The sequence below is a fragment of the Sceloporus occidentalis genome, unplaced genomic scaffold (assembly GCF_023333645.1).
Source record: "Sceloporus occidentalis isolate IW3139 unplaced genomic scaffold, rSceOcc1.0.p SCAF_5, whole genome shotgun sequence".
Taxonomy (NCBI): domain Eukaryota; kingdom Metazoa; phylum Chordata; class Lepidosauria; order Squamata; family Phrynosomatidae; genus Sceloporus; species Sceloporus occidentalis.
This window is the reverse complement of record NW_028316985.1, coordinates 20,361,478-20,480,168: the sequence shown is the minus strand read 5'-3', so window position 1 is coordinate 20,480,168 and position 118,691 is coordinate 20,361,478. Positions and strand designations below refer to the sequence as shown.

At 41.4% G+C, this 118,691-nt stretch overlaps 2 protein-coding genes across 4 annotated transcripts; one reads left to right on the top strand and one right to left on the bottom strand.

The window, feature by feature from the left end:
• Positions 1-9,492: 9,492 nt before the first annotated feature.
• DDX11 (DEAD/H-box helicase 11) lies at positions 9,493-47,232 on the top strand. Of its 2 annotated transcripts, XM_089527813.1 has the most exons (27): positions 9,493-9,601; positions 13,193-13,339; positions 14,292-14,528; positions 15,483-15,569; positions 16,896-17,053; positions 18,280-18,343; positions 19,218-19,325; positions 20,782-20,869; positions 22,098-22,303; positions 22,866-23,018; positions 23,824-23,870; positions 24,373-24,452; positions 26,163-26,207; positions 26,336-26,403; positions 28,428-28,466; positions 29,518-29,638; positions 30,194-30,328; positions 30,791-30,903; positions 36,431-36,503; positions 38,948-39,051; positions 42,898-43,047; positions 43,733-43,801; positions 43,937-44,037; positions 44,135-44,219; positions 45,788-45,863; positions 46,567-46,721; positions 46,922-47,232. In XM_089527813.1, the coding sequence occupies exons 2-27, from the start codon at positions 13,196-13,198 to the stop codon at positions 46,964-46,966; spliced, it is 2,751 nt and encodes a 916-aa protein (XP_089383939.1). In that variant the 5' UTR covers positions 9,493-9,601; positions 13,193-13,195; the 3' UTR covers positions 46,967-47,232. The 2 variants fall into 2 exon arrangements, with proteins under 2 accessions (XP_089383939.1, XP_089383940.1); XM_089527814.1 differs by lacking the exon at positions 42,898-43,047.
• A 1,931-nt stretch (positions 47,233-49,163) lies between these two features.
• On the bottom strand, positions 49,164-116,462 carry LOC149311738 (WASH complex subunit 1-like). 2 transcript variants are annotated; one of them, XM_089526698.1, is made up of 12 exons: positions 116,427-116,444; positions 113,289-113,328; positions 92,222-92,376; positions 61,822-61,933; positions 61,368-61,514; positions 57,484-57,620; positions 55,457-55,589; positions 53,912-54,116; positions 52,408-52,569; positions 51,208-51,366; positions 50,423-50,491; positions 49,164-49,913 (listed from the first exon to the last, which is right to left on the bottom strand). In XM_089526698.1, the coding sequence occupies exons 3-12, from the start codon at positions 92,368-92,370 to the stop codon at positions 49,762-49,764; spliced, it is 1,425 nt and encodes a 474-aa protein (XP_089382824.1). In that variant the 5' UTR covers positions 92,371-92,376; positions 113,289-113,328; positions 116,427-116,444; the 3' UTR covers positions 49,164-49,761. The 2 variants fall into 2 exon arrangements, with proteins under 2 accessions (XP_089382824.1, XP_089382823.1); XM_089526697.1 differs by lacking the exon at positions 113,289-113,328 and having other exon boundaries at positions 116,427-116,462.
• Between the last annotated feature and the right edge of the window lie 2,229 nt (positions 116,463-118,691).

Genomic DNA, 118,691 nt, shown 5'->3' with positions numbered 1-118,691 from the left:
ATTGCCCCAAAGGGGCAGTCTGCAGGTGCCCCTTTACTGGCCGGATCGGGGCTGCAGCAATCTGACGTCATGGCCTCAATCTGGCCTCTGGATAGCGCAAAAAGGAGCTGCAAAAAGTGCCCTGCCACAGCCATAGCAGCACAGCTTTATGATGTCCCTTTGATGTTGCATCATGTGTGGACCGGCATGCGGCACCCTGGGGTACGGATGCGGCATCCTAACTCTGCCCACAGGCCAGTACAGAGTGCATCTTGTTCTTGCATTGGAGAGATCAATTTGTAACCTAGAATTTGTTTGCCCTTCTCATTCAGTGCACAGAAATTATCTGATAGTGTAGATAGTTTTTAGAAATGATTTAGAGAATATATGAACACCTTGTCTTAAAGATTTTATTCTTCATGAGAAAATAAAACATTCCATAATCAATGTGAAGTCGAAGGGTTTCATGGCTGGCATCCATAGTTTTTTGTGGGTTTTTGTGGAAGAGCCCTAGTGGTGCAGTGGTTAAATGCTTGTACTGCAGCCACTCACTCAAAACCATAAGGTTGTGAGTTCAATACCAGCAAAAGGGCTCAAGCTCAATTCAGGCTTGCATCCTTCCAAGGTAGCTAAAATGAGTACCCAGATTGTTGGGGGCAATTTGTTTACACTTGTAAACCACTTAGACACTGTTAGTTCAGTATGAAACGGTATATAAATGAAGCAGTCTGTTTGTTTGTTTGTTTTTAGGCCACATAGAACATGGCCACATAGCCCGAAAAACCCACAAAAAACTATTCCATAATCAATTTTTTTCCTTTTTGCAATTTTTTTTTGAAAAACAAAGAAAAAAGGCTTCAGGAAAAAACAGTGAGGGGGAGTCCCCCCCCAAAAAAACGTTTCTGGACTCGTTTTGGCCCTTCACATCTCTAATGACAACTACTGAGAAATCAAAAGTGTATTATTTGAGCTTTTCTACTACCTACCCATTTTGGGCTAAACATCAAAATAATTCCAACTGACTTCCACTGTATTGTGGTATACACATGCCACCTTTTCAGAGAAATTTGAGAGATACAGTGAAGGGGTTTGGTTTGCAATCTGACAAGAAAATTACACCACAAAAAAGGTTTTAAGGCTGGTGAGTGAGGTCCAACAAACACTGCAGAAATAATCCTGTTTGAGACCACTTTATCTGCCCAGGGTCCATGCAAAGGAATTCTGGGAACTGTAGTTTTATGAGACATTCAGCCTTCTCTGTCAGAGAGCTCTGGTGCCACAATAAAGTAGAATTCCCAGTATCCTCTAGCACTGAGCCAGGGCAGTTAAAGTGGTCTCAAACTGGGTTATTTCTCCAGTGTGTTTTGGACCTAAATCTTCATCTATGTTCTGTGCTAGCATGACATGGCAGGTTTGAAGAAAATCAATGAACATGTAGAAGAGGTGATGTTTTGCAAGCTTTGACCTACTAGCTCAGACTTTCCGTATACTGTTTTCATTGGTTTACAAGGGGATAAGACTACCCAGTCTATGTGAACATTGTTATTGATCTTACCTTCTGGAACGAGCCCGTGGTTTTCAAGAAGATCAACATCCCGAATCCAGGGATGCTGGCATCCATATGTACTTCTTAACATGCATCCCATCCCAATATGCCGAGGACTGTTTATAACATGAAAGAAAGCCTTATACTCAATGTCTGACAGTGGCATTCCTGCCAATGACATTTTTGTCTTTACTGCCATTGGACATTGTGAGAGAGCTGTATAAAACAAACAAAAGAGACAAGGGAAGGATGAACTGTGACTGGCTTCTTGAGAAAGTGTACTAAAATGGCACAGCTGTGTAGAGCCCTTTTTGTTTATGCTTTGGGCATGCTTTTTATTCACTACCATGCAACTCTTGGATAGCAGCCTTCAGCATATGTACTGCATGAGTGTTGAATCATACCTACACTCCAACCATCCTAGTTTGGCAACGACAGTCCTGATTCTTTTTCCCCTCCTCCCTATTTTCAGGTTGCTTTAATTTTATCCCCCCCCCCACCCCCAATGCATTCTTCATTCTTAGTTTTTGTGGGTTTTTTGAGCTATGTGGCCATGTTCCAGAAAAGTTTCCTCCTGACGTTTTGCCAGCATCTGTGGCTGGCATCATGCCAGCCACAGATGCTGGCGAAACGTCAGGAAGAAACTTTTCTGGAACATGGCCACATAGCTCGAAAAACCCACAAAAAACTATGGATGCCGGCCATGAAAGCCTTTGACTTTACATTCTTCATTCTGTTTCATACATCTACTACATATAAATAAACCATCTATAACAATGAAATCATACTACCATTATATGTGTAACATTTCTTGCTTAATAAAATAAAATATACCATTTGTTCTCCTATTGTACATCTTAAAATTTCATTTTCTACCAGTTCCTTTTATTGGTAATTGTAAATCATCAATCTTTTTTATACCTCCAACATCCTACCTAGTTGGTTAGAACCTTCTAATTGTTTTCTATTAACTTAAATATTATCCTACTCCTAATCCTTGTGTCTACTCTCTCTTTTGGCTCCCATTCTCCCCCTACCCCTTGTCCTCTGCTTACTTCAGCAGCTGCAAATTGAATTCAAATGCAGGAGTCATTTTCATTCAGCTAACTCAATGGGATAAGGAAGGAGGGGAGGAATCTCTCTCTTCCCAGTAGGCTGAGAGCAAAGCAAGCTGCTGTAGCCTGTCTGTCCTTCTTCACTTCAATAGACTTTGTGTTAGTATGGGCTTTTGTGGATGACATCCACATCTTCATATCTTTTGTGCAGGTGGAGTCCGAGTAAAATAGGAATAGGAAAATAGCACTGATCTTGGAAGGGCTGGTTTTGTATAAAAACTCTGCTTATCTGCAGTTTAGATTACAGATCTGCTAGGCACATTTGTGGTTTTGACTTTTGCAGATTTGATTATTCATGGGTTTTATTAAAATGTTTTATTAAAATGTTCTCTTTAGGAATAGCTAGGTCCTCCAGCACAACTCTATGGTCAACCTTAACAAAAAGTCAGATTGAAGGACCTAGATTCCTAGGGAGAACACGCCAGTAGGCATTTGTCAGTCCTCCAGCGCAATTCTATGGTCAATATCCGCCTGATGCTGAGCACAGAGTTGCACTGAAGGACCTAGAGATCCCTAGAGGGATCTCTCAGGTAGATCCTAGAGGGATCTCTCAGTTCTCTCAGGTAAAAACATAGTGTTTTTGTTATTTGTATTTTTTCCACTTTCAACGGGGTCCTGTGCCCCTAACCCCAGTGAACATGGAGGGGCCACTGTAGTACTTTCTGTTTTCTGGAAAATTAGCTCTATTCAAAACAGAGGCTGGCGTTTTAAATTAAGTCTTAATGTTGCAAGCTAGACTAGCAACCACGTAACTGTTTCCTATTCACATTTATTATCATTGTACCAGTGCTACAACTGTAAATACCCCTGCTGTTGCTGTATGTTTGAAATATTTGTATATGTATTTTTAAAATATTTTTTATGATTTCAATTATACAATTTCAATTATTGTTTTAATGTGTTATATATATGTTGTTAGTTGCATTGGGGGCCACTTTGGGAGAAAGGCAGGATAAAAATAATAGAATTATTATTATTATTATTATTATTAATAATAATAATAAAAGCAGGGCACTGCAGAATGAAGTGACCGCCTATCTTTGGCTGGCAAGCAAAAGCTTCTTGTGGTGTCCTGATGCAATTCTTTGTGGCACCATCAACACCCGGCTCATCGGTGCCACAGACTGCCATTGCTTGGGGCAGCTGACTGGCTGTTAAGGACGGTTTCAGGGGTTGGAAGAGGACATGGATCATAGCAATGCTATATCATAAGTATGTGTCTGATGCAAGAGCTCAGCTAGAGTATTTGTGTGTGTGTGTGTGTGTGTGTGTGTGTGTGTGTGTGTTATATACACAAGTGCCATGAATAATGTGCTAGCTCACTGTAGCCTTCCAGCTCTTTGTCCATTTGCTTTGGAGCAGCCTTCTTGGTAGCAGTTCCTACCCTTCATAGGAGCTCTGACTGGTTCCTTCTCTGCTTCCTTTGCTCTTCAAGCAGGGTCTTTATACATAATTGCACCAGGGAGGCTTCTCATTGAGCTGTTTGTTTGGTGTGTTTCTATGTCTTTATAGTTTACTTTACTATTTTTTGAAAGTAGAATTCAAAGATATAGCCGTGTTAGTCTGTAGAATCAGCATGTGCAGAGACCTTGTATTCTCAAAGGTGCTACAAGATCTCTCCACATATTTTTTGTGAAAGATTTTACATTTTTATTTGTTATATTAATGCGGGGCTTTAATTGTGTTTTAAAACTGTACTGCTTTACGGTTATTGTTTTTAAGCATCTTTTGTGAGCTGCCTTGGGTCCGATTTGGGAGAAAGGTGGCATATACATAAGTAAAAATATTTATAATTCGTTACATTTACATTCTTTGGTGGCTGTCTACCTTTTTATAACATCCAAAATTAACTGCCTCTGCTGCTTGAGTCATTTTACCTAATGGAAGGGCAAGGACCCTTACTGATGACCTGTTCTGAAATATTTGCATTTTATACTAGTATCTAGCTTATGTAACATTGTACTAATTTAAATGCTTTATGGGAACAAAAAGCAGGCATGACATCAGGAAACAACAACAATAACATAATAGGCAGTTTTTACCTACTCAGAATTCAGGCAGGGCCTCCCATATAGCACAATACAAATACTGTACCATACACCATATAACATAAGACAGAAAAAACAGAAGAGAAAACATATTACAATCCTACACACAAACACTCTGACACATACTGCATTCATGGAACATTCCACCAACATTCATTACTTCCTTGTCTACAACTTGTTGGGATTATATGTATTTCCATATTTTTGCAAATTGTCTATCTCCTTTAAAAAAAATATAATATCATTTTCCCCGTAACTTTTCCCCTGTATTGTATATCAAAAATCATGATAACTTCTGAGTTAAAAGGAAGAAAAATAAATGTATTTTCCTCTATATTCATGTGTTTTCATTTTAACTATATATTCTAATTATCTCTCTAGATATATAGATATATAACTGTGTATTTATTTATTTCCTCCTTAGCTATCATCCTGATATAGGTAGTTTATAACTTTTCCTCATTCTCTATGTAGATTTTTTAGTTTTCCTTTTATAGCCTTATGGACAAGTTGTCCATTTCTATCGCATCTAATATTCTTAGCAGCCAGTCCCCTATTAATGGTGTTTGTCCTTGCTTCCATTTTTGAGTATAAGAAATATGTGCAGTGGACAGCATGTATAAAAAAGTATTCTACCATTTTTTCTTCTGACTGATCTTCAGTTACCAGTATGTTTAACAAAAAAGTTTCAGGTTTAAATTTGAATTTTACTAGTTTCCCACAGTGCTCTAAGGAAATACTAAATAGAAGACATTCTAAGGACGCTATCAGACAAGGGAAATTGGAAGTATAATCCAATGGCAATCGGAACACATTCATGGGCTTCACATTATTGCGTGAGAGGTGATCACATGCAATTTCGGGCAATGGCAAGCTATTTTCAGGCAATGGGAAGTCAGTTCGAACGCAATTCGAATTCACGTAAATTCACTGAACTAGCGAATTCATATGAATGCATTCTGGCCCCACTTTTTTTTCATTCGAAATTAAGAGAAATTCCTCCCATGTGATAAACTCCTAAGTTCGTTTCGTAGGCTTCTGGACAATTTGTCGATTTCTATTACATCTAATATTCCCAGCAGCCAATCCCCTATTAATGGTGTTTCTCCTTGCTTCCATTTTTGAGCATAAACTATATGTGCAGTGGACAGCATATGAAGAAGTATTCTTCCATTTCCCCCATGATTGTTCTTCAATTATGTTTAACAAAAATGTTTCAGGTTTAAATTTTATGTCTTCATGTAACTTTGCATTTATTATATAATGTACTTAAGACCATTTTTTTTTACTTTTACATATGTCCACCACTTGTGATAGAGTTGTTCTTTTCCCTGTTACACTTCCAACATTTGTCAGATTACAGTTTTAATATATCTTAACATATTTTCTCAGGAGTTAAATACCATATGAAGTATACTTTATAATAGTTTTCTCTGAGATCTTGGCATACAGTATATTTCACTCTTTTTTCCATGTTAACTCCCATTGGCTTAATTCAATTTAGTATCTCAAATGTTGGGGCCATTTTATCATATTGTCCTTCATTATTTCTTCCTCCATTAATATGGACACCTATTTTAAGCAGATTGGGGATCCTTGCCAGGATAGTTTAGTGGTTGATCATTGGACTCTGGAGATCAGGGTTTGAATCCCTGCTCAGCCATGGAAATTCACTGGTGAACTTAGGCAAGTCACAGTCTTCCAGCCTCAGAACATGGCAAAGGCAAGGTCCCTTCTGAAAAAAATCTTGCCAAAAAAACCTCATGATAGATTCACCTTAGGGTAGTCAGAAGTCAGAAAGGACTTGAGGGCACACAACAACAAATTCTCATTTTACACACCCTCCGGCATTTCACAGATGAAAACTGGAATACACGTTGCAAAGCACTGTTTAACAGTAACTAAAAAAGTGGGATGACAGAGAATTAATTGGGATTGTTCAATTTAGGACAGTTGGAGGGTATGCGTATATAAACAAATATGCGTAGAGTACCACTATATCCTAAGAATGTATTTCTTTTTATTTATAATGTACATTCAACTGAAACAATTTTGAAAATGTATGGCCAAGTACTGTGCTATTGAGGTTAGGTTCTGTTGTGGCATTCCTATGGCTGCTGTGTGAACAATATGTAGGACTAGATAGACTTTTGTTCTTATCTAGCAGAATTCTTCTTTTTAGGAAAACTTGTAGTGTCAGAGGTAGTCATCTTAGTTTCTAGGATGGGTTCAGTGTTTCTGCTCTTGGACCCATTTATTTGTCTTTTTAGCAGTCCACAGTATCCACAAAACTCTCCTTCAACATGACAGAAATATAGTTTAGGCATACAAGCAAAAGGAACAGGCACAGTGTGTTTGTATGTATTTCCTCCTTGGCTGGACTTGGGGTTTCTGATCTGAATGGCAAACTCTGAGCTACTGTGGCTGAGGCTTAAGATATACAGTGGTTTTAAGACATACTGGTTTGCAAGGGCCAGCTATCCAGTTCTTCTCAGTAGATGGCTTTATTTAGGCAAAAGATTTGGTGTATCGTGAACAATTGTTAGCTATTTATGTTTGTATGTGTGTGTGCACGCCTTCAAGTCCCTGTCAATATATGGCAATTTCATAGGATTTTCTTAAGGAATAGTCAGAGATGGTTTTGCCAGTTTCTTCCTCTGAAATATAGCCTAAAAGGAAGAGTCTTCTCCCATGGGTTGTGTATGTACTGCATACGTTTTTGAAGGAAAGAGCGAGGAAATGAATGTTCCCACTCACCAAAGCCAAAAAGCAGCAGCCGTATGGCTGTGGGCCACGCCATCTTTCCCAAGGTTTTGGGGATGGGCCTTCTCAAGGAGGAAATGTGAGCAGGTGGCACAGATAAAGTGACTCTGAATCTCCACTTTATCCTGTGGACACCACACACAACACTGCTTCTCTTCAGAAGGTCCAAGGAAAGCTTTTACAGGAGAAAAAGGTCACAGACTGTCTTTATGACATCACTGCTTGCCAAGACTATCTATTGATGGGGAAGTTTGAATTGATGAGGCTTCAACTTTGTGGTCCAAAACGCACTGCATAAACAATCCAGTTTGAGACCGCTTTAACTGCCCTGGCTCAGAGCTAAAATCCTGGGAATTGTAGTTGATTGTTGCTCCAGAGCTCCCTGATAGAGAAGGCTAAATGTTCCCATAATTTCTAAGCATTGAGAGAGGGCAGTTAAAGCGGTGTCAAAACTGGATTATTTCTGCAGCGTCCTTTGGAGCTATGTTAGCTTTATGTTAAAGATTTATGGGCCTGAACAGACAGGCCAAAATAAAGCTGCTTTGGATCACTTTGGAGGTACTCTGTTTAAAGGACAAAGGCATATTAAGAGGCCAGAAGCTGCACTGCAGTCCTTACAAGTGGAGTGTGACTTAAGCGCAGCTTCCGGCCTCATAGGATGCATGTATCATTTAAACAGCATGCCTCCAAAGTGGCCTGAAGCAGCTTTATTTTGGCCTGTCTGTTTGGGCACTTTGTTAGTGTAAGCTGAATAAGCTGAGTGGGAATTAACCTGGGCCAGGCTGGCGTGTTACAGGGCCCTAACAGACCAAAATAAAGCTGCTTCAGGCCATTTTGGAGGTATGCTGTTTAAATGCTGCATGTGTCCTAAGAAGCCGGAAGCTGCCCTGGCTCAAGGCTATGGAATTCTGGGAGTTGGAGTTTGTTGTGGGCCCAGAGCGGAGCAGCTCCGCTCTGGGCCCCACAACAAACTTCAACTCCCAGAATTCCATAGCCTTGAGCCAGAGAAGAGTTAAAGCGGTGCCAAACCAGGTTATTTCTCCAGTGCGGATGCTGCCTGGATGTCCCTGGGCAAAGTCACACTCTCTCAGCCTCAGAGGTTGGCAAAGGCAATATCTCCTCTGAAGAAACCTGCCAAAGAAAACCCTGGCCTGTTGCAGACTGCCAAAATAAAGCTGCTTCGAGTCTCTTTGGAGGTATGCTATTTAAATGATGCATGGGTTCTAAGAGTCCGGAGGTCATGCCAAAGCCACACTCCATTCCTAAGCACTGGAGGGCAGCTTTGGTGCAGCTTCCGGATTCTTAGGGTGCATGCGTCATTTAAACAGCATACCTCCAAAGAGACCCGAAGCAGCATTATTTTGGCAGTCTGTAACAGGCCCCTGTGATAGAATAGATTCGGCTTAGGGTTGCCATTAGACCAGAAACTACTCCCAGGCACAACAACCACAACCACACTTCCAGCCTAGACTGCCTCCACCACCAGAGTATTTTCTGAATAAGAACTCCAATAATGGCCACTGTGTCAGGAGGGATTCTGGGAGTTGTAGTCTTAACTCCCCTAAGAGATCTTGCCTACAAGAAAGGCAAGGTTTTAACCCTCGATGCAACTTTCTGGACTAGCTGGTTCCCCACACTGTGCCCTTTAAGAGATTGTGGACTTCAGTTCCCAGAAGCCTCGGCCATGTTTGGCCAATAGCCTGGGATTCTGGGAGCTGAAGTCCAAAATTCCCTAAAAGTTCTGGACTGACGCCTCAGCGACTGGGGTGGGACTCCATCCCTCATGCCCATTGGCTCATGTCAAGCGTGACGTTAAGTGGAAGGAAGCATTCCAGCCAATGGCGTTGTCTGGCTTCACCCCTCACTCCCATTGGATCATGTCAAGCGTGACGTTAAGTGGAAGGAAGCACTCCAGCCAATGGCGTTGGGGCGCGCGAGCGCGGTGCGCGGAACGTTCTAAACACAGAGGAGCAGTCCTTCCAGTGAGTGTGTTTGCGTTTGCAGCTGGCTAGAGCGAAGCCTCTGACGTCACTTGGAGCGGTGGGGAAGGGGGCGTGGCTTCGGCCTCACTTTGGCGCCTGGTTCGAAGTGAACCCTCTGGACCAGCGCGAGGGTCCTCTTTGAGACGGTGGCTGGCGAAGGACAAGAAGGTGCGGTGAGTGGCGCTTCGCGAAAACCCAAGATTTCTCCCTGGGCAAAGTCACACTCTCTCAGCCTCAGAGGATGCTCTGTATATAAATGCTGCTGTCAGCCTTCCAAGTCATTCCATGCTGTCATGGGGTTTTCTTGGCAAGGTTTGTCCAGAGGAGGTTTGCCATTGCCTTCCCCTGAGGCTGAGAGAGTGTATGGTCAACATCTGCCAGATGCTGTTCAAAGAATCATTCTGGAGGACCTACAAATGCCTAGAGAAGTGTTTTCTTTAGGGATGTTCAGGTTTCCCAGCACAACTCTATGGTCAACATCTAGCAGAGTTGCGCTGGAGGACCTAGAGTTCTGCAGAGCTTTCATGCTGATCCTCCAAACTCATAACATTTGGACAGTCTGGTCCATTGACAGCCAAATGGATGGAGAAGGGTAAGCCAACTCCATCAGGCCTTCCCTGAAAGAGGATCCCACCCCTCCATCCACCATCATCCAGAGATGGGGAAGGTGAAGCCATCCCGCCTGGAGGGAGTGAAATGGCAGGCCCAACGCCATCGGGCCTATCCTTAAGATATAGAGCCTTCCCTCCAGTCCATCTGCCTTGGTCCAGGCCTCCGAGGGAAAGATGAACTCCAGAACCTGATCCCCTTCCCCACAACCATTCCCTTCTCCTTTTATGTTTTGTCTTCTTAGATTGTAAGCCTGAGGGCAGGGAACCGTCTAATCAAAAGATTGTGTGTACAGTGCTGTGTAAATTTACAGCGCTATATAAATAAAGCTTAATAATAATAATAATAATGACTTTCATCTACTGTACTTCTGCTTCAGTTCCTCATTGTCTGCTGCAAAACTGTGCACAGACTTGGACTGAGTCAATTTTAAACTGAGTGGAAGGTTAGCACTTCTTGGAGTGTCATCTATGGTGTAATCCAGCAACGGGATGAGGATGATTATGGTGTGTGAGAATTCCTGCAATGTATTGTTGAACATGAAGAAAACAGAAACAATGACCACGGAGAATTTACACAAGTCCAACCTAGAAAATGAGGACACAGAAATAGTAAAAGACTTCTCCTACCTGGATCAAACATTGATTAGAGTGGAACTACAGTCAAGAAACCATAAGAAAACTAAGGCGGGATACAGACAGGCAAAAAGGGGTGTATTCATGACGTCATGAAGGTAGAACCTTCAGATGGGCCTTACCTGAATGCCGCCATGAACACGCCCCCCGCACGCCCCAAGCGGGAAGAAGCGGCATTAAAAAGGTGCTGCTTTTTTCCGCTTCTTTTTGATTTGCGGCGTACGTGCACAGCTCCGTATGTAAGCTGCTGCACCGGTACGCCCGAATTGCTACGCCGCAAATATAAGTTGCCCGTTTAAAAGCTCCGTGTCAGCTGCGTCGCATAATGGGTCGGGGTCCGGAACATGCGTGGTTTGCAGTCAAGCTTTAATTGCAACGTCCGCTGCCATGCAGCTGTGGAAGCTGCGGCACAGCTGCGGCGCATTTTAAGACTCGTAACCCTAACCCTAGAGCCACTTGTGCGCATGCGTTGCTAGAATTGCGGGAAGTTGTAAGTTTTGCCGGCGGATGTTTTGGTTGTAGAAAGTGATAAGGGAAAGTTTGGAATTTAAAGTGACCCCCTACACACATTCCTGCGCCATTTTCACCTGGGAACGGGCACAGTTCGGCTGCTCCTGGCACAGCTGTGTGGCGGCTCCCCTTTGCCACCAGGCAGGATGGCACAGCCATCCACCAGCACCCCGAAAAAAGGCAGGGGGACGTCTTGGTCTCATGCGGAGACGGCTGACCTTATAGCTATATGGTCCCAGCCAAACATTCTGCAAAAACTGGAGCAGTCCTACCTGAATGCTGACACATATCGAGAAGTGGAAGAAGCCATGAGAGCTGCTGCACTGGTACACCAGAATTGCTACGCCGCTAATTTAAGTTGCCCATTTAAAAGCTCCGTGTCTGCTGCGTCGCATAATGAGTTGGGGTCTTGGAACATGCGCAGTTTGCAGTCAGGCTTTAATTGCAGCGTCCGCTGCCATGCAGGTGTGGAAGCTGCAGCACAGCTGCAGTGCATTTTAAGACTCGTAACCCTAACCCTAACCCTAACCCTAACCCTAGAGCAACATGTACGCATGCGCTGCTTGGAAAGTTTGGACTTTAAAGTGCACCCCTACACACATTTCTGTGCCATTTTCACCTAACAATAAAAAACCCCTAAAACTGTAAATATTTACATATGTACAAGGGAGGTGATGGGGGATGGCAGGGGGACAGCGGTGGCTGTGCATTGCAGATTCAGCAAGAGCGCGGGGACCAAAGGAGAGGAGGCATCTATGATGCTGGTGACACTGGCAAAGTGCAAGCGGACAAGGATGCCAACACCAGCTGATCACCAGCTGGCAGGAGACCACCATTGTTCTTGGGCAGGGCGGGGAAAAAAGTTTAAAGGGGCCTGGGCACTTTAAATGTGCACCTGCGCATTCCGCAGCCGGCAAAAGGGAAATTTGCTGGCTGCTGCTGCTGGAGTGCCGCAGCTGCGCACTTCTCATGCGGCAAAAGAAAAAAAAAGCCGCGGTTTGGGCCGCCCGTGCGGAAGCTGCCCCTTTCTTTGCGGCGTCCTCCGAGGCGGCGGTATGGAAGCTACGGGTCTGAAACGGACCCAGGTGAGGCGTCTTCACTGCCCCCCGTGTGGAAGCCCCAACACCTGAAGCACGTCCCCGGGGCGGGCGGTCTGGAGGCTCCGTATTCAGCAGAATACACCTCCAAGACGTCTTCTCCTGCCCGTCTGTATCCCGCCTATGAATGGGGAGGGCAGCTATGAAAGAACTAGAAAAGATCCTACCATGTAAAGATATATAATTGAGTGCAAAAGTTAGACTCATACAAGCCATTGTATTCCCTTTTACCATGATGTATGGATGCTGGACAGCTTTGGTGCAGCTTCTGGCCTCTTAAGATGTATGCATCATTTAAACAGCATACCTCCAAAGTGACCCAAAGCAGCTTTGTTTTGGCCTGTCTGTATGGGGCCTTAGTTACTTTTATTGGAAGTCCCAAAACTTCCTATGCAGTACAATCAATGGAGGGTGATGTGGGGTTGTAAGGTATGTATATGTGATAAGCATTTTAAAATGCCAACTCCCCTACAAGCAGTGGAAAGAAGTACAATCTGAATGTTGTCATTTTAGTTTAGCAGTTTAATTTAGATGTGTAGTGTCACTTTGGCTCAGTTTAGTTGTGCAGTCAGTTGCGTAGATCTCTTCACAAGCAAACAGTTTTAGCCCCACTCTTGACCTGTTTAAACTAGGCTCTGCAGAACAGTTCTAAGACTACTTAGAGATTAAGTAAACCTTGCAGGCATTTGATGTTGCTGCTAGATTTATTATAAAATTTCATATTGTAAGAGTGGTCCAGGCTGACAAAACCATCATATGATCCCTTATGCCCATGTAGTATTTTTTTCCACAGCCATGTGTAGGCTGAAGTCCTTTAGGCTGCTCTTTTAAAATGCTAGGTACCTAATCAAAGGTAAGATGATTCATAGTAATGTTTTGTGCCTTTATGAATTCCTTTTTCATTCCAGGAGATGGCTGGGGAAATTCAAGAAAAGCCCAAAATACACTTTCCTTTCCCATATACACCATATTCTATTCAAGAAGAATTCATGACTAAACTTTATCAGGTCTTGGAAGCTGGAAAGATTGGCATATTTGAGAGCCCAACTGGCACAGTAAGTCTATCTATGTTTTATTTAAAACACTTGTAAACTTCCTTTCTACTACCAAAGCATCAAGGTAGCTGTGTAAGCCAGAGATGGCTGATTTCCAGCTTCCAGCATCTACTTTGTTAGTTTACTGTGGGATGGGCAGCTGAGATCCCCCAGGTGTTTCCTATAGTTACCATCAGTCCTAACCAGCATAGGTAGAGTTCAAAGATATAGCTGTGTTAGTCTGTGGAATCAGTATATAGAGAGACCTTGTAGCACCTTTGAGACTAACTGTAAGAAAAAAATTGGCTGTGTGAGCTTTTGTAGACTTCAGACTATTTCCTCAGATGCATTTGGTGGAGTGGAAGCCAGGGATAGACATATATATGCCATTGGTATGTGTCTCAAGATATCTCTACAGCATAGGTAGAGGTGAAGGATTATGGGGGTTGTCTTCCAAAAACTCATGGAATGTCTCAAGGCCTGAACAGACAGGCCAAAATAAAGCTGCTTTGGGCCACTTTGGAAGTGTGCTGTTTAAATTATGCATGTGTCCTAAGAGGCCAGAAGCTGCTCCAAAGCCATTCTCCAGTCCTAAGGATTGGAGCACAGCTTTGGCTCAGCTTCTGGCCTCTTAAGATGTGTGTGTCATTTAAACAGCATACCTCCAAAGTGACCCGAAGCAGCTTTATTTTGGCCTGTCTGTTCGAGCCCTCAGTTACCTATCCTTGTTTTACTTGAAATTCTGAGATCAGCCAACTATACCCTAGTACACCCCTCCCCCCCCCCCCCCCCGCAATATAGAATATCAGTTATTAACCCAGGAATTTGTCTTGAGTATGAGAACAGAATGAAGCACATAATCATTCCACATACATATAGTATATTAGAAATTGTTGAATTTATTTGGGTTTGTATTAATTTTATTCTACTCATGTATCTAAATTTAACAGCATGTGTTTCTTCTTTATTTCAGGGAAAATCTTTGAGTCTTATTTGTGGAGCTCTTTCTTGGCTCCGAGACTTGGAAGAGAAAAAGAGGCAGGAAGAGGCTCAGGTACTGGCAGGTGAAATTAATGGGAAGGATACAAACAAACAGTGTGAGAAAGGCAGCACAGAGTTTGCAGCCAGCCAGCTGTCAACTGGAGAGCCAGATTGGATAACTCAATTTGTGCAAAAGAAAGAAGAGCGAGAAATAGCACAGAAGCTGAAGGTAAAAATATGGTACTTGTGGAGCAGACTAGGACTAACCAAGATGGTGAACTGCAAAGTGTAAACAGAAAGAAACTATTTTGTAGCTGTTACCTTTGTAGCTTCAGTCGTTTTCTTTCTACCACGTCCATTTACAGTAGCACAACTCTTTCATTGATTATACTTGCTGTCTCTTTAAAACAGAGGTGAGGAATGTATCACATGTCTTTCCTTGCTCACCCCATTTCTACCAGCAGAATTGTTGGAACTTGAATGATAGCAAGGACCAGAAAAATTGTCATTGTTTGAAATACTGTTAGCACTTTTTTTCAGTAGCAATGGTTAGAGGCTGTGACCCTGGTGAATTCTGGGAGGGATGATGCGGGTGACCCCAACCTGGGAGGTTGGCTATTCCTGCTTAAAGAAGATTTTAAAAAACATTTAAAGGTAGAATAATTTTATGATTATATCTGTAACTTACTCACGCTTTCCTCATCCCTCCCTACTCTCAGCAATATAGTTATAATTAGGATTAATTCTGCTATGTATAATTCATCCACATATGTTGCCATAGAACAACAGAAGAAAATAAAATTACACAAGAGACAGGATGGGGAAGGAAGGGAAAGGAACAAGATGGGTGTTAGGGCTTCCTATTTTACACATTGCTATGGAAAATCTCTGAACATGAGTTGGGTCAATTGTGGTGTTCCAGATGTTCTTGGACTGCAGCTCCTATCATGAAGTGTTTGTGGGGTAGCTTTCCAAAAATTATATGCTATTTCTTTGTTTTTAGCCTGCATAGTAGCTGCTGCTTCATAAATGTATGTATTAGATTTAGATTAAAAACCTATGCAGTTTATGAAGGCTAGAAATCACAGTGGTCATAGAAGCTGTAGCTGCTTCTTGTGTTCTTTTTGAGAACTTGCATGTGATTGTATTTTACTACTATCATTTGAGTTTATTATTTTTTTAGGAAGAGCAAATCAGGAGGAAGAAGCGAGAAGAACGTCTGGAGCAAATTCGTCACAATGTGCAGCTGAAATACATGTCTAAAAGAAAGGTGAGCTATTTAGACTGCAATGTGGGAAGAAGAAGGTGAAACCTTCCTACGGAGTTGCTTCTCCATAGAAACAATATACGTCTTGTTTCTAGGAGTTAATTTATTCTCAGATTGCCAATCCAATTTGGCACCATCAGCTCACAAAAATGAGATACTGGTATGCTTGAGTAAACTCCTAAGCTCGCAGAAGCAAATGTACACACACAAACACAAAACTTTAGGAAAAACGACACTACTCTTGGAATAGTGATTGAAAATTTAGTGGTTAATAGGTAGAAAGGTGCTCACAAGCCTTTCCGTATACCAGAGGTAGGGATTGTTTCATCCTCAGGGGTGGAAACTTGCGGACTGTAAGGCACAAGTGATCTCCAGGAGACATTTTTTGTCAATAAACAAAATGATAAGCATTATTTTTTTAAAATGGGCTCTAGGGGGTGTGGGGGCATTTCCACCACATTTTGTAGACCCCCCCTGGGGCATTTTAGGCCTTGGAGAGACCTTGTTAAAAAGAGGAAGTGACCCTATAGTAGCAAGTTACAAGTAAATTCCTATGCTGCTTATCAGTGCACTGAAGCATTTCCTAAGCAGTTTACAAAGTGTAAGCTAATTGCCCCCAACAATCTGGGTACTCATTTTAGTGACCTTAGAAGGATGCAAGCCTCAGCGCTTGGCTGATATTGAACTCACAACATTGTGGTTTGTCAGTGAGTGGCTGTAGTACAGGCTTTTAATCACTGCACCACCAGGGTTCAGTACTTATTCCTGTTGCTAAAATTCTTTTCCTGGTCCTCAAAAACTTGCTCTCCCTTGGCGAGAATGTCCACATGCCCTCATAGAGTGCATTTTGGAGCAAAGAAAATTGAATATTTTTGTGTAGGGAGGGATGAGGCCCTTCAAGATCTCCTGGGGGTCTAGTGTGCTCCCTTCACTATGACAGATGCCTACCTTTGCTGTAGATCAAGGATTCCCTGGAAGCTTGGGGTTGTGTGAGACATTGTCAGGGATTCTGCAGGAGATCATGCTTGCAACCCCCCTCCCCCCCCCAAAAAAAAAAAATTTGTTGAGCTGTAGATATAATAAGTTTTCTGTAGGGGTTCTCTGAAGCAAAAAATATTTAAAGAATTCTCAGAGTTAAAAATGTCAAGAAAGCCTCCTCTAGATGTATTGAACTTATACTAGAAGTTCCTGGCAGCCTGGCTACTGGTAAAAGGTTGTGGGAGTTATTATCCAAAATGTTAGGCGGTCCAGGTGTTCCCCATCCTGCTTTTTAGGATGGGAAATCAGGTGCCTTGGTGCAAATGACAATTTTGTTGTATTTCTTTCCAGAGAACTGAGGAAGAGGAGATGGAACAGCTGCTCCAGCTCAGTAGGGACATCTTGGCTAACCCAAGTGACTCAAGTGCTTTGGGGCTATTGGATCAGAGTGAGGAAGACCTGATCCTTGCAGAGTATGAGAGTGATGAGGAGAAGAAAGTGGGAAACAGGTAAAAATGGCCAAAAGATGTTCAAGCAAGGGATTAAGCTGGTTGGGGGGGTGGTGGTGGACTGGAATCACCTTCCGTGGAGGCTTTTTAGAAAGTTTGGTCCAGCTTTTATCATGGAAAGTTTTCTGTGTAATTTCCTCCATTAGGCTAGGGAATGGGCTAGGTTGAAGGTCAGCAGCAAGCAGCCCTCATAGTGAAATAAATCTGCCCTCCCAAAAGGTAATTCCCCCCCCCCCTCAGTCCCCCCATTGCCAGAACCAGAAGTGAAAGATGGGACTGGATAGGAAGCATCTCTAGCAATGGGACCTGTCTTGTTTTTGGTATGTGACTTGGGACCTGACTCCAACATACTTCGGGCTTGTGTAAAACTCATGGCGTGTGTTTCCAAGTTGGCTGTCCAGGGGAAGGCTGCTTCTTTTTAATGGCCAGCATGGAAGTTCAGCCTGCTAAATTCACAGGCTAATTAAAATTGCCTTCTGTCAAGGCTGATGGAAAAGGGATGGCTCACTCTTGCCTCCATCAGCCTGCTTGCTTGCTTGGTGTTCCTGGTTGGCAAAGGCAGCCAGGTGTTTTCTTAAAAACATGGCTGCTCTAACTTTCTTCATAGTTTTGACAAATAATGTGTCAAACAGGCATATAATATGCAAATTGGCCATTTCAGGTGATAGCCAGTAGGTGCTGGGGCAGACGCATAATTTTTTGAACACCTGTGCACTTAGAAATGAATATTATTAAATCTCCAGTTGCCCGTCTTCCTCACTAAGAAATGCAACATCCATCTCCCCTTGGTGGAGATGTAGCCTCTGGGGCATCTTCCTTGTGAGTTTAGTATGTTCTTATTGAGCATACATGATGCAGGTTGTTTTGTCATAACTGTGTGGATGTGGAAATATTTTGTGGCCAAAATCCCCTTTCAGAAATCAGAAGCAAGTGAATCTGGAATACAGAGCATGAAAACTCTCTACATCTTTCCTCTTAAAAGGTGGTAATTTGGAGGGAAAGAACATGTCCAGGTGGCAGATTATAGGATTTACAGACAAAGATACAAGGAGCAAGGATGAGGACCAGTGCTGCATAGCATGTGGACAGAAACCATTCTGATACAGTTGGTGTTTTTGCATTATTTAACATCTTGCTCCTTTCAGGATTTGATTTTGGTACTATTTATATGACAAATGTTCTGGGGCTACTGAAAAGAAAATCACCTTTCTGTTTTCACTCCTTAGGATAAGTAAAGCTGATGATGATGATGATGATGATGATGATATAGAGGAGGAACATGTGACAAAGGTAAGGAAAGGCCATCTGTTGCTTTCTCAAGCAAACATTCTAGACCCACTAGACAAAATTTTGGAATGAGAAGTCACATGATATCCCTTCAGCCATTAATTAGTTAATCTTATTTATACCTGTCCCTTTCTTATAGTAAAAGATGGTTACTAGAGCTTTTTTTTTAAATGCAATTAAAATCTGTTGCAAATGCAAGCCATTCATTCCTTCAGTCCATAGTCAACCTCATTTGCTGAATTCCAGTTCAGGTGAGGGGAGGAAGTGCTTTCCTCTATTTTTCAAAGATTGCAGAGACTGTTCTTTAGCGAGCTTCTTTCCCCCTACATGGTGCTCTTTAGATGTTTGGAGATGAGAGGTATACTCTCATGTTATTATTGCAATTATTTTCTATGTTTTTTAAGCTGTTAAGCAGCTATGCATGCTCAAAGGTTGGATGTAACACAAGAAAGTGATACAAAAAACCAACAGCTTGTGAAGAAGTGTTCACACATGAAACACATCAGCTGAATAAAATAAACTGTTGTTATAAGCAGCAGCTTAACAAGCATACATTTTTTTAAATTTCAGTAATAACACGAATATACTTCTCATCTCCAAGCATTTTACAGTCCCCGCCTCTCAATTTTCTCATGCTTTTCAGATGTGCTTGGCTGCAACTCCTGTCATTCTTGCAGGGGATGTTGGGAGCTGTAGTTGTAACACATCAGGAATGTACTGAGTTTGGGCAAGCCCTAGGAGTTGTCATTTCCTTGGAAGTTCAGTATGCCCTGCAAATAGTTTTCAGTTTTACTGCAGGAGCAAGGTGAAAGTGAATGCAAATCCTATAAACGAATAGCATCCCAACACACCATTCTTTCCTGTTTCTTTCCTCCAGATTTACTACTGCAGCCGAACACATTCTCAGCTGGCTCAGTTTGTGCATGAAGTTCAGAAGAGCCCATTTGGCAAAGAGATCCGGCTGGTGTCCTTGGGATCTAGGCAGGTAAACCCACAAGGAAGCTGGGCAGGGGATGAAATTTCCCTTTAGACAGAATTATGTACAGTAGTGATTGTGTAGATGAGAGAGAATTCTCCATGTACACTGTACCATGTACAACGTGTTGTTGATAAGCAGGAAGAGGAGGAGGAGGAAGTAGTAGTAGTAAGGATTCTTGATGAAGATAGCCATTTTGCACCTCTTAAGTCTCACAGCAAGACAAAGTACTTGCCATATATTTATGAGGCTTACACACACACACACACACACACACAAACACACGTGAATCATGTATTTGTATATATATTCATATACATTTATGAGTCATATTTAGGAGGCTTGCAGTCCATATTAGAGAAATAAAATACACACTGTACATTTAGCAAAGTGGCTAAAAATACATACAGTTGAAAAATATGGACATACACTTTACTCAGTGAGGAAGTGCACGAAAATGCATGTGTGAGCAAAATGTGTACAAAAATATGTGCATCAGGAAAGATGCAGATAGAAGATGCAAAGCTATTTCTGTGTGGGAAGTAAAAGCAAAGTTTTGCCATGTTTGGAAGGATGAGAGGAGTATGCTGATGGGATTTATAAAAGCAAGAGACAGCTTTGGTGTCACATGATGATCCACCATCACAATTGCAGATTGGTTCCTGATTACCCCTTTCCTTGAATGGTTAGCTATACTGTACGCAGAACTGCTACACTATTACTGAGCCATTCAGGATGGCATCTTTAGTGTGTTATGCTTATGGCATTACAGATGTTAAACCTTGTTCTTGAATTTGCTGTGATAAATAAGCTTTAGCTCTCTTCAGACCAGCCTTTCCCAACCTTTTTACTTTTGAGATACACCTGAAATACTGTATATACTCGTGTATAAGTCTAGAAATTTTAGTCAAAAAATTGACCCCAAAAAACCAAGTCGACTTATCCACGGGTCAATGTAAGTACTGCACTTTAACTCTTATTTAAAAAGGAACCATCTCCTGGTGAAAGTAAGGAGCGTAATCAGACCTGAAAGTACTGACTCCCCTCTGCTTTCTCATCCATCTAGCCTTTAGTGTAAGTATAAATAGTTATTATGCCTCCTGGAATTTTATAAGTTATTTGGCACAGTTTTTCTTTGCTATATCCTTTACATCCTTTGCTTCATTCTTTACATCCTTTGTTACATGCCCCTAAATTTTACCCTCAATTTATCCATGAGTCATATTAAAATCTATAATTTTGGTCCCAAAACCTGCCATCGACTTACACATGAGGTTGACTTATAGTTGAGTACATACGACAATTTTCAGGTCTTAGGGAGCCCCTGCATAAAAAGTAGAGGTCTCAGGAAAGGATCAGTTCTTTTCTCCCATTTTCCAACACTATTCAGAGACTACAGAAAGAAACACATGTAATCTTATGTTTTTGTGACTGGTCTTTGCTTTTCCTTGTCTGTCTGTTTCAGAACTTGTGCGTGAATGAGGAGGTGAGGCATCTGGGAGCTGTCCAGTTCATCAATGATCGTTGTATGGAGATGCAGAAGAATAAACATGGTACGACAATAGGGCCTGTTGGGTTGCTGGGGACAGTGTTTTAAATGGTACAATCCCGAAGTGGTGGATGTTCTCTTACAAACATGTGGGAAATGCAACAAACTGTAGCATTGCAGAGTGTTCCCGGATTCCAGACAGCCTGTGTCGTCATCCAGGATACTCTATTCCATTTCCTTCCCAGAACAATCCTGTGGACTAAGTTAAGGCCAAGTGTTAGGATCAGCAAACTTCATGGCTCTGTTTTCTTGGCTTTGTCCATTCTGAGCTTTTAAAGGCAATCCAACCTAGGACTAAAATATTTTAAGATGAGACTCCTCCATAGGGAGAGCCTTTAAGATGAACTGTGTTATTTTTGCGTTTTCCTGACATAGGGGTGTGTGGACCACAGAAGGGGAGGTGACATCCAGTGAGCACCCCTCATCTCCCTGCCATGGGCCACAGCACATGGCAGATGGAGAGAGCCTAGCACCTCCCCATCCCTGCCCTGTGTGGCTTTACTTTAGAGTAAAGCCACATGAGATAGGGAGGGAGAGGGCCTGGCACCCACCTGTTCTTGCTCCACTTTGCTCTGAAGTAAAGCTGCATGGAGCGGGGAGTTGAGAGCGGGCTGTTTCAGCTGTGCTGCGAAGGCCTGCTCCCCGCACCGAGTGACACTCTGGTGTGGAACGCCACTGATTGCAAGCATTGTCAATGGGTGTGAGGAACAGGGCTTTCTTGAGGTGACAGAGGATATCTTGCACAAAAAAGGGGGGGAAGGATTGCATTATCTCATAACTGCTTGCTTTTTGGGGTCCTTGTTAAGTTAATGTTTTCTGTTTGTTGTTTTCCTAATTTTCTAATGTTGTTTGTCTCTTATTGTTTCATTTAGAGTTTTTTGTTGCTGTTGAATGTAGAAAGTCCAGATAGAAATGTAGACCTAGATAAGTGTTCTTCTTTTGTTTACTTTGTGCCACTCTCTCCTTTCCTTGCAGCTGTATGAGCTTAGGTTGGGGCAGATTTGTCTTCTGCTACATTACTCTGTGCTAGAGTTTTGTCCTACAATGTGAATTGTTTGTGACTCTTGTCCATAGTGGCTGGAGCTAAAGTGAGCTGTAGTCCAAAAGACCTGGATGGTATGTGTGAAGAAGGCTGCAGTCTAGAGAGTGCCAACATGCATAGATCTCATGGTACATTAATATTAACATTTAATTGTCTTTGGCTCACAGCTTTTCTTTCATTTTGTCTTCAGAAAAGAAGAGCATAGGAGAGGAGACTGAAGGAAAGAAGAGGCGTATAAGCCGTACAGTGTGTCCATTTTACTCCTTTGAACACATGCAACTTCTTCGGGATGAAGTTCTGGTCCAAGTGAAAGATATAGAGCAGCTGGTGACTCTGGGGAAGGAAATGAAGGCGTGTCCATACTATGGAAGCCGATATGCCATCCCAGCTGCTCAGGTGGGTAACTAGTGTTTTAGTCTTGAAGGAATGTAGGCCTCTGCTATCTGAAAACAGCTTCATGCTTATATTCTTTTACTGTAGCCTTGAATTCTTACTTCAAATATGACATCTGAAATGATGAGTTTTAAGCATATCTCCAGGTCACTGACATTGCAGTTCACATAGGGTGGGTTGAAGGAGGAAACAGATTTCAAATGTTCAGAATGAGGCTACAAACATTAACTACTAGAATTACCTAATTAGTGGGAGGCAGTTTTTGACAGGTGAGAAAAACAAGTTTTAATTAGAGGCTGTGATTTCAGGGTATGATGTCTGTAGTGTGTTATTGTAAGGAGGAATGAAGCTACTTTTTTAAAAAGTGACTGTTTTTACAGTGAATGGCATGTCTTCCAACAGTTCAGAAAAAGGATTGCTGTGAGTCAGGAACAACTCAAGGGTGGTTAACAATAACAACAAATTATCCCTTATTCTCCTTTGCCCCAAATACCTGTTTTGTAAATACAGTACCTAGTAAAAGATTGACAGACCTCTCTTATAAAAGTGTGTGTCCATCCTGCAGCTGGTGGTATTGCCGTATCAGATGCTTTTGCATGAAGCTACTAGAACTGCATCTGGGATCAAATTGAAGGATCAGGTTGTGATCATTGATGAAGCCCACAACCTGATTGATACCATCACCTGCATCTACAGTGCCCAGGTTAGCGGATCTCAGGTGAGTTGGTCTTGAAGGACTCTGCTTTATTTTTATTTATTTATTCAATTTGAATCCCACCTTTCTTCCACCAAGGCAACTTACAAAATGTTAAATAGAAGTTGGCTAAAATGTTACATACAAAAGTTTTTAAAAATTAAACAACAATACTATTGGAAACAGATAGTTAAAAACAATTTAAAATATTTTAAAAGCATAATTAAAACATACACTATAAAAGCATACTATACTACTAGAAATCATGTTCCATCATATGATAAATAAAATCAATCAAAGGCCCACCTAAATAAGAACATATTAACCTGCCATCAGAAAAAGAGCAGGGAGGAGACTAATCAGACATCCTGTGTTAGGGAGTTCCACTGCCTGGGAGGAGCCACTAGAAGGCTGTCTCCTGTGACTTCACCATATGTGTCTGTGCTGGTGGTGGGACTAAGAGAAGGTCTTCCAATGAGGATCTTAGAACTTGGGCCAGCTCATATTGGGAGTGATATGTGTGGTATTCAATGGGGACTTCAGATTTCCATGAAGTGTTTTCAAGCCATTTTTAATGTCTGGATTTTCAATGAGGATAGGGCTGTCAATGGCTACTAGTCATGATTGCTGTATATTTTCTCCAGTATTGACCAATATGCCTCTCAATAACAATTGCTTGGGAACATAAATGGGAGGCTGCTGTTGTGGTCATGTTCTATTAGAGGACTTCCCATTAAGGTGTTTGGAGAATAGAATGTATGTCTAGATAGGCCATTGGTCTTATCTGTTAGGACTCTTCTGATTTTCTTATATTTTATTTCCATTATAGCTATGCTGTGCCCATTCCCAGCTGTCGCAGTACTTGGACCGATATAGGTAAGGATATTCACAGTTTGAGGTCTTGATTTGCCCACAAGGCATACCATGCTTTGTTTGAGTGTAGTGGTAAGCTTCTATTTGTTACTAAAAGGCTTCTAAACTTTTCCTGTTGAATGTGTAGGAAAAACAATATGCAGGAAGAAGAATGTGCGAGTCCAAGAAGCTGCTTATCCTTAACATTGCAAATCACATTTTTTTGTTATGTTTAAACATAGCCAGTGGCTCTGTGACTGAGACAAGATATGCACTCTGGCTATTTGGCTCATAGTTGATCATTTTAACTACTATGATATATACAGTGTTTTGTACCAATAGGTTTATTACTGCTCCTATATGCTCTCTTATATCAGGGATAATAAAACACCAACATATTTGACTCTGTGTATTGTTTGTTCACCACCATGCCATAATCTCCTCCATACATTTCCAAGTTACAAAGTTGAACTCAAATTAGCTAAGTTATTGTATGAATTCATAAAACATCTGATCTCTTTCATAGGAAACGACTAAAGGCAAAGAATTTGATGTACATTAAGCAGATTCTATTTTTGCTGGAGAGGTTTGTGGCTGTTCTAGGAGGTAAGAAGAATGTAGTTCTACCTAGGTATGAATATGTTCCTGCCACCACTCTTTTTTCCTCACTGAAATTTCATATAATTTAGCTATGAAGTCAAATCATACTACTGTATAAAGTATTGTGGCTTTTGCTCCAAGTTTAAGTAATTTCTCAACATTATATGGACTGCAAGGGTACCTATCATTCTAGGAATCTCTGCATTGCCCCATATATGAGTAAGGAAGAACATTGAATTTTGTAATACCCAGCAGGGCTGAGTAGAACTCTAAAAACAGGTTGGTTTGAAGGAGAAAACAGATTTAAAGTTCATTGAATAAACAGAAGGTACAAAATTCTAAGAAAGCAAGGGGGGGGGGGAATCACTGCTTTTCTTGTTTCTCATATTTTTCCTCAGGTGTACACTTTTATCTTGGAGATGTGCCATGTAAATTATGTTAACTTTACTGAACATGCTACTAGCTTATTGTAATTACACTCCAAATTGCTTGTTGAATTTTTTTAAAGTTTGTACAAATGCAATAAACTTTTCAAATTGGGAAGCAAATTACAATCTGTATTTCGTGGAGATACAGCCTTGAATAAACGGTGTAGAGAGAAAAAAAGATTCCTTCTAAAGAACAGCCTTAAAGAGAAAGTGAGAAGACTGCTGCAGCTCAGCCTCAGTTGTGCAACTGTTGGCTGGCTGACTGTCTGCTTAAATTATAGACCCACTGAGAAATAACATAATCTTCAGTGGAGGCATACCTTCTAGGAAAGAACACATTTGTATCTTTCTGAGGATGTCATAGGAGCACTCACAAAATACTGTATGTGAATGCTATGGTGGCGATGAGGTTTCTTGTTCACAAAATAGATTCTGTAGTGGACACAGCCAGTCCAAAAATAAAAATAAAAAATCGTTACCCAGAAGGCAGACTGTTAGAGCAAAAAGAAATAATTTGCCCAAGAAACCTGACAGAAGACCAAGCCACTCTTCTGAGAAACTTTCTGATCCAGACCTCATTTTACAGAAGGTAAATTGAGGAGGCTCAGGCACAAGTAACTTGGCAAAGAAGCGAAGTGCAAAGCAGTGGTGGAGTATGTATGCTAAATCACACATTCGCCCTCATGAAACCTAACCCTCATATTTTTTTGATTAGAAACTGTTAATGATCAGAGAAACTGCAAAGCCTAAAAAAAGGCCAAACATACACCATTCTAAAATTAACTAGATAGCACATCCCTCCTGCCCTCTCTCTCTTTCACACACACAGCAACACATACATGTTCACAAAAAACACCCCTTACTCCATGACATTCCTCAATCACCCACGATACTTGCCAACATCTCAAGATGTCTCTTGTTGTTTTTTTTCAGGGTAGCTGAACATTATTCAAATCAAAGCTCTGGGTTAAAGCGACTTACTATTTTAATTTTTCAAGAATGATGGCAGTTCTCCATGTCACTGGAGGCTGGTATTTCCCTTTGCAGCCCCCCAGTTCTTTTTAATTAATTACAAAGACTTATGAGAATCAGAGAGCCATAGGCAACAAGAGGGTTGTCTTGAGATGTTAGTTGCCCACAGACAGTATGTTGGGGACCCTAGGTCTAGGAAGTACAGTACACTAAGGATGCAGCATAATGCATTGGCTGCTTCATTCGAATTATTTTGGAAAAGCTATGTTGATTCAGTATGTTTGATTTATGATTTCTTCTTCTTTATGTTCTATAGGAAATATAAATCAAAACCCCAACACACAGAACATCTCAGAGGCAGGTAGGTTAGTCTTCTGATTGCCTCCATTGTGCAAAATGACACAGTTTGGCCAGACAGTTAAATATCTAGCTGGGAATAAGAAATATATATCTATATGCAGTATTTAATGACTATCCTTTCTTTTTTAGGAGTGGAGCTGAAATCTATCAATGACTTCCTCTTCCAGTGTCAGATTGACAATATCAACCTCTTCAAAGTAAGGAATTGCTGGCCTTGCATCAAAGTTTGAAGTTTGCTAACAGAAACAGTGGTGGAGTTAAGTACTCATGCCCCTACTCTGGACAGAGTAGCTCCTCTTCTCCTCCAAACACATCAGGAGATACTTGTTCTGATTTGTGTTCCTTTTCTTATTGTATCTTCTTACACACAAAATATTCTAGTGTCACTATCCCACAATTTTTATTTTGACCAGGAGGAAAAACTGTTCGGATGAAGGTAAGGGTAGATAGGCTGGTGACCTCCAAGTGCTTTTGGACATCAACTCTTATCAGTCTGTCAATATGATTTATGGTCAGAGATGATCACAGCTGTAGTCCAAAACCTTTGAAGGGGCTCGTTTTCCCTATGCCTATCTTGAGCCATCCACTTCCTAAATTAGACATTCTGGATGTTTCAACTATATTGGCCCTACATGTTTTTCCCCCTGTTTAAACCAGTGGTCTTTCGCTTTCTAGACTCAGGGCCCACCTAGGCTAAAACATGGAACCCTCATTTTGTCTTAATTTTGCAGATGAACTTGTTTTTCATTTTACTTAACCATTTTGTCTGTATCTACACAGCCTGATCTAAATATGTGCTAGAATGTGATTGCAGAATAAACTGCAATTTCTACCTACATAATGATAGAATTCAGAGACATAGCTGTGTTAGTCTTGATCAGTATGTAAAGGGATCTTTTGCACCTTTGAGACTACAAGATCCTTTCCACCTTTGATTAGTACAATTTGGGTGAAAATGTTTTAATGCTTACACATGCAAAGTTCCTTTCAAGAAGACTTGGCACATCAGAAAGAAAGTTCAAGCTAAGCCTGCTTTATTTTTTCCCCTAGCAGTTAAGTGCTTTTATGTAAGGAAATATTCATAAATATGCTTCCATGTTCATAGTATGCACATTCTATTCTTTCACCTCAGGGGTCTCCCATTTTAGTCGCCATTCTGTGTGTTTAAATCTAGGCCTCAGGCACAAATGTCAGAGAGGTGATTCAGAGATGGCTTTCAGTTCTCATTCTCATCTCTTCGAGCAAATTAAAAGTTGAAGCGACAGATACTTACTTAATTCCCCTAGACATAATAATAATAATAATAATAATAATAATAATAATGTTTATTTATATACCGCTTTTCCAAATTAGATCAAAGCGGTGTACAACAGCAAGTACAATACAAATTCAAAATAAAACATAACAGGTCTCTCTCCCCCTCAAGATGGTGGTCGGAAGGAGGGCTCTTAGTCTTTCATGCCAGGCCTCTCCCCCTCAAAATGGTGGTCGGAAGGAGGGCTTTTTCTTCGTTCAGGCAGGCAGTTGGAGCTAGCCTGCCTCTCTCTCCCCAAGATGGTGGCTGAAGGGAGGGCTTTTCTTAATAAGGGAGTGAGAGTTGCTTAGCACTGGCCAAGAGCTTCCTGTTTTGGAAGAGCCCAGTATTAGTAATTTAGAAGTAATTAGTAATTTTACCATTGCCATGGTTGTGATGAAAATCATGTGGCTGCGTGTATCTTCTTTGACCTCTTCCCAAAATACCCTCCCCTGTGATTCTCCTTTAAAATATCTCCTCAACATGCCCAGGGACCCCTTCACACTACACAGTCATAACACTGATTCCACTTTTAATTGCCATGCCTTCATTATATAGACTTTTGGGATTTGCAGTTTAGGGAGGGAAATTTAGAAATATCAGCCAGAAAGTTCTAGTGCCTTATTACAAATCCCAAGATTCTATAGGATTCTATAGCAGTATGATTCTGCAGTGTGGAAGGGCCTCAGTTATCTTTAAAAGGCAGAAGTGGTTATAACCCTCCCCATTTCCAAGGTGTGGGTGGGAAATGGCACTTGTGTACTCCAAATTGGCTCATCCCTGCCCCAAAGGTAAGAAGCACCCTTAGCATGAAGTGCAAGTCAATCCTCTGCTAGTGCAATTAACAGACAATTGGGACAGTCACACTGAAGAAGCTAAACTGACAAAACAAATAACTTTTCCTCATGTTCCTTCTCCTTTTGCCAGGTTCAGCACTACTGTGAGAAAAGCCTGATCAGCCGGAAGGTAACTGTCCCTGCTTCCTTTTATCAAACAAACCTGACTTGCCTGACCCAAAGCTTGCCTTTTAAATGCTGCTAGACATTTCCACAACACTTTCAAGCTTGTTTCTACCCCCTTCCAGACCAAAAATCTTTCTCTGTTTTGTTTATCTTCTTGGAAAGGAAATTGTGATATTTAAGATCATGCAGAGAGTATATAAAGTTCTGTGTACAACATGCATATTGTTGCAGAATAGAATGTCTTTCTGTTTGTACATTCAGATTGGTGAAGGCTACATCTTGGACAATCCATAACAATGAAAATATTCATTTTTAAACTGTTTGCTGACATTTGTTTCTATGTCTGCTGCCGTTTTCTTCCCATTTGTTTTATGGATATCTTTCTAATTTTCAGTGTAATTCCAACCAATTAGGAAACCCTTAATGAATGTAGAAGTATAAAACTCTGTAGGCAATCACATTTACCCCAATACTGATACTACTGAAGTTTTAGGGTAAATACAGTGCTTCCAAAACTGTATCACAATGACATCACTAAATACAAAGAAGGGAGAACTTAGGGGGAGTGCTCAATGAGTGGATGAAGGCATTTATCCATTGCTCAACAATCCTTTAAAAAATCCTTTGTAGCCTTTTGATGCTAATTTAAAATGTTTGAAATTTTGTTTGGTTTAATATTAGTTTATAGTGCCTATCCATTTATTGTTCAGATATTTAGTTTGAATTTGTCTTTTTGTATGACATGCATGAGTAATTTTTAACTGGCAAATTTTTTCACAACACCTTCACTGTCTCTTACTCTTAGCCATATTGGTTGATGCTTTGGAGAGTTGAAGTCCCAATATCTGATAGAAAAACGATTCCCCATCTCTGTCCATTGAGCTACTGTGGCTCTAGTATTGCTGTGAAGGATAGGCCATGAAAACTATGAGATTCTGTAAAAGGACATGATGCACCGAGTTCAAATGTAATATTTTTCAGCTGTAGGATTCCCCTAGGGAAACAGTTTATGGATAGGATCTAATATTGCTTTTTGTTTTTCCTCTTTTGGACAGTTATTTGGATTTGTGGAAAAATATGGAGCATCTGGAGCACTGAAAATAAGAACAGCAGACCAGAAGATGGTTGGCTTGCAGAATTTCCTGGAAACCTTGAATAAGAGACAAGGGAAGGAAGGTGAGGTTGGCTGCAAATTGGTGTTTGGGAAGGAGTTGGTTTATAAGGAGAAGGACAGGAGAGACAGTTACTTTTTAATAGACAGAGGAATTCTGTTATATACATGGACTTCTTCTTCCTGTGCTTAACTTCCTCCCCTTCCTTTCAGTGGAAGCAGCAGAACCGTAGGTACATTCCTTTGAAAGAGCTCACATGCACAAGGGTGGTGCTGTGGGTGGATTCCATTCCTCAGAAAAAGGTTGCTTGCTGTAGCTGTCTTAAAAGCCTATGAAAATGCCAGTTAGTATGGGAGCAGCTTGGGCTGTTTTGTTTCCTTGCCTAAATAATTCAATTTTGCCAAGCCAATAAGAATTTTTACATGCAAAACTCAAGTAATTATTTGTGATCTATGATGTAAACACAAAAGCTGTCTCAGCAAGGATATAGATTCCACTTCTCTTTTACATCTGTCTCATGTTAAAGACCAAATGAAAATGGTCTTCTGAACACTTTGCTCTTTTAATTGCTCAGTATTCTGGAAACCTAGGTCTAAGTTTTCCAATTTTGTCTCTACAGGCATCCCACAGGATTCCTCTGAAGAGGCTGAGAACGACCAGCCCAAAATGGCATCTCCTCTGATGCACATAGAGGGGTTCCTAGCAGCACTCACAAATGCAAATCAAGATGGAAGAGTAATCCTCACCAGGCAAGGTACTATGCATGTTGGTGCTGGTTATGTGTAAGTAAGGAAATCACTACAGTTGGTGCAGATAAATCTCAGCTGCAATTTTTCTCCTGGAGGTCAAAGCCAATGAGTATAAAGCCATTAAAAAAATCATAGTGTCTCATACCTTTTTGGAGAAATATGAAAAGCATTGGCGTTGTAAAAAATAGTAAGACTTAAATGTAATGAAGTGATGAAAAATAGTACATAAGAAGACTCAAATGTAACTAAGAGGTGGCAAACGTGCCTGCTAGTAACTTCTCTTTTTGAGTTTTCCTCATAGTATGCTGACAATCTGCAGAATCAGTCTAATGGAAACCAGATGCAATCTGAGAAAGGACCACAGGCAGTGAAAGTGCTATCTGGCCACCCTTCACTGTTTTTAAAATGTACTATTAGGGAAATTATCATTGCTAACTCTCCTAATATGTTGATATTTCCATTTCCAGGTACTCTAGCTCTCAGCAGCCTCAAGTTTCTTCTGTTGAATCCAGCAGTGCACTTTGCCAAGGTTCTGAAGGAATGTCGGGCTGTGATCATTGCTGGGGGCACCATGCAACCGGTGAGGGATGGTTTTGCTTTCTTCCAGGTGCAGTAGGTTAATGTAACATAGTGGTCACCAAACTGTGCTATTTAAGGGATTTTGAAATTCAGCTCCCAGAATCCCAGAAAGCTGAAGTCCAAAGCCTCTTAAAGGGCACATTTTGAAGACACTGATGTAGCATTTGTAGCATGGTGAAGGGAGTTACTGGAATGTAGTGTGATGCTGGCTGGGAACCAGAAAGAAGATGTGATAAACTGGCCAGAAGTGCCCTCATGAGGCTGTGGTGGTAACTAGTATTATAATATTGTAGTGGGCAACATATGAAGCCACATCAATCATGGGATGCTTTTCTTAACACAACCACAAGAATTCATTGGTGTGTTGGCTATATTTTTAAAGAAGACATATTTCTTCTTATTCTTTTGAACAATGCTGTGATAGGCTAGATTTGTTTAAAAATGTTGCCCTGTTTATTAGAGAAATTAAGGTAAGGTACAGAGATGTATGTAATGTATAGCCATTGTAATAAGTTAAGTGATCTTTTTGGAATGGGTGAAGGTATGGAATATGGGAAGTGATGTGATTGGCTGAGAAGTTGAAGGGATTTTTTAAAAAGGTTAGGTTGAAGTTAGTGAGTCAGAGTGAAAGATACAACAGTCAGTTAGGAACAGGATTTAGAAATGTTAAGACAGGGTCAGAGACAGATTAGTTAAGAGTCAGGTCAGATAGGGGTTGAACAGACTGGCAAAAAGAGCTGGTGTCGTAGTGGCATGGGGGCATGATGTTCAGACAGCAGCAACGGCTGACCGCATGTGCGGCAGCTTCATAGTATTTCTGTGGTGTGGCATTTGCACACACTGCGCTGCAGAAACATGGAAAAGCTGCCACTGTGGTGGCAAAGGCGGTTTTCCCCGCCCCAAAGAGGAGCAGCATTTTGCCACTTCTTTTTGAAGTGGAAAAATGCTCGATTGGGGCCACAGCATATGGTTGCTGCAGCCCTGATCCGGTGAGCAAAGGGCAGCGCAAAGCTACTCCTTTGGGGTGGTCCGTTTCACCCCATAGTTAGGATTAGGAGTGAGAGATGGGAAATGCAAGATAGTTTGTTAAGTTTTTCATATGTTAAATAATGAATTTTAACTGTCTGTTGAACTTCTGTAATTATATTTTGTATTTTACACTTGTGCCTCTGAGAATACTACATAAAGGTTACTGGAACAGCTGAGTTCAGGCACACAGTGTCTATGGTGACAGCCAAAGTGAACTGTCAGAATGAGTGTATAAGAGAGTTAAAGGGGTGAAGGAAAAACAGGCCCTAAGAGAAAACATGAATTCTCTTTTGGTTTCTACTTGAAATAATCTAAAATATTATACTGTGCTCTCAAGAATCAAAATATTGCTCAGTAGTTTTTAAGATAAGCTTGTAAAGAAGACCAGTATATTGTATGTTGACTTTTTGAGGCTGAGAGAAAGAGGCTTGAATTTGTAACTCAGGGAACAATTGGAACTGTGGAGTCCCAAGTCTCTTGAATTTAGGGTTGCCATAATTCTCTACTATAAACTGGGACAACATGTAGGACAAAATTTAGACCAAAATGTAGGACAATGGTAGGATAAAATGTAGACCAAAATGTAGGACATTTAAGGGCCTCCATTTTTCTTAAATGTCCTACATTTTGGTCTAAATTTTATCCTACCATTGTCCTACATTTTGGTCTAAATTTTGTCCTACATTTTGTCCCAGTTAATTGTAGAGAATTATGGCAACCCTACAATTCCTTTCACTGTGCTACACTGCCTCTCTTGTCTTTCCAATAACTTTGTGTGCTAGCTTTGCCAAAGACAGGGATGGTGAAGCAGCTGAATGATCTAATACCAGTGTGCTGTGGCAAAAAGTAAATTTGAAGTAGCAACTTCCTGGCTTATGGAACACACTAAGCCCGTTGTATTAGCTTTCTCCAAATTTAAATCCTACCTTTTTTTCTGATCTATCTTAAAAGCTGTACAGCAGCCAGATCATGAGATGTTGAAGCACATCCAGTTAAATCACAAGTAGCATGATTTGTTTCCTCCCATCCCATTCTCCCCAGAAGCAAGACATTGTAACTTTTGTGAATCTCTGTGGACGATGGCTTCCTCCTGATAAATTCAGTAGTGTGTCCCCTTTAGGTAACTGTTTCCTTAGTCTTTTGGCTCACTCTACCATCATCTTCCTGCCTCCCACATATATTCATTTTAAAATTTGATTTACTCTCAAGAGTGTGCAGTTTGCCCTGTTTCTTCAGGGCTTCTGCAGCTTTTGACAAGCCCTGGATCCTGATTCTTTATGCATGACCTTAAAACAATGATCTTGCCGGGAGGGGCCTTTTCAGAAAAATCAGAATTTCAGTAACACCACAGTGGCAGGAACCATCTCTGTGAGGCTCTGTTATATCTGAGCTGTCACCATTGGCAGAAGATGTGGTGCTTCCAGTGCAGAGGATGGGAAAGAAGTAAATTTGTGCATGTATAGCCTGGAAACCCCAGTTGCAGGAGGCTGTGCTGGACAACAAACTGCTCTGCTTGTTGCAATGTTTCATGTTGTATCCAAACCCAGTGATGTTAAACGTTTTGGTTACAACCTTTTTCTGACTCAAGTGTGTTGAGAACTGGGGGCAATTATTTTGTATGGCAGCTCTTTTGTCAGAGAAATGATAGGGGAGCACAGATCAAAATGAACCCAGGATGTAGAGAGTCCCTTATATAAGGCCTCACTTTGGTTTATTATTAATAAGGACTTCAGTCAGGCTTACATTGGTTTCCTAACCAGTTGAAACAAATCAATGTTTCAGTCCAGTAAGCACAATAGTTCAGCAGGGGAACTTGCTGTTAGAGACTGGGACTGTGTAGAACCAGAAGTGGCAGCAGAATTTCTCTAAACCCAAACGCCCACCCCATTCAAAACACCAAATCTAGTCCATCCCATTAAAAAAAAAAAAACCGACTTAAGTGTGCTGCTTATGGCTTGTGTGCCTTTGAAAAAAGGAGCCTTGTTGTCTATGAAGTCTAGATAAGTGGTGGGAGAGTAATCAGGAATCAGGAAGAGATTTAAACCTGCAAACGCTCCCTCTTGCTTTCTGAGAGCTTCTCCATCTGTGATATATAGTGCTAAATCTCTAAAATTATTTTACATCTATATAGCAGATTTTTTAGCTACATGTTCTGGAAAAGATATCCTAATTTTTCTCTTAGTCTCTCCCATCTTACTCATTCTTTGAAGCTGGCATCTTGTTAGTGTAAATCAGGCTAATGTCTGCATATGTCTCTTATCTATTGATGTGTGGGTTGGTTTTCCTTTCTTCACCTCCTCCCCACCAGGACCTACCATAGAGTTGCTTCAGACACACCGCACCCCAGGCACTCCATGCCTGGTGGCGAGTAGTGGGGATCAGAGAAATGTCTGGCTCTGGCTCTGCAGCCAGAGGTGAAATGATCACATCATCTGCTGAGACTTCTGGAGGACCCCAGCAGACTTCAGTGGAGGATGTAATAATTTCAAGTCTGGCTAAAGGGACGTAGCCAGATGCTTCTCCAAACTTTCACTACTGCAGGTTTCCTTCAGTCCTCAAACTTCTAGCATTGCAGAAAGTGAGACATTAAAAATAGTTCACATTTAGAATGCTTGTATTTGCTGTTTCTTCGCCTGCCCCTTTTCTTTGGATGCCTAAACTGCATTTTTCAATGGTCGACTGAGGTTTTATGTGACTGCAATGCTTGAAATTTGGAAAGGAAAATTTCAGGAATGAGTAATATGTGGCCCTCCAGATGTTAGGCTCTAGCTACCAGCCAGTGTGATGTTAGTGAGGGCTGCTGTGAGTTTCAGGTTAACATCTGGAAGGCCATATGTTGTCCATCCCTGGTCTAGAGCATGCTTCATGAAGGAATTACAAAACCTTGTGATGGATATGTATCCAAACCAGAAATGGAACACAGGAGAGGGCAGAAGCAACAGGGAGAAACGGCTCTTTTAAAACTACTATAATCATCTGATGATGTGGCGCTGCAAGACCACATGGTGGCACTACAGTTCTTCCTTTAGTGGACTGGCTAGAAGGGATGAAGATGATGATGTACCATCTGGAACTGCAAGTCAGGTGGAACAAAAAGCTGGAAGAGCAGTCAAGGTATCAGATGTATTTATGACACATGGAAAGGCAGAGCTTGTGATGGGTTTGTCGTTGCTTATAAATCTGGCACAAGATAAACAGTTAAACAAATGCAAATGTGATGATCTGTCCTTCAGTGTTTGTCATGCATGTGGTCTGTGGTATACTTCAACTGAGATGCTGAATGCATGCAGGAGTACAGCCTGACTTAAGACCTTTCAATTGATCTGGATTTGTAGTCGGCATGGGTGCAGCATCCCTGCCAGCATAGAGATGGGTAAATGTGGCCATGGAGCCACATGCAGACTCCCCACGGCTATTTTTGCAGTTCTTAGCTTCCCCAGGTACCCTGAACTTTCTATTTTCTTACCAAAAAGAAAGGTTAATTGCATCTCCTAGATGCCTCAGGAAGTGGTGATTCCACTCTTTGGTATCTTTCAAGTTCCCACTGTGTTGCTTTACCATAAGTCCCTTCCCCAATAAAAATAATTTTATAGCTCTTCAATGTGCTTTCAAGCACACAAGCATCTCAGAAACCAGAGAATTTCTGGAAATGCTGTCCAGGGAAAGGACTTCCATTTCTTCTATGGCTCTATCTTCCTCTTCATGCGTGTGAATTGATGGTGATCCTATGGCTTTCTAGATGTTGTTGGACAAGAAGTCCCAGGAGCCCATTGCCAGTATAGCCAATAATGAGGAGTACTGGGAGTTGCAGTCCAACCTCTGGAGGGCTACATAATTTCCACCACAATGTGAATTTTGGAAATAAGAGATCCATGTCATTTGTATAACATGTAGAGTCTTAGTTGGAGCCCCCATAACTGAGTAGTAGAACCACATCCTTTGCCTTCTTGGAGAGCTGAAAGCAGGCAGAGGAGGTAGTATGAGACTTGATGGATCAAAAATTTATCAGACAGCTTTGGAAAATTACTGTTTAGGGCTACAGCTACAGAATCTTCCACGTGAAAAAAGTTACTTTTGGGCTAACTCTTGGAATCTCCTAGCTAACATGGGACCCTTCCCTTTGGAATCCTCCTGGCAGCTTCAGTCAAACAAGACATCATTCAATCTTTTTGTTTTCTTTTTAAGGGGATTTCTTTTTCTTGTAACTTCTGAGAGAATATAAGAAGGTTACCAATGGAAAGCAATGAACATCATCACAGTTATTCCATAACATTCTGGAAATTGGCAGTGTGTTTGCCCAGTTAGAGCCTGAAAAGCACTGATTAGGCAAAGCCCTGGAAAGTCCCTCTGACTTATATATGGCAGCTCTCAGGGAAGTAGTAAGGTCAAGTTATGTTGCTGAATATGCAGTTAAACAAAGAGTGGGGAACGCTTAGTAGTTAAGCTTTTAAAAGTTTTATTTTTTTTAAAACCAAAATGTTTTGCTGTGTGGATTGCAGGTGGCTGATTTCCGGGAACAGCTGCTCCTGTGTGCAGGTGCCAGTACTGAGAGGATTGAAGAGTTCTCATGTGGTGAGCTTTTTTTTTTAGCCGAGGATGTGCTTTTTGTGCCACAAATCGCAATGGGTGGGCCCTGCCTGGCAGATGGTGTGGCACTGTGTGTGGTAGGGCTTTGCTTGCTCCTTTCTTTCCTGCCAAAATGCCACAGCCAACAGAAACTGATTGCCTTTCAACTCTGGCTGTGCTTTACATGAGGAACCTTTGCCAGAATCAGCTGGCAAAAGCAGCTGTGTTTACATGCCTCTGAAATAGAGGTTGAGAGGAAGAGAATTGTATATTTCTTTAAACCAAGAAGGGAAATGTAATTGTAGCAGCAATGGTCTGCATACTTACTTGAGGAGTAAATTCCTATGAACTGAGTGCAACTTGTATTATATCCCACATGTATGTGTAAGGTTGGACAATATATCTATGACAAATGAGAATGGTCAAAAATGTCTTGATCGTTCTTGTTCAGGATGCCAACCAACTGGACTCATTTCTAAGATACTCCAACCCATACCACATTCTCTTTGGCTTTTTGCTTTCCACTTCCCAACATTTTGTAAACATTCAGTGCTGACTATTGGTAAGTATGCAGAGTCCTCTGTGGGTGCTTTTAGGCTTTATTTTATTTGCCTCGTCCTTTTAAAACAAGCCCTTTGGAGGTTTTTGCACTTCTGCAAACCTCCAGGTTTCCCTAGGTGTGTTAATACCTCCTCCTTGTATGTGGGTGGTTTTGTTTTGATTACATAAGGATAGGTGCTTAAAGAAGTTCACTGTTAGTATATACATGATGTTACTAGAGAGTTGAGCCATCTTTTTTCCCCTTTTGCCAAAGCAGAGGCAATTTAGGGTAGTATTTCAAAGGTTTGTTATCTTTTGAAGACACTTGGATGCTTAGCATATTGTCATGGAAACATGTTTGGTTTTTTTCCTCCAAATGTTCATGTTGAGAATCAATGACAGGGAACTGACAGTCAGTGACTGGCATCCTGTTAGTGGCATACACAAGTGTAAGTTAACCTTATGCTTGAATATGCCTATTTGTGATGTCTTTGGAAGTTGGTATCCCCTCCCTCCCTCCTCAATAACCAAAGTGCCCCACCTACCATTGGGGCACTCACACCCCCATCAACCATGGCTAATGGAGAGCAAGGGGGATTACAGATGCTTCTGGTCATGCCCCCACAGTAAGAAGCAAAATAATTACATCAGACACTGAGACCTCTGCAAGTGATGTAATCTGGCTACTGGGACATAACCAAATATTCTTTATCCCTTTTCTCCACAAGGCACAGAATGTCTGGGGGTGGGGGAGGTCTGTGATGGTTCAGTATAATGTAGTTCTTTATACAGAACTATTGCAGTACTGTCATCCCTCCATATTTACAGCTTTGATATTTGCGGATTTGATTATTCACAGATTTCATTAATATGTTCTCTCTAGGACTGTCTAGGTCCTCCAGTGCAACTCTGTGGTCAACTTTAACTAAAAGTTGCACTGAAAGACCATTTGTAGCTACTCCAGTGCCATTCTATGGTCAGTGTATGTTGGACATTGACCACAGAGTTGCACCGGAGGACCTAGAGAGTCCAAGAGAGGTGTTCTCTCAGGTAAAAACAGTGTTTTTGTTATTTGTGGTTTTTCCATATTCACGGGGATCTTGTTCCCCTAACCCTAGTGAATATGGAGGGAAAACTGTATATTGACCCATGCAGAATTTTGGTGACCAGCATGGCTAATCAGAGCTTGGGAAAGCTGGAGTATAGCTTCAAGGACCCAGGTGAGTTGAGAGGTGATAAACAAATGCTTTAAATAAATGCATACATAAATAAGTAGTACCGAAATAACTTTCTCTTTCTAAATCTCAAGGCAGAATTAGTACAGATTTACTGAAAGTGCTGCTTTTCCTGCCACTGCTGAGGATCATGATCAAACCCACCTGTAGTCTCATCACAATTTTTTCCCTTTTTCTTCACAGCTTTACTTGAATTTTTATGAAGTATCAGGAATTAAACATTTACTGAGATGCATTTCAAAACATTCAGACTTAGCAGTAGGTTCAGATCTATCTTTTGCCTGCCCCTAGTTCAAATTATTCTCTCCCCCCCCCCCCCCCCTTTGTCAGTTATTCTCATTGATCTGTAGTTTCTGCTTTAGATTGTTTAAATACTGGTGGGACAAGGCTTTGTTTCTCATGCTCTTTCCTAAGCTATTGAACACCACTGCATGGACTAAGGATATCTGAGTCCATGGCTTTTTACATGATTGGTGAGCCTTTGGCCCTCTAGATATTTTGGATTACAACTCCCAGAAACCTCAGCCAAGATCCTGAGTGGTAAGAGGTGATGGGAGATGTAGACCAAACCTCTGGAAGAGGAACTGTTCTCCCTCCCAGGTTACAAGCACTCATAAAGAGATGGCTGTTTAGCTTCCCTGTTTCTAATTTCTTCTGCCTCTTGGTTGTTATCAGGTCATGTGATTCCTCCAGACAACATTTTACCCATTATCCTCTGCAGTGGCCCATCCAACCAGCAGCTGGAATTCACCTATGAGAAGAGAAGCCTGCCTCAGATGGTCGGTATTTTTGTCACTTGCTTTGGTTCTTCAGAAACCCTAACTTTATGTTTGAGCTCATTGAAGGAGAGAATGGCTGAATTGGGATGGTATTCATATATTAACAAGGTTTTACAGAATTGCCGCTGTTGAGAATCAGGACCAGGATTTAGAAAGTCTTCACTGATTTGGAGATTGATTCTTGGGGGAAAAAACGTTTACATTTATACTTGTTTATTGACAAATGTAAAAGGGGGAATTGGCAATATGCATGCTCCATACAACTCCTCTGGGGTGTCTTATGTGGAACAAAACTTGTACTGCTTTTAGATACAGGCCTACCTCATAGTTGTACCAGCTTAGAGTTCTAACAGGATTCTTTACATTGTAGGTATAGAACCTTTAGCATGAACACTGCATGTCCCTTGTCTTGAACCTCTGTGCATTTGTTGAACTACAGCTTCTATCGTCCCACCTAAACATTAGCAAGAACTTCCTGACAGTAAGAGCTGTTTGACAGTGGGATACACTGTCTCAGAGAGTAGTGGAGTCTGCTTTTTGGGGGGATTTTAAACAAAGTTTGGATGGCCGTCTGTCAGGGGTGCTTTGATTGTGTTTTCCTGTATGGCAAGGGGTTGGTCTGGATGGCCTTTGTGGTCTCTTCCAACTCTGTTATCTCTTATTCTATCTCTAAGTTGTGATAATGATGGGAGTTGTGGTCCAATAACATCTGGGGACTCCAGACTGTGCTGGAGGTTCCTTTTTCTCACTGTTGGTTATTTAATAGAGTTAATGGATCCACAAAGAACTTTACAATTTGTACAGCCCATGCAAAAGTTCCACTGGTAACCTGCCTTTCACATGTTGTGGGTGGAATAGGGATGTATTTTTATAGAAAATATCTTCTGTGTTGAGCATATACAGATGTGGGTAGCTGCTTTACTTCAGTCAGATAATTGGTCTATTGAATCCAGAATTATTTATCCTGAATGGTAGTGGCTCGTTACATTCTCAAGCAACACATCTGAAGCCAGAAGTGAGAACCAGTGGCCCACTAGATGTCAGTGGACTCTAAAGGCCATCATCCCCAGCCAGCATTGTCAATAGTGGGAATGACAGGAGTTGAAATCACAGCCTTAGAAGGCTACAGGTTCCTCTTCTCAACTCCTGTAGCCTGGCTACCCCTCAGATGCTTTGAACTGGAGACAGGAGATTTTGAATCTAGCTGTAGGACAATTTAGCTGCTGAAGCAGTCTGAAGCAACATATAGTACTGGGCTTCTGAGTCACAGAGTAAACAGTGTCTTTCCCCTTGTTGTGTTTAAAATTAGGCAGGCAAAATATAGGAAAGACGGAATGTTCCTTCCCATGTAAATATATGACTGGTGCCCTGAGTACAGGCTTTTAAGCCAATTTTTTTAAACAAACTATCTCTTTTTTGTGGAGAAACTGTGTGGAATTTTTAAAGCTACTTTATTATTTATAGGGATGCTAGTTTAAAAAGTTGTTTAAATTGTTTAAATTGACACAAGGACGCTGTGGACCTGTCAAAGGTGTGAAAATGCTGTTTTAAATTAATTGTATTTTATTATGATGCGATTTTAAAGGCTTATACTTTATTAGACTGTGATTTTATGTCTCTGCCCTAAATGAAAAAATGAAGAAATATTTCACATGCCTTGTTTGAAGGGGAACAGGCAGCAGAAGCCTCTTTACCCAAGAGCCTGTTGACAACATAGAGCGGGTTCTGAAGGATTCTTGAAACAAGCTCTGAGAGCCCTGTGAGGGCTTTGGACTAATCGTTTTTGTCAATGGCAGTGATATCCATACAAACGATGTCAGAAACGACACCAGAAGCCTGTGAGCTGTGCCAGGCGCTAGCCATAGCTAGGCATAACTAGGTGGTGCTTTATCAACCATGTTTGCATTAGGCCTCACAGTTTTGTCTCTGTCATCTCCCTTGCTGCCTTCCATGCTCTGCTTCTCTGTCAAATTGACATTACCAGGGTTGCTTGCTATATTGAAGAACTATAGCAACGGGCAGGTGGAGAGAACATACATTTTCTAGTCTGTTCTATTGTCATGATATTTCCATATTGGTTCCTCTTACTGGTTTGTCATACTGTACTGGGTTACCATTTTCTCCCAGTATGCCTTATCAGCAGCATGGCAAAACTGCCTTTGTAACTTGAGGGGAGTTCTCAGGAGTGTTTCACATGCCAAGAGTGCAGGATCTCTTTCAGCCCAAGAAAAAGTTCCATTCCAGTGGTGGTTGGGACTCAAAAGACCAACAATGTTTCAGTTTAAAGCTCTTTGTGTCAGTGAGTAAGCCTTGTGTTTTATGTGCCTTCAAGTTGTTTGTTGATGGCAACACCATTAATTTCATAGGATTTTCTTATGTAAGCTATATGCGAGATGTGGTTAGCCTTTGCCTTTCTCTGAAATGTAGCCCACAGCACCTGGTATTTCTTGGTGGTCCCCATCCAAGTCCTTATTTGACCTGACCCTGTTTATCTTCCAAGATCAGATGAGATCTGGTGCCTTCCGGATATTTAGGCCTTTGGGGAAGGTATTTATTATATTGTAGGGTAGCTGATTAATGGAAGGACACTCTATTCAGCTGGAGCTTGTCCATTGCTTGAGCTGTTTGGATTTTTTCCATAAGAAATTGTGGTTGCTTTATAGTAGGCCTTTTTTAACCTAGGACAGTTGGCCATACTGGCTGGTGGAGGGATGATGGAAATTGCATCCAACACTGCTGAAATGCACTGTATTGGAGAGGTCTGCGCTATAGGGAGAACACTAAAATGATTGCCTTTCCCCCCTGCCTTGATATTTCTTGCCTGGTGACCCTACCCTGCTGGGCTTGTTACGTAGCCCAGGGATTGACTGATTGATTGACTGATTGATTTGTTATATGAGCAAACAAAGGAGTGAATGAACATTTTTAATTGTTCATTAAAACAGTGGTACTCAAACTTTTTACCCTTGAGATCCACGTTGTGCCCCACTTGATGTAGTATACAAATAGAAATACTTTGTTTATTTACTGTGCATATTTTCATTCACACATTCGTGTATATTTGTGTATATCCATATTTTAATATTTTATAAGGAAATAACATTGTTTAAATTAGAACTGTTTTATTTAAATAAACTCAATAGTTAACACATGTTTACATTTTACACATAAAAAGTTGGGGAGGAGGCAGAGGGATCAGGGCTTTGTGTCCCCCCTCCCAGGTCCTGCCCCACAATTTGAGAACCACTGCATTTCAAATCTCAACATGGTTTGCGATTAAAAAGAAGAAAAAGAAACCCCTAGTTCATACTTGGGGGATGGAGATGGGGCAGAGCACCTCTCTTCCTCTCTGTCCTCCGATCCCATGCTATCTTTTGTGAGAAGTGTTTCCCAAAGGCTCAATTTGATGTACTGGAGCTATGCTGTTGAAGGATATTGATGCCTGTCTGTCATTCAGGTTAACTTGCTAGAAAGGACACAGCAGTGGATGAATGATGAGTTTGCAAACCAAACCCAGTGCATATCTTAATATATTTGAAAGTAGGGTTCAGTTATCTGATACCTTGCCCTAAGACAGAGGCAAGCAGCTTCTAAGAGTGTGTGGTATAGGGACACTGGTACCACTGAATTCACTGGGGATTGTACCCTCCTAACACTGTGTTTCATCTTGAGCAAGGTGTGTGCCTTGTTTGAAAACAGAATCATTCCTCTCTTTTCACCAGCATGTTGCTGAAATTTGGCTTTGGAGGAAAGGATGAAAGTGGGTAGTAGGAGAGTCTGCATTTGGGTTGTCCACTCTTACCCTAAAGATCTTGATAGTCAGTTATATTCTTTTTCCCCCCTCAGATGGAGGAAACTGGCAGGATTCTTTGCAACATGTGTAACATTGTCCCTGGTGGGATGGTGTGCTTCTTTCCTTCCTATGAGTATGAGAAGCAGGTATACATGCACTGGGGGAAGACAGGGCTGCTAACCCAACTGGCTTCAAAGAAAAAGGTAATTGCCCAGCCAGTGCTGCAACTGGTGCTTTGAAATGGAAGCAGAGCATTCTTAAAACCAAATGATTATTGGCTGATTAGGGGCCTCTGCTCAGAGTGTTTATCTCTTTCTTTACATTGTTCCCATTTTCTGCACAGTGGAGCGAAGAGGACATTTATATGGCAAATCTCAACCCAATAATGAATAAATGATTCTTGCTGGGCGACTGATCATTTGTGCTTGGATCTAAATTAGACTAACTGCTGTTTCTGGCAGTGCAGAGAGCATAGCATATTTGCTTAGGCTTCAAATGGAAACTGTACAAGACAAACTGGAATCAGGGACTTTGTAATTTTTTATTATTACTATTTTGCCAATCAAAAGTTACATTTCTATAAACTGGATAGTCAAATATTGCATTCCCATTCTGGGTTCCATTTCTTCATCACACCAATTATAAGGAAGAACCAAAGCCCATGAATGAAGATGGTGGTACATAAGAAAAGGAACAGCCTTTTGATCTCATAGTAAACCTGTGGCATGAGTATGGCTTAGAGTTTGCTTTTACCCTACTCTGTCCTGTGAGTGTCATAATCAAGTAGGGATTTGTACAGTAGTTTTGTGCATAAAAGAACTTAAATCAGTTTCAGGTTGGTGGGATTCTGCTTACTGAATAGTAAGTAACACATTATGCCCTTAACAGATATTTCAGGAACCCAAGAGTGCTAACCAAGTGGAGCAGGTGTTGGCTGAGTATGCCAAGTGCATCAAGGTGAGTGAGTGAGGACTGGCAGGCTCCTATGTACTGGGGAAGGGGCTGCCCTTGGAGTTGAGTACAGCTTTTGTTCTCTTACTTCTTCTCCAGCCTGTTGACACTTCCCACCATGCTCTTCTTTTCTTGATACAGCGTTGCAGCCAAACAGTGGGACCCATGACAGGTGCACTGCTGTTTTCAGTAGTTGGTGGGAAAATGAGTGAAGGAATCAATTTTTCTGATGACCTAGGAAGGTAAACAATTGGCTTGTGAACAATAGATGTGGTGTATTTTATCTGTTTGTTTTATCTGTCTGTGTCATCACTGCCTAATTTCTCACTGCCCCCTCAGGTGTGTGATTATGGTGGGCATGCCTTACCCCAACATCAAGTCTCCAGAACTTCAAGAGAAAATAGCATATCTTGATAAGACAATGGTAAGAGCCCCCACCTATTTTTGCTTGGTCTGCTTGTTAAGACAATATTCTGAAAAAAAAAAAAAACAATCCAAGAGTATGCTTTCCTCATAAGGATCTCTCTTTCCACTGTTCTGACTTGCTGCGCTGTCAGTGAAAAGCAGAAGATGGAAGGAAAAATGCTCCCAGAGTGTCTCTGCCTGCATGGCCTATAATAATTCTGGCTGGGAAGTTCTGGGAGTTGAATTCCAAAGTGACTTAACTGTTTCCTTATGGCAACCACATAAATTATAAAATTAACACATGCTTTCCATCTGACTACAAGGAAGCTGTCTCTGTACTGAACCCGTGTCTGATGTCAGTAATGGACTGGATGAGGGCAAACAAATTGAGCTTTAATCCAGACAAGATAGAGGTTCTTCTGATCAGTCGTAGGACAGATCAGGGAATAGGGACTTTGCTTGAGCTGGATGGGTTTACACTCCCCCTGAAATCTCAGGCTCACAGCTTGGGTGTGCTCCTGGACTCAACTCTGATCCTGGATGCCCAGGTTTCAGCAGTGGCCAGTAGTGCATTTACACAATTAAAACTAGTGTGCCAGCTGTGCCCATTCTTTGAGATGTCAGATTTGGCTGTGGTTACACATGCCTTGATTACAACCCGTTTGGACTCTTCTTGCCATGCCCACCACCTCTCCAGAGCATTCAGAGGCAGAGGAGCAACTCAGGCAGCAGAGGACTCTTCTTGCTACACCCACTCACACCCCATTTGGACTACCTTAACACACTCTATGTGGGGTTGCCTTTGGAAACTATTTGGGAACTACAACTACAGCTACATAGAGAGTCAAACAGGGGGCTCCTTTGCTTACTTTAGCTGAAAATTAATTATGAACAAGATGAGGGGAGACTGTGCATATTTCATTTTGTTTGACTGATTTATTGTTACTTTATGCTTCAATATCATTCATTCATGATACATGCGTGAACATGCCTTTAATGCTACTAGTGGAGCCATGGGCAGTTTGTTGCATTAGGAAAGGTATTATACTGTTATTTTCCTGTTGCAAAAGGATTTGTTTTTGGAAAACAGGACAGTAAAGAGAAGAGATGTTTCCCAGATTTCTAAGTAGCCAGTTCCCTGTTCTGTTCCTGTAGGACTTACAGCAGCTAAACACTAATGGTGTTGTAGATTTTTGTCTTTATTGGCTTTCAAAGACATTTGATCTTTGTTTCTGCCCTCCAGCAGTTTGTCCTTGCCCTAGGCATCCTGATGGTGTCTTTCCGATTTCATTAGGGCAATGCACTTTCTTTATGGGCCCATCCTTTTAAGTAGTTCCAGATAGAAGTGGTAATGTAACCTGACACAACTACCTGGCCAAAATGTGTTTCTGTCCAGCCTCTTGTACTTTTTCAGACTCCTCTGCTTCTTTGGGATGTTAGTACTCAGGATTGGTTAGATCATTGTTTTGCTTATATACACTCTGGTTATATGTTTATATATTAGAGGGTGGAATGAGGTAGTTACAAATGAAGGTTGGAACTCAGCTTGCTCATTCATCTTTTGCTGTCTTCGTTTTCCTTTTCAAGCCCAAAACAGCTGGCCAAGCACCAGGCAGAACACTCATTGACAACCTGTGCATGAAAGCAGTCAACCAGTCAATAGGTAAGGCTTCTGGCAGCAGAGGGTCTTGGCAGTTCCTGTGGAACCAGTCGTTGCAAGGTATAGGCAGTGTTAGAAGTTTCTGTGATGTTTGTGGCCTGGAATTCAAAGAGGCAAGTGGGGAGGGCACCACAGAGCAGTAACATGTCACTGGTTTTCAGTACTCTCCAGGCTGGTAATTAGGCACTTGTGTAGCTGTTCCTCCACCCCAGGCAACAGGTCAAGGGAGCTTTTGTAAGGTGGAAGAAAGACTTGGTGGTTATGTGTGGAAGCAGCAGCACTATTTTATTGTGGCCCAATGGAGATTATTGGATTAGATTGGAGTAGACAACTGTAAACCTCCAGGGCTTTTGGACTACATTTCCCCTCACTATTGACTGTGCTTATGGGAGCAAGAGTTGCTCCTCGTTGGGCTAGATAGACTCATTTGATATGAAGCCGCTTCCTCTCTTAAACAATGAACTACTTTTCAAGCTCACCAGTTTAAGAAACAAAAATATCAGCTACCTTACTTTGTTGCAGGACAAAGAGTATTGGGTGGCTATACTGAACCTGTGGCATGAGCCATTCTTGTCTTGCCATTCTATAAATTTTATAGGTCACATTTATGTGCACACAGATCCCATTCTCAGGATTACTGTTGCCAGGAGAGGCTGGGTGAGCAATGCTGAGTGATCTTTCTTATGGATATGTCCCTCTTTTACAGGAAGAGCCATTCGACATCAAAAGGACTTTGCTAGCATTGTACTCTTAGATCACAGGTATACACGCCCGGCTATTTTCAACAAGCTGCCTCAGTGGATTAAAAGCAGAACCCAAGTCAAGGCTGGTTTTGGACCAGCATTTGTAGCACTAAGAAAGGTGAGTCCTAGACCAGATTTTGCTAGGTCACAGGTGCACTTTAGCACATTATATGGAATGAAAGAAACCTAAAAAAATTAGAATCAAGAAATACTATGGCTAGGCTCATGTGAACATTTTTCTGCATTGTATTGTGTCCCATATTAACTTTTGACTTTCTGTCTTCTCTGGTTCCTGATAGCTTCTTTTTTGTCTTACAGTTCCACTGGGAGAAGAGCTCAACTGTTAAAGCTGTATCTTCTTGATTCTAATAGATGTGGCTTGAGGCTATCATTTTGTTTGTATGAAGTGCTGTCTTCATATTTGAATGTATTGAGTTTTCTTTTATTGTTTATTGTTAATGTGTAGATATTTTTCCACTGCAATAATTACAAGTATTTTTAAATCTGCTGTTCAGGGAGATTTCTTCCATTCACACCCAACAGAGTCTTTCTGTTCCACACATAAATTTGAAGTTAGAGCAGAAATGGGGAGGATATGGCCTTCCAGAGATTGTTGTTGGATTGTTGGCTCTAGCATAGAGAATTACAGCTCAACAACATCTACAGCAGGTGTGGGAATCATTCGGCTCTACAGATATTGTTGAGCTGGAAGTCCCAGTAACCCTGTGTAGCATAGTAAATGGCAAGGCAAGCTGGGAGTTGCAGTCCAACAATACCTGGAGGCAGCACCTCTGCAGATGGTACTAGCTCTTTTGCTTTTTGTACCAGCGATGGCTTTCTTCCTCTTTTTCAGTCCTAAATTATCTTGCTTGAAAGGCCAAGGGAGTCATTTACCTTCATGATTTCCACAAGGGTTTTAGTTTCCCCCCTCCCCAAATTGTAAAGGCGGCCACATTACCTACCTTCCTTCTTTCAAATATCCTTTTAAGCAAGAGAAATCAAATGTGGCCAGCTAGAAGGAGCAAGAAAAAAACCAACACATTTCATAGTGCAGGGGTAGGCAACCTGCGGCCCGCGGGCCGGATGCGGCCCGGCAAGGCCTTGGGACTGGCCCCAGCCCGGTCCTGCCGCCGATTGCCGCCGGGGCCTTTGGGGGGCAATTGTCTACAGAAGCCTCAGAAACATGCATTTATATTAACATTTTTTTAAAAATCAGCAAATTTTTTCGCGTGTCCTCCATTTTTTTGTAAAAAAGCGTCTTCCATTTGAAAATTTTGTCCTACATTTGTCCTGGTTTATTTATATATTTATTTTTTAAAAAAATTATTTAATTATTTATTTTTTGGCTTCGGCCCCCCAGTTGTCTGAGGGACAGCAACCTGGCCCCCGGCTCAAAAAGGTTGCCTACCCCTGTCATAGTGTGTCAAAAGGACACTGACTGATGGTCACTTCAACTTTTGAACCACTAAGCTGGGCTGCTGAGTTTTAATTTAATGAATCCCTTTACTTAGCTTAGCTTCAGCCTGCTTATCTGAACTTTAAACAAAGGCTCCTGCTGACAGAAGAGCAAGCCAGGTTTGTGGCTGCATTCCATCAGACTCGCTTCATGCGAGGATGAAGGTAAGGAAACATGGTCCATGAAGCATTCTTTTACTTTTCCAGCCTCAAAAAAGTTTCAGTGACCATAACTTTGTGTAAGAACTAAAAAAAGGAAGGATGTGCTAAACACCTGTTCCCCACTCTTTATACATAAGCAAAGACAGCATACTTTAAAGGATCTTCCAGGAGGGATCAGGCAAACATGAATGTATCTCTCTAATACACATTTCTGTGTACATGAGTAGGATTTCTAACCCTTAGATGTACCTAAAGCTGTATTTGACCTTGTGTGTTTGCAGAGCAAGTATGTGATGCTGCCTTAATTAAGCAGCCAGGAGTTCTTACAGCTAATGCTCCAAGGAAAACTATCTTCTACACGTGTACAACAGTTGACTGAGAGGGTTGTAGGGAGGTAGAGTGTTCTTTCATATGACAAATTTTATATAAATTATTGTCCTTGTTGTGTACCTTGAAGTCATTCCCAACTTATGATTCTAAAGTGAACCTATCATGGGGTTTTCTTGGCAAGTTTCTTCAGCAGGGGTTTGTCATGGAGTTGTGACTTGTGGGTTTACATGGCTGACCCTGGATTTGAATCCTGGTCTTCAAGATTCAAGTTACTACACCACAATGGCTTGTAAATGGACCTTATATGTACTTAACTAGCCTTTAGTATGCTATTATAATATTGAACTAAAACTTGCTGAACAGACCATGATGCTGACAGCTGCATTTAGTGCTGAATTGTGGTGGCTACTCACAATGTCATTTTTTTTAAAAAAAATAAAGGGGGGGGGGCTCCCTTTTATACAACATAGTAGCTGCATTGATTTCTGCAGACATCACATTAAGTCAACTCCTGCTTTCCCTTGGTGGAGCTAAAGCTAGCTGAAATGGGTGGTTCCTGAGAAAATAGCCTGTACTTAGGCATCATTTCCCTCATTAAGAGCATTTGAGGTGGTTCTTTACATTTGACAGGTACTTTTAATCAATGAGCCATTTGCATGTAAGAGGCAAGCAGTCTTTCTTGCTGAGCTAGTTCTACACAGAAAAGGAAAAAAGAATGGAGTTGAGAGAGATAAAACAAACGTCTGCTCAGGTCCTTCCCTCCTAGTTCACCAACTTAGCAAAACAGCCCAAGGATGAGTCCTGCTGCAGGAGGCAGAGGCTGCTGCTTCTGGACCAGAGCTGCCTTGATGATTTGTGAGTATCACATCATACTTGACTGGAGGCTTTTCACCCAGGGAAAGAACTCATTGTTGGCAAGCACAAGCTGCCCAGCAGCAGATTTGGCAGGATATACAAGAAGGAGATAATTGACACTGGAAGGCTGGTAAGTGGCAAGGGAGGCAAACTAAGTAGGAATAATGTCCACCGATGAGTATATATTGCAGGAGTTGGAAAAAAGCCAAAATGGGGAGGGGAAGAGACAGAATGATAGGGCTTCTCTGATACCAAGTTCCCCTGGAGGTTCCCTCTTTCTGATGTTTTTATTCAGTCCAGTAGCTGCCACAGATTGGCAACACTGAAACAATTCCCTGCCAGAGGAATGCAACCATCTAGGATTCCCAGTCATCTTCATCCTCTTCGCCAGCTGGTTGCTGTGGGGGAGGCAGAGGTGGAATTGTGTCCGATATGCGACCAAAGGCACCAGCTGGCACATTGGGAGCATTGTTGTCTCCTCCAGCTGCAGGCCCTTTGCCAGAGATGCCTGTGGAAGAGGAGAAGAAAGCACATTATGTTACTGTGAAGCAAGAAGCCCCCCCAGAGATTTCTAATTTGTCATGCCTGAATGGTGTCCAAGAGCAGGCATGGATCAAGAGTTGCATTTTACTAGCCCTGGCAAGCAAAACCAAGGAAAGCATTTGTTTGCCAAGGCAATCAGCATTTTGCACCAATTGAGAGAACAAAAGCAGCGAAGTGTGCATTTACTTCCAAAACTATGGTTATAAAAATCCAAAGAAAATGGGAGGTGTAATAGATTTCAGAGAAACTGCAGAGGAACTATGTTGTGCCTAAAACTCTTAAAAACTTCCACTGCTTGGAACTTCTAGACCCACCAGAGAAACATAATCACAAAGCAAATAAGATCAACACTTTCCCTGTTCTGTTATCCAAAATTCTCCCATTGTTACAATGAGTTCCACAGTAAGTCACAACGCTGAAGCCGGAGCTTTGCCAGATCCTTGCAGAGAAATAACTTGCCACGTGGCAATTTACCTTTGCGTCGGAGGACCAATTTGTTGAAGAGATCTGACATCAGGTCCCCACCCTGCCCTGTAGCACCCACTGGAAAAAAGACAAAACCACAAACATAATCAGAAAATGAAGATAGAAAATGCACAGAATGTTAGAGATGCTTGATATGTAGTACCACACCAGTTTCATATAAAACAGAGATGAAAACACACTACATTTCCTTATAAAATGACAGGTACAGATCTCAGGCCAAGATTGCTCAATGGATTTCTGATCTAACAATGCAGATGGTCCTTCAGTGCTTAAAGAGTTGCTTGCCCCACCTGATCCCAAATTAGCAAAAGGGGAAAATATAGCAATCTTGCATAAACTAGGAGTGAACTGGGTTATATTTCAGCATTATTAGTGCAAGAGCAGCAGTGCTTCTCAACAGAAAGTGATAGTGTAACATTGACCCAATATAGCTGCATGTAAGAATCCAGTGCTGAATTGCTGGGTTTGATCTTAATCTCTAGAAGCTGTGTATGGCAAGGGAGGTGTACTGGACCCATGCGTCCCCCCTCTGGGCTTCATGGACATCCATGGTTGGACATAACCCTGATATGGGGAGAAGAGTGCCAAGAAAGAATCAAAGTGTTTTTTCAGGAGCCAGCTTGTTTTAGCAGTTATCATGTTTTCCAATCTGTAAGTGTTCCTCACAGTAACTTTCCTACCAGAAGCAGAGATATTTTGAGGTAAAGGCAATAATGCAGAGACTGAAAACACATGACCCTCTAGGTACAGGGAGTGGCCAGAACAGGGAGTACCTTGCTCTTGTTCCTTTTGCTTTTTCTTTTCCATCTTCCGCTCCTTGACACTACGGAGCTTGGCCTTCCCGATGCCACCAGCCTGCCGGATGGACTCTAGCAGAGTGGCCCGGCCACTTGATGGGTTCACAACTTCTTTTGGTGCTCCCTGAAGAGCAGCTGCAGAGAGAAAGACAGAGAAATGGGGTCTTGGAAGAATTTTGTAATGTTTGCTGCTATTGTTGCTGTGTGCCTCTGAGTTGTTTCCGATTAATGGTGATGCTATGATGAACCTATTATGGCGTTTTCTTAGCAAGATTTGTTCAGACGAGGCTTTGTCTTGCCTTCTTAATGTTTATCCACCAGAAATCCTATGCCTATCCTACTTCTGAGACCAAGTACAATAATGTTTCCTAAGAAGTTTGGCGAGTCTCATCTTTCAGCTGGAGAGTCACAGCTACCCACTTCTTACAGGGTTGTGATAAGGATTGCAACAGAGGTGAAAAACGTGCTGCTCTTCCAATGTTATGGAGTTCAACTATCAACTACTGTAGCATACCTCAAGTAATATTAAGAGATACTGGGAGTCATAGTTAAACATCTGCAGAGCCACACATCCCTGGATTACAACTGGATTATACCCAGGGAGCACTGTGAACACTTGAAAGCACTGTAGAAATATTCACCATGATTCTTGATCAGATACTTATCTCCTAACTACCTTAGTTACATAGCTACATAGTGTCTTCCAACCCAACCCCCCCACCCCAAAATTCCCCAGGCAGAAGCCACTGCAAGTGAAAATTTTGCTCTCCTATTGATTGAGCCACAGCTGCATGACATTTCCACCCCTTCCCATGAGTGATCTCCAGTGTGACATTCAAAAGCAGGATCTCTTGTTATAATTCCTCCTTGCAAGGGCAATCATTAGCAGAAGATGAAAACATGAGTGAGCTGCATCCCAATTAACAGGAGAACAGACCTATTGCTTGCAGCAACTGCTGTCCAGTAAATGAAGAATGTGGGCCTTTTACAATCACTGTTTCTTGTGTGACTGAATATGTAGGGATTGTGAATATGGTCCAGTCAGAAATACATAATTCTAGGCTGTGCATTTGTAACTGCAATTGTGAATTCCAGCCATGATTCCTAAATCCCCACCCTTCCCCCCAACACAAAGCTGTTTTCTGTGTTTTTCTCAGCTGCAACCTTCTAGCTTACCCGATGGCCCTGCAGCGCTTCTCTCTTCAGGCTCTTGAGACTCAGCCAAGGGTGGGGCCTGAGGCGGCGGTGGAGGGGGCGGTGGAGCATCAACGGGCATCTCAGGTGGTGGTGGGGGAGGAGGTGGAGGAGGCGGTGGGGGAGGTGCTCCTTCATGAAGATCTGAAACACCAATAATAATAATAACAATATTTTTGTACCTCACTTTTTCCCAAAATTGGGATTCAAAGCAGATTACAGTCTAAAAACATAGTACAATTAAAAACGAACAAAAATGACAGTTAAAAAGGATTATTTGTGGCTTTGACTTTTGTGGATTGATTGTATTTACAGTTTTGATTAATATGTTCTCTCTAGGAATATGTAGGTCCTCCAACGCAACTCTGCTAGAAGTTGACCATAAAGCTGTGCTGGGGAACCTAGGAATTCCAAGAGAAAATACTTCGCTAGGCATCTGTAGGTCATCCAGCATGATCAACTTCTGGCAAAGTTGCACTGGAGGACCTGGAGATTCCTAGAGAGGTGTTCTCTTAGGTAAAAGAACAGTGGTTTTTTTATTTGTGATTTTTCCACATTCACGGGAGTCCTTTACCCCTAACCCGGCAAATGTGGAGGGACCACTGTACTACAAAATTAAAATACACCATTTATTTAAAAACAATAAAATAACACAACACTGCTAGGACATTCTTTAAAAACTTTGTTTTAAATACCTATCTGAAGAGGAAGGTCTTAACCTGCCATAAGGAGGACAACAAAGAGGTGGCCATTCTGGTCTCCAAGAGAGTGTTAATACTCACAGGTTTAAAATGGGAAAACACTGGCCTTTTCTACCTCTAGTGATTCATCAAGATGCTCTGTTTTGCAAGTTTCAGACCAGTAATACCACAATGAAGCATTGGCACCTTTGCATTTTTAGAATAATATAACAACACAGGTTATGCAAAAATAATGCAATACAACTAACTGGCAGAAGGAAAGAGCCCTCCTTACAGTAACACAAGGTAACAGCTCATTTATCAGCTGCCAATCAGATAACCTCTTAAGGAACAAGAGAGCCCCCAGTCATCTCTGAAACCACTATTTCCAGGTGTTCACAAGAACTCTAAAAGATAATGAAAGATGACCTGGGTCTAATTCAACTGGCAGCACAGATTAGAGAAATCACTTCCTACTTAAAATGGATTAGAAGTCTGCAAACTTGGCAGTTCCATTTAGTCACTTGTCTCCAGATGACATACAAATAAGCTAGAAAGCAGAAGACCTAATAGACTTTTTTTTTTGACATGCTGAGTGCAGCTAAAAAAAATGGGCTTGCCTTGGTTTGTTCTTCCAACTTCATCCAAACTCACATTGACGTTAGCATATTTTTGCATTCCTTTAACAGGGATTGCAGAAGCATTCAGATTTGGGGGACGAGCCACTCAGGACCCCCCCTTGCCCACATTCCCCAGTTTATATTAATTTGCATCATCGCTGCAGAGAGAACAAGAGCAAGAAATACCTTGCCGGAAGGACTCAGTAGACTCAGTGTTGAAGGTCGGCAAATCTGGTATAGCAGTGCCAGGAGCAGAAGGGGCGATGCCAGGCCCTAGATCAGCACTGTACATGAGATCAGCAGCAATGCCAGGCAGGTCAGGCAGATAGGATGGCACATCGATGTCAGGCACCTGCCCTAGATCTGGCACATAGAAGTAATTTTCAGCCATCTGAAAAACCACAAAAACAGAAATCACCACTGCAGACACACAGTTGCTGCCTGGATAGACATACAGCCTAAGGTGAGCTAAGCCCAGAATATTCTTCCCCCAGCTGGGCACAACATGGAAAAGGGCATGGAGATAGTGAAACTAGACTTCCTCTATTCTCCAGAGCTAGAGCTAGGAAAAGCCACGTTGGGTTTCCCAGAATATCCTACTCAGCAATGGGTAATCATCCAAATGCTAGTGCTGGCATGGCAAATAAGGAATTGGGGAGAGTAAATCTGCACACTCAAACATGAATGCTTAAGGTTGGAGTGTAGAGTTCTGCTCAGCACCAGAATGTTCTATGTGTGAATTAGAGAGGAAATGAACAAACAGTAACTTTCCCAAGCCCTTTCAAAACTTGCAGAGATGCACCATGGCTGCTATAAACTGTTTTAATACACACACATACAGAAGTATGCACACACAGAAGCTGGCAGCCCTCACTGTATTCTTAACAAGACCTTCTTGCTTGAAACCAAACGGTTGCTGTTAAGGCATGCAACATACTCTACAGAAAGAGATAGGAAGGAATGGATCTCTTCACAAGTATGAGCTGCACCAACTGGGCATGATGTTATTAATTTTATTAACTCCAAGGTTTTGCAATTAGACCCCTATTGAATTTTTTCTTCTGGTGAGCTTTTATCTATTGACCAAACCTGATTGTTATTATGCTTTGACTGGTGGTTCCTAGAACTCCTATCTAGACAAAGTTCTGTTCAATTGGTAGAAAACCCCTTGTCTTTTCTTCTGACCCTCTGCAATACATCCTGGGTTGCTGTCTGCTTTGTATTATCTTTTAAACTCACCCATACCAACCGTTTTGTTTCAACAATTTTGTTTAAACCTTTCATTTACCCTTATTTTTACAGTCAGTACTTGATCACCTTAGGCTACATTCCAGAGAAAGGAACTGACAAAACCACCTCTTGAGTATTCTTTGCCTAAGAAAATCTTATGAAAATCATGGGGTTGCCATAAATCAACAGGCAAATTGAAGACATGCACATCAAAAAAAGTTGCTGATATACATGAAAAGGGTGGTCTGAATGCAAGTTTAGCTGAATAAACAAACCATACAATGTGGGCTAAAGCTGGAACAATGGAAACCTCAACATTGGCCCTTGTGTCTGGAGCATGGAAAAAGTTATTTTTTGGGCTACAACTTCCAGAGCCCCCCAGTCAGCATGGCTGACAATTCTGGGATTTGTAGCTCAAAAGATAGCCTTTCTCCACATCTGTTTGGGACCTAAGAAGATAGGTGACATGGGCACATCTCTCCTTTCACCTAAATGCCTCACCTGCTGATCTAGCTGTCCCCTCTTAGTGATAGAGAGTGGGGCATCAAAGAGCTTCTCCGTTTCGGTCACCAGAGCAACATGGGTCTTGGTTACAGCTCCAGCCAGAGGATCAAGGAAAACATACTTCTTATATCTGCAAGTAGAACAGGGTGGATGGGGAGAAAAGAAAGCCTCATTAATCTGCCTCTGAATACACGTAAGAAGGAACATGGAAAGTTAATTTATTTGAAAAGAATTGGTTCAACTCCTTGTTATAGTGTTTCAAAAGTGTTTATTGTTGCTTATTCTGATGATTTAAAAAATCCCAGTTTCTTGCTTGTTGCTTTCCATTACTTTAAAAAAATCCCACACCTTAAGCTTGACAAACAGTTGGCATAAAGCATGAAAAAAATCTCTGTAAAATGTCTCTCAAATGCTTTTAAAAAGTAAAGCTCTTAAAAAAAAAACGATAACTCTTAAATAACTCTTAGATTGTACACCCCAGGCAGGTCTGTATCTTTAACTTAACTGATGATGTACAGCGTTATGTAAATCTACAGTGCTTTATAAATAATAATAACACTTGTTGCTCATTGCTAGCGAGGTCCAAAGTCTGGGAAATGTACTAATCTAACAATGATTCTCAAAATCTTATAGGCAGCATGGTCACTGGCTGGGGGGGGTGGTGTTTATGGGAGCTGAAGTCCAACAAAGCAATGTTTTCAAAATGTTGACAGGGCTGCAGATAAACATGGTCATGAAAAGGGGGAAAGAGGTCTGATCTACATTTCATCATCTTTGCAGCCTCAACATATAGTCAAAATGCTGTCAGAACCCTCAACCACATAAATTTCCCTCTCCTCCAGCCCCCAGGCATTGTCAACACACCAGATTGGTAGATTAAGAGCTGGTCAGGGGCTCTCACCCTATTCACTGCATGGTACTCCAAAACAGGATTTGAGACAAAAGAAAAGACAGACAGGATTCGGGATTATTTTAGAATGTCACTTCTCATACTGGATATTTTATTTCTGTAAATAATTACCATGCCACCACCTTTGGAAGACTTTGTCTCAAAGGGCAGCATAAAAATGAGTAAAAAACATGATGATACAGAGTCAGCAATGACCCAAAGTCAAAAGAAAAATATTTGAATTTTATCTATCTGGCTGTACAGACCACTCCTAAGGGGCAGCCTGCAGCTGCCTCTTTCTTCGCCAGATCAGGGCCACAGCAACCGCACACTGCAGCCCTGATCTGGCTTTTCCGCTACACAAAAGCGACTTTTGGAGGCTCCTTTCTGCACCAAGGAAAAAGTGCCATAGCCGCCAGGGCTGTGCCTTTTCTGCGCTCCTTTGGCGCTGTGTCATCTGGATGCAGTGCCAGAGGAGTGCCGTGACGCTGCTTGCAATGTGGTGGGGCGCACAGTGCCATGCTGGCATGGGGGCAGAGTCAGGGCATGTGTTGTGTGGACATCATGCCCCACTTGGCCCCCAAGCCAGCCTTTGATGCCTGTCTATACAGCTCCTAAATCTTCTCTTACAGCATTTATTTTGGCCAAACTTTCTTGGTTAGATTACTATTTTCATTTTACTGATGAAAAACAAAGGTTTGGATATTGCTGCCTGCACAGAGAGACTGGAGTTCAGAAAGTCTCTTTCACACTATACAATTATAACAGTTTTCACCTTTTTTTATTACAGCTTTTATACTTCCACATTCAGTGCAAATTGAATTCCTGCCTAGAGCATAGCTGGTAAACACAATATGCATGGGAAACTGATAAGGAAAAGAAAGAGTTTGGAGAAGAGGACATGGAAAAGGGAGAAGAATCCCTCAACAGGATTTAAGGTTCATTGCAAGGTTAGGAAGAGAAACTGGGAGTCTTCTGGCGTATCCACCCAGCGCTTTCCCATTCAGAGACAGGGGTAATGGCAGTGGGATTTTTTGGCACACCAAGCCAGATGGTGTTACTTCAGAAATAAAAAACAAGTATCCCAAAACCATTTAAAACCAGCAGAGAGCAGCTATCTTCAAGCAAGACTTACAGGTTCTCAGTGGTGTTAAAGAGCAGAAGGGAGCTGAGAGAGCTAATATTCCTGGGGAGGCTGCCAAGACCTTCTTCAGCATCGTCTTCCTGATGGACTTTTGTAGTGACACAGACTGGGAAATACTCTGGTTTCTCCTGCAAAACAAAAGCAATGCAGCAGTCAATGCTCCACCTGTATCAGCACTTGTGGCGAATGGGCTCCTTAATCATCTTCCAAGAAACAGAACACTCTCTACAGCAATCTTTAAACCTCAGTTGCACAGCACTGCTTGTCTCCATGTTAGCTGGGAAAGGCCAAGCCCACAGCAGAGCAGGAATGCCTGAAGACCATAGGGTCCCCTCCCCAACCTTCCCCTGGGTTGGATGGAACCATCTTATTCCTTCTCTATGCATTCCAGGGCTGCCTTCTGGAAGGCCATTCCTCTAGCCCAAGAAAATGCCCTGTGGGGGCCCCATTTGTTGGCTGAGTGACCTAGGATCTTGGGCAAAGGATACATTGGTCTACGTTGTATCATCCTTCATTAACAGTCCTTGATTTCCCTCTTCCCTCCAGGGAAGCAGTGGTCAATCTGTGGCTCTCTAGCTTTTGTTGGACTTCCAGCTCCCATAAGCTCCAGCAAGCATAGCCAATGGTGAAGGATGAGGGTGCTTACAGTCCAACAACATATGTAGTGTCACCTGATGCCCATCCTTACGCTACAGCAATGGGTTACAAGTACTCACTTACATGAAGACAGCAAGAGGCATGCTTCCTCTTAACATTTCACAGACAGAATTAGAAACGTGCTAATAAAATCTACCAGATATGGTTTCTATGCCACCAGTGGCCATTGTGCAATAGACGTATTCACTTCATAATTGCTAGACAGAATTCCACAAATGTAATCTATTCTGCATGGTTCTTAATCCTGTTATATCCTGACTAGAAAGCTGTATTCTAAACAAAATCTCTATTCCAAATGCCGGATTGGAACGTTAGTACTTATCTGAGATACGTCCCTTTCCAGCAGAGAAGGTCCGAACATCCTCACTGTTAGGATGTTCAGGCCCTTCTCTGCTTGGAAAAGAACAGACTGGGTTCAAAGAAAGTGGCAGCCAATTTCAGTAAAGTCCCCACCCCACCCACAAAAAATCTGGCTGGAATCTCTTTGGTGTCACACACTGGTGTCACACACATCTAAGTTCCTTTAAACATGCAGTTGTACTTTTCTGGCCATTGCACAATGGACATGTTCATTTCACGGTTGTGTAAACAGAATTCCACAGGTGTAATAATTTCACATCCATCTAATATTATTCTGAGTCCCAACTAGAGCAGAGTCATTAACTCAATCGGATTTACCTGTGTGTCTACTCACAATCCAACAATTGATTCAATGGGATCTTCTCTAATTGGGACTAAGCAAAAGGAGTCTAACCATGCAGTTGCACATTCTTGGATGTTATGCCAAGGAAACTTGTAGTATTTTTGAAACTAACTGCAAAAGAAGTTGTAGCATAAGCTTTTGTAGACCTGGTCTACTTCCTCAAATGCATAGTTTCACATGACTCCACCCATCTGTGGAACTAGACTGAGTCTATGAAAGCTTATGCTACAAGTTGGTTGCATAGTTAACCTCAAAGGTGCTACAAGATCCCTCAGAAATGAACTGTGTTTTAACCATATGCCACAGGAAAAGCAAATGAATGGAAATTATACATTGCTATTCGGAAAAGGTTAAGTTACTTCAGAAATAAAAAAAAATCTTCTCAATTATATGAACACCAATATTCATCTACTGCTATTTAATTTTTAACCACCATCATGTACTGGCACCTTTGCTAGTATCCCTCACCTCTGTCCAGGAGTGACAGGTGGTTGCAGAAACCTGCCTTCCATAAATTTCAACTGGTAATGGGAGTGTGAGCACCTGCCAATCTGTGGAGTGGTTGCACAGAGATGCAGGTTTGGAGAGGCCAGCAACATATTATTATAATTCAAAGATACAGCCATATTAGTCTATATCAGTATGCAAAAAGACCCTGTAGCACCTTCGAGACTAAATGAAAGAAGTGTGTAGCATAAACTTTCATAGACTGGGTCTAATTGCCCTGATAAAGTAGGACCAGTCTATGAAAGCTTATGCTACAAACCATTTTTTCTCTTTCTCAGAGATGCTCCCTCAGGTTGCTGTTGTTATTGTCTGCCTTCAAGTTGTTTCCGACTTAGGGCAACCCTATCATGGATTTTCTTGGCAAGATCTGTTCAGAAGAGATTTGCCACTGCCTTCCCCTGAGGCTGAGAGCAAGTGATTTGCCCAAGGTCACCCAGTGGTTTTGCATGTTATTAAAAACTCATATTAATTGAGAAAATTACAATACTTCCAGTTCAGTACATCTTGGCTCTCCCTCTTAAAGCAGATACAGTGGTCAAGCAGATACTCAAATGCAGAATGCTTGACCATTGTATCTGCTTTAAGATGCAGAATGGCATTTGAGTGGGTGATGATGGCTGTCCAGGGGATTCCTAAGCTCTTTTAGACCCTAAAACTCTCATGATTCTCCAAGACAACTTGGCCACTCTTGGAGAATACTTGCAAGGTAAACAGTACTGGGTCAGATGAATTAATGATACAGTAAGATAAACCACATCCTGAGGCCTAGGGTACATTCTTACCATATGGATGTCTTGTGTTTTTGAGATTGAACCACATTGCTTGTTTTACCAAATTCCCATTGGTGGGCTCCATCTATAGTCACCAGCAGGAAACCGAGGAGAGCAGCAGGCAACAACCCTACTTTTGCTGGGTTAATAAGTTCTCCATATACTCTGCAGCTCGGTTCTCCATGAATTCCAAGAGTAGACTGAAATATTCATGCCACTTTTACTGTGACAGACTTGGATTCCATTAAACTGCAGGAAAGTTTTAACACACTGAATTATTCAAAGGCAGCTTTATTTTTGGGCTCTCTGTACAGGAGAGAAAAGTGGGAGCCCAGAGGCAGTTCAGCTGATCTCTTGTCTGGAAAAAGCTTTTCTATCTAATCCAGGTCCCAGAAATAGGTGTTAACCATGATCTAGGAAAGCAGTGTCACACAATGGACTCTCCTTGAAGGTGGGGTATTTCCTTGGCAATGACATCCTCCCTGCCCCCGAATATATATTTTCTAAAATTACTGCTGAGCTACATTGTGTGGCATAACTCTGTAGTTATTGGCTGCTCTTCTGAAACCACCAGGGAATCCTAAGAGTGGGAGGAACTGCCAGTTGCAATATAACTAAAGAGAAAAGGATTTGGAGTTTATGCACACTGACCCAGTCATTCCTATGTTCTTATGGAGGCTCAGACCATTCAATGGAGATTCACATGAGCAAGAGCCATCCTAATGAGAAATTCTAATGGAAACAGAATCTGAGAACCTCAAGACAAAAGCTTTCTCCCTCTCTTACTGTCCTCCTCCTCTATTACACACAGACACATACAGGAAACATATTCAGGGGCAGTCATGTTGGCCATATATAAAAGTACAATAACCTGCAAAATCCACAGAACAGTGATACCTTTATTCGCCTACACTCATAGGCACAACCTAGCTAGTGCACTAGTGCTGAGTCCTTAGTACAGCAACCCAGAAACATAGAATCATGGGGCTGGAAGGGACCAAAACTAGAGCACTCATGAAAGATGGCTGCCCAACCTCTGCTTCAAGACCTCCAAAGAAGGAGAGCCTACCACCTTCTGAGACAACCTATTCCACACATCTTTTTCTCTTTTGCTTCCCTAGATCCTCCTTCAAATGACATCCACCACTTCACAGCTATCCCCTTGGGAAAATCCAAAAGCAAGGAGTCCTGTTCTTATGACTAAGGTTCCAGGTGCCCTTTTGCTCTCTCTCACTTACTTGCAAGGATTTCTCATCCAATGTTCGGTGTTTGCTCTGAATCTTGCGTCTCTGTCGTTTCTGGGCATCTGGACTCCCAGCACCAGCAAAAATGGAAGAGTATTCTTGCAATCGTTCAGGAGCAGGGTATTTTGAACTGGAGAACACCTTGGGATAGAAATGAAGAAATTGATTTATATATTTAGTACACTTCTATAATGCAAAATAAATACACTGGAAGGAAAGATTTCACATTTAAGCCCATGGAAGCTCTTGCTTCAGTACGCACAATACTCCCCCCCTCCTCTCCATAATGTCTTGAGTTGTATCCCCCATACACACCTGCTGCTTATATATGTTTCAAAAACCATTCATGCAATTGCTAGCTGTGTGAATGGGGAAAGTCAGTGTACCCATCAGTCATGGTATGAGGGCCATACAGCAGTGCAGAAGAGCAGCCACAAATATCCAGTACCTTGATAGCTTTCTTGCTGCCTTTGATCTTCTCAATTTTGGCTTGAGCAAGACTGACTCTGTCATCAATTGCCCGTAGCTGTTTCCGGCTGGCCTCCACTTGTTGGGAAATCCTAATATGAATATAAAAATATATGCATAGTTAATGTATGATACCCTTTACCCAATAAAAAATAGTACTCTCAGGCCCCATTCACACCATCTAAATAACCCAGTGTGAAAAAGGGTTATTTCCACAACGTTCACACTGGCCCTGAATGCACGTGGTGCCGTTTGTGTATTTGACACCAGGTCTCTTACCATGTCTTTTGTAAAAATTCGGAGCAATCTGGATCTTTAGAAGTGTGAATACGCTACCGAACTGATCTGGGTCGTGTGGGATCATTTCTAAAAATGGAGATGCCTCCATTTTGAATTGATCCAGTGTGTGTGTGAATGTTGAACAGCGTTTAAATGCCATGGAGAGATTCGGGCATGTAAACCATAGTGGGAACATCAATTCAGTATTGTGTCACCACAGAGATCTGGATGTCTTTGGGAAAAAAATGTTAAGTGTCAATGAGACCAAGGTGAAATACAGATTAAGTAGAACAAACCCATATTTTTTAGATGATGTCAGTCATTAAAAGCACCTCTGAAAAGATTTTGTACCACAATTACTAAGCAAAGCTATGATCTGTACAACTGTGACATAATACTGGCAAGGAACAAATTAAGATGAAGATGATGGGAGAGGCAGAGGAAGTAGAAGAAGAATCCAATTTCCTAAGGAGAAGTTGTTCTATATACTGCATTTTTCCAGTAATGGCTGCCCTAGATAATGTTTGGAAACTCCAGCTGGTTCAAAGAGCTGCAGCCATATTGTTAATGGGGGCTGTTCATAGGAGCATATCACTTCTTTGTTACATCAGTTCCACTGGCACTGAATGGTGCCAGTCTATTTCCAACCACAATTCCAAGCAAATGCTGGTTATAAACTATAAAACTACATTAAACTTTGGTCTGGTTTATATGAAGGACTTTATCCCTGTTTAAATACTTGAAGGGATGTCATACTGAGGAGGGAACAGGCTTGTTTTCTGCTGCTTCAGAGAACAGGACCTGGAACAATGGTTGCAAGCTGCAGGAAAAAGAGATTCCACCTCAACATTAGGAGGAACTTCCTAACAGTAAGGGCTGTTGAACAGTGGAACACCCTTGGAGAGTAGTTTAACACTATTTTAATCTTTATTTTCCGGTGTGTTTTGAGTTACATGTGGTTCTACTTATAAACTATCTAAAGTCACACTTTTAGAGAAAACCTGAGGTACAAATCAAAAGAGAGAGACTGAATGGGCAACTTCAGGTACCTAGAGGCTAATTCTCTGTCCCTGGGACCCTCTTGGGCTGCATAGCCTGAAAACAAAATGATTTAAAAATATAATCAGAAGTGATCAGAAGTCATTTTCTGGTTTTGATTCTTTTTTAAAAGAAGTTTAAACAGTGTAAAAGGACCTACAACTTATTTAAAAGGTGGATCACTGCTCCTGGAGGTCTCCATGAGAGGTTATTTATCTTTTCTGTCTGGTTGAAAAAGGACACTTCATTGGTAACAGGGTCTTGGTACCACAAAAAAAAACCACTCTTGGGGGGCTGCAGTTGGCCTCAGGGTCCCAGATTGCCCATCCTGGTCTAATAGGATGTGTCTACCACATGAGATTGCCAGACAGCATAGACTTCTTGGCTCATTACACAGTCTCTTTGACTTTCAACCAACTTCAAGGTTTGGGTCTGGCAATCACTCCTTCACAACCTTACATTTGGGACAGACATTAGAAAAGCTGAGTGAGTGCTTAAGGAACAGAAAGTACTAAGCAAAAGGGATTTCATTCTGATGGGAAAAGAAAAGGAGAGTATTTTGGAGGTAAAGAGTCAAAGCAATGAAGGCGGCAAGAAAGAATCTGGTCAACTCTTTCTATCAGTGCTTTGAGTCTGCTCTGAGAAAAGTGGTTCAGTTTGAAATCAAATGCAAGCACTGTTTGGGCTAAAGAATCATCATTACTTTTCTTACACAGCTGACCTTTCTCTGCTCATTTTTAAAAAACGTCTCTCCCTTCATTTAATTCTTCTGAGCTTTGCATCACTTTCAACAAAATCTTAGCCTAAGGCACATGTAAGTGCTCGAACAGCATATATGATCCTCAGGTTAGTAATCCAATTGTTGCTGAGCAAGGGAGCTAGAAAAATGATAGTTACTTTGGTCTTGCTAATCCAGCAATTTCACAACTAAAATTGAAACCACGCTAGATTTTTTGGGTACATATTTCACTTACATGTACCTGGGAGGCTTCCTTCAACAACATCATCTATCCCTTCCTGTTCCCTATGAATTTTACTTTGAAAAACATTTAAGAAATTGGGAGTCCAGAATGAGAGCAAACCATCACAGAGTAAGAGAGAAAACATTTTCTCCAATGCAATTAGAGAAAAGAAAGGATCCTGAAAAATTATAAATAAAAACTGTTCAGGTAATGCACATTCTGGAATTGACCCTACACTTGTGGTGCACTTTTTGAGCTTGTGAACAAGATCATTTGACTTCCTCAAGGGCTTCTTGATGGTACACAGCAACACTTCTGAGCAACTGTATAAAAACGGAAAGCACTTAATGTGTGAGCATTATTCAGAGATAAATGTCCCATCAGGCCAAGTGTTATCTTAGCTCAACTACAAAGAGACTCCATTGTCTCTACTTCCTGAGTTGACCTAGGAAAAATTACATTTGTGGTCCACAAAGTAAGCTCTGTACTTGGAAATGCCCTTAATTCTACAGACTCAACCTGGGACCTTGTACATGCAGTGCTTGTGATCTTCCAAGGAGCTATGAAGCCATCCCCTCAAATTGTTTTAATCCCTTTGGTGTTCTCATTGTCTGTTGAAGTGTTGTCAGCACCCCTAATTCAGCTAGGTTATTCCCATGAGTATTGCTATTAGTAATATGGTTAACTGCCAATAAAGATGAAAACACACATCATTTAATGTGAAGTTGAAGGCTTTCATGACTGGCATCCATAGTTTTTTGTGGGGTTTTTGGGCTATGTGGCCCGAAGGATGCAAATGCAAATGAAAAATCTCCCAAGGTCAGGGGTTTCCCAGCAGACAATGAGCACTAATCAAGCAGACATTAATTCTCTTGTGCAGACCCTCACACCCCGAGGACTGCCATTAGCAACAAACAATATACATACAAATCACTCCTGCCTTTCCAGGTCACACAATATATATAGCCAAGTCCTTTCCAGGCAAACATTCTCTGAAGATGCCAGCCACAGATGCTGGCGAAATGTCAGGAAGAAGCTCTGATAGAACATGGCCACATAGCCCATAAAACCCACAAAAAATTACACATCATTTAACTTCTGCTAACTCACCATCACCACACTGTGCATGCCATCCCTTAGGAAACTGGTCTTCAGTGTACTCTTTCTCTTCCTACTCTCCTTGCATCCTTAGAGATTTTGATTAGAACCTGAAGAGTTTTGTCACTAAGATGCAGGCCAATAAAGCCAACCTCTTCACCAAGTGGAACCAGACATGCCATGACATGTTAATGCATGGAAAAGGCTCATCTCCCTTCATGATGAGCCTATATAGACAGGTGGCTCCCCACCACCTGTTTTTGCTGCAGAATGAGGCTGCAGCAACCTCTAGAAGGATTCTTTTTGCGTCCCGGAAGGGGCGCCACAGGTGTGCTCACACGGCATGATGACACCCCTTCCGTGGAGCACCATTTGGGCACTATGCCGCACAGACGTCATCATGGCACACGCCGTATGGATGGGTGCGTGATGATGGTGCCCCGACAGAGAAAGGAGAGCTTGGAGCATGTGAACACTCAGCCCTACTGCACGCTCAGGCCAGCATAAACTGCTGGTCTGTCAAGCAACCATGTATTGCATTTGGATTGGGGCCAGTAATTAATACAGTTTTTCTCCTTCCAAAGACTTTTTCATCTGCCTTTTATACTCCACTCCCTTCCCTCAGTGTGTATGTAACTTCAGGGCTTCCTTGAATTAATGAACTAGAAGGCACATATGCTTCTCCCCTCTAAGCATATCACAGCCTTAGCTTCCAGGAAAAATCTGATGTCCCTTTAGGTTGCATTCTAAAATGGAGACTCATTCAGTCAGAGGCAGATAAGAGTGGGTCTCATACGTGCAAAAAAAAAAAAAAAAAAAAAAAAAAAGCTAATGTTTATTTCCCCTTCCTAAATTTGCTTAGGCACTAGAAAATAAATGCTCCTGAGGCTGAAGGACAGAGATACTGTGTTAAAGGGGAGGGGGTTGATATTAATCTCAGACAGGTCAGCTCTCTGTTGCAGAATGGTAAACAGCAGGCAGCATACTTAGTATGCAGGCTGTCTCACTTTGCCATCACTCACATCTCTCCTTTTCAGGTTTTTTCTAGCTTGTACATGAACAAAGTGCTTTGGCAATTCAAGGAACAATTTACATGAAAAATGATTTTAACTGCCTGTGTGGTGTCTTCCCTGATCTAGGTCCTTCCAGATGTTTTAGGAACATCAGTCCTCATCACTGGTCATGGTGCCTGGAGGTTATGGGAACTGTAGCAAACCCCCTCTGACCAAATCTTGCCATGAAAATTCCATAATAGGTGTGCCTTGGGGTCAGCGTAAGTCAGAAACAACATGAAATCAAACAACAAAGTCAAAAATATCTGGAAAAAAGTTAGGGGCATACAACAAAGAAGTAAAGGACAAAGTTTACTGTCTTCATACAGAAATGCCTTATGCAGATCCTTCTAAGGCCAGTTCTTCTTGGCAATCTTTTGAGAGGAAGTATCAAAGAAGTGCCACCACTGCCATTTCCCCATCCAAGCATTCAAAAAGGCCAGTAGCAGCATCATGGTAGAAAGAACTGAAGGTGCTACTTTTAGGTGCTCCCAGAATGAACTAAGCTCTTACCTTTTGCCACTTTACCAAGAGAAGGAGAAGACTGAAAATACACTTACAATGACCCGTGGATAAGTCGACCCAGCTTTTGGGGGTCAATTTTTTGACAAAAATTTCTAGACTTATATATGAGTATATACAGTACCCTTAGACTCTCTGTGGCCACCCAATCCAGGATTAGAATGTCAAGTATCGTATATACTCGACTATAAGTCAACCTCATGTATAAGTCGAGGGCAGGTTTTGGGGTCAAAATTATGGATTTTGATATCACCCTTGGATAAGTCGAGGGTAAAACTTAGGGATATGCAACAAAGGATCTAAATGATCAAACAAAGGAAAACAATGCCAAACTATCTACAAATTTCTGGCAGGCATAATGGTTTTGGCTAACACTAAAGTCTGGGTGGAAGAGAGAGGTCAGTGCTTCCATGACTCTTGCCTTTCACCGGGGGATGGTTCCCTTGTTAATAAAATTTAAAGTATAGTATTTACATTGCTCTGTGAATAAGTCAACCTAGGTTTTGGGGGTCAATTTTTTGACTATAATTTCTAGACTTATACATGAGTATATACAGTACACACTAAAGAGATCTAGGTTCAAACCCTTACACAGTCAGCTACCCTAATGAAATCGAAAAATCTGACTGACTAAAACATGCTTTAAACTTAAGCATTAATTTGAAAATCTAGAAAGTTTGATGAAATCATGAGGAAAAATACTGAACTGATAGCTTAACGGTGTAAGAAATTAATTCCAAGCTCCACCAATGCAAAAACCAAAAAGTGCTTAGATGAAACAAGTTGCCTGTGAATATCAATCCCAAAACAGAACAAGTCCTGTCTCCTACACTTATTCTATGACTCTACCACAGTGTCTACTGTGTTATAATGTGAAAGAGAATGGAAATTGCTTTCAGATTCCACCTGCCCTTGATCTCTTCCCTTTACCACATGAGAACTGCCACACTGAAACTTATTCAAAGTCCACTGATGATAAAATCTTTTCCATATTTGCCTTCTGAATATATGTGTTATAAAGAGAACACATATATTCAGAGGGAAAGGGGGACAATCCAAAGAAAATATAGACCACATGGGTTGATTGGATGTCTACTGCAGGGTTTCCTGAAGCCAAGTAATCAGTGAAGCCCCAAGGACAAGTTGAAACATTAGACTGGACTATTATGTGTTGACCTGCTAGCAAGAACAGAAGGGTTGTGATCTCTCTCCCTCTGGTTGTCCCCAACCTGTCCAAACCAATAAATCTTCTGGAGTCCTTTTTTGCACCACTTGGCATGGAGCTTTAGAAGAAAGAAGGACACATTTTTAAAAAGAAACAAGAATGACTACAATGCAGGGCTAGCACATACTTGGGTTTTCTTTATGTTTTGGCAACTTAACCTGTCCCATACAAACTTGATGATTAGGATCCTCTTCAGAGAACCAGCTCTATGTCCTGTCCACCATCAGATTTTGGTGGGTAGGCACAGGAGACAAGGCCTTTTCTGCAATGCTGTCTAAATTTGCAGAAGCTGCTGCAGAGGAGAGCAAAGCAATATCATCTCAGCTTGTCTTTTAACCTACTGTTGCAGTCATTTGGTTGATGACTGGTTTATATAGATTTTGGTCTAATATTTAACATCTGCCCTCTACCCAACTCACACTCCTCCAATAGCTTGGAAACCTTCCCACAACAGGGACACCTGATAAGCAGGTGATGTTTAACACCAAACATAGAATTTGCTTATGGAATTCACAGCCATATGACATAACAAAGCCTTAGATAATTATTGGTCCACCCTACTTGAATTTTAGCCTGGCTACTAATTGGGATCTATGAGAGCCAGCATGGTATAGTGGTTTGAGCACTGGACTGACTTTGGAGACCAGGGTTCAAATCCCTGCTCAGCCACAAACACCCACAGGTTGACCTTGGGCAAGTCACACTCTCTCAGCCTCAGAAGAGTACATATTCTGAGTGCACATTCCTACCTACAAGATGTCTTATGACCTTGGCCAGTAGCACACGTTAGATTAATTGCAATCAATACTTACATTCACACAGAACTCTCTAAAAAGAGAATTTGATTTAACACACAGCAATCAGGATATATATATAATTAGGGCAGCGGTTCCCAACCTGTGCTCCATGGAGCCCTTAGGGCTCCACAAATCAAAAAGTTTGGGAACAGCTAATAGTAACTATTATGGTAGAGATTTATAAATGACAAATTAGTACCATGCAAAATACAAATAAGCACCTAACAGATATGGTTGCTTTATGATGAGGAAATGCAAACTCAAATGAGCAAACAAGGCTGAGAAGGCTTGAAGTTAAGAAGTATGAAACTTTAGGGGTTGTAAAGGGAGAGAGAGGTTAGAGAAGAAAGAAGTTCAAAAGTAGACAATGTAAGATTTTCCCAATACACACAGAACAGAGAAAGATGGGGCAATTTTGAGGAGGGACAATGTGCAGGTAAACTGCTCCCTGAAAAGACAGATTTTAGAGATGATGAATGTTAACTTTACTTGGTCTTGTTGGATCTTCCCTGGGGTAAAGCTAAGAAGTGTTAGCACTCCTGTCTGGAACAACAGGGTAAAGAAAAGGAGAGCAAGCTAACCAAGGTCCTCTAAGCTAGAGCCAGGACTATGAGAATAAGCATGACATCAGGAAGTTCTCTAAAATATAGAGACCTCTCAATACAAAGGATGTCCATCTGGGTTTCTTGAGAGACATTGCTCAATACTTGGTTCAACTAAACAAAGCAATGTTTTGGACAAGCATCCACTCAGAATCACAGAATCATACAGTTGGAAGAGACCTCAAGGGCCATGCAGGAAATCTAAATCAAAGCATTCTTGACAGATGGCCATCCAGCCTCTGCTTAAAGACCCCCAAGGAAGAAGACTCCAGAGTTTGTTCCACCTAATGTTGAGAGGTGGAATCTCTTTTCCTGTAACTTGCATCCATTGCTCTGGGTCCTAGTCTCTGGAGCAGCAGAAAACAAGTTAGCTCCCTCCTCAATATGACATCCCTTCAAATATTTAAATAGGGCTATCATATCACCTCTTAACCTTCTCTTCTCCAGGCTAAAGATTCCCAGCTCCCTAAGTCGTTCCTCATAGGGCATGGTTTCCTTACCCTTCACCATTTTAGTCGCCCTCCTTTGGACAAGCTCCAGTTTTTCAACATCCTTTTTGAATTGTGGTGCCCACAACTGGACATAGTATTCCAGGTGGGGCCTGACTAAAGCAGAATAGAGTGACACTATTACTTCCCTTGATAGACACTATACTTCTATTGATGCAGCCTAAAATCGCATTGGCTTTTTTAGCTGCTGAATCACACTGTTGAGTCATATTCAACCTGTGGACTCCCAGATCCCTTTCACACATAGTATCGTTCAGCCAGGTGTCCCCCATCCTACATCTGTTCATTTCATTTTTCCGCCCTAAGTGCAGTACCTTACATTTCTCTGAGTTGAAATACATTTTGTTAGCTATGGCCCAGCTTTCTAATCTATTAAGGTCATTCTGAAGTTTGATCCTGTCCTCAGGGGATTAGCTACTCCTCCTATGGTGTCATCTGCAAATTTGATAAGTATACCCCCAATTCTGTCATCCAAGTCACTGATAAAGATGTTGAATAGCACTGGGCCCAGGACAGAGCCCTGTGGGACCCCACTGGTCACTTCTCTCCAGGATGAAAAGGAGCCATTGTTGAGCACACTTTAGGTTCAGCCAGTCAACCAATTACAAATCCATGTAACAGTTACGTTGTCTAGCCCACATTTCACTAGCTTGTTTGCAAGAATGTCATGGGGAACCCTGTCAAAAGCCTTACTAAATCAAGATACACCTAAGAAAGACATCACAGAATTGCTGATCTGATCATTTCCAATCAATGCCATTCCTGCCTAGAATGCATTATTTACCAACATCAGGGCCAAATGCTGGGAGAGACAGAACCTTATATCAGGGTATACAGTATTTCAACATTTTCATCAGTTTTCTTAGAAAACCTAGTGATAGTAGATAATGGAGCTCAGTATAGATGTTGGCTATAGGATATGACCCAAGGCCTTTTCAGCTAATGCTTCTAGTTCTCAGCCAGACAGCGGAAGAGGTTCCATTTTAAAACATAGACATGTGCATCATGGCAAAGGCGTTGTACAGATATGGCTGTCTCTAAGGCTCAAGGTTTTGCCAACAGCTGGATTTGATGGACACAGCAAAGGAAGAGGTACTTGAATAAGGTAAAGTCATCATGTCAGGAGTCAAAGACAGTGAAAGCCAGAGTGATTCATCAGGTCTAGATTAAGAGGCACTATAGGATTAGGGATGAATCAGACACATGTTCTCAATATGTATACACCAAACTGCTTGAAAGGCAGGGTTTTATGAACAGACAGGCAAGGTTTTATGAACAGGTAAGTCAATACCACTTGCCTGAAGGGCATAAGTCATCAAAGGGTTATTTGCAATCAGTACTGGGGTCCAAGCCATGAACAATAGACTGGCAATAATTTATTCCAATAATGAGAAGGGCCAGAAAAAAAATGGGAGGAGGTTAAGCAATTACAGCTGAGCATCAGAAACGTCAAGAGAAGCTGCAAAGTAGACCTCCCTAGAATACCAAGCAACTCCAATTTCATGTCTCAAGTACAAAAGTAAATGATCAGTCAAGGAGAAAGAACATTACAGAATGGAATGAGAAATGAACAGCACAAGAGGAAAAAACAGCTCAACTATTAAATGAGTTTTCCTGAAGTCCTACCGCATATAGTAAGAAGGAAGCCAGGGTATAGGATTGCTGATCTGCACACGTTCCAGCCTTGGGCACTGAAACTGAGTGGATGGCAACAGAAACATCCTGTAAGTGTTTTTCTCCCAGTAAGCCCAACGTAGATGCTCCTTTTGTAATGTATAAGCTGACAAATACACTTTGAACACAAAGCTGTATTCAGTTAACAGAATTCTTAGTCAACATGTTGCTAGTGCTGGATCAAATGGGCACAGAGCAGAAGAACATCTCTCAAGAAAGTCATGAGAGAGGAAAGGAAAGCCTAAATAATTAGTCTCAGCTCTTAGTCAACCCCAGCTTTGACTTAAGGTGAGGCAAATGAGGATTACTGTGGATTTGGTAAATGCTGAGATTCCACACATGTGCAGTAAAGGAATTAAAACTGGCACTAAGCACAGAGATCAACACAAACCAGTGCTCTGTTTAACCTAGGAGTTATGTTGATGCTAGCTGGTGAAATCTCAGATGCTTGTTCTTCCACACAACGAATGGGAGCAAAATGGAATTAATGTGGACAGTTCCTCAGTTTGCACAATTTAGACAGGGCAAAACATTTGAACTGTTATTGTAGAAGCTCTTTAAAGAAAGACAGAAAGTATGTCTCCCACAACATGCATATTTAGGTCAATATGTATATGTCTGTGCATGGGAGGTGGCCAACAGCATCCAGTGGTCAAGGAAAACTTTTTTTTACAAAAAAAGCCTAAAATCAGTTGATACAGTGAAACTGTTGTTGTTTTTGTTGTTATTGTTGTTGTGTGCCTTCAAGCCATTTTCGACTTGTGGCGACACTATCACAGGGTCTTCTTGGAAAGATTTGTTCACAGGAGGTTTGCCATTGCCATTCCCTGAGGCTGAGAGTATGTGACTTACCCAACGTCACCCAGTGGCTTTCATGGCCAAGTGGGCAATCGAATCCTGATCTCCAGGGTCATAGTCCAACACTCAAACCACTACACCACAAATAAAATAAATTCATTTTGTAACCACTCTCAGTGTAAATCCCTTCCAAAGGCGAAGTCATGTAGGCTGAACAACTGCTTGGTTTCTGGAATATATGTTAAAGCATTACCCATCCCAGCCATTTCCCTTTGAACTCCAGCCTGCATTTTCTGGTCATAAACCTATCTTGTACCATAGTTTCTGGCTGGGAGTGGGGGAGTTACAGTTTACGTTTGTCACCGCCACAACAAAACTGTCCCTGAAGAGCAGTTCCTTCCTTTGGGGATAAAAGAATGCCATTCAGTCACATAGGAAAAAATGACCAATCGTTATTTGAGATATGGCCAACCGTATCCCAAGGCCCATAACACTAACAGCTGGCAAAAAGTAGTGTAGGCTCAATCTGGGCCTATATATGCAACAAAATTAAGTTGTCAAGATGTCACAAAAAAGTCCAAACTATCTCAGACAGCAAAGAAAGAAATTTTGTTCTTAATACAAACTGAGGCGGGATACATACCGCCATATAGTACGTATAGGATACGTACTAGGGTTAGGAAGGGGCGGTGCTTCCGCACCCCCTTAACCCTAGTACGTATCCTATACGTACAAGATGGCGGCGCCCCTTCCACATGGGCGCCGCCATCTTTACGTATCGGACGCTGAGCGTCCGTACGTGTCGCAGCCTTTATGACGTAGCGAGTGTGCCCCTGGCACCTTGCTACGTCACAAACGCGACTGAAAAAGAAGCTCCATTTTGGAGCTTCTTTTTTGGTCCGCGCGGGAGCCGCGCCGTCTGAAGGCTCCGGCTCCCCCACGGACCTACCGGCGGCGGCAGACCGCCGCAAAGCGGCGGTTTGTACCCCGCCCGAGTCTCCCTTATCTGAAAGATCCAAGCAAATGTGTTTGGGAGTTTGGATTTTTCTTTTTGAATTCTGGAATTCCTGTATTTTTACACACATACATCTTGAAGATGGGACCCAAGTCTAAACAAAAATATACACCTTATACACATATCCTGAAGATTATTTTATAAAAATAATTATTTTAATAATTTTGTGCATGAAACAAAGTTTGTGTACACTGATCTATCACAAAATACAAGTACCATTATCTCAACCACCCATGAATAAAGTTTTGGCTTCTGAAGTATTTTGGATATCGGAATTCCAGATAAGGGACATTCAACCTGTACTTCTTTCTAATAAAATCCCTATTACAGGGTATCTCCACCCCCACCCCAAAAAACCTCAAGCACAAAGGAGCTTTTTTTTTAAAAGTGCTTTTCCACTTAGAGTAGTTCAGACCATATTATTTTAGCAGTCCCCTACCCTTCCTGCAAATGTTGGCCAAACATTTTCTGCCAGATATATCAAATGGTTCCATTCTTAACTTGCCAGACTGAAAACTTGAGGAGCCTCCTGTACCATCAATGGTTGTACAGAAGGGAGAATTTCAGCAGGTGTTGCTTGTTCTCTGGTTGCATGCCAAACAACACCAGCAGAAATTCCTTCTTCTACACAACTATTAAAGGTTGCGGTTTTCACCTGGGCAACACTATTATATTCATTTCTAGAATTTCTGTTGTGGACAATTTGTGGCCCCTGAGATGTCACTGCACTATATTTCACCTTATTCTTTATCACTGGCTATGCTGACGATGGTTGAAAGGGAACTGTAGCCCAACAACATTTGGGGAACTCCAAATTGCCTCCCCTATACAGCAGCAATGTCAGGGAGCAGGGTGCCCTGGATAAGCTTGATCCCATTCCACTAGCTGTCTTGATCCCATCCCACAAGCTCAAACTTTGTCTTTGCCCTCATTGTTTGGGTGATGAGATCGCTGGACAAGAAGGTAGAATTAGCCTAGGCTAAGCAGAAGCTCACCTTCTCTATTTTACCCAGTTAAGCAGTACGGTCATGGTTGCCTCTACTGTGGAAGTGGAGAGGTTGGCAATGGTTTTCCAGTGAGAGGAGAAGGCAGGAGAACCCACCACCTTCAGAATTTGGGCTAGGTTTTTTTGACTATACAGTCGGCCCTTCTTATACACGGATTTTTTATACACGGATTCAAGCATACACGGTTTGAAAATGTTCCAAAAAAGTATAAATTTATCTTGATTTTCCATTTTTTATAAGGGACACCATTGTCCTATGTCATTATATTTAATGGAATTTGAGCATACACGGATTTTGTTATACACGGGGGATCTTGGAACCAAACCCCAGCGTATAACAAGGGTCCACTGTAATTCCCAGAATCCTCACCCAGCATGGGGAATTCTGGAGAGTCTAGTTCAGAAAAATAAATTTTCCTCCCACTGCTGCCCCTTGGTCTTCTAAAGAAGAGTACCATACAGCCAATAAACCCCCTACACAGCTTCTACCAGCATGGCTATCATTTGCTCATGAATGTACAGAAGGGAGCAGTAGACACTTGTAATTTGTGACTGCTCAGGGAGGCATTTAAAAGTCTATTATAAATGCCAGTTTCACCTCAAAAAGTTTGAAAGGCGGCAAATTACACAGTGTGTGTTTTCTCTCCACCAGAAAAGCCATATAAGTTCAAGTCTGCTGTCACGGGGGAGAGAAATCTCCCAGCCTGACTTGTTTGCCTTCTGCTCTTTTCCTTTCTCCCCCTTTTTACATTTAGAGCAGCCTCTTTGTGTCCTATTTCATGTCTGAGTAAGTGCAATCAAGATGATGATGGGTAGAAATCCCATGAGAAAATGTAATCAAGATTTCTTCTTCCCCCGCACTAAGCTATTGGTTATTATCCTAATTAATGTTTATCACACTTTGATTACTCCTTGAGCCTGATTTGCAGGTGCTGATGTGCTAGCAGACAGCTCCACTTTGGAAGGTGCTAAAGTGCCTTGTGGGGCTTGTAAAGATCAGAGCTGTCAGGGCGCCTGTATGCATGCATGCATGCATGCATACACACACACACACACACACACACACACGTGCAAGTACACTCATTCTCTCTCTCTCTCTCTCTCTCACACACACACACACACACACACACACCCCACGATCTTCTGTGTAGCAGGTTCCACAGGGCATATTCTTGCCCTACAAAATCAGCTTTGATTTCTGAACTTTTTTTCTCTATAGAATACTCCACAGAGTGAGAAGGTGTCAATTTTCAAAGCCCCCTTTTCATGTTTTCTACACAGTATGAAATCTGCTGCAGTATGGCAACTTCCTACGACTCCTGGGAAATGTCAAAACAACACTGTGTCACATGGGATGAGCCCACAAGCCAGCTCTTTCTCCAGTTTTTGGAGCTGGTGATGCCAACACAATAAGAACCATCTGCTCCAGAAGGGGGGCTTCTTCATTTGGATATAATCTGAGCAGCACAGAAGGACCTGCAAAGCCAAATGTCTATAGGAACACATCAATACTATATTAAGAATCCACTTATACTTTGTAAGAACAGAAGAATCCTGCTGGATCAGACTAAAGACTAATCCAGTCACAAAGAGGCAAACCAGTTGACTATGGACAGCCTGCAAAGAGAATGTGAACTCAGCTGAACCCTCCTTCTTTCTTTCCACACAACTGGTACATTAGCCATCTTGACTACTGATCACCCATAGTCCAATCCTTTAACTATCCAAGCTGAAGAAGCCATTGCTACTTTTTGTTGGAATGAATCCAAGAATATAATTATGCACTGTGCAAAGAAGTACTTCTTTTTATCTGTCCTGAATGCCCCATCATTCAGTTTCAGTGGATGATGCCAGGTTTAAATGTTATGGGAAGTGGAGGAATGTTTGTCCCTATCTGCTATCTCAACATCATGCATAGTTTTATAGACCTCAGTCATGTCTCTCCTTACTCTCTTTTTTTCTAAACTGAGCAGGCTCCAATATTGGAACTTGCTTCCAAAAGGGGGCTGTTCGAGCCCTGCGATTATCCTGATTGCCCCTTTCTGAAACTTTTCCAGCTCAATCTTTTGTTTCATCTTTTCCCAGAAACCTTTGCTTTCATTCACAGACTTCTGCACTCTTTCAGAGGCAACTTTTTTAAAATTACAATTGGCCCTCGGTATCTGTGGACTTGCCATCCACAGATTCAAGTATCTGTGGACAGCAAGCCCACATTGTCCCCAATGGTGGTGCATGCATGTGGCCGTGCTACCATTAGGGACAGCCCCTGTTGTCCCCAGTGGTGGCACATGCACACAGCTGTACCACATGCTGCCATTAGGGACAATGAGTCCTGTTGTCCTAATGGTGGTGCAGCTGTGTATACGTGCCACCATTGGGGACAACAAAGCACCACTAGAAACAACGGGGGCTGTCCCTAGGCAGCGCAGCCATGTGCAGGCACTGCCTTTGAAGTCTCGTTGTCCCCAATGGTGACATGACCATGTGCATGCACTGCCACTGGGGACAACAGGGGATTCCTTAATGGCGGCATGGCCACATGCACATGCTGCCATTGAAGTCCCATTGTCCCTAACTGTGACGTGACCATGTGCATGAACCATCATTGGGGACAGTGGAACTTGAGCATCCATGGATTTTAGTATCTGGAATGGATTGCCCGCAGATACCAAGGGCCAACTGTAATTGCAAATATCAGTTCCAAAACAAGCAAACATTATTAGTTGTAACTGCTAGAGGGGTGGGAGGAATAGTATCCTTCAGATGTTGTTTGGACTGCAACTCTCAGCATTCCTTACCACTGGCTAGACTGGCTACGCTTGATGCCAGCATCTAGAGAACTGCATTTTGTCCACCCCATGTGCAACAGTCACCTTTGCAAGTAAAATCTGACAAACAGAAAAAAGAAAAAGAAATAATGGTTATCAAACCAAGAACTGAATTTACTACATTAAGAGGGAAGAGGTTGGGTTATATGGCTAGTAAGACTCCTCCAACTCTACAGTTCTATGAAACCCATCAAATGGAAGGGACTAGAAGAAAACCAGTTGAATGTTCGAAACCAACCTACATTAACAATTTAATGGAGGCTATTGGTACCAGTTGGAGTGCTTGGTACCAACTTCAGTTGATACGTCAACTGCGTCCCTATCTGGACCAAAAGGACTTTGAAGCAGTGGTACATGCACTGTTAATCTCTCATTTAGATTTCTGTAATGTGCTCTACATGGGGCTACCCTCATACCAAGTTCGGAAGCTTCAACTGGTACAAAATGTGGCAGCCAGATTGGTCACCGGTACATCTAGGTCTAACCACATAACACCTGTGTTAAAATCTCTTCACTGGCTGCTGATTAACTTCCGTGCGCAGTATAAGGTGTTGGTTATTACCTTTAAAGCCCTACATGGCTTGGGCCCGAGTTACTTGAGGGAACGCCTCTCCCTACATAATCCGCCCTGCACTCTCAGAACATCTGGGAAGAATCTATTAGAATATCAAATGACTAGATTAATAATGACTTCCCACAGAGCTTTTACTGCTGCTGCTCCTAAACTGTGGAATGTCCTACCGGAGGAGATCCATCTTATTACCACCTTAGATGCTTTTAAGAAGGCACTTAAGACGGATCTCTTCCGGTGAGCTTACCCACCCGGCCCTGTATAGGAGCCTTATTAAATGAAATGTTTCACTCCTTTGATTATGACTGCCATATTTGTTATGACTGTTATGCAATTTTATTAATAATGTTAGTATTTTATTGATTGTATCTTTGTATTTGTAATTTGTATCTATTTTATTGGATGTAATCCCACATTGATCCGCAGGGAGAGGCGGGAAGTATAAATAACTTATTATTATTATTATTATTATTATTATTATTATTAAATAAAGACACCAAATCCCATCTGATCTTGGAAACTAAGCAGGGTCAGCACTGGTTAGAACTTGGATGGGACAATGCCAATGAAAAACAAGTGCTGTAGCCTATACTTCAGACTAAGGAATTCACAAAAGTATCTTTGAGTATTCCTTGTCCAAAAAATCCTATGAAATTCATGAGGTCACTATAAATCAATGGGCAATCAAAAAGCACGTATGCACACATTAAAGACTATCTGTGTTTATATCCAATTTCATATTTGATCTTCTACACACATATAACTGAGCTGAACATTTGTATCGGAGGTATTTTCATGTACAGTATGATCGACATGTACAAGGGATCCATACCTATGATTTTACTTACCTGCCTCTGAAAAAAAAGTCCTCTCTAGGCATTTTTTAGGTTCTCCAGCATGATTCTATGGCATGTTTCCACTAGAAGGTGACTCCAGAGTTGCACTGGAAGATCTAGATTGCTAGAGAGATGTTCTCTTTGGCCGTTTATAGGTCCTCTGATGCAATTCTATGGTACGCCTCCAATGGAAATCATTAGTTTCAGTAGGGTTCACTATTACCTGCAGTTTCATGTTTCCACGGTAAATCTGGGAATGTATCCCCTGTGGTCATACTGTATAGTAAGTTAGTAGAGAGCAAAGTATGGTCCATAGGCCTCCAATTCTTTTTTGTGGCCCCCATGCACCCTTGGAACAAATCAAGTTTTAAGATCTGAAAATCTCTGTTGCACGTTGCTTCCAAAATTCAACAGCAGACTGCTAAATGCAGAAGCAGTTCAATTAACTAACAGTCTATACTTTAGTTCAAACAGGAAGCTTTTTATTTGCAGGGAAACCATGGTTTTGCAATGTACACAGTGCAGGTGATTAATGTGGTCAGTTATCTAAATTCAAATAGAAAGCCTTTCATTTGCTGCAAAACGATGGCTTCTGCCACACAGTGCAATTGACTAATGTAATCAATTGCCTTAATTCAAATAAGAAGCTCTTCATTTGCATGGGAACTTTGATTTTGCAAGTAATTCAGTGGCTAGGAGGCAGAAGTGTCTGGTGCTCAGTTCTGCCACTGTATGTGCCATGCTTTCCTGGTAAGTTGAAGTTCATGGTTTCCCAAGATAATTTAAAATTTAAAAATGTTCCGCAATGAATTAAAATCACTCTATAATGAATTTAATTTACCCTCTAATCAGTACATAATTAAAACAAATTAAATTGATTTCAGTTAATTTTAACTATTTCAATCTATTTAACACATAGAATTATTAACCCACTGTATTTTTAAAAATATATATTACTGTAAAACTAATCTGAAAAGTTGTTATTCTAAAAACAAAACCTTCACCTGGTTGTTGATATTAAGATTATGCCAGCATGAATGAATCTTCAGTAAGTCTGAATTGTGTAAAATATGTATTAAGTTTATAGCGAGAAAAGGGGCTCTTTGGGGGGGGGAGGATCACATGATTAAATTGAGTCTTTCGTGATTTAAATCAAATTGATTTTGCAAATCAAATTGATCTAAATCAAACCCACACTGTTCTCAATAAAAAGTTTGTGTTAGATTTACAAAACACAGTAATGGCAGCATATGGTTTAGATGCTGAAATCTACAAAAACAACAGGGAATGCTGAAAGCAGGACTGAAAACACATCAGTGAGTTGACACCCCCCCCCAATGGTGACAGCTGGCTGGACTGCTAATTGCCTATTGATTGTCAAATCCCCAAATGCCATTGTATACATAACACTGTATGCAGTAAAAGTAAGGGCAGCTTACCCTATATCTGTAATCATTCAGCTTATCACCTTGAGTATCAGCTTCCCTATTGACCCATGAACAATGATGGAACAAGGGAAGATCTGTTTTAAGAATGAAAGCATGCAAAACTGACCTGGACTAGACTTCAGCAAAGAGTGGCAAGGTTTGTCTCCCATATATTTGCATTTGTATTTTATGCTTCTCAATGTAGCTCATGCCTCTAGCCATTGGAGGGAATGCTTCCGATCATGGCCCTAATCTTGCAAATCTCTTCTTGTAGTTTTGGTAAGCAGGCTACTTAATGCCATATCAACGGGCACTCATAGAACATAAAACTGATTCAGGTTTTGTCATTTGTTCAATGAAACTGATATGTATCACAGCTACATTTTCAGAATGATGATGAAGCAAGAGAAACACTTTGGCACAAAATAACTCGTAAAAATGAATTATTTTGTGCTAAAGTGTTTCTCTTGCTTCACTCATCATTGTGAAAATATAGCTATGATACATATCAGTTTCATTGAACAAATGCCATTGAACAAAAATTAGTAATGCTTGTAAATCTGCAGTTTGTAGATTTCATTCTTGACTTCTGAGATCCAGATCTGTTAGAAAGGAGGTCACTTCCAGTCATATAATCTCTTAACACCCAGTTGTCTTTTGCTCTTTCACACGCCACTTTGATACCATGTTTAACAGCTATGGTTCTGTCCTAAAGAATCATGGGGCATGCTATTTAGGGCAATACCACATTGCACTGTCATAGCACCATAATTCCACTTTTACTGCTATGGGTGCCTCCTGTGGAATTCTGGGGTTTGTAGTTGAATGAAACCTAAGAATTCTCTGGCTGAAAATTTCTAAATGCCCTTCCCCAAACTGCAAATCTCAAGGATTTCACAGGAGGCAGCAGTAGCAGTAAAAGTGGAATAATAGTGCTATAACAGTGTGGTATGGCAAATGTCTTAGTGAAAAATTAGAGTTTTCTGGCAGAAAATTCTAAATACTTCATAAACTAAAAATCCTAGGAGTACATGGGATGGAGGCATCAATGTTAAACTGGTACTATAGTTGTATAATCTGAAAGAAACCTCTGTCAAAACTGTTCCAGCTTGCTGCAATCCTTTCCTGCCCCACAAACCTTTGTTTGCAGTGATCACATTGCCATTAAATTTGTTCTTTCTGCCTGATGTTCTGTTCATATCTTCTAAGGCTTGACTAGATTCCTTATCTTTTTTTAAACTGTTCTAAAATCTACAATATTTATCTATTAACAGCAGCTAACTGAGAAATGGAGACAAAATGCACAACTGATGAATATATGGATGTGAAATGATATATGGATGATTATGTTTTGACTGAGCTGACCAAGTACAGTGATTAATGTTTTGTTGATTTTAGTTGAAATGTTCTTTTCTTATTATATCTCTTTGCACTCTCTCCACTCTGTTGGTTCTGATCATCTTGCTCAATGTCATCGTCTATCTTGAACTATAGTTCCTCTTGTGACACTTTAAGAAGTGTTTCCTTTTCTGAAATTTGTATGAATTTGTCAATATGCACTTCCATCCACACCCACCCTTTTATCTGCTTTTGGTTTTTTCATTTTGTCCAAACTAACATTTTCTTCTTTCATCTTCTGCTGCAGACAGTTCTGCTTTCCCTTGTTCAGCTTTCCTATGCTTCTTTCCTTCTCAAAAAAAAAAAAAAAAAAAAAAAAAAATAGAACCTATCTCAAAATACAGGCCTGTTGACAAAATACAAGGTTGAACTTGCAGCATGAGGAATCTTAAAGTAATTACAACTTGTTTCCTTGGTTTTGGCTGACGGACTTAAAAGTATTCTTCAGGATTTTATTCATGATGATCAATGTGGATTTTATTTTTACTGAAAAGACAACTAAGAGACAATATTAGAAATATACTAAATTTATGGGAATGCCTAGACACAATGAAAAGCAGGGTGCATTGATATTTTTTTACGCAGAAAAGGTCTTTGAACTGGACTTTTCTATTTAGACTTTTGGAAGAGATGAATTTTAGAGATAATTTCATTAAATGGGTTAGCTCGATTTATTTGATGTAAAAAGCACAAATAATAGTTAATGAGAATGATCTAGCTCATTTGAGAGACAAAAAGGAACAAGACAAGGATATTGACTGTCACCATTTTTGTTTATTTTAGTGGCTGAGATCTTGCATAGAGATATAAGACAAGGTGAGAAAATTAGAGGAATATGAATTTGGAAAGGGAATCATACATGTTAAGGTCATTTGCTGAGGATTTGATGATTACTTCGGAAAACCCACTAGGGTTGATAAAAAGGCTCATGGGAAAATTTAAAGAATTTGGGGAACTTCTGTCACAGAATATTTCATAGTCTCCCAAGCCAAATGGGCAACCTTTGTTTTTGTCTCATCTCATCTTTAATTCCTATGGAGCCAAATATGGCATTTGTAGGCATGGTCATGTCTATCTGGTTTTTTATTTTATGTATAATATATAGATGTTATAGGGCCTACACAACAGGCGCTTGATAGGAAAACACTAATGCTGTGCTTATTTATGTTCTCAAAGTGCATCACATAAGTTAATCTTAAAACAATCTTGTAGAACTTTATTATCACCATATAACAGCCAGAAAGGGGTGTAACAAAGAAAAAAAAGTAGCTTATCCAAAGTCAAAGCTATTCAGAGGGTTTCTGACATAACAGGTATGAACAAAGTTTCAACCTCCTAATTGCAGTTTTAGAAACTGCTGCTTCTTCCTTTGTTTTCCCCATTTTAAAAACATGGTTTTAGAAACTGCCATTTACTCCTTCACTGTTCCTATTCTGACCTGGGTGATGCTTCCCATTTAACTTGTGCAAGTGCATTTGCAAGTAGTTCCTGTGTCAAGAAATTCTCACACAATTGCTTTTCAACATATTCTTGTTCTTCCAGCTTATGATCTCTTGCCATCCTTCAGATCTTGGAAGGCAAAGTGGAGAAAAACTGAGTCATTCTATCTTTCTTAAAAATCACAAGACAAGCTTCTTTTCTCCAAATAATACAGAGCTTTGCTGCTTTTCATGATCTGTTAAGAAAATACTTTACATGGCTCTGAGACATTTCAAGAGGCCCTAAACCATTTTAATTTCAAACAAAGTCTATTGACAGTACTATATATTGTCAAAAGGGGGAGGGGGGAGACAGAGAAAGGGAGACAGTGTAATATGCCAGCCAAGTGTGAAGAGCAGACCTTTCACACTTCTTCCTTCCCTCCTCACTTTATTGCTGGACGTTTGCAGCTAGAGTGTTATATTTCCAGACAGTTCTCTTCTCACTAAACCTCTGATGGAAGTCATGCCTGTAAAGTGAAGTGACTTCTCTGAATCTTCTCCTTCGGGGCTGAGTGAATGGAAGAAACTCACCCATAAGAGCAGAAATGTAAAATTAATGCCAGTGGGAGGGTTCCATGGTTGACTATGATGAGAAAAGGCAATTCTGGCCTCTTTCATTAAAACAATTAACACTGGCAGTAAAAATGCAGGTGACTTCTCTTGGGGCATTCAAGAGACCAAGAAAAGGTGGTGACCTATCATGCTACCGAAAGTAAACCTCATTCATGAGAAGTTTCTGAATTATTTAAAGCAGACTTATACAAGTTCTTGTTTTGGACTTCAGTTGCCAGAAACCCAGATCAACATGGTCAACGAGAAGGGATTATGGAATAGGTGGATTAAAACATCTGGAGAAGGGAAGATCCTGATTTAAAAAATGCCTGAAAGAGATGGATTTTGAGATTGCTGTCAGTTTATTCATTGTCCACTCCTGATCTACGCCAAAGAAAACAATCTGGCAGATATTGGCTCATATCCAAATTCTCCTTTCATGCTTTGTCTCTTCCTGATTCTATTTCAGACTGGTAGATGATACTGCACATTTAGGAGATGCCAAACATTTTTTATGAGTAGACCTCACATCTTGATGAAGCAGGTTCTTCAGTGGAGAAAGGAGATCCAGGAATCTCATAATCAAATTATTCAGGAAGGTTATTATTCATTTATTCATTCATTCATTCATTTATTGTATTTATACCCCGCCCTTCTGCCCTCAGGCTCTCAGAGCGGCTTACAATTATTATTTTAATTAGATGGTTCTCTGCCCTCAGACTTACAATCTAAAAAGGTTATATCATGGTGGAGAGTCCAGGCCTAGAGCCGTTTGGCAAGACATGCACAGCATCTCCATAACAGAGCATGCTGGCCACAGCCAACAGTAACGACCAAGAGAATGTATGTGTAGGGCTCTGAGCGCTTGAAATGTGTTACATAAATGTTAACAATTATTAATTTTATGCTAGTAGGATGAGAGGAATTTGTCCAGAGCTTGATTTTTGTATAATATATGGTGAAAAAAGGAACCACAAACATATTCATTAAATACAGCAGGCATTTAGAATCTAAGTGTGCAAGGGCTAATGAGATCAAACCTCCTGCGTGTGGCATTTTCCAGAAACCAAAGGCATGCTGGCCTTAAAATAAAAAGTGATGTCACGTAGCTGAACTTTAATAGGTCACACATACACTAGGGACCAACAAGCAATTTTATTTAAAAGATAAAAAGGGGGGAAAGCATAGACTACTTAGGATATTGAATTTTAGCTCTTGAAGAAAAATACATCCACATCATTAGAGCTGCTGTGATCTTTTAGCAGCATTTCATGCACATGCTGTGAGCAACTTTACTTTCCTGGAGAGCTGAAAGTCATGTAGTGATTGCAAGATGGGTTGTTTTTGAGGCAGTGTATGGCTTGGCTTTCTGGAGGACAGGTCTCTAGCTGGTGGGTTATGATCCACAGTGGATCTTTACTTTACAAGTACTTTATAAAGTGCATCAGTTACACAGTCATAGAATCACAGAGTTGGAAGAGACCTCAAGGGCCACCCAGTCCAACCCCCTGCATGCAGGAATACGCAATCAAAGCACCTCCGACAGATGGTCATCCAGCCTCTGTTTTAAAAACCTCTAAAGAAGAAGACCACCACCCTCCAAGGGAGTGTGTTCCACTGTCAAACAGCTCTTACTGTCAGGAAATTCCTCCTAATGTTTGAGTGGAATCTCTTTTCCTGTAGCTTGCATCCATTTTCTGTGTCCTAGTCTCTGGAGCAGCAAAAAAACAAGCTTGTTCCATCCTTAATGTGACATTCCTTCAAATATTTAAACAGGGCTATCACATCACCCCATAACCCTCTCTTCACCTGAGTTCTGGAAGTGCAACCAACTATCCACTGCAACATCATAAGGACATGGTATTTAACTGCATGCAGCTTCCAGCATTGGCTCCATGGTCATTTCTAGTATTCTCTAGTGACACTGGAGAGAAGGCTTTTCCACACTCTTTCCTTGCTTACATTTGGGTTAGGAAAAGGGAAGATGTGAACATCATGCCCTGTGCTGGAAGGCAACAGGAGGAGGAAGAAAATCACATAAAAAGTTTTAAAAAGAGAAAGAATCCTATCTGTATTATAGAACTGCATTATTTTAAAATCAAGAACTAGAAAGGCAGGCCTGTAGCTAGGCCTTTAGAGGCCCTGGGGTAGAAAGTAGGCCTCTGCAGGGCAGAGTGTTTGCACTCTCCCGAGTTCTACTGCGCACTGCGGGTGCCATCTTGGCACACCGCTGTTTGGGGCTGGGGGCCCTGGAGCGGTATCCCAGTTGCCCCAGCCTAGCTACAGGCCTGTAGAAAGGCTGAAGATCTCTGCCTTACAGGGAAGCAGGATCAGAACAAGTCACAGGCCCAAAGATAAAATTCATCACCTAGGACAAGCAGTGCAGAGGGGATAAGAAATTCTGGCATGCCCAGGGTTAGCAATTCATATTTACATTAATGCATTGGAAGCCAATCCACAGTGAATCCTATGTATGGTAGCCAGTTATCATGGCTTGTTCATCTTGTTCTCTCCTTTGCCATGTGAAAACAGATCTTCCACTTTGTTTGGGGGAAAATCTGGCTCAAAGCAAAAAATGCCTCTTCCTCTCTGAATTATTATGCCAATACTGTCCTGCTGGCATTCAAAGTTCAACTAATAATTGCTATAGGACCAACCAAGTACCACTGCTAGAAGAGAGACCACTTATTTTTCAAGTGCCACTAAGAGCCTCCTTCAGTTTCTTTCCTGCCTGCAGAATCCCAGGCTCTTCAAAATGCATGCTGTTTTGATCAAAAGTCACTCAGTACAAGATGTATACACACTGTTATGGTTAACAAGTGTGGAAGACATTTTTTTTTAAAAAAAATCACATCTTAAGATTTACCAGGTATTGCTCTGCAGCTGGAACAATGTTTCAAAGATCTCAAATTCTCACAACTGATTCTAGAACAGGATCCGGGCAAAGACATTATGGCAGGGACAATCAAAAGTCTCATGGTACCTTGCAGGCTAATTAATAAATAAATAAATAAATAAATAAATAAATAAATAAATACAGCATAAGCTTATCTAGAAAAGAACTAGCTTCATCTGACATTTAAAAGATGCTCTTTTAAAAAGCGCTTAAAACCTGACCTGCCACACCTACTTTGAATGACCAAGAGATTTGACTGGACTTTGGGAACATTTGTTTAAGTGAACTGTTTGCATCTGAGATACTGCAGACTATTTGTAGAAATAGGCAAGATTATTATTTGCCCTCTGCATAAGCTCCCTCAATGGGTTGACAACAAATCAACTGCTAGTAGGACTGACTACAACGATCAACAATCAACTGAATAACCAACGGCCATGCTGGCTGCAGGACTGTCAGAGTTAAAGTCCTAAATGTAACTGTCCCAGACTCAATACCTGCACCTGAACTGTCTGAGCATCATAATGCCTTGTTTCCAAAGGCTCCAGATCTGCCCAGCCTTTGGTGCAGATGTCTAGTCAACTACTATCCCACCTCCAACTTTCAACATTTTGAAATACAGTGGGCCCTTCCCTTAGGCGGATCCCCCCACATAAGGGGAATTTCGTGTATGCTTGTGCCTCATTGAATACAATGGGGTGCATGCTCGTATAGTACGATCGTATATGGTACGTGCGCACTGTATCACTGGAGCAAGTAGACATTTTGCAAATGTAGGTACCTCACAATGATATTCAGTTCTTGGGTTTGTCCCTTGACTGCATAAAGATTTCTTCAACTGTTTTTCCTTGAATACATGAGCTGTACACTACTATACTTGCAGCTCTACATCATTTATGGTCACCTGGCAGTTTATGATATAGCAAGTGATAATGTGCAGAGACAACCATCTCTAGAGTGCAAACCTGCCTCTTGGAATTTTATTTAAAAATTCCCCTGACTTCTTAAGATTCTAACACATGTTTGCAAGTAAATAATTATAACCATAAGGCCTAGAAATTTTGCTTTCAAAATATAAGCCGAAAGCTTTGGGATTGCTCACTTCTGAGTACATCTGTGCTCAAGCAGAATCAAAGCACCAATGCACACAGATGCTTTACAGGCAAACCTTTAGGATGGATGAAAAAATTCTCATTGCACATTTCATCCCAAAAAGAGCTGCTGTGTCAGTCTGATATTAGACCCACCATTCTTTTGATGCATTCACTGCATATGTTGCTCTAGAGGCTCTCCTATCCATAGCCGCAGCATACTCTGTCTTTGAAGGCTCAGAGCTGAATGCTTCTCCCTGATAAGGTACAGCTTTCCTGGAAATATGAAATCTAGGCACCTTATCTCAAAAACCAGAAAGAAAAACAGGTCATTCTCTGCTAAGTGGCAAGACTCTCACCTTGAAAGCTTTCCCTTTGATTGGCACAGAACACCCAAGGTTGTGGAACTTTTAATCAGACGCTTGCATAATTACCAAATCATTATTAATTATATCAGAGAGCTCCAAGGAAAGGCAAAGCAAACAAAGGCCCTGATGGAGTCTCTTCTGTTTTTGCAAAGAATTAGTAATTACAAGCCATAAGTGCACTCAAGAGTGAGGGAACAGCACTGTGGCTGGAGTTGCAAGACCTGAGTGTGACTGGCATGCTAAGGTGGCAAAAGGATGGGAGGGCATTTCAACTGACAGAAACTAGAGTGAAGGTTCAACCTTAGCATATACCTCCAAGAGAACAAAGGATAAGAGTGGCTGTTTATGCCTTAGAGATGTGGCCCTGTCTTCCAGGACCACATCTCTAAGGCATTACTCCATTCCAGGCATTCTTTCAAAATGTTGTCCTTCATGGCCAGCCCTAAATGAGGCAATCACCTCAGGTCAAAGCTGTAGGAGGACAGTGGCACCCCCCAGATATTTCTCCTAATGGTCCCAATCACTGCCTTTTGTTACAGGTGGAGGTATATGTGCTACACGGCCAGTCCTGTACCCCCTGAAAAAAACTGCAGCATCAAAGTGTGGTGGTGGAAACTGTCCTGGTACTAGTGTTGATGTAAAATTCAAATGCCAGTCCAAGTCCCTATTGTATATGGACTACAGGGAGAGAGAGCATTAACGTATCTTTTGCCTAAAGCAGCAAACCCAGCTATCCTTCAGCAACTTACATACAGGGAAACATCTGAGGCTACTCTCTGTTTTATATGCTCACCAAATGCACAGCCTATGTATTTTTCTAATTAATGCAAGAGGTTCAGCTAGTGCAGCGTAGATTCAGGGCCATTTTCCACCAGGTGTTTGAAACTTTTTTTAAAAAATCAAAATAAATTGCAAGCTTGGTGCTTCACCTTGTTTTAGAGGAGGATTCTATCACCTTGAAACTTCTAGAATGCAATTATCACATTTTCTTTCTCTAAAATAGCATGGGGCAAGGGGCATAGAATGACTTGGGAGACCACTTGTTTCCTATTTCTCCACTCATATTTATGTCCACGGCACAGTTCAATGGAGGTAGCAAGGTAATGGCATGGAAGTGGTTACTTGCCCCAGGCATGTGCTCATTCTGATTATATTTTAAATACATGTATTTAATCAGCTCAGGGATGTTCTGAATTGTGCTTTCAGTATTTAATAACTTCATTTTTGCTGTTTCAAAGTCCAGTGTTCCCTACAACAAATGAGGTGGTAGAAGACATTACACAGGAAGCAGGATACCAGGAATAAGCTTTAAGAGATCAGGATACCCTTGGCTATAGTGTGCATGTGTGTACAGAAACTTGACCTCAGGTGCTGAGTATGAATAGGGATGCTGCTGTCACCTAAAACTTTCATTTGCTACCATCACACGGTCTTAACAAATGGATACTTATTATGCTACGGCATTATTAACAGGTCTGCCTGCAATGCTATGCCAATGGAATCTTATTATCATTATTGTGTTTATTTATATTCCATTTCTTCCCCCAGTCTGAGACTCAAAATTTTATCTTATAACAGATAAAATACACATAGCTAAAAAAAATATAACAAATATAAATTAAACTATCTGTAAATTACTTGCAGGCACACAACAACAACAACAACAACAACAACAACAACAACAACAGATTAAAACCAGTTTAAAATATAACTGTTAAGGAGAACAAAGAAACAGAATGCAAATAGAAGATAAAGTGCAATTTTGCAAGGTCTAGTCTCCTTGAGCAGTCAGTCTTCAAAGCACTGCCAAAATAAAAATCTTAACCCACCTGCAGAAAGAGAGCAAAGAAGATGCCAGTCTCTCTGAAAAGATTTGTTTTCCCCCCCCACATATCCAGCATTATCTATTGTTTAAGCTGAGAGCTACTTCTTTTCTAAAGGCGGAAGTTATTCCTGGTGATCTCAAGAGTAGTGTAGAAAAGAGAAGGTTTCTTTCTTTTCCTCTTATTGTTAATTGTGTTAGATGTTTGTGCCAGTGGGAAGCAAGGGTGCAGCTACGGAGGGGGGGACCTGACTCCGCAATAAGAATTCTGCCCACAGCCATTACATTTTCCTTTAGTTGCCAAATTTCTAGCATTGCAGTAACTTAAAACCTCAGTTGAGCATTTAAAAATACAGGTAAGACATTCAGAGAAAAAGGATAGGCAAAATTACCAAGGGAATGAAAAGACAGTAAATATAAGGATGATTTTCAGTGCCTCACACTCTGCAATGCTAGAAAATTGGGGGCTGAAGGAAAATTTCACTGGGAGAACGAAATTCTTAGGGGGCATTTCTTTGGGCCCCCTCTGTAACTACACTCCCAGTGAGCAGCCAGGTGGAACAGAGGATCAGCTAAAGCTTTGAAGCCCTTTCTTTGACAATAGGGTGGCAGGACTCTTTTAACACTACTGACTGTTTATAACACTGTACAGAAACTGTACAGAGTCAAGCCAGTGGATGAAGACAGAACATGACATTAAGATTTCCCAGCCAACACTTCCTCAAATTAACACTGAAGAAAACCCTCACAAATCAATAATGCCTCAGTTCTAAATCACAAATTCCCTTAAAAGCACAATTACACTGGGAAAACAGTCCTCTCCACCCCTCACCCTCATGTATTTGTAGCATTAAACTAGACTTGTTTGAATCTTAAGCTTGACAGACAATGCCACAACAAAAGTTTTTTTTCTTAAAAAAGAGCTATTTGATGATGAATGGGTTGTGCAGAAGGTTTTTTAAGGGTGTACGCTGCATTTGTATCTATATTATTACAAACATTTTTTTAAAATTTAAAATTATTCTATTCTATTTTAAATTATGGTTTTTTTACATGATAGCTATTTTCTTATTTTGCATCTTCAAATTTTTAGTTGTATCTTGTTCTAATCTTGTTATAAGCTACTTTACAACAAAGGCAGGGGAAAGGTGGAATATTTAACAAACAAATAAATGAATAGGAGCATAACATTCACTTTAAAAACAGCAGCAAACTGAAATACTAAAACACTGAAAACAGCCAGCTGTGTTGAAACAAACTGTGCATTTTAATGACAATTTGAATAACACAGCAATAACAGCCTAGTACAGCAATATACCCTCATCTTGCAAGACAAGTTGCCATTTCCTCCAAGACCTGAGTGACAGGAACAAATAGAGACAAGTCTCAAGATGCTACTGCTATAAATGCCTTGTTAAATAAAGTTCAGCCCTTACCAACTTAGTCCTCCAAATGTGTTGGACTACAATTCTTGTCACCTCCACAATGACTCTATATGGTGGTGGTTGCAGTCCTACAGATCTGGAGAACACAGAGGCTAGACTGCTATCTGGCTTCACACAATTAAGGAATAACAACTGGGTTCATGAAGGCCTAGAACAGTGATTGGCAACTGTGCCCCTGTCCTGATAAGACATAGTCCCTCAACACTGGCTGTGCTGCCTAGAGCTGATTATAGATGTAGAGCCACATCTATACCTGAGTATCTGAGCTAGAGTATAAGACACCGTTGGTTATCATTACTTTTCTTTGGGGAAGAAATTACACTGGATTCATGCATAGAACGCATATAAGATACATGCTTGGCAGATGAGATACATGCTTGGCAGATTCGTACTACTGGTAGAGCTCCTAGGAAACCATATGTAACAATTCTAGGACCCTGACTTGCTCTGTTCCCAGGCCAACTCATGCTTGAGGATCTGTTACAATGAAATATAATTGCAATAATTATTTATTAATTATGTAAGCTATTAAGTCAGATGCAGTAATAAAAGCCAAGGAAAAAGCAATGTTTGCTCATGCTACTAATTCATTGAAGCACAGTTGCTATTCACCAGGGTCCCTATGATGAATGGCGGCACATCATTCCAACGGATCACTTTCCTGTCTGGAGTACATCCAGATTTCACCCCTTTGGGATGAGACCAATTATCTGATCTTTCCCAATCTTTAAATAAATAGCTTACACCTTGTTCTACAAAGTGCTGACACTTTCAGTTCCTATATTTTGAAAATTCCAAACTCCTACACTATATTTTGATCACTTACCTGATGAAAGGCAGCATTCAGACCTTAATCTGTTGACCCCAAATCTCCTCTGACATGAATGTTAAGATCTGGATTCACTGAACTTTGTGTTCATAATACTGATCAATTAGACAGAGGGCAAGGAAATAAAAACCTAAGCCCACTGCATTAGCTTTTTCCATTTTTTGGCTCACTAAATGCACCAAGGCTGCAAAAGCCAGATTGGTTATTAAAAACACACCACCTCTGATCCTCAACCCCTTCCAATGTGGCCAAACCATACCTGTTGAAGATATCATCTGACACTTTCTGCAGGTATTGAAGTGCATCTGCTATCTGATGAATAGCTTCTTCCCTGCGAAGACCAGACTGGATGAGGGGAACTGAGTACGTCTGTCCTTCCAGGAAATATTTCTGGCTCACAGTAGCCATTTTTGCCTAAAAAACACAAATGGCAGCTTGTTAAAATTTTATTTAAGGTCATGTCAACACCTTGATTCCAGCCTCCTGATTTTCTAGGTCACCCCTTGAATAAATTGTTAAAGTCTACATTTTTAAATGGAAGCATAATGGCAGAAGGTAGCACCATGGAGAGATCTGTTGCAAACAGCGGTTCAAATTGAGTGGCTCGGGTAGTTAATCCCAAGATCACCCCTTAGGACTTCTCGGATTGTCTCAGGCCAATTATTTCAAAATTTGTGTGAGGACTTTAAAATATTTCAAAATCACAATCATGACTTTACTTAGGAAAGTGAGATCAGAGATCAATTTTGTTAATCCTCACACTTTTCTCATCAATACTGCTAATAATTGATGATGATGATGATGATGATGATTTAAAATTATGACAATCCAGGCAACACTTCATTGTCATTCAGTGCCTGAGAAGATCCTAGCAATACCATGAGGAACTCCAGGCATTTCCTTGACTCTGGCTACATTTATCACCCAGCTTTGTTCCTAAGGAAGCACATGTGTGGAAGTCAAAGTGCAGGTCATTTCTCACCAGAGGTTAAGGTACACTGTTAAGAAAGAGCTTCAGTCTCCACTACAAACAGGGTACATATTTCCATGCTGATTCTCACTTTAAAAATATTAATTATATTTATATCCTGCCTATTTGCTAATGAACCTAAGGGCACTCAGTGAGTTTTATGCTCCAGCCGGGACTAGAACCAGGCTCTCCCAAGTCCCAGTCCAACATTCTAACTAATGTATACCATGCTGGGTCTCTGATGGATTATTCCTTTTATATGATAAGTGATAAGAAGTATAAAGAGAACATCCAAAAGTGAGATCAGAGGCTTTGTCAACTCTATCATCAAAATAAGTCAAGAGTGTTGAACAGTATCAATTCAAAATGACAGACCAGAGTTCTGCAGTGCTAGGAAAAAGAAATGAGAGACACTGTTGAAGCTCCAAGGATCCAAAACTAATATGAAATGTCATAAGAGAGGCTTTTATTTCTCCTTGTGACAGAAGTGGGCCAAGAGAATGGTGAGAGGTGGCCCTTTTTGAGTGAACATCACCTTGTTTCCAGATGAGTAACAGAATGGGAAAGCAAGCATGTTCCAGTTGGGGATGGCAGGAAAGACTAGAATGTTTTCTTCAAATAGCAGGCATTGACCCTAAAGCTATGAAACATTGCTTTTCAAGGGTTTTGGCTGAAGGGTTTTGAGAACTACAGTCAAAAAACAAAGTGGTGTTTCCAAAATCTGCTCAAGTCTAAGTACAGTGTGCTTTCCCAGATTGATAATTTTTTTTTAAGAATTCAGAAAATGGCTAAAACCATAACAGTGTTGTAATGGGCCCCCTCTCCAGGCTGGCCCCACAGTTCCAACCCATGGGCTCCTTTCTCTCACCTTCACACTTTCCCCCTCTAAATCCCTACTTGGATCAGGTACTTGGGCCTCAAAGTGGATGTGATGTTCGGTGAGTTTGCTGTGGTAAGCATGACCAGACTCCCTATCAAACTTAATAGGAACAGCCAGACACAGTTGTAAAGAAAGAATGAATAAGTAGAAGGTTATTAAGACACATTAAGATAACATATTAACTCCTGAACTATCACAGATATGTATAAGTTGACCTCATGTGTAAGTCAAGGGCAAGTTTGGGGGTCAAAGTTATGGATTTCGATATGACCTGGGGATAAGTCAAGGGTAAAACTTAGGGGCATGTAACAAAGGATGTAAAGGACAAAGCAAAGGAAAATGATGCCAAAGAGCTTACAAAATTCCAGCGAGCATAACTATTTGTGCCCACCCTAAGGACTAGATAGTTGAGAAGGAAAGTATGGCAAATGGTGGCTGTGTGATATGTGTGTGGGAGGTGACCAGGAGAAAAAAGGAAAGAGCTTAATCCATTAAGTCAGTAGAACCTAAAAGAAGCACCAACCCCCTCCACCCTTTTGGCACTCCTTTGAGGGGAATTTCCAAAGAGCCGCTGTCACTGCCATTTTTCTACTCAGACATTAAAAAAGGCCAGAAGTAGCACCATGGCATTGAGAGTAGAGGGGATTGGTGCTTCTTCTAGGTTCTCCCAGGACGAACTAAGCTGTTGCCTTTCACCACACAGTCCAGAGAAGGAGATGGTTCATTTTTTATAACAGTTAATGTACATGCTTTCACAGGCCCATGAATAAGTTGACTCAGATTTTTTTTTTTTTGGGGGGGGGGGGCTGTCAATTTTTTAACTACACTTATACAAAAGTATATATAGTATTTAATAATTTGCATCTCCCCCAAACACTAATTATTTCCTTCTCTCATCACCTGTTCTACCTCTGTTACAGCATTTCCCTATCTCTTATGTCATCTTTTCCCTATTCATAAGCCATCTTTTCTATACCTCTAGTGCAGTGCTTCTCAATTATTTTCTGTCATGCCCCCCCTAGGAAGAAGAAAACATTTTGCGCCCCCCGCGCGACTGTAAATAATATCATTTGCCTATAAAATTGGGCAAACGAGCCCCCCTTTACAGAGCCTTGCGCCCCCCCTGGGGGGCGCGCCCCACTATTTGAGAAGTACTGCTCTAGTGGTTCCCAACCTTTGGTCCTCCAGATGTTTTGGACTCCTACTCCCATAACTCCTGACTGTTGGCCAAGTTGGCTGGGGCCTCTGGGATCTGAAGTCCAAAAGGCAACAATGTGGTACTGCCAAAAATTTTTAAAACCTTTCACTCCTTCTCACTGTGTGCCACTGCTGCCACCAATATGTGATTGTGAGATTCATCCACCCAATTACTTTTCTAGGATGGCAGCCCAATGGGTCCTTTTGATCCCACTACTGCCAGCAATATGTCAAAGGATGGCAACTATCCCACCAGACTGCCACCTAATTTGTGACGTGACACTCAAACTCAGCTTTCACCTCTAGTGTCTCCCACACTATAACTCTCTGGGTCTTCAAATTTCCCGCCAGCTCGGCACCAATTATTTGTTGACAACCACACACCTGCACTTTGATGTGTCCCAAACCTAAAAGACTTTTCTCTCTCTTGGTAGGTAGCATTTTGAATATAATTCTTTAAACACTTCAAACAACTGTTTGTTGAACAAACAAAAAGACTTTATTTACAAATCAGGTTGAATACAGTATATTTCTCAGTGAATGGCTTTCAAGATGGATACGATGTATAAATACTTTAGTAGTTACACAATTTAACAGTTCCTTTTGCTTATCTTTGTAATTGTTTCTTTACAGCCTTATAAATGTTCCTTTACAGTCTAAGTTCTCACATAACCTTTATCTGTCTTCTATATCTTTTAACTCTTCTGGCTATCTGTGACTTCACTAGTCAGAGTGCATTATATCTCCCGCAGCATATTACCACAACACTTTAATCAAGAACTTTTCTTGTCCCTATTTTGAGCATCTGAGGGCCTGAACAGACAGGCCAAAATAAAGCTGCTTCGGGTCACTTTGGAGGTATGCTGTTTAAATGACATACACATCTTAAGAGGCCAGAAGCTGTGCCAAAGCTGTGCTCCAATCCTTAAGACTCATGCGTCATTAGTCTCTTAACTAACTCTGCTCTGTCCCTCTATTTATACTCACATTTCTGGGAACAGCCCCCACCTTAGCTCCCGCTGGCTGTTGCCAACTTTCTAATCTGCCTGTGTTCTCTGCACAGGTGGACGAAAGGTTGGAAACCACTACCTATACTATCTGCCTTCAGTCTGAGGCAAGCTTCAGTTTTGTATCTCCCTGCCTCACCCCCATCACACAGTATTACCTGCATTGTGAATGGTTGGCTCCAGCCGGGCTTGACCAGCTCCTTCCTTCACAAGAACTAGCCAAATATTTGTCTGAATGTGCATAGAGAGAGTAATTAAATCAGTCCTGCTGGCTCACCCCAGACAACTGTTTGACACAACACCTAAGAGGCAAAATTGTCAGCTCTGGATGAAGCCTAACTGCTACTTCAGAAACTAGGGCCAGACTGGAACTGTCAGTTACTTTAAAGAAACCATTAGACACCTTGGCAATGGTTCTCAGCTAGTTCTGTCAGCTTATATTTAAGGCAGGAGACTTAAAAAAAACCTGGCAGGCCCTTTATGACCATTATATTGGCTCTCACTGGCACATTCCTAGAGGTCAAGTTTTCTTAACAGGCAGATACTAAGAAAGTTTAGGCTAGGGGATCTCAAGAAAATTAAGGGCAGGGTAGTACTATCTGCTGGTCAGCATATTTGGCAACTCAAGAAGAAGCTTGCCGTTGTGTGCCTTCAAGTTGTTTCCAACTTATGGCAACCCTAAGACAAACATATCACAAGGTTTTCTTGGGATGAAAGTATATGACTTGCCCAAGCTCAGCCAGTGGGTTCCCATGGCCAAGCAGTGAATTGAACCTTGATCTCTAGAGTCACAATCCAACACTGAAACCACTACACCACACCAGGTATCAAAGAAGAACCGAGATTTGTATATGCATAATGTGACACCAATAAAAAGAAAGAAAGAAAGGACCGAGGAAGAGGCAAAACATGAGTAGAGTAGCTGCTGTGAGAGCAAGCCAAGAAAGGGAGACTCCCCAGGTAGTTCTCTAGGATTGCTTCTGGGCAGAGTAGGTTTACTCTTATTTTATTGTTTATACGTACAGCGCTGTGCAAATCTACAGCACTATATAAATAAAGCATTATTATTATTATTATTATTATTATTAGTAGTAGTAGTAATGGCACAAGACAGTTGGCCAAAAGAAGCACAAAGATGTAAGAAATCAGCCATTATATCATCTTTAGGGATAGGGAATGTTGTTAATTCCACTTTCTACTGCTACAGACTTCTATAACCTCAGGTTTGCTCTGTCTCAGTTAAGAATAATTTTGCAAATTTTGATAAATTCTCCCTCATTTTCACTAAACAAACGCAATAAGTGGAGCTTATTCCCAGCAGGGAGGGCCATGTTGCACCTGTCTGTCATATTGCATATTAAAGTTGGGCATCCTCTGAGAAGGAGTAGAAAAAGTAGAAATCCTAACTAGTTCAATACACAGGGATTCATCCTACTGAAGACTTTTAATGCTCAAGCACTCAAATGCCCTGGGCTGGGACAAATTAAACTTTTGGTTGTAATTGTTCCCTCAATCATTTTTTAAAAAATCTTAAATTATTTCCATTCTGAGCACAAAGAAATGTGGAATTTTTTTTTTTGGGGGGGGGGGGACCCAAAATGAAATGAAATCTCATTAGTCATCTTCTTTGTTGTTTTGTGATCACCAGCCCCAAAGGTTGGACATGTTCCTTTTTGAAACTATAGCTCCCAGTAATTATAGTCCAAAAAGAAAAAGGGGGAACTTTCCCAAATCTTCTCATACCCCTGCATGCCAGATGAAAGTCCCTCGTGAGTAACAGGTAAGAGACTGATCTTTAATTTCAGACAGGATTTAAGAGCTAGATTTTCTATAGTTATGGCTTGGTGGCATAAAAAAAGCTCCAGAGGTAGGTAGTATTTTGCATCATTTTGGCAAGCAATAGGGACACAGCTAATCTAGTCTCAAACATCCCACAGTGACAGAAAAAGAATCAGGTTATTCTGAACATTTTTCTTAAAGCATCCACTTTTTTTTGTTCCTTAGAGCTGTTTAGGCAGTGTGATATTAGCATGCAATTTTTGAACACGCAAATGCTTCTGACGCCACATAGCTAGTCCGTCAAATCCTATCTGCATTGGCCAGTCGATTATTGGTCCTGTTGTATGCATTTGTGTCTATCAGGAGACGCATTATACATTCTGTTTCAAAAGCGCACAAATCAGATAAATCTTGAAGAGTGTGCAGGATAAACTCTGATTCAGCAGAGCTACTCAAGGGTGGAGATGTGTTGGTTGCCAAGTCAAGCAACCTTCAATTTGCATTTATTTAAAATAAGCAAGGAAGTGGCAGATAGCTACGTAAGTCAAAATGAAGGCTGAAAAGGAGGGATAAAGTCTATTTATATCTGGGTTTAATTAATCTGTGTTCCATGGCGTTATTAAGCAGCAATCAGAAATGCAGATGGGACTAAGTTGATTGGCAAGGGTTTCAGTGCACTGAATAATAAGAAATGTTGCCCCTATAAATAGGTCTAATCATCATCTGATGGGTGGAAGCAAGAGATGAAAAAAAGCATAAGTACAGGTGTAATTAGGCCCTCCAGCAGACTGCACTTCACGGCGGTTTGGCTGTTCTCATTACCTGCCACTTAAACGCAGCTCTAGTGCTGATGAGCTGAGACTGGATAAAGAACTTTAGAATGGAGATCAACTTAATTTAAACAGCTTTTGGCCACATTCACTGTCAAAATGCATTCTTCAGCAGCAAAAGAAGCCAGGTGGAATCAGTCTCTGAAGATCTGAAGCGGACAGGTGCCCCAACAGGGATTAGCTCTCCAGCTGTGTCCTCCTTACCCAGTAAGCGAATTAAACTGGGCAGCTCAAGCTCCCCCAGACATGCAAAGAAGTTGGCAGAAAAAGAGAGGAAAACAGCTGGGCAGCACTAAAAGAGCTGGTTGGTTTTTCCCTTGAAAAACAGCCAGGAGCATTGAGCTTGATCACATCACAGAAAGAGGAAGACTAGATTAGGGAGTACAATGGAAGTTTTTAAACCTCCTGCTCCCCAATGGAATAAAGGGTCAGAGCAAATTAACAGGAGGGTAATACAATAACGTAGTAGCTATGGACCCTTGGTTGGCTGCTTAATGACAGAACAGAGACCCTGTCAATCTCCTTTAGGATTTTCTTTTTCTGGGATGTATTGTTGCATGAGTGTGCCACATATTACAATTAAACCATTCTCAAGACCAGTTTGCATGCTGATCTTCTGCAGAAGAGAAAATGAATGATGACGATGCCATTCAGAAAATCTGATTATGCTGATTCCACTCATTCTTAGCTCCCCAAATTCAAAGGCAGAGAGACTTGTACCATGGATTACTTTCCTTCATTCTCATGAGCTTACTATTTATTATTAAAGGAACAGCATTACTGGTTGTTTCATAACCAAGAAAAAGCCACCAGGCAGCATGAGCTTCTAGAGTTGTGAGCTCTCTTCCCTGAAGGAGAAAATGGTATTCATCTTAACACGCATTTGAAAACTAATCAGTTTAAACTGGCGTTCTATGGCTGGTTATTTATTTTCACTGCTTTTTTCTTGCACATTGTTAAAAACAATGTCTTGTTTTAAAGTATTTTACATTTTTACACCATTTAATACCATATTATATATGATTTTTTCATGGAAACTGATATCAGATGTCATGTTATCAAGTAGTATACCAGCATAACAAATGAATAAATAATAAGTATTTGTTAGAAGACTGCTTTAAGGCAATAATTTCCTCAGTGTTTAAAGGCCACACCCTTCTTCTGACTCCACTTGATGACATGAATTGTCTGAATTTTTAGTTTGGTCAATTTAACATATTTTTCTAACTTTGCATGACAGTGGATGGGTTATGATCTATTTAAAAGGTGAATCACTGATCCTGGTGATTTCCAGAAGAACCAATTCATCCTTTTATTTTAGTGGCCAGGAAAGGAATTGGAGAATTGTCCAGTCTCTTTTGTATTCCTGGGGTGGCAGCAAATGTGAGACTAGATTCAGAAATAGTGACTGTGGGCAGCTCAAATGTGACTAAAACTGTTACACACATCCTACTGCTTCTGTATACTCAGCAGGACACAGAATAACTGATGTAGTCCCAGATGTTGCCAGATTATCCCTTTCTCCTCCTTTCTCCTCCTTTTACATACACACAGAACTGGAGAGATGTAGGGTTTAACAGCACCCAGCAAAAAAAGTCTCACTAGAAATGGCTGGCAGGGGACAATGTGACATATTACTTTAGGCTCACACTTTTCTTGCCCTGGAAATCAATAAATTTTAAAATAAAGGCAAGTTGAACTTCCTTAGAGTAGAGATTATCTCTTGAAGGGGTCAATGTAGGTTATAAGAGAGAAAATTGCTTTCCAGCAAAGAGAGAGTAAGTGTGTGTGTGGGGGAGAGGGTTGCTTCATTTAATCCTGCTCTACAGCCACCAAACATGGCTTTGCTATATTCCTTTTTCAGAGGGAGGAAGGGCATTATCACTCTGCTCCTCAGTCTTTAATCTACTGGAAGTGTATGCTTTATGCTTTAAAGCAGGGGTAGGCAGCCTGCGGCCCGCGGGCCGGATGCGGCCCGGCAAGGCCTTGGGACCGGCCCTAGCCCAGTCCTGCCGCCGATTGCCGCCGGGGCCTTTGGCCTCTCACGCGCAGGGGCAAGGGGGGCAATTGTGTATAGACATCTCAGAAACATGCATTAACATTTTTTTAAAAATCAGCAATTTTTTTTGCGTGTCCTCCACTTTTTTTAAAAAAGTGTCCACCATTTGAAAATGCTGTCCTACATTTGTCCCGGTTTATTTATTTATTTAAATTGTTTAAAAATTAATTATTTATTTTTTGGCTCCCCCCCCCCCCCCCAGTTGTCTGAGGGACAGCAACCCGGACCCCGGCTCAAAACAGTTGCCTACCCCTGCTTTAAAGCTAATCAGAGGCTGTCTGCTACTCTAAGTATGACTGAGATAGCATGCAAATTGCAAGGCAGTGTTGTTGTTATGTGCCGTGGTGCATCACTAGGGTGTATGGTCAACACCAGGTAGCACCCTAAGGGTGTGTGTAACATCACTGCTCCCCAAACATCTGCCTTTAGGGAGATATGGGCAGGAGTGTTAACCTATGTCCCTTTAAAATACTGAAGCTCAGCGGAAGAGATGATGAGTGGGATCAAGGCTCAGTGGGAGGAGAAAGCAGAGGATCCAGGTTTATTTAAAATAAAATTTAAATTTTATTTTTTAAAGAAATATTCTTTTTAAATTTCTTTAAAAACATCACATCTTACCAAAATTTTAACTACATGAAGCAATGTACATCTTTCGGCTATGTGTATGTTACTGTACAAAACATTCTGTACTGTGCGATATGGAAGGAGCTCAATAGGAGGGCTACAACATGAGTTACCACTCTGGGGGATGCCAACCCTAGTGACACCACTGTATGTGCCATCAAGTTAACTTTTGCAAATTCAGAATCATGGCTTCTTTAATTGAGTTATGTAAAGTCGAAGGTTTTCATGGCCGGCATCCATAGTTTTTTGTGGGTTTTTCAGGCTATGTGGCCATGTTCTAGAAGAGTTTATTTCTGATGTTTCTGGGTTAATCCACTTGTAATGTTGTGTTCCTCTACCTACCGCCTTGAATTTTGAATTTTACCAAGTATTATTATCTTTTCCATTATTATCGTATTTCATAAATCAAGTCGTCGCTCTTTCTCTTTTTTAAATCAGGCAGATGTATCCAAAGGGTGAGCATAAAAGTATCCCGGCAACATAAATGTATCTGTTTCAAAATATTTTAATCAAATTCTAATCAATCAAAGCAAGAAGTTATGCTACTTCTATGGAATTCAACTTCTTCTCAGCAGAACTGTTCATCTGTCCAACCTATATTTACCTATAAGTGGTTATTCTTGAATAAATTACAAAGAGGAACTCTAGCATGAACTACTGCATTACAACTTATCAAGAAACTCAGTTCCATCACCTGTTGCCTGAATCAACCCAATGAGTTTTAATCCTACTACAGGTATTGCCAATGTTTAGGTGGGTTATTCTCCATCATACATGTTTAAGCTTTTTAATTTGTTGTTTTAACTTCTAGATTGTACACCGTAGGCAGGCTTTTATATATTTTTGATTTACCTGGTTTTGTACAGCGCCATGTACATTTACAGCACTTTATAAATAAAACTAATAATAATAATAATAATAATAACATAACTGCCAGTTTGCAGTGCTTTCATTTCATTTCCCTTTTATTGTACTGTTTACAGTTCTGCAGACGTGTGTGCAATCATCCTCAGTTTGTATCTACCAACTTAGGATAACACGTCATGCAACTAACAAAGTAGATTTGAATACATGAATGATGGTGTCTTAATAAAAGTGTCAGTGGCCTGTTACAGACATCCAAAATAAAGCTGCTTCGAGTCACAGTGGAGATATGGTGTTTCAATGATGCATGCGTCCTAAGAGCCCAGAAGCCACACCAAAGCCACACTCCAGTCCTTAGGGCTGGAGCGTGGCTTTGGTGTGACTTCTGGACTCTCAGGACGTATGCATTATTGAAACACCATACCTCCACTGTGACTCGAAGCAGCTTTATTTTGGCTGTCTGTAACAGGCCAGTCTTTCAGATACCACAAGAGTTTTTGGCTGCAACAACTACCCAACTACCCAACACACCTACTCCTACAGAAAGCATTTTATGTTGAGGGTCCACTGTGAGGGTACAGGCTGAGTATCCCTTATCCAGAATTCTAAAACCCAAAATACTCTAAAAGCCAAAATTGCCCATCTGGGTGACTGCAACCTTTGCTTTCTAATGGCTCAGTGTACACACACTTTGTTTTAGGCACAAAATTTAAAAAAATATATTTATAAAATTACCTTCAAGTCATATGCATAAGGCATATACAAAACATAAATGATTTTCATACTTAGACTTTGGTTCCATCTCCAAGATATCTACCTCATTGTTGTGGTTAACTGCCTTTGAGTCGTCCCTGGCTCATGGTGACACTGGATGAGACATCTCCAAGCCTCTGTAGTCTCCACTGCTCTGCTTAGGTCCTGCAGACTTAGTTCTGTGGCCTCCATGATTGAGTCTAGCCCTTTTGAGAAATTCCCATCCGTCTTGCACTCCCTTCTCTTTTAGTATTCCTGGCCATGGGATCACCCCCAGTATTTCTCTAAGTTTTCTAGAATCAGCTTTCTTAAAGTCTAGAATGTGTGTCTGACTATGCCTGGCTTCTCCTTTCCATTGTATAACAAACTCCAGGAGTACATGATCACTCCCACCTAAGGATCCCACCACTTGCACTCCATCTCTGTTGGTTAGGATCAGATCCAAAATAGCTGATTCCCTTATTGCCTCTTCCACCTTTTGGACAATGAAATTGTCTCCAAGGCAAGTGAGGAATTTGCTAGATCTTGAGAATTTGGTGTCATAATCTTTGCTTCCAGGTAGAGTTCAGGCTTGATCTGCTCAAGGACTCATTTGTTTTGTCTGTTTGGCTGTCTGTCCACAGTACCCTCAGCACTCTTCTCCAGCACCACATTTCAAATGAGTTGATTTTCTTCCTATCTGCTTTCTTCATTGTCCAGCTCTCACATCAGTACATAGTGATGGGGAATATAATGGCTTGGAGAATTCTAACTTTAGTGCTCAGTTGTATACCTTTACACTTTAGGATCTTATCTAGTTCTTTCATAGCAGCTATTCCCATCCCAAGTCTTCTTATTTCTTGGCTGCAGTCTCCTTTCTGATCAATGTTTGATCCAAGGTACAGGAAATCTTTAACTAACTTGATTTCCACAGTATCTAAAATGAATTTATGATGCTCATCATGGTCATTATTTTTGTTTTCTTTATGTTCAGCAGTAACCCTGTCTTTGCTGCTCTCTCATTATATATAGGAAAATACTCCAAAATGTGAACAAACCTAAGACACTTCTGGTCCTAAGCATTTCTGATAAAAGAGACTCAATCGGTATGTAGGAGATGCTGCCTGGCCTAATTCAACCCTACTTGGAATGTTACCGTTCAGCAGTAACCAAACTAAATTCAGCTCTCAGGGAAGGGGTTGATGACTTTAAAAAAATATACCTGAGAAGTGTTAAATATTTTGCTTCAGCTGAATAGATTTATATCATGTTGATGCATGAAATGAATTGTCAAAAGCTTTGACATTTTCATTAACTCCTCCAATTTGGGAAGTGCAAACCTTACAGTGACAGGCAATTTACAGCAGTAGCAGCAGCAGACTTGTGAGGGCATCACCTCATTAAGGTATTCGGATTACACACTTCCCTTCAAACTGTACCTTGAGAGACAGCCTCAGCTCTGTGTACTCCCTTCTCTGCCCATTTCCCAAACCAGAAGTGTGTGACAGAAATGAGATCCTACTTTGATTTAAAACATGGGGATTCCTTAAACCTTGCACTATAGCGAGTGAAGCAAGGGAATATGAACTCTTAAGGCCAACTCCAAATGCCTCTATGAGAACAATCCAGAATAGAGAACATCATCAGGCAGATGAATTGGAGACCTAACTAGCAGCACCAAATATTGGCCAGTATAGAAGATGGCTGACCTAGATTCTTCCTCCTGGAAGTAGAGAGATGCTCCAAAGAAATGGAAACCAATTGAGATCAAAACTGTGAGATACATACTATCTTCTCAGTGGAGCTTGTTCTCAAGAGGAATCCACTGAATGGTATTACCTGTACTTCAGACCAAGCATTTTATATCCCTTAATGCACTATCTTTAAAGAAAATCGTTCAAATTGTAAAGTTGTTTGAGAAGCTCACAGTGAGTGAAGTTATCACCTCCTGCCACTCCACTCCACCCCACCCCACCCTTCAGGAGGACTAATGGAATGAGAGGAAACTGGAACCTCACTGCTTTCCTAGTGATCCTACACAAGATACCTGGAAAGCTTAAATCAGAAGATTTAATTCCACCCCACTGTCAGTATGATTGTGTGGCCAGTAGCCCATCAAACAGCTGAGACCCCAATCATGCTTGGGTAGTAGATGTGGGAATGACTTTTTTGGCACCATTTCAACCTAACAGCTCACCTCTGTTTGATGGTCTATTGGGAGCTTAACAGCCCTGGGGAGCCCTATGTACTCTTTTTCCTGATGGTTGTGATGCAGGTTTCTTCAGGAGTGGCAGCTTTGGTCACCCGTGGTGGAGTACAAGCACAAACACAAGCAGCCTCTGAGGGTCACATACAGGCCATGAGCTGCTTAGTGCATCATCGTTGCCTTTTTGGAAGGAATAGTCATTGCCACATCTCTTGATCTAAAGTTGTGTATTTCTGGGTCCAGGGAGAAAGAGAAAGTAATTAATTATGCATCCAGTTTCTCTTTTATAATATATGTGTGTGTGTTGCTCGGAGCAACTTCTTTGCTAGTATTTTATATTCTTTTGTTAGGAGGCAATTTCTAGAAAATACATGTATTCTTCTGGAAGGCAATGATTTGAGGGCTGCAAAATATGTTAACGCAGTTACAGGAAATTTGAGTTCAGCATATAGAAATCATTATTGTGTGCCTAGCTATCTTATTCAGTATTTAATATCCCAGAAGTGTTTTTTAAAAAAATAATCAGATTTATTATGTTCTAACTATAGAATAAATATTTACATTACCTTTGTATTCTGTCTTTTGGCTCCTCACAAGGCCACCTTAAGGGCTTAAATCATCACTATTTCTAATCCATTAAAAAGTTCAACAAAAACACTAGCTAGAAACCACATATTAAAAACTCACCATAGGGAGAGGAAACCAATGATTTTATTTAACAAAAGGTTTGGTAATGTGTTGAAATACCAATCTGTTGTTCATACCTCTCCTCAAGTCGACTCTGACCTATGGTGACCCTATGGATGAGATAACTCCATGATCCTCTGCCCTCCGCTGCTCTGCCCAGCTCCTGCAAACTCAAACTTTAGATTATATATGTCTTTAACAGAGTCCATCTACCTAGCATGTGGCCTTTCTCTCTACTTCTCTCCACCTTTCCTAGCATTATTATTTTTTTCCAATGATTCATGCCTTTTAGTGATGTTTCTGAAGTACAACAACCTCGGTTTTATCATCTTGGCTTCCAGGGAGATTTCTGGCTTGATTTGCCCTAGGACCCATTTGTTTGTCATTTTGGCTGTCCATGGTATCCTCAGCACTCTCCTCCTGCACCATATCTCAAATGAATTGAATCTCTTTCTATCTTAAAATAAATAAAACTTTTTTTATTTATATCCTGCTTTTCTGTGACAAGACAATCAAAGCGGCTACAACATGTTAAAATCCACATTTACAAATTTATGTCCCAAATTCCCCCCCCCCCTTAAAACAGGATTAAACAAATTACAATTAAAACATCTATTAAAAACACAATAAAATACAGCGAGGACAGAGCGGTGGGCTGATACATGATGCGGGGGGCAGTCATTCTGTGGCCGGGCACTTTTATTCAGGAAAGGCCTGCCGGAAGAGATCCGTCTTGACAGCTTTTTTAAAGCTGTCTAAGCTGGCAATTTGACGGATCTCATCTGGCAGACCATTCCATAGTTTGGGAGCAATTGCAGAGAAGGCCCTCTGGGAGGTAGCAGTTAGTCTGGTTTTTAAAGGCTGCAATAGATTCCTCCCAGAGGACCTGAGGGTGCGGGGTGGATTATATGGAAGCAGCTGATCCTTCAAATAGGTTATAACCAACACCTTGTACTGTGCCCAGAAACTAATAGGCAGCCAGTGAAGAGATTTTAAGATGGGTGTTATTCAGTCACTCCTAGTTTTTCCGGTGACCAGCCTGGCTGCCATATTTTGCACTAGTTGAAGTTTCCGGACTAGGCACAAGGGTAGCCCCATGTAGAGCGCATTACAGAAATCAAGTCTTGAGGTTACCAGTGAATGTACAACAATTTCTAGGTCCTTTACTTCCAGGAAAGGGCGCAGCTGGCGTATCAGCCAAAGCTGATAACAGGCGCTCCTGATCGCCGCATTCACCTGATTTCTCATGTGAAGCGACGGATCTAGGAGCACCCCCAGACTGCGAACACAGTCCTTTGTGGAGAGTGTGACCCCATCTAGGACTGGAAGTTGCAACTCTATACCTGGTTTGGGGGCCCCTACTGTAAGTACCTCCGTTTTGTCTGGATTCAGCCTGAGTTTGTTTTTCCTCACCCAGCCCATTACCGCTTCAAGACACTGATTGAGAGGAGAAATGCTATCTGTTGTCATAGCTGCTGATCGGGACATGGAGAAATATATTTGGGTGTTATCAGCGTATTGATAACACCCTACCCCATGTCTGCGAATGATTTCCCCCAGCGGCTTCATATAAATGTTGAATAGCATCGGGGACAGTATGGCGCCTTGAGGAACGCCACATTTAAGCTCCATTTTCAAGGAGCGACTGTTCCTGAGCATCACCCTCTGGAATCAACCCGAGAGGAAGGACCGGAACCACTGGAGTGCAGTGCCACCGATTCCTAACTCTCCCAGGCGTTCCAAGAGGATGTCATGATCCATTGTATCGAAGGCCGCTGAGAGGTCTAGAAGCACCAACAGGGTCACACTTCCTCTGTCAATGCCTAGACGAAGATTGTCAGCCAGAGCAACCATGGCAGTCTCCACTCCATATCCTGTCCTGAAGCCGGTTTGAAATGGGTCTAGATAATTGGTTTCATCCAAGATGACTTGGAGTTGAAGGGTGACAGCCCTCTCAATCACCTTGCTCAAAAATGGCAGATGGGATACAGGCCTGTAGTTCTTCATATCCAGGGGGTCCAGGGAAGGTTTCTTCAGGAGCGGTCTAACAACCGCTTCCTTTAAGCAAGTTGGAACACAACCTTCCCTAAGGGATGCATTGATGACATCTCTGAGAAATCTTATTTTTTAACTGCCCAGCTCTCACATACATATGTGGTAATACAGAATACAATAGCTTGTATGATTCTAACTTTTATGCTGAGTTGTACATCTTTGCATTTTAGGATCTTTTCTAGTTTTTTCATAGCTATCCTTCCCATTCTTAATCTTCCTCTGATTTTCTGGCTGCAGTCACCATTCCCATTGATACTGGATCCCAGATATGAGAACTTTTTTACTATTTCTATTTCCTCATTGTCTAGGTCGAATTTGTGTAGATTCTCCCTGGTCATTGTTTTTGTTTTCTTTATGTTCAGCAGTAAGCCTGCCTTTGCACTTTCTTCCTTGATCGTTCTAAGTGCACCGTAGTTGTTCCAGGTCTGGAAAGCTTTCTTCCAGTATTATGGTGTTGTCTGCGTATCTTAGATTGTTGGTATTCCTTCCTCCAATTTTCACTCTTCCTTCTTCTGTGTCCATATAGAACAAAGATGCTCTGCATATAAGTTGAACAGGTAGGGTGATAAGATGCAGCCTTGTTTGATCCCTTTGTCAATTGGGAACCATTCTGTTTCTCTATGTTCTGTTCTGACACCTATAAAGAGGGCTAAATGGTACTGCTGGGCAGAAATTTTTACAAACTGGACACTATAAATGAAAATGCCCTGACCTTGCACCTCAACCAACCATATCTCTGAAGGTAGTTTAACATGATCCAGAGTCTTTTATGACAATGACAACCAACAAGCAGGTTTGTGTGAAATAAGGTGGTCCTTCAAAGTGCAGTTACAGATAGCTATGAAGTATTATCGTTCTAAAGAAAGAATAAGTGCCACATAGGTACTGTTAAAGGAAAGAACATGGCTATAAAATGAAGTTACATACTATCTAGAAAGCTTTTTTCTACTGCCACTAGTATTTCTGCTGCACAACAAGCTTTTAATGAACAAATTAGGACAATAAGAAGAAAGAATAATAGAAAGATGATGTTTAAAGATAAGATACAGTATTACTAATGGTCAAGAATACTTTACAGTGGCCTGTTACAGACTGCCAAAATAAAGCTGCTTCGGGTCTCTTTGGAGGTATGCTGTTTAAACGATGCATGCATCCTAAGGATCCGGAAGCTGCACCGAAGCTGCACTCCAGTGCTTAGGAATGGAGTGTGGCTTTGGTGTGACCTCCGGACTCTTAGGACCCATGCATTATTTAAATAGCATACCTCCAAAGAGACCCAAAGCAGCTTTATTTTGTCAGTCTGTAACAGGCCAGTATTTTGTTTAAAAAGATATAACACTTAAGAAGAAGAGTGGGAAAGAAGTCCACTCAGCCCACAAAAGAAGTATGCAGATGTAAAGTGAAATAAAATAGCTACACATGACATCCAGATTTTTTTTTCAGGCATGACACGATCAGCCCATGTTTTATGACTCATATGTGTACTTATATAAGGAACCAGTCGGCTTCTGTAAAGGAAAATATAGCTTATACACTCAAAGATAGTGAACAAACAAGGGGGGGATGAGGGTAAAAAGTAGAGAAGGAATTGGGACCAAACAACTGAGTGGAGGAGCAAAAAAGCATCCTCCTACTTCTGCTGATGCAACTAAAGTTCTGTTCAGCAGCAGCAAAGCCAGCCACAACTATAAACTTGCCAAAGGCTGTAGAGCTTCAGTAGAGCGGAACATATTCGACAGAGGAAGAGAAACTGGCCGACAAATATAAAGCTACACAAAGGAGCCAAAGTAATCAATGTAAATAAGGCAACAGGAACAAATTAGTGCAGGCAACAAGGCTTCGAGACTGGAGCTGATATTCATGAACACTAAGAGAGGCAGGCTGGCAAACAGGCATGCAAGCGAAATAAAGTCTTTGAAGGAACTTTATTGTGACTGGTCCTGGAGATTCTGCCATCAGGAGAAAAGAATCTTTAGTCTCTGAATCTCAGCTCCAAAGTAAAGACTTAGATCTATGGCTGATTAGAGTGGCAACTACAGCAGACAGTGGGCTGATCTTTTCCCATCCAAACCACTGATAATGGAGGACTCTTCTTAGGGGTTCTTCAGACCAGCTATTAAGGCCAGGCTGGGGGTGGAGTCGGGGCATTCCATCCACATGAAGTATGCCCTGACTGCCCCAGGGCACCGTGACACTGTGCACCACTCCACACAACGTATAGTGTCATGGTGCTCCTCCGGCCAAAGGACCGCTGTATAGCTGTGACACCACAGCTATTGTGCCCTGGAAAGGCTGGATCAGGGCTGTGGTGTGTGGTTGCCGCAGCCCTGATCCGGCTAAGAAAGGGGGGGCATCACGCCGTCCCTGTATGTACAGCCCCTTACTTTGCAATAAACACAAATCAAAACAAATGTGCATACTCTCTCCTGCAATCTATGACCAATCAAAACAAATGTGCATACTCTCTCCTGCAACCTATGATTAATCAAAACAAATGTGCATACTCTCTCCTGCAACCTATGACCAATCAAAACAAATGTGCATACTCTCGCCTGCAACCTATGACCAATCAAAACAAATGTGCATACTCTCTCCTGCAACCTGTGACCAACTATCAAGGACCTGAAGCCTCACTGCAATCACAACAAGAATGGCAACAGGCGATTGCAAGAAAAAGTGACTGTCATAGCATGTATACAGAATGTAACCTTATAAAGAGTCTATCTTGCTCAATACTATCAAATTCTGACTGACACTGGCTCTTCTAGCCTTTCATGACATTCTTTGCTGGTTTCCCACCCAAGTACTGACCAGTCTTAATCCTGCTTAATTTCCAAAATTGTGTGTAGTCGTTTCTCACCGATGGCAACCCTAAGGCAAACCTTTCTTGGTCTATTTGGTAAGATTTATTCAGAGGAGGGTTTGCCTTTGCCTCCCTCTTAGGCTAAGAGAGGATGGCTTCCCCAAGGTCACCCCATGGGTTTCCATGGCTGAGCAGGAATTCAAACCCTGGTCTCCAGGGTCATAGTCCAATGCTCAAACCACTACACCACACTAGTCCCTCCAAAATTAGAAGAGATCAAATGTGGACAGGGCAGTACAGGAGGAATGCCAAATGAGTGACAATGAGACGCTACAAGAAAACCAGAGAAGAGCTAAAAAGTACAATTTCATCAGCTGTCCTACAGAGTGGGGTATAAATAATAATAATAATAATAATAATAATAATAATAATAATTGTTATTATTACATCCCTTAATGTCCCCTTCCCTTATTTTATCTCCTCACTGCCAATCCTCCAGATGCCCACTCTATTTCGGTCCATTATTGGTTCCTCTTACCATCTTAACATTGTTTGTATTTCAGTTACATGCAGCATATGAATGTGGAAAGCAGTGAAATACAAAGGTCATGGAAGAAAACCTAGACGCAAAGTGAAGATAAAGATGAGAATAAATTCTAACTAAGCAGGACTGTGGGCTGTGCAGCACCACTGGCATTCCTCCTGTAGTAGAGCTGGAATCTTTCTGTGAAGAGGGAGGACTAGGAGAGTTTCTGACTCCGCAACAGGCCAGAAACACAAGGGGAAGTCTGTGCTCTATAATAAGCAACAAACGGGCTCTATAACAAAATATTGCAGTGTGGAATACTCCTCAGATTTCTTGCCACCTGTTTGTCTGCTATGCCTCTTTCTAAAATATTCCACTCCTCACACCAAATGCTACTCTGTGTTCTCTGACCAATGAACATGCTCTTTGGGCAACCTAGGAGGCTGCCCTCCCTATTTCCCCCCCTCTGAAGACTATATATTTATGTAAACTTTAATATTCTTGCCTAATGATAAAACCCTTATGGCTGGTTTATGTTCTTCAGCTATGTAAGGATCAGCAATTGGAGAAGCAGCTTACTATAGTCAGCACTCCACATCTGTAGCTTTGACTTTGCAGGTTTGATTATTCATGGATTTGATTAATGTGTTCTCTCTAGGAATCTCTAGGTCAGTGATGACGAACCAATGGCACTCAGTGCCCTCTCTGTGGGCACACATGCTGTAGCCCTAGCACAGAGTTTGCCAGAGTTTCTTACTAGAATGCCAGAGGAACATGGCACTTAGCAATAAATAAGTGGGGTCTGGGTTGCAGTTTGGGCACTCGGTCTGTAATAGGTTCACCATCACTGCTCTAAGTCCTCCTGGTGGTCAACATTCACCAGATGTTGCAATGGAGGACCTAGAGAGTCCTAAATAGAACACTTCTCTAGGCATTTGTAGGTCTTCCAAAGCAATTCTATAGCCAGCCTTTGGCAGAAGTTGACCACAGAGTTGCACTGGAGGACCTAGAGATTCCTAGAGATGTGTTCTCTCAAGTTTAAAAAAAACAGCGTTATTTTATTTGCAGTTTTCCACTTTCATGGGGATCCTACTCCCCTACCCCAGCGAATATGCTCCCTCTACATTATATTATAAAGGTGGGGTGGGGTCTGTGTGACCATACAGATATTGTTAAATTGTAATTCCCAGCTATCCTAGTCAGCACAGCCCGTGGTGAAGAACTCTGGGAATCACAGATCAACAACATCTGGAGAGCTGCAAGATTCCCACCCTTTTACACAGAAAATAGTAGAACAGGCAATCTAAACACTGGCAGTTTATGCGCATTGGAGACCTTCCAACATTGCAAAGAAACCTACTGCAATTATAAAGCTACACTAGAAACAGTTCTCTTTATCAAGTTACAGCAAAACTGTGAACAGATCTGGAAACTTCATTTTTATTTTACCAGCAACATAAACATTCATGACTCTTAAGATACCATATTAAACTTGCCTCTTTTGGGGTATTATTCAGCTGCTCAGCATTTCATGTACAAACATTTCATAATCACAGGTGTTTAGGTCAGCACTGAAAACATTTGCAGCTGATGTGGATTTTCTAACAGCATTTTCCACAGTACTTCTGCCTTCCAGCAATCCCCCACTGAACACAGAGCTAAATTTTAAAACCACTGCAAAATGTTATTAACAGCTTTCAGGTTTTTATTATTATTTTGAACAGTGCAGAATCTACAAAGGCATTTGTTTCATGAACATTAGTAAAGAGGTAATTGGAGGGGTGGGTAATGACACAGAAGACGTCTGTCTCAAAATGTAGGTACCACTGACGGTAGGTAGCAAAATTATTTCAAGAAGAACCACTCAGTCACTAATTCTACCCAGATTATCCCTAGACAGCAGTTCAATTCTCCAGTGTTGTTTAAACGGGGTCCCTGAGTTGGCATGCACTGCCCCAGGCAAGGCCAATAGATGATGGATTCCCAAGGGTTGTTTAGTTCAAAAGTGAACAAAGAAAATTGGTGCTCAAGCGTGACCCATCTTCCCCTTCCCCAATAGCTATGAGAACTGAGCAAGCAGATTCGTAACAGAGGAAAATTCACTCACCCAGTCTTCTCATATCTTGTTCCAGCCTCAAACTGCCAAGCTAATACAAAAGGTATGTATCAAGGTTACTAATACAATTCCACCCCTTCTGTAATACTGGACAGCTGTTAGCATTTGGCCATGATGCCCAAAAGGACTCCAAAACCCATGCACATAGTAGCAGATGCCAAACTCTCTACAATCAGATAAGTGGCTATTTGCAACTCTGTGTTGCAGTGTAACCAGTCACCCACCTGGCTACAACAACCCTGTGTTGTAGCAAAGTATTCAGTAGAACTGTATATTCAAAATAATATGAACATGCAACAGTAAAAGAAGATTTTAAAAGAGGAAAAGAAGTTAGACAAAATGCTGCCAGTCTTAATTGTATCTCTGATGGCAGGTACCAACAAATATTAATCAGAGCTCTGGAACTAGCTGGAGACCTGGGTAAAAAAGATACAGACAGCCAACACTCAACAGCTTTACTTGAATATCTCAAACAGTAGGCTTTTGCACAGAGAGAAAGGAAGCATTACTGGAGAGATTATTCTGCTATCTACTGCCAAGATATATGGGACTGCATTTATATCCCACCTTTTCTTCAAAAATCTCAATTGCAGAGTATAGAGTTCTCCTCTTCCACACTTTATCCTCACAAGCACCATGTGAAGTAGGCCAAGCTGGAAGAGAGTGTAGCTGGTTCAAGGTCATCCAGTGCTTTTCATGGACTTCCTAAATCCTAAGATGAAAACCTGGATGTCCTAAACCTCAGTCTAGCACTCTGACCACTACACCACCGTAGCTCTCAAGATGTGACAGTTAAGACTGAGGGCTTGTCTACATTACCTGTAAACCTCAAATGCCCCCTGGGTTGGCTGTGCGATCTTTACACTATGCAGCCCCAAACCCCCAAGTCAGGTCCAATCTACTAACACAACACCAGGACCTGATTTGGGGTTTCCAGCCCAGCATTAAAAGACTTATTTGCTGTGGGATTTCCAGGAAAGTCAGAGCAAAACACTGCAACGAAGGGCAGCTCCCCATGCAGTCTCTGTGAGAATCCCTGCCATGTTGCTCTGTGGACATGAGTTGCTCTAAGGTCAGAACGAGGATGGGCATCTTCACAGGTCAGAACTCATGTTCACAGACTGCCTGTTGATTTCAGAAAACTGACAGCATGATTTTTGGGGGGAGGGAATTCAGGTGGAATTCAGGGTACAATACTCTGGGGCAACTGGCAAATGTAGACAAATCCTCAGGCACATATTTCCTAAAGCTTTCTTCTGAAAACAATGTTCTGAATGACTTGCGCCTACCATCATATTTCCCACATCCCAAGAAAACAAGGGAGAAGTAAGATGTACCATTATGTGTAGCCATGTTAATCACTTGCAGAACACCTTAAAGAAGTGTTTTGCAAACTTTGGTCCCAAACTAAAAGCATGTTCAAATGCATCCCCAAGGTGTCACATTATAAGGCTGTTTCCCTCCATTTTGGGTTTTTTCTCTTCTTGTCCCCCAGTCATCATTATACCATTATTGTAGTGTTGTTATTTTTATAAGCCACTGTCCCTATTGTGTCCAGTTCTGGGCGCCACAATTCAGAAAGGACATTGAGAAACTGGAGTGTGTCCAAAGGAGGGTGAATAAAATGGCGAAGGATCTTGAAACCATGCCCTGTGAGGAACAATTCAGGGAGCTGGGGATCTTTAGCTTGGAGAAGAGAAGGTTAAGAGGTGATATATAGCCCTGTTTATATACATGAAGGGATGTTATATTGAGGAAGGAGCTAACTTGAAGATGCCAGCCACAGATGCTGGCGAAACGTCAGGAAGAAACTCTTCTAGAACATGTCCAGATAGTCCAAAAGACCCACACAAAACTAAAGCTAGATCAGCTCCCCTCCCTCCATTCAGGAACCCCATTTAGGAGAGCTATGGCCATAAACATCCTGATATGATACATAATACTTCTGAAAATGGAAGTCTCGGCAACTGATTCAGTTTTCTCTAGCAGCACAGAACTGTGGCTACAGCTCTTCCAGCTGGTGCTTAAAAGTATGTTTGAGTTGTCCAGTACATCTGTGCGCATGTGAGGATGTTCCCTATACAGGAAAGCCTTATTCCAAAAGCACAGGTGCAGACACCAGTCCTCCCCTTTCTTTCCAGGAAAACAGCCTTGGCTGTATTTAAGAAACAGGAAAACTAAACTCTGTCACAACAACTTCTGAGGGCAACACTGTATGTGCAAAGGGACACTCCAGCCCTGTATGCTTTGAGGATGCAAAGGTTTGTTGGTGGTGGGTCAAGACTCATCCAGCAATCCTTCCCTGAATGACTGGACTCCCAAAATAGTAAGACCACCCTGTCTGCCCAGACCCACTTTTAGCGTCTGCCTATCTTTTAACTCTTTTAACTAATTTTAAACTGAACACTTGTAACTTTATTGTTTTTGAATTGTAACTAAATGTTCTGTTTCATGTTGGCGGTGGGTTGGGGGGGATTGTGATATTTTATGATTTACTATATTGTGTATTTTACTATTTTTTACTGTAACCCGCCTCAATCCGCAGAGATAGGTGGGCTAAATACTATTATTATTATTATTATTATTATTATTATTATTATCCACCCCAAAAGCTCTGCTCTGTGCCCCACAGCAAACCCCACTTCCCAGAATTCCACAGCCTTGAGCCAGGGCAGTTAAAGCGGTCTCAAACTGGGTTATTTCTGCAGTGTGTTTTGCTCTTACACATCAGAGGCACTAAGGTTAACCCTGTTGTTGTTGTTGTTGTTGTTGTTGTTGTTGTGTGCCTTCAAGCCGTTGCCAAAAAATCCCAAAAACCAAACTTTGGTCCGAAAAACACACACTGCAGAAATAACCCAGTTCGAGACCGCTCTAACTGTGCCCTGGCCCAGTGCTAGGGAATCCTGGGAATTGTAGTTTATTCTGGCACCTGAGCTCTCAATGACAGAGAAGGCTCAATGCCTCAAAAAACTACAGTTCCCAGAATCCCCTAACATTGAGCCAGGGGAGTTAAAGCGGGTTATTCCTGCAGTGCAGCCAACGTCTGGGGGGCTCCCCAAACCCTGAGGTGGATAAATATACGGATAAATAAACTGCTGAAGAGCTGGAGCCCCGTCGCTTCGCTCTCACCTGGAATGAGAAACCTCTGCCGCCTCCGCTGCGGGCAACGTCCGCTCAGGAGCAGCACTTCCGCCCCTACAGTGACGCTAGGACGCTTCTGCGTGATTCCCACTTCCGCCCTTACATAACGTCGCTTTGCATGCTACGGGTCCTCCTTTGGGCCCTAAAGGTCCGGTGTTACGGTTCGCGTTTGCTGCCCTTCTCTTACAGCTGCTGCAGCCAGAAGTGGGAGAAGTAGTTACTGCCTCACCCACATTAATGTTACTTTGTTGATTGATGTTACTACATTAATTTGTGGGCACAGCTTCTCAGAATATAAGGCTGGTGTTGGACATTTTTTAAGGGCCTCACCCAAACAAGGCCTTGAAGTTCACAAACATTTACCTGAATGCCTTTACTCTTTAGATTATTATTATTATTATTATTATTATTTATTGTAAAGTCACAAACCATTAAAACACTGAAAACAGGATCAAAACTTAAGACCAGGGTAATATGAAGAGTTGTTTAAAATGGTTTTCTTTTAAAGCATTTAATACATTTGGTATTGATTAATACAATTGTATTATTATAACTATTATTTTATAACATTATTATAATAATATATAATATATAATAATAATAATAATAATAATAATTTTATTGTCTTATATCCTGCCTTTCTCCCAACATAGGGACTCAAGGCAATGAATTATAAGAAGACCAACCCCAAGTATTATCTATGTGGCCGAATCATAATTTCTTCTGTGCCTCTAAGTCATTTTTTAAAAACCTTTGGGCAGCCCTGAGGCAAACTTATTGTAGGGTTTTCTTGGCAAGTTCCTTCAGAGGGGGTTTGCCCTCTCCAACATCTGGGGCTGAGAGAGTGTGACTTGCCCAAGGGCACCCATTGGGTTTACATGGTAAGAAAGAGTCTACAAGCTAGGAGAGGCTGCTGCAGTTTGATTTTTAAATGTAGAATCATAGAATCATAGAGTTGGAAGAGACCAAAAGGGACATCCAGTCTGACCTCATTCTGCCATGCAGGAAATCACAATCAAAGCATCCTTGACAGATGGCCATCCAGCCTCTGTTTAAAGACCTCCAAAGATGGAGACTCCACTGCACTCTGAAGGAGTGTGTTCCACTGTCAAACAGCCTTTACTCTCAAGAAGTTCCTCCTAATGTTGAGGTGGAATCTCAACACAAGCTTGCTCCCTCCTCCTCAATATGACATCCCTTCATGTATTTAAACAGGGCTATCATATCACCTCTTAACCTTCTCTTCTCCAGGCTAAACATACCCAGCTCCTTAAGTCGTTCCTCATAGTCGCTCTCCTTTGGACAAGCTCCAGTTTTTCAACATCCTTTTTAAATTGTGGTGGAACTGGACACAATATTCCAGGTGGGGCCTGAATGTTCCAGTTTTTCTCTCCTCCTCCCAGTTTCCCCTCTTCTGTCCTCAGTTTACTTCAGTTAATAATAATAATAATAAATGTATTTATATCCCACCTTTCCATAAGGATCAAGGATCAAGTTGCTTCAAACTGAGTCCAAAGTGCAAAAGTAGTATTGCACTCAACTCACAAAGGGGAGAGAAAGTGGAATCTTGCCCTTCCCAGTAGGCTCTGGCAAAAGCAAACACTGGCAGCCTCTCCTAGTTTGTGTGTCTTTCTTAATTAACAACTTTTGCCATCTTGACTATGGACAGGCGAAATAGGGCAAAATTGGGGGTTTAAACAGCACAATATCGAAATTAAGATTTTCACACAATGTCACTATTAAACAGGCAATAAACAGCAACAAATCATTCACAGGGAAATCCCAAAAATGATTTGTTGATATTTATTGCCTATTTAATTGCGATGTGTGTGAAAATCCTAATTGCATAAAAATCCAAGCGATGTGTGTGACAATCCTAATTGCAGAGCATAGCTCTGATGTTGTTTGGCCACAGGTGTCCCAAGTTTCATCTGTGAAATGTTGGAGAGTAAGAGCCTGAACAGACAGGCCAAAATAAAGCTGCTTCAGGTCACTTTGGAGGTATGCTGTTTAAATGATGCATGCATCCTAAGAGTCCAGAAGCTGCACCAAAGCTCACTTCAGTCCTTAAGACTGGAGCATGGCTTTGGCGCGGCTTCCGGCCTCTTAGGATGCATATGTCATTTAAACAGCACGCTTCCAAAGTGGCCTGAAGCAGCTTTATTTTGGCCTGTCTGTTCAGGCCCTATGTTAGTTTTCTGACTGCGTCATTAGTACAGTGGTCCCTCCGCATTCGCTGGGGTTAGGGGTCAA

Bases quoted from the DNA above. Each gene is read 5' to 3' on its own strand.
- DDX11 (XM_089527813.1), top strand. From the start codon at position 13,196: ATGGCTGGGGAAATTCAAGAAAAGCCCAAAATACACTTTCCTTTCCCA. The intron at 26,208-26,335 runs GTAGGTTAGTCT...TTTCTTTTTTAG, and splicing joins ACAGAACATCTCAGAGGCAG to GAGTGGAGCTGAAATCTATC. The intron at 44,220-45,787 runs GTAAGAGCCCCC...TTCCTTTTCAAG, and splicing joins CATATCTTGATAAGACAATG to CCCAAAACAGCTGGCCAAGC.
- LOC149311738 (XM_089526697.1), bottom strand. From the start codon at position 92,370: ATGGCTACTGTGAGCCAGAAATATTTCCTGGAAGGACAGACGTACTCA. The intron at 57,621-61,367 runs GTAAGTGAGAGA...TTTGTTTTGCAG, and splicing joins TGGATGAGAAATCCTTGCAA to GAGAAACCAGAGTATTTCCC. The intron at 52,570-53,911 runs GTATTTCTTGCT...TTGGTGTTTCAG, and splicing joins TACTGAGTCCTTCCGGCAAG to ATCTTCATGAAGGAGCACCT.